The sequence below is a fragment of the Macaca thibetana genome, chromosome 1 (genome assembly GCF_024542745.1).
Source record: "Macaca thibetana thibetana isolate TM-01 chromosome 1, ASM2454274v1, whole genome shotgun sequence".
In the NCBI taxonomy this organism is placed as follows: Eukaryota; Metazoa; Chordata; class Mammalia; order Primates; family Cercopithecidae; genus Macaca; species Macaca thibetana.
This window is the reverse complement of record NC_065578.1, coordinates 157,608,943-157,746,792: the sequence shown is the minus strand read 5'-3', so window position 1 is coordinate 157,746,792 and position 137,850 is coordinate 157,608,943. Positions and strand designations below refer to the sequence as shown.

General features: G+C 47.7%; 2 protein-coding genes across 4 annotated transcripts; both read right to left on the bottom strand.

The window, feature by feature from the left end:
- Positions 1 to 23,921: 23,921 nt before the first annotated feature.
- On the bottom strand, positions 23,922 to 137,352 carry LEMD1 (LEM domain containing 1). Of its 2 annotated transcripts, none has more exons than XM_050764340.1 (9): positions 137,331 to 137,352; positions 57,933 to 58,052; positions 56,702 to 56,824; positions 53,371 to 53,435; positions 40,681 to 40,764; positions 33,921 to 33,959; positions 32,123 to 32,188; positions 27,162 to 27,238; positions 23,922 to 24,399 (listed from the first exon to the last, which is right to left on the bottom strand). In XM_050764340.1, the coding sequence occupies exons 2-9, from the start codon at positions 58,012 to 58,014 to the stop codon at positions 24,201 to 24,203; spliced, it is 735 nt and encodes a 244-aa protein (XP_050620297.1). In that variant the 5' UTR covers positions 58,015 to 58,052; positions 137,331 to 137,352; the 3' UTR covers positions 23,922 to 24,200. The 2 variants fall into 2 exon arrangements, with proteins under 2 accessions (XP_050620297.1, XP_050620307.1); XM_050764350.1 differs by lacking the exon at positions 137,331 to 137,352 and adding an exon at positions 59,466 to 59,545.
- BLACAT1 (BLACAT1 overlapping LEMD1 locus) lies at positions 72,414 to 87,434 on the bottom strand. 2 transcript variants are annotated; one of them, XM_050764921.1, is made up of 2 exons: positions 87,352 to 87,434; positions 72,414 to 78,589 (listed from the first exon to the last, which is right to left on the bottom strand). In XM_050764921.1, exon 2 carries the CDS (start codon positions 78,551 to 78,553, stop codon positions 78,452 to 78,454), a length of 102 nt encoding a protein of 33 aa, XP_050620878.1. In that variant the 5' UTR covers positions 78,554 to 78,589; positions 87,352 to 87,434; the 3' UTR covers positions 72,414 to 78,451. The 2 variants fall into 2 exon arrangements, with proteins under 2 accessions (XP_050620878.1, XP_050620873.1); XM_050764916.1 differs by lacking the exon at positions 87,352 to 87,434 and adding an exon at positions 82,546 to 84,419.
- Positions 137,353 to 137,850: the final 498 nt, after the last annotated feature.

Below are 137,850 nucleotides of genomic sequence, written 5' to 3'. Positions count from 1 at the left end.
ACTGATAGAGTGGTGGTTATAGGGGTGTATACATTTGTCAAAACCCATCAAACTGTGGGTTTTATTGTGTGTAATTTATACCTCAATTTTTAAAAATATAGGTTTATATCACCAGGTAAAGCAGCCATGAGAATCTAGAACATAGGAAATATTTATTCCCTTCTTCTTCCCTAGCCATCTTTTCAGGAAGAGAGGAAAGAGAAAGTGAATGTTAGAAGTAAGAAGTAAAATAGAGAATTGCTGGGCGCAGTAGCTCATGCCCATAATCCCAGCACTTTGGGGGCCAAGGTGGGAGGATCACTTGAGACTAGTCTGGGCAACATGGCAAAACCCCACCTCTACAGGAAATACAAAAATTAGCCAGGTATGGTGGTGTGTACCTTGGTCCCAGCTACTTGGGAGGCTGAAGTGGGAGGATCATTTGAGCCTGAGGAAGTTGAGGCTGCAGTGAACTGAGAACACGCCACTGCATGCCAGCTGGGTGACAGAGTAAGACCCTGTCTCAAAAAAAAAGTAAAAAGGAGGATTGCATAGGCAAGAGGCCATATTGATTTTGTAGGTAACGGGCCACCTATTGAGACTCAGATATTCTGGCTATTTCCTGAGGCTTGAATATCAGTCTCTCAGCTGCAGAGGCAACACCTGGGTAACTGAGTTGCCTTTATTAACACTCTCCTAATTTCATAACCTGGTATAAGAAAGTGAACTGCACTGCAGGGTGCTTCCTACATCTGTTCTGGAAGCCTTTTCATCACTATTACTTCTCCACCACAATTATCCCTTTGTCTCCCAGACTCCCTGCTGGGCTGCACTTTGGTTCCTGAACAAGGCGACCTGGGGACCACTGGCTGCAGGGTATCACTCCTAATGAAGTGTTGGCCAGGGCAGACAGCTATCCATCAGAACAGCCCACAATGAACTGAGTTAGATATACATGGAAAAGACTGCTACAACCTAATTAAAGAGGAATTGTGTGTGTGTGTGTGCGCGCGCGTGTGTGTGTGTGTGTGTGTGTGTGTGTGAAGGGACTGGGAGGATGGAGAATAGTATGTAATTAAGAATCAAGTAAAGGTAATCCTTAGAGATAGACTATAGACCTCAAGCTAACAGCTTGCCTGAACCATAGCTGCTTGGGTGATAGTGGAGATTGGAGTCATGCTGCCAAGTGGTCCTAAACCAAAGGGAAACTTGCCGTTTGTCTCTGTTTGTTCTATGGGGTGAAGTCTATAAATAAATAAATAAGATAATTCACGTCTGAGAACAATTTAAACTCAATTTGTAAATATCCGTTCTAAGCAAATATGGATGGACGATGGCTCTTCTGTTCTGTTTGGGGTTACAAGATTGAAAAACAGGCAAATGCAAAGATGATGATGAAGAGCCTTCAAAGACGAAATCCTTTCAGGATCATGACTCTCATCTCTCCAGAAATGTTTATATCTAGGGACAGGGGAGAAAGGAGGATGAGTTCAGATTGTGATAACTAAGATAATCACTAAGATGATTGTAGCCCTACATTACAATTCTTGAATGTCAAACCCTGGAGATGAAGAGATCTAACATTTAGCCCAGAACCTTTCCAATGATGAAAACAAGCAACAACTCTTTTGGCATTGGTCTGATATTCAGTGACACAATAAAGTTTGTTCCAGCCGAAATTAGCAGGCTAGGGTCCAGGTTAAAAAGCAAACAAAGAAAGCAGCCAGAGGCAGCTGGGATTCTGGGACAGAGATAAGTCACAAAGCTGGGTTTATCTGCAGGGGTCAGGATTGATCAGCTCAGTGTGTATTTCCAAGGCTCTTCTCTACTGAGCCACCCCTCCCCACTCAAAAAACAAGAGGCCCACACCGAAATACAAAAAGGTGCTGGATCTAAAATCCTGCCTAATTTAAGCTCTGCTCACAAAGGAGGCCAGAGAGCAGAGGGAGGGGTGGAAATCAAATAAGTAAATGTCAGCCCTGCAGTTGGGTAGAAGCCATTAGCCAGGCAGAGCATCCAATTAGAAGCCATTGAATTAGAGCAGTGAAAGAAGGGCCTCACGTCAGAGGACACTGCGGGGAGGGCCGGCACAAGTGGGCAGGAAGGAACGCGGGGTGGCGATCAATGGAGGATTACCGGAAGATGTGCAAATGGCAGGAACAGATGCCTTCCAAATGACAGGGCACCCGGTCCAGATACTCTACATAAAATGCCCACATGGTTCCTTTGTCCTCCCCCAAATTCTGTCTGAGGGAGTCCAGCCATCTCATGGGCTATTTTGGAAAACACTTCTCCCTTTTGCCTCAACCCAGAGATAAAATGGGCAGCTCTCAGCCACTCTCAGATTAATCCGAACAGACAAAGGAGGGGAGCAAATCCCTTGGCAAATGGTGCCTGGGAGATTTCATTTTTCCGCTTTGCAGTACAAACCTACTCAAACAGATGCTAAAATACAAAGCAAAGTTTGTTCACATGGAGATGTTTTCATTTAAAACTATAATATTACTTTATTTTGTAATCAGTAATTGTCAATGCTCAATCTTTTTTTTTTTTTTAAACAAATTCTCATTTCCTTGTTCAGAGAAGAAAAAGATTCACATTTCCTTCCTTTCTCCTAAATTGGAAGATTTCAGATTCAGTCTCTTAGAAGCCATATAATTTGCCTGGGATGCCCATGTGCCACTGATCCTAGAATTTAGGGAGAAAAGTCCACTCTGAAAATAAAAATAGAAAGTAGTTCTGATTCAGGACAATCGAGTCTTACGTATTCATTGAACAACCAGCTAATGGCACCTTCTGAGTATGCAGCATGAGCTGGCAGAGCACCTTGGTCTGGTGCTCAGGAAGCTTCCAGGCTCAGGCGGGGTTAAGACACAGGGCTCGCCTCTGCAGAGTGGAAGGAAGCATGTGCTATGGGACACATGATGGGTCTGTTCGTTGTGCTTTGGGAGTGGCGAGGAAGAAGTAATCATAACTATCAGAGGATGCCAGAGAAGACCTTGTGAGAGAAGTGGTCTTTGAGTGGGACCTTCGAAGAGGTGTCAGATTTGGGCCAAATTGAGAGGGAGGCAGACATTCCAAGCAGATACAGTGGATCCATGTTGCAGACTGGAGTGTGGCTGAGACTAACTGTAGGGCTGCCAGATACAACATGAGATTGCCCAGTTAAATTTGAATATTTAGGATATACCAAAAAATGATTTGTTGTTTGAAAATCAGATTTAAGTGAGTATCTTATTTTTTACCCACTGTCTACTATTCCTAGAAATTTCTTTTTGTTTTTGGTAGGATTGGGATCTCACTTTGTTGCCCAGGCTGGTCTGGAACTCCTGGACTCGACTGAACCTCCCACCTCAGCCTTCCAAAGTGCTGGAATTCCAGGCATGAGCCACCACACCTGGCCCAACATTTTTATTTCCTGAATCTGGCAACCTCACGACAACAGCAAATGACCACTCTCATACCTGGAGTCTCCTGCAGCCTCCCCAACTCCAAAGTTGCCTTGTGAGTTCTGAAAGGAACTGGGAATGGCAGCCCTTGCATGGATGTCATGTTAGACGACCAGGCACGGTGACTGACACCTGTAATCCCAGCTACTTGGGAGACTGAGGCAGGAAAATGGTTGAAGCCAGGAGTTCGAGACAAGCCTGGGCAACATAGAGAGACGCCTGCAACACCCCCTGCCCCCAATCTCTACCAAAAAAAAATTAGCCAGGCACAGTTACATGTGCTCGTAGTCCTAGCTGCTCAGGAGCCTGAGGCAGGAGGATCACTTGAGCCCAGGAGTTCAAGGCTGCAGTGAGCTATGATCACACATCATTGCATTCTAACCTGGGTGATAGAATAAGACCATGTCTCTTAAAAAAAAAAAAAAAAAAAAAAAAGGCAAGGCTTCTCAGAAGGCAGTAGAGAGTCCTTGAAAGTTTTTGAGCCAAGAAGTGAAATGATCAGAGCAGTGTTTGGAATATTAATCTGACAGCAGCGTAAACAGTGTTTAGTCCAGAAGAGTTTTGTGATAAGGAGACCACACAGTCTTCCTTTGTGATTATTTGTGGGGCACCTACTATGTGCCGGACACAAGGGCACGATGGTGAAAAAGAAATGAATAGTTCCTGTCCTAGTGAAGCTTATGACTGAATAAATTAACAAGCAATTGATTTCAATAAAGGGCGGTGCATTTCATCAGAGAAGAACTTGGCCTACTTAGAAGATTATCAAAATAGCCTACTGGTGAGAAGATGAGGACCTAAATTAGGGTCATGGAAATGGGAATGTATGATGTTTTTGCAAAGCAAGATTTTAGAATATATTCAGGACATGATCAAGTGATTCGACTCTTAATTACAAGCATAGTCGGAGCAGGAGAAAAACAGATCATTAAAATCCAGAGATAACCCCAAATTCCAATTACTCAGGCGTTTCGTGCTTCTCTCTCATCCATGGGTTATCGCTGTATGTGTGTTTTTATGAACACACAAAACAGTAAAGCATAGGGGTTTCGAGAAAGAGCTTCAAAGACCTGAATATAAGAGCTAAAACTATACAACTCTCAGGTAAAAACATAAGCATAAATCTTAATGACCTTGGATTAGGCAGTGGTTTCTCAGATATGATACCAAAGCACAAGCAACTAAAGGAAAAAATAGATACGTTGTAGCATGTATCAGTACTTTATTTCTTTTTCACCTAACAATATTTCATTGTATGACTATTCCGTATTTTATTTATCTGTTCATCAGTTGATAGGATTTCTTTCAGGGCTGATAAAATGTTCTAAAATTGATTGTGGTGAGGGTTGCACAAATCCATGTGGCAAAAGCCATTGAATTGTACACTTGAAATGGTTGAGTTATATGGCGTGTGAATTACATCTCAATAAAGCTGTTTTTCTTTTTAAATAGCAAAGTCTTGAGCATTAGATAGATATGGGTTCATATCCTGGTTCTCTGCTTAACCCTGAATAAATCAACTTTCTGAGTCTCAGTTTCTTCATCTGTAAAATCGGATTTTTATAGTACCTATTTCACAGGATTGTTGAGAGGATTAAATGAAATAATGTGTGTAAAATACTTAGCACAGTTCCAGGCATATAAGCTTTATTTTTTTTTGTATATTACCTAGGCTGGTCTCAATCTCCTGGGCTCCAGTGATCCTCCCACCTTAGCCTCCTAAAGTGCTGAGATGACAGGCGTGGGCCAGAGCACCTAGCCTATAATAAGCTTTTAATTAATGTGACTCATACTAGGAAGGTTGGATGACTAGCAACTTTAGTGTGTGACCACAGACCATCCTTAATTCTAGCACCTTAAGTTACACGAGGGTATTCCCTGAAAACTTCATGGGGCTACAGATACATTTAGGGAAGTGACAGCTGTGCAATCCCACATATCATTTCAAAGCCAAAAAATAGACCTCTCAGTTGTCAAAACACAATCCTCAGAATTAAAAACCAAAACTAGAAGACACCCAGAGTTAAATCAATTCTGGCTTTGATAGCCAAACTCAGTAGGGAGTATTTATATTAACTTCACATCCTTTGAATGGAATTCTAAGAAGATATCTTAGGTAGATATGTGATTGACTAAAAGATAGTATAATCAGGACCAGAGCAGTAGGAAAAAGTTCTGTCACAATTTTCATAGCTTCCACATATGTTTATTTTCCATCATCTAAATGTGAACCGTAAAAATTAAATATTTGTATTTACACATACAAGTTATGCTGTGAAAGCACAGCTGCCTGTAAACATATGAAAAGATCTGTTAACTAGTTCGATTGGAAAATAATGTAAAAAAAGCTTAAGTAGCAACTTTCACGGTTTAAATTTCTTTTATTAATCCTCTTGTCCAACTTAAATGAGGAAAGGCTTACAAGTAAAGAGAAGACAAACAACCAAAGGAGCCTGAATCTAGATAAGAAAGTATCACCTGCATTAGTAATAACTACTGAGGTAATAACTGCATATTATTATTATTTTTTGAGACAGAGTTTTGTTCTCGTTGCCCAGGCTGAAGTACAATGGCGCGATCTCAGCTTATTGCAACTTCTGCCTCCTGGGTTCAAGCGATTCTCCTGCCTCAGCCTCCCAAGTAGCTGGGATTACAGGTGTAGGCCACCACACCAGGCTCATTTTTTTTTTTTTTTTTTTGAGACAGAGTCTCACTCTGTTGCCCAGGCTGGAGTGCAGTGGCATGATCTCGGCTCACTGCAAACTCCACCTCCCGGGTTCACACCATTCTCCTGCCTCAGCCTCCCGAGTAGCTAGGACTACAGGCACCCCCCACCAAGCCTGGTGAATTTTTTGTATTTTTAGTAGAGACGGGGTTTCACCATGTTAGCCAGAATGGTCTCAATCTCCTGACCTCATGATCCGCCCGCCTCGGCCTCCCAAAGTGCTGGGATTACAAACGTGAGCCACCATACCCTGCTTAATTTTGTATTTTTAATAGAGATGCAGTTTCACCATGTTGGCCAGGCTGGTCTTCAACTCCTGACCTCAAGTGATCCACCCACCTCGGCCTCCCAAAGTACTGGGATTACAGACATGAGCCACTGCGCTTGGCCCATATTATTATTATTATTTGACTAGTTACTTTTTTTTTTTTGAGGCGGAGTCTCACTCTGTTGCCAAGGCCAGGCTGGAGTGCAGTGGTGTGATCTCGGCTCACTGAAACCTCTGCTTCCCAGATTCAAGGGATTCTCCTGCCTCAGCCTCCTGAGTAGCTGGGATTACAGGCATGTGCCACCATACCTGGCTAATTTTTGTATTTTTAGTAGAGATGGGGTTTCACCATGTCGGTCAGGCTGGTCTTGAACTCCTGACCTCAAATGATCCACCCGCCTCGGCCTCCCAAAGTGCTGGGATTAAAGGTGTGAGCCACATATGTATAATATATATATATAATATATATATATATATTTTTTTTTTTTTTTTTTTTTTTTTTTGAGATGGAGTCTCTGTTGCCCAGGCTGAATTGCAGTGGCACGATCTCGGCTCACTGTAACCTCTGCCTCAGCCTCCCGAGTAGCTGGGATTACAGGCGTGAGCCACCACGCCCGGCTGCAAGGGATATATTTTAATCCACATTTTATTTATTTAGTTTTTGAGAAGGGATCTCACTCTGTTGTCCAGGCTGAAGTGTAGTAGCATGATCTCAGTTCATTCAGGCTTGACCACCTGGGCTCAAGTGATCCTCCTGCCTCAGCCTCCCCAGTAGCTGGGACTGCAGGCATGCACCACCATGCCCAGCTATTTAAAAATAAAACAACTTTTTTTGGGATAGAGTCTTACTATGTTGCCCAGGCTGACCTCGAACTCCTGGCTCAAGTGATCCTCCTGCCTTGGCCTCCCAAAATGTTGGGATTACAGGTGTGAGCCATGCCTGGTCCCCTCATTTTATATAGATAAGAAAGTGGAAGCCTAGAGGTAGTTTTCCAAAATCATAGAGGTATTAAGTGGCAGCACCAGACCCTCAGGCCCCTGAGTCTGATTCCATATAGAAGCTTCTCCTTTTACTACACTACCAGGCCCCAGTAATTCTTGGCCTGATTTACCAATGAGGAAGAATCTTAAAGTCACACTCTCACCTCTTGTCTGAGCAAAACTCATTTGAAAATGTTTAACCTTCTCTAAAGTCGTCTTCGTCGAGGCACACTGATGTCTGTGTCCCTCTCCCAGAGATGCTGATCTAATTGGTCAGAGCTGCAGCCTGGGTATCAGAGAGCATTAAAAGGTCCCCAGAAGATTCTGATGGGCAGCCAGGTTGAGAACCATTGACTTAGGAGAACCTGTGCAGTAATGATTCCAAGCCTTTAGTCCAAACCTGCACCATGAAGGACTCCGAGGAGGTGCCCCGATTCCACTTAGCTTTGGCCAGATCATATTCACCCGTGAGATGCTGGGCCTTTAAGATAAAGAAGGAAAATGTTCCCTTACCAGGCCTAAGGCATCCTAGCCTACTCTCCTGTCGTAAGCTCCTGTTAGATAAGAAACCCAAACCCTGGGCTCCAAGCCAGCAATCCCGGGGTCAGGCGATTGTTTAACCAGTTTAATTGTTGTGTGAACAAAATGTACCACTGCAGCAGTTTCTGGAATTTGATCTCAGAGGGACCAGCTCTACTCTCACCTCTGCCTGGTGGCCTGAACAGTAAAAACAGCTGATTAAGCATCCTAGTGCTCTTTCCTCTGGCTCCTGTCTGGTCCTCCAGGAGCAAAGGATGGCTAAGCTCCAAAACAGGCTGGGAGAATCAGTGTCATTTCAGGAAATAGACAAGAAAGACATCAAAGGAGAATGACGGGAGTATGATTAGGAGCTACAGGAGACAAACACCCACGTGGCTTTTCCTCTGGGGTCCTCTATTGTTTGCAAAAACCACAATATTAAGACACTCTGCCCATTGTGGGGATCATGGAAAAGAAAAGAATTTTAATATTCTGAGTTTTAGTCTTCATGTTAACACAAATCAAAATATAAAATCCATCCTCCCTTTTTCCTTTCAGTATCCACCTATTTGTTTTGTTTTGTTTTGTTTTGTTTGAGATGGAGTCTCATTCTGTCACCCAGGCTAGAGTACAGTGGTAGATCTCAGCTCACTGCAACCTCTGCCTCCCGGATTCAAGCTCTTCTCACATCTCAGCCTCCCAAGTATCTGGGACTATAGGCACAAGCCACCATGCCCAGCTAATTTTTTGTATTTTTGGTAGAGACGGGGTTTTACCATGTTGGCCAGGCTGGTCTTGAACTCCTGACCTCAGGTGATCCACCCGCCTCAGCCTCCCAAAGTGCTGGGATTACAGGCATGAGCCACCAGACCTGACCCCACATACGTATTCATATCTATTTTTAATCTCAGAATAAGTTACCCAGAAGCCTCAACCATCCAGAACTAAAATTTATGAACTTGGACTCATGTAGCAAACATTTAGGCCCTCATTTTGAGTCTCTCACATTTCTTTCTGGTTTTTTTTTTGAAGGGGTGGGGCAGGGTCTCTGTCACCTTAGCTGGAGTTCAGTGGCACGTGAATAGCTAGGTCTACCGGATAAGCCACCATGCCTGGATAATTCGTTTATTTGATTTGTTGGTAGAGATAGGGTCTCATCATGTTGCCCAGGCTGGTCTCAAACTCCTGGGCTCATGCGATCCTCTGGCATCTGCCTCCCAAAGTGCTGGGATTACAGGTGTGAGCCACTGCACCTGGCCCATTTCATTTTTAATTCTTATTAAAATTATATTTTTAAACGTATCCCAAATATCCTGTATTGATCTGTGTTATCTGCTGGCCCTGGGCTGGGCATTAAAGAGATTGATAGATAATTAAGACATCGTCCTCATGCCCTAAGAGCTCACAATCCAGTTGAAAGCTACACGTCTGCAATTTACCACGTGACAAGTCAGACTAGGCCAAGAGACAATAATGACAATAAAAACCCAATTGATTCTCCTAAGTCTGGTTAGAGGATTTCTCCAACCAATAACAGATTAGAGTCAGAAAATTCACATGCAGGGAAAAACTGAGATGGCTGACAGCCTAGAGGGGGGGGAAGAAACACAAAACCAACAACTCAGAAACACAACAGCCTGGGACGGGCTAGTGTAGAGGCAAGTGTTTTACAGGCCTCTGTAGTCCCCTGAAGACATCCCTATTTTAATATGGTTGTAAAATAATATTTGTAATAATTACAGTAAGAGTTATTGCTAGGTGCTGTACTGAGTGCTTCAGGATGGACTATGTCCTTTAGTCCTCACAACCACCCTATGAGATTGATGTCACTCCTCCACTCCAGTTGAAAGACCTGTAGCTCAGCAAGGGCCCTCAGCTGCTAGGTGTGGGGTCAGAATTCGAACCCAGGTCTGTCTCCCTTTCCATTCTATCCCTGAAATGATGCTCATGGTTATAACTTCAAAAACACCTGAGAGGTGGCAAGGACTGGGCAAGGTGATTCATGCCTGTAATTCCAATACTTGGAGTCCAAAGAGGGAGGATCACTTGAAGCCAGGGGTTTACGACCAGGCTGGGCACATAAGGAGAACCCAGCTTTACACAAAATTTAAAAATTACCTGGGTGTGTTGGTACATGTCTGTAGTCCTAGCTACTCCAGGAAGCTGAGGTGGGTGGATTGCTTGGGTCTGGGAGGTTGAGGCTGCAGTGAGCCATGATCGTGCATGGCACTCCAGCCTGGGTGACAGAGCCAGAACTTGTCTCAAAAAAAAAAAAAAAAAAAAAAAAAAAAAAAGAGTTAGTAGGAATATCATCTAATTCAATATCCTCAAAGAAAGGTATAAATTTCAGGAAGATTTCCACCAAATATTGTCCCCATAAGACTGTCATGTGTAGGGTTTTGTAGAAGCAGAGCCTCAGACAGGGATCCAGGCATATGAATTATTGCAGTAGTCTCTCCAGAAAGATCTATAAGGGTCTGAAAGTGCATAAGGGGAAGGAGCCAAACAGATCTGTGGTCCCAGGTAAAGTCTAGCCCTGTCCGGATTCAGAGTGGATGGGTGGGGTCTTCTGGAGCATAAATAATATTGCAGAATTATCCTCTCCCCACCTTAATGCTCCCTTATTTATTTATTTAGTTATTATTTATTTATTTATTGGAGACAGAGTCTCGCTCTGTTGTCCAGTCTGGAGTGCAATGGCGCCATCGTGGCTCACTGCAACGTCCGCCTCCCTGACTCAAGCGATTTTCTTGCCTCAGCCGCCAAAGTAGCTGGGATTACAGGCATCTGCCACCATGCCCAGCTAATTTTTGTATTTGTGGTAGAGACAGGGTTTCACCATGTTGGCCAAGCTGGTCTTAAACTCCTGACCTTAGATAATCCACCCGCCTCGGCCTCCCAAAGTGATGGGATTACAGACATGAGCCACCGCGCTTGACCAGTGCTCCTCCTTGTAAAAATCAGGGGCTCACTCTGTCACCCAGGCTGGAGTACAGTGGCACAATCTTGACTTACTGCAGCCTCAACTTCCTGCGCTCAAGCAATCCTCCCACCTCAGCCTCTTGAGGAGCTGGGACTACAGGTGTGCACCACCACGCCTGGCTGATTTTGTTTATTTTTTGTAGAGATGAGGTCTCCCTAGGTTGCCCAGGCTAGTCTTGAACTCCTGGCCTCAAGTGATCCTCCTGCCTTGGCCTCTGAAAGTGCTGAGATTATAGGCATGAGCCACTGTGCCCAGGGCTGACCTTTTGTTTTTCCACATCAGTCCATCCTTTGGCTGTGGGCTGCCAAAGGATATAAGGGAGTGGGTGAGTATAAGGGAGTAGGAGAGGCAGCACCCATCATCTGAGGGCAACTCTCAGGAGGAGAGGGGCACCCATGAGCTGTCAGCAGCCAACCCCCATGCCACAGAAGTGAGTGTGCTGAGCCAGGGAAGGGGATCTGGGCAGAGCACCAAAACTGCATCCATCCAAACAGTCAGGCCAGGTTATAATCATCTGTTTATGGCTCTGCTTCCCCCACTATTTGGTGAGCTTCTTGAGGGAGGGGAGAGTGTCTTACTTATTGTTATATCCCAGCTCCTAGCATAGTGCCCAGCACATAGTAGGCTCTCTATACTTGTCAGCAGAATGATAAACAGGAGAAAAATTGTCATGGCTCTCAAACAGGTAAACTGTAGTAGTCTGGGGAAAAGTGCTGATCGAAAGAGGCGTCGCTGGGCATAGGGCCACACTGAACCACATGGGTGGTTGGGCAGAAAGACTCACTGAAAACAGCCTACAGCCTTCCCGTAGCCAGCAGAGCAGAATTTCCTGAGAATGCAGATCTGTTTATCTAAGCAGTACTTCTGCTTCCCCACTTAGGGAGAGCATAGCACATCCAAAAGAACCTTTTGATGGCTTCTTACAAGCAAGAGACATCTGTGCTGTCACCCAGAATTACTTGTAGAAAGTCTAGCCTAAGGAAATGCTCAAGTTTCTCCTTTTTGCTACCAGATTTGGTATAAGCAGGCATCGAACTGGCAGATGATTGGTGATATGTTCCCCACACCTCTCCAAATGGCCTACTTTCGCAAGCAACGTCCCACCTTTAAATGAAGCTGCTAGCAAATGTGGAATGCTGCCTATGTTCTTTTGCCAAGTTGCAGTATCAGGCTTATAAGTGAAATACAGTACAGGCGACCTCTAGAATCTGCATGGCTGCTGCTACTCCCATGAAGTATAAAACCTTTGTACTCTAGAAGCTTACACATTGGGATGTATCTTCCACACTTGTCAAAAATCAAGAAAGATGCATGATATCATCTGACTTCTTTCTTTTTCTTTTCTTTTTTTTTTTTTTTGAGATAGGGCCTTGCTCTGTCGCCCAGGCTGGAGTACAGTGGCACAATCTCGGTTCACTGCAACCTCTACCTCCTGGGTTCAAGTAATTCTTCTGTCTCAGCCTCCCAAGTAGCTGGGATTACAAGCATGTGCCACCACACCTGGCTAACTTTTGTGGGTTTTTTTGGTAGAAATGGGGTTTCGCCACGTTGGCTAGGCTGGTCTCAAACTCCTGACCTCAAGTGATCCGCCCACCTCGGCCTTCCAAAGTGCTGAGATTACAGCTGCACCCAGCCTCATCTGACTTCTGAATATGGTAGTGAGTGTGGACATCAGATGTAGTAAGGAAGCTGGTTTTACACCAGAAATTAAGAGATCAAAGACATGGAGGGTGATGTGATGGGAGAGGAGGTGAGAACTATTTCACTAGGTCTCCATTGAGAAAACTAAGAAAATAATGATAAGAATTAGTGGAATTCTTGAGGTAAAAGTGAGTTTGGGGCTAGAAAATGCACACGTGTACCCCAGATCTCTGATAGGCTCTGCTAGAACGATGGCAGTGTTGATGCCATTGCACCTGCCTGGTTGCAGGTGGGTGTGTCCTGCCTATGCTGGCATATTCTGGCTGGGCTCCCATAGGAACACAATGTAGAACATCAATGGACTTATCCAGATAGTTTGTCTTGGCCAGGACCTGTTATTAAGGGAGATGTGTGGGGTGGGAATGCTGGCAAAAGAAGAAGAAACGAAAAGTAGATTATACAGACTGGTTACCTACAGAGAGGTAGAAAACAGAACCTCACCTGCAGATTTATTTTGTTTGCCCACAGTTTGTTGCTTTTTAAAATTTTGAATTAGTTGCCAATTTAAATAATTAAGACATTTCACATAAATACTCAGACTTTTCCCTTCCTCTTGAAAAGTCTAATCACATTCCTGCATGGCATGGCTTGGCTGGGCTGGGAGCTACTATCCCCTCTGTACGCTAGGCAAGACCATGGGCTCGCTCATACAAATGGCCTGACCCCCATGGGTGCTTGAATTTGAGACTCCTGATACTTTGAGTGAATGTTGTGGATAGTTGCTTAGTTTATTTTATAATATATATTGTGAAAGGCCCAGGCACGGTGGCTCATGCCTGTAATCCCAGCACTTTGGGAGGCTGAGGCAGGAGGATCATCTGAGGTCGGGAGTTTGAGACCAGCCTAACCAACATGGAGAAACCCCATCTCTACTAAAAATACAAAATTAGCCGGGTGTGGTGGTGCATGCCTGTAATCCCAGCTACTCAGGAGGCTGAGGCAGGAGAATGGCTTGAACCCGGGAGGCAGAGGTTGCGGTGAGCTGAGATCACGCCATTGCACTCCAGCCTGGGCAACATGAACGAAACTCCGTCTCAAAAAAATAGTGGTAAAATATACATAACGAAATTTACCCTTGTAACCATTTTAAGGGTACAGTTCAGTGGCACTAAGCACATCCATGCTGCTGTGCGACCATCACCACCGTCCATCTCAGAACCTTTTTCATTCTCCAAAATGGATATTCTGTACCCATTAAACAGTAACTCCCCATTCCCCACAGTCTCCAGCCCCTGCCAACACCATTCTGCTTTCTATCTCTGTATATCCGACTACTCTAGGTAACTCATGTAAATGGAATCATATAATATCTGTCCTTTTCTGACTGGCTTATGTCACTTAGCATAATGGCTTTAAGTTTCCCCGTTGCATAGTTTCTGGCTCAGATCATTCTGGTGCTCATTTTACAGATGAAGAAGCTGAGGCCCCAAGGGAGCCTGCCAGGGCAGAGGTAGGATTGGATCCTGGATCTCCTGCTCAGGACACTCTCCCCAACGTTGCCCTGTTGAGGTAAACTGAGGAACGGAGAGATTGATATGGCAGAACAGGAGGATATTTATTTTAAGGTATGCACCGGCTCAGTGGATTCACATCCAAAAAGCTGAGCATTGAACAAAGACAGAGCAGGGTTTTTATAAGCGGGCTTACAAAAGCAAAATAAAGGCAGTTAATCATATAGGGCATAACTTGTGGCCTTGCATAGCTGGTGGCCTTGTAGCTGAGTCCAAATTAAAACAAGAACTGGCTAAGTACAGACATTTGTAAAACAGTTATGCTTAAGAAGCCAGGGAAAGGAGTAACAGGAAAGGAATTTGTCTTTCTCTCTCTCTTTTTTTTTTTCCTTTCAACCTTGCTCTGGAGGGAGGAGTGGGTGTCTGGAGCCCATTCCTTTGGCCTTGGCTTTTCGGACAGCACAGCGTTATCTTATAACTGTCCTTGAAGTGAGCTGCTAAGCAGAGGAAAATTTGCTTCTTTTCTTTTTAACCCTTGCCTTGCCTGTTACTTTTCTTGGAGTGAATGAATATTTATTTTTAAAATTCTGCCTCAGCCCTTCTTAGGCCAGATCTCACCTTTCTTTTCTAGTAATGCAAGTGAGGGCAATGTGTTCTTCACAGCAGCAAAGCCATCCTTGTTCATACACGTTGTAGAGTTGCCCTTCTCTGTTTGCCAATTTGAAGGGTTACCCGACATTAATCTGGGAAGGAAAAAAGAGCTTCCTCCTAATCAGAACAGTAATGAACACTAATAACCCATTCTCCTTCTAAGAGCCAAATTTTAAAAAGTCCAGTAACAATAAATTAACAAAAAAGATAAACTCATCATTTCCCCTCCACATATCTTTAGCTAACCCTTGAACCCAAAGAGGATTTTGCCAATGGCTCTCTAGGAATTGGAGTTGTCACACCACTCTCCTGTTGCCAGGAAATGAGGAGAGCCGTCCTCATCCACATCTGCAGTACCTAGAATAGCCCCCTCTGGCTCTCTAGAGATTGATTCATTAGGCAGGGTTGTGTTTAGGTGACGCCCACACACGAGAGCATTCATAGGAGCCATCATTTCTCAGTGAATGCAGTCCTGTAAATGCTGGCGATCCTGTAGCAGTGCTGATTAGCAAGTTGCTGCAACACCTCCGCATATTTTTTTTTTCTTGCTTCTCACTCCCCTGCTTTGTCAAAATGAACAAGAAGGAAGCATGATTGGGCTGTGCACCGAGGCGGCAAGGAAGCCCTGGATGACCCTCTTAACAGGTTCATTTCTTCTTGAGCAAGCTTGTTAAAAGTTAGCATTGCTTAACACAGGCTAATTGGCTTCCCTTTCATTTTCTTCCATCCAAGTTTCTATCGGGAATTTTCCTCAGAATAAAATGCCAAGTTAGTTAGGCACTTTCTTATTTTAGTCTTGAGATTACGTTCTTGCTTCAGGAAAGAGTCAAGTTTAATTTTACTTCCAAATCAGTCCCTTCTCGTTACTCTAATCAACAAGACTTTTCTTGGCTGGGAGGTAGGGGTAGGGGAGGAAAGGAAGGGAGGAAAAAAAGCAAGAAAAGCAACCTCCTAAACATCAACAATCATTTTTCTTGCATGTAAGATTATCAACTACTATAGATATAAACATTGTGGTCTAGCACTTCTTTATTTATGACTGTGGGAATGAAAATAACTTGGTACTTAACCAATTATTTTTAAGAGGTGGTAGCACAGTATTTCTTTGAATGTCGAAGAACAGAAGTAGAGCCTTTAAGAATTTCTTCCATCTGCCAGCCTGAATACTGACTGGGTAGAGATTTAAACAGCATGCATGCGATAGAATTGGCCTCATTGCCCCATCTGTAGAACACAAGCTGGTGAAATCCAGTGTGTCTGTGTGACATGCAATTAGCTCAATCCTGTTTCTCCAGCCAGGGCACCACTTCACTGTTTGGCCATGGGATGGAGAACACTTTTGCTGGGTGGCAGGACTGACCCTGCTGTAAATAGCAACATTTATAGGAATGGGCACTTCGATGCCCTGAGAATGATAGTGTGTTAGAAGGCTAAACGCTACATAATGAGGTTGATTGGGAATGCCTTTCAACAGCAGTTTGCTCATTTTAGGGACTTCTTGTCACAGGGATAAACAGGAGGCAAAATCTGGGGTATTGGTTTTGTGGTTTCAAATGTCTCTTTGAGTTGGAAACTGCTCAAAATGGAAATGGGCTCTTTCTGGAGGTAGCACAGACATCACTTTGAGAGGAGATCCAGAGATGATTAAGATACAGTCCTCGACCCAGGGAGCTCCAAGATTTGTAGGGGAGGCAGATGAGTCATTGAAACTGAAAAAATAAAACACCTCGCTGGCTGGGAGTTTGCTCTTGACAAGAAGAAATCAATCTCTAGACTGATTCTCTTCCTATTGCTGAGACTAGTGGGGGAGAGAGCCCTGCCTTAGAATTTGATTTGGCCCAGGGTCAAGAAAATCTCAAGGTCATGGGTCCTTGTATAGCTGAAGGTGGGATGGGGGTGAGTCAATGACTCTGCTGTTGGAGAAGGCACTGAGGTAAGGCCAGTTTTTTATGTATCAGGTCCCCAGGTGTGCTCTAGAAATTGCAGAAACAGAACGAAGCATAAGATTTGAAAACAAACAAATACACTCCACACGTTGGAAGCAGGAGAAATCTTGGCATATTATGCTGTTTTGGAGTGAGGGAGATTTTTCTCTTTCTTTATATAGATTCAGGCAGGATTGAGTCTGAGACCAGAACTACATCTGAATCATTGTAAGCCGCTGGGAGGGAGATATGACTGTGCCTTGTACAGGGGTCTCAGGGTGGAGAATCACTCTGAAGGGTTAAAGGTGAGGCCCTTGGAAAAGGATGAATCCTGAAGCAGGAAGCAAAGCTAGCCGCTTCAATGCACTTTTGACGGGGTTAGCACTTTTTATTTTCCTAGGATTCTGGGAATGATTCATTTAGCATTCGGTGTTAAGGTTCTTCCGTCCCCACATTTCAATTTCATATACATTTTCACTTCCATCTAAAATGTCAGAAAAGCCTGTTACATGTAACACAGCCTATGTCACTGTATTGTGGAGAATGTAGGGACAGGGCAGCAATGGGAGAATTGGCCTGGCCTGCATCAGCTCTCTGCGGAGGTCAGCTTGATGGCAGTGATCCTGGGACGTCAGTCAGCCCCATTCCCTGGACCTGTTTTCCCCAGATTACCAGGGAAAGGTGAGCCTTAAAAAGAAGATCATGGGCTGGGTGCAGTGGCTCACACCTGTAATCCCAGCACTTTGGGAGGCCGTGGCAGGTGGATCACCTGAGGTCAGGAGTTCAAGACCAGCCAGAGCAACATGGTGAAACCGCATATCTACTAAAAATACAAAAATCAGCTGGGTGTGGTGGTACGTGCCTGTAATCCCAGCTACTTGGGAGGCTGAGGCAGGAGAATCACTTGAACCCGGGAAGCGGAGGTTGCAGTGAGCTGAGATCATGCCACCGCACTCCAGCCTGAGTGACAGTGAGACTCTGTCTCAAAAAAAAAAAAAAAAAAAAGAGGATGGGGAAACACTTGGGTCACATCACAAATACTCACAAAACAGGGCAAGTGCATTCTTAGAGTTTTCTAAGCAGAGAGGTTTCAACTGTTCCTCTTCACCCCCAATTCCCCTGCCCTATTTGCACTGGGCAATTGCAGCCACAATTCTGTTATCCCTGGGAGTCCCACAAAGCTATCTCAGCCACTGGCCAGCAGCTCCTCATTCCTTCTCTGCTGCTTTTGCTCCAGTAGCATTGCCCCATTCACTGCCCGTGTCAAAGGCACCCACGTTGGGCTGCCCACATCTATTGCTGCAAATACACTGCAAACTGACCTGCCTCTCCTCTGTCCCAAGTCCCTCAAGGAATTCAGCACACAGCTCCTTGGTTTGGCCCCTCCTTAGAAGCCTGCCTCTCCAGCTCTCAGGCAGGAGGCTGTGGCAACTGACATGGAAGACAATCAGGGAGGCAGACACTGTTAGTCCTTAGAAGAGTTCCTTTTCTTGTGCATTGACTTCCATTAAAGTTCAAACTTTAACAAAGACCATATTTTCCTTCCTATGGTCCCAAGAACCTCCATGATCTGAATCCCATCTTCTTTTCCAGCCGCATCTCTCCCCACCCTCTTCACTCTCTTGTGTCTCCCTAAACCTGCCACACTGTCTCTCACATGCTAGTCTTCGTAAATACCGCTCCCTCGCCTGGCAGACTTTTCCTTTAGCCTTGCCCACTTTTCCCTTATTTGGACTGAGTCCTACCCATCCTTCTGGCTTCAGCTGTGATACCATTTTTTCTAGGAAGCTACCCCTGTCTACTCCCAATATCAGAGAAGGTTGCTCTTTTGTGCTTCCAGGGTACCCTATGCCACCATCAAAAGGATATCACTTAACACCATAATGTCTGTTGACTTTTCAGCTCTCCTGTCAGACTGTGTGTTCCTTGAGAGCAGGAACTATATCTTATACTGATTTAAAAAAAAGTTTTTTAGAGACAGGGTCTTGCTCTGTCACCCAGGGGGAGTGCAGTGGCACAATAATAGCTCACTCCTGGGCCCAAGTGATCCTCTGGGCTCAGCCTCCTGAGTAGCTAATCTATCTTTCTTTCTTTCTTTCTTTCTTTCTTTCTTTCTTTCTTTCTTTCTTTCTTTCTTTCTTTCTTTCTTTCTCTTTCTTTCTTTCTTTCTTTTCTTTTTCTTTCTTTCTTTCTTTTTCTTTCTTTCTTTCTCTCTCTTTCTTTCTTTCCTTCCTTCCTTCCTTCTTTCTTTCTTTCTTTTTTTTCTTTTCTTTCTTTCTCTCTCTCTCTCTTTCTTTTTCTCCTTCCTTCCTCTCTCTCTCTCTTTCCTTCCTTCCCTCCTTCCTTCCTTCCTTCCTTCCTTCCTTCCTTCCTTCCTTCCTTCCTTCTTCCTTCCTTCCTTCCTTCCTTCTTTCTTTTCATAGAGACAGAGTCTTGCTATGTTGCTTAGGTTGGTCTTCAACTCCCAGCCTCAAGTGATCCTCCCACCTCTGCCTACCAAAGCGCTGGGATTACAGATGTGAGTCACCACGCCTGACTGGTTTTATTTGTCATTTTATTGCAAGGGAACAAGAGGTGCTAATCGATTGTTGAACGGATGGTGACACATTGCCTGGGACCAAACTTGTATGCCTTGAGTCTCTTCTTCTAAGACAAGTTTTTCTCCAAGAGGGAACGTGTCCCCCATTGCACTTAGGTTCCTGATAGACTTAACTCACTGGTCCTCTGACCTGAGTTTTAGAGACTCCTCCTATATATGGATCTATTAGAGATAGGAAAAAAACAAAGGTTTTTTTTTGTTGTTGTTGTTGTTTATTTGTTTGTTTTGGGTTTTTGTTGTTGTTGTTGTTTTGTTTTTTTGAGACAGGGTCTCACTTTGTCACCCAGGCTGGAGTGTAGTATTGAAACCATGGCTCACTATATCCTCAACCTCCAGGGTTCAACGATCCTCCCACCTCAGTCAGCCAAGGAGCTGAGGCTACAGGCATGCACCACCACACATGGCTAATTTTTGTATTTTTTATAGAGACAGGGTTTTGCCATGTTGCTTAGGCTGGTCTCAAACGCCTGAGCTCAAGCAATCTGCCCACCTCAGCCTCCCAAAGTGTTGGGATTATAGGTGTGAGCTACCATGCCCGGCCAACCAAAGTGTTTTTTCCTACTCCCAGCCACCACAACACTTCTGACACCAGATGTATGGGTTTTTTCCCCACATACCAAGCAATTCTGACACCAAATTATCCATCAGACACCAACCGGATGCCTTATAATTTAATTCAATTCAATTCCAACGCTGTCTGCCTGGGCACAGCATCAGATCCCACAGGTTCAGGGCTCAGTCTCAGAAGACTGCCCTCTACTTCCAATGCCAGTTATGAACCCTACATTGTGACCTGTGCTTCTGACCAACCGGCTATAAATCAAGGTTCCTAGGACTCTCTCCTTGGGTTAGATTAATTTGCTAGGGTGGTTCACAAAAGTAAGGGAAACACTTTCCTTACATGTATTGGTTTAATAATAAAGGGTACAGATGAGCAGTCAGATGGAAGAGACACACAGGGTGAAGCATACGGGAAGGGGCGCGGAGCTCTGTGCTCTCTCCAGCACTCCACCCCCCAGGCATCTCCATAGGTTCAGCTACCCAGAACCCGCTTCTGAACCCAGTCCTTTTAGGTTTTTATGGAGGCTTCATTACGGAGGCATGAGTGATCAAATCATTGGCCATTCATGACCAACTTAACCTTCAGTTCATCTCCCTTTCCTGGAGGCTGGGGGGATGGGACTGAAAGTTCTAACTCTAGAATCCTGCCTTGGTCTTTCTGGTGACCTGTCCCCATTCTGAAGCTATCTAGTGGCCCCCAGTCACCAGTCATCTCAAATAGCATACAAAAGACACTCTTACCACGCAGGAGATTCCAAGGTTTTAGGAACTGTGTGCCAGGAACCAGGGCAGAGACAAAATATAAATTTTTTATTATATCACTATATCACAGCATCTGATAGGGATGCGCCACCACAATGCTTCCCAAACTTTAATTTGGGTAGGAATCACCTGGGATCCTGTTGAAATGCAGATTCTGGCTCAGTAGTTGGGACGGAGCCTGAGATGCTGATACTGCTGGTTGGGGACTCACACCTTGAATGGTCAGACACAAAAGTAATTGTCTTGTGCAGTGTCTTTAAACTGATTCCAGAATCCTAACATAAAAGAACTAGGAAAAGTTGAAAATAATGGAGGAAACTTTCTTTTTTTTTTTTTTTTTTTGTGGCAGAGTCTCGCTCTGTCGCCCAGGCTGGAGTGCAGTGGCCGGATCTCAGCTCACTGCAAGCTCCGCCTCCCGGGTTTACGCCATTCTCCTGCCTCAGCCTCCCGAGTAGCTGGGACTACAGGCGCCCGCCACCTCGTCCGGCTAGTGTTTTTGTATTTTTTAGTAGAGATGGGGTTTCACCGGGTTAGCCAGGATGGTCTCAATCTCCTGACCTTGTGATCCCCCCGACTCGGCCTCCCAAAGTGCTGGGATTACAGGCTTGAGCCACCGCGCCCCGCCAACTTTCTAGGAGTTTTATTTTTTATAACGTTTGGTTTTATTAAGAACAGAAGTTTCGGTGGAGCGCGGTGGCTCACACCTGTAAACCCAGCACTTTGGGAGGATCACATGAGCCCAGGAGTTCTGAACCAGCCTGGGCAACATGGTAAAACCCCATCTCTATAAAAAATACAAAAAAAAATTAGCCAGGTGTGGTGGCACGGGCCTGTAGTCCCGGCTACTCTGGAGGCTGAGGTGGGAGGTTCGTAAGCCGGGGAGGTGGAGGTTGCGGTGATCCACCACACTCCAGTCTGGGTAATAGAGTGAGACCCTGTTTCAAAACAAACAAACAAAACAACACAACATAAGTTTTCCTTTTTAAGTGCATGTGACCACCACTGTAGGTTGGCTCTGCTTACTCCTATGACCAATCCTCTTCTCCCTTGTCTGTCTGACACAGAGGCTGCTAAGGCTCCAATGCCCACTTTCTCAGCCTGCCTTGCTGCTCAGGATGAAATACGTAGAGCTGGGGAAGAGACATGGTTAGTCCTTGTGTCCTGCCTTAAATGATAATGTGATGGCCATTATCTGGATTCTTCATGGAATTTCAGCAGTTCCAAGGTGCCAGGCCAGTGTCTGGGATTCTCTTAGCCTTTCGCTTTTTCCCCTGGGAGTCAGACAGCTGCTGCAGCTCGGTCAAAACAAACCTCTCTGAATACCACCAAAAATCGGGTCAGTTTCACATCTCCTTGATCATAATTTTTTCCGCACTTGGTTTGTTTGAATCAGCATTATATTACATTTTTGGTCATTTTAAACAATACTGAACATCTTAAACTCTAGACTTTTTTGTTTTTTCTGAGACTGAGTTTCACTCTTGTTGCCCAGGTTGGAGCGCGATGGCCTGATCTCGGCTCACTGCAAACTCCGCCTCTCAGGTTCAAGCGATTCTCCTGCCTCAGCCTCCTGAGTAGCTGGGATTACAGGCATGCGCCACTATACCTGGCTAATTTTGTATTTTTAGTAGAGACGCAGTTTCTCCATGTTCGTCAGGCTGGTCTCGAACTTCTGACCTCAGGTGATCCGCCCACCTAGGCCTCCCCAAGTGCTGGAATTACAGGTGTGAGCCACAGCACCCGGCCCTAGACTTCTTTTTATGAGATAAAAATAGATCCCTGTTTAAGCCAGCCTTACTAGAGTTTTATGATCTTTGCATTCAAACTGTAATACAGTATGCAGTTTTTCAAAAATTTCTTCTTCTTTTTTTGTTTTACAGGCAGGGTCTTGCTATGTTGTCCAGGCTGGTCTCAAACCCCTGGCCTCAAGCGATCCTCCCACCTCAGCCTCCCAAAGTGCTGGGATTACAAGCATGTGCCACCACATCCAGACAGAATGCAATTTTTAAAAATTAATGTTTATATTCTCTCATTAGCAAACTGATATACACTGCTTACAGAAATCTTTAAAAATATTTAAAAAGTAGAAATGGGGGAAAAATTAGAGCCCCAGTCACCAAAGTACTCTTAACATTTTGACATATTTTCTTCCACTGTTGTGCAGTTGTGATAATATGGTACAACAAATTTGTGTCTTTTTGTTTACCATTAAAATAAGCACCTTAAGGATTTCTTTTTGGAATTATGAAAATATTCTAAAATTTATTGTGGGAATGATTGCATAACTCTATGAATATACTAAAAATAATTGAATTGTAACTCTCAGTAGGTGAATTGTATGGCATATAAATTATTTATCTCTCTATATATACATATGTTTTAAGAGACAGGGCCCAGGCTGAAGTTAAGTAGTGTGATCACAGCTCACTGCATCCTTGAACTCCTGGACTCAAGCAATTCCACAATAAAGCTATTAAAAAAAATTTTTTTTAAATAAGCATTTTCAGGCTAGGCATGGTGGCTCATGCTGTAATCCCAGAACTTTGGGAGGCTGAGGTGGGTGGATCACGAACCTAGGCTGTTGCCCAGGCTGGAGTGCAGTGGCACGATCTCTGCTCACTACAACCTCTGCCTCCTGGGTTCAAGTGATTCTCCTGCCTCAGCCTCCGAGTAGCTGGGACTACAGGCGTGTGCCACCATGCCCAGCTAATTTTTTGTATTTTTAGTAGAGGCAGGGTTTTACCATGTTGGCCAGGCTGGTCTCGAACTCTCAACCTCAAGTGATCCACCCACCTCGGCCTCCCAAAGTGCTGGGATTACAGGCTTGAGCCACCATGCCCAGCCTCTGGTGCTTTTTTGTACCTAGAATTAGCTCCTCCAATATTGTGCCAAAGTGTAACATTGCTTAAGCATTTATTGAGTACTTGCTACAAGTCAGGTGTGGACCACACTAAGTACATTACGCACATTATTTCCTCAAATTCTTAATCACCCTAAGAGGCCTATTCTACCCTTGAAAGTTGAAACTGAAAATCAGGGAGGACAACTAACTCACCCAAGGTCACAGGGCCGATAAAGAGAGGAGCCGGGTGCCTACACAGCTCTGCCTGGTCCCTGAGGCCATAGTTATTACATTTCTTTGTCAGATGGTAATTTTTTAAAACCTTGCTAAGTTTCAAAGGCAAAAATGCTATCCTCTTCTAAATTGTTTCCATGGTGTTGGACATTTCTTTGTGTTTGCTAAACTAGACACATTTCTCTGCTGTAAATTAGCTGTTTCCCAGAGTTGGCTATACAATTGGAAGACTGAATAAAATGCGACCTATGGCTTGTCACCAGAGTTAGAAAAAAAATGTCAGACAGTTTCCTTGTTTGACACCTGCTCAAATATGAAAGCACCTTTAATGAGAGCTGACATGACTTGGGGGATTTCCTAACCATCATGCTCTTAATACAGGTGCCTCGTTCTCCCATTGGTTCTTTCCACCTGGCTGAGCCCAGATACCAATCTGTGAGAGCAGCACAGTGCAAGGGAAGGCTCCCTGCCAGGGAGGGCTGTGGGCTAGGCTTGCCCTTCAGGGTACTTTTTTGGTTCTTTCCTGAAGCAGGAGGCCTCGCTTGGAGTATTGCTTTGCTCCTAAATTACTTAACCAAACAGCGACTTATTTTCCACAGTTATGTAGACAAACACCACGATGATGAAAATACCAAGCACAGCAAGCTTCAAGCCCATTGGGAAACCTTCTTCTTTCCAGCTCTCAATAGTCTGGTCTTCTGTGCAGTAGCCTCTCTTTTTGGTGATAGTCCCATATGTGATTCTGGTGCTTGGTGCTTTTGCAGCCCACCTGTGAAAACATCAGCGGCTCTTAGGATTGGACAGCTCCGGTGTACCTGAGCACCCCCTTAAAGTATGTCTTGAAGCCCAAGGGTGCAGTCATGGTGGGGATTTAGAGATAGCCTCTCCTCACTAAAAACTTATGCTAGTTTCTTCTTCTTCTTTTTTTTTTTTTTCTTTTTTTATTGAGACAGGGTCTTATTCTGTTGTCAGGCTGGAGTGCAGTGGTACAATCACAGCTCACTGCAGCCTCAACCTCCTGGGCTCAAGACATCCTCCCACCTCAGCCTCTTGAGTAGCTTGGACCACAGGTACATGCCACCACACCCAGCTAATTAAAAAAAAAAATTGTAGGCCAGGTGCAGTGGTTCACGCCTGTAATTCCAGCACTTTGGGAGGCCAAGGCAGGCAGACTGCTTGAGCCCCGGAGTTTGAAATCCTTTCTCTACAAAAAATATAAAAGTTAGCTGAGAACGAGCTGGGCGCGGTGCCTCACGCCTGTAATCCCAGAATTTTGGGAGGCCAAGGCGGGTGAATCACGAGGTCAGGAGTTCGAGACCAGCTTGGCCAACATGGTGAAACCCCAACTCTACTAAAAACACAAAAATTAGCCAGGTGTGGTGGCGCACGGCTATAATCCCAGCTACTCAGGAGGCTGAGGCAGGAGAATCACTGGAACCCAGGAGGCGGATGTTGCGGTGAGCTGAGACTGTGCCACTGCACTCCAGCCTGGACAACAAGAGTGAAACTCCATCTGAAAAAAAAAAAAATTAGCTGGGCATGGAGGCTGAGATGGGAGAATCAGTCGAGCCCAGGAGTTCGAGGCTGCAATGAGCTATGACTGTGCCACTGCACTCCAGCCTGGGTAACAGAATGAGACCCTGCTTCCAAAAAAATTAAAAAATAATTTTTTTTTGTAGAGATGCGGTCTCACCATGTTGCCCAGGCTAGTCTTGAACTCCTGGGCTCAAGGGATCCTCCCACCTCAGCCTCCCAAAGTGCTGGGATTATGGCTTGAGCCACTGTGCCCAGTCTCTAATTTCAACAAGTGATATTAACAGCGTATTGGGGGATGTGAGGTCTCTCTAATCCCACAAAGCATTTCTTCATTGTTTCTGCCCACTTGTGTAGCACTTTTCAACGCCGGCATAAAGCCTGACTTGGCACAGGCCTTTCAGATCCCCAGGTCCCCACTGGGAAATTGTATAAGTGGATGGGAAGCCTCAGTACTCAGGCCCTCTCGTTCCTCCCTTCTTAGGTACAAACACCACCTTTCAGGGTGGAGACAAAAAGCGCCTTTGCAATCTGCTTATTTTGCACTTAAAAGGGCAAGAGCACTTTCTGAAATTTTTTAGCATGAGCCTTATGTTTCCACTAGTCTAATTCTGCAAAACCTTCTGAAGTTTATTCAGAAGTTAGGAAACTCTCCAGAAAGCTTTACTTTCTGACTAATACAATTGCCTGTCTTGAGCTTTTAGTTGAACTACCTACTCTTTTTATTCCTTTTTAAAAATTGATACATAATAGATTTACATATTTTGGGGTATATGTAATTTTATATTACATATATATTTTTTGAGACAGGGTCTAACTCTGTCGCCCAGGCTGTAATGCTCACTGCATTGCAGCCTTGAACTCCTGGGCTCAACTAATCCTTCTGCATCAGCCTCCCAGGTAACTGGGACTGTAGCCACATACCACCATGCCTGGCTAATTTTTAAATTTTTCTGTAGAGACAGGGTCTCACTATTTTGCTTAGGCTGATCTCAAACTCCTGGCCTCAAGTGATCCTTCTACGTCAGCCTCCCAAAGTGCTGGGATTACAGGCATGAGCCACCGTGCCTAGCCAACATGTGCTATTCTGATACCTTCATATAATGTGTAAAGATCAAATCAGGGCAACTGGGATATCCACCACCTTAAATATTTATCTTCTTTTTATGCTAGGAATGTTTAAATTATTCTCTTCTAGCTATTTTGAAGTGTTCAATGGATTATTGTTAACTAAAGCCACTCTACTGACCTATTGAACCCTAGGTCTTATTTCTCCTATTTAACCGTATATTTATATCCTTTCTATTTTTTTATTTATTTTTTTGAGGCGGAGTCTCGCTCTGTTACCCAGGCTGGAGTGCAGTGGCACCATCTCGGCTCACAGCAACCTCCGCCTCCCTGGTTCAAGCAATTCCCTTGCCTCAGCCTCCCAAGTAGCTGGGATTACAGGTGCATGCCACCACGTCTGGCTAATTTTTTTGTATTTTTGGTACAGATGGGGTTTCACCATGTTGGCCAGACTGGTCTCGATCTCCTGACCTCAGGCAGTCCACCTGCCTCAGCCCCCTAACGTACTGGGATTACAGGCAAGAGCCACCGCGCCCGCCCTTATATCCTTTTATATATATATATATATATATATATATATATATATATATATATATATATATATATATATTTTGCCTCTTGTCCATCTTCCAGGACGCAAATAGAAAGAAATGTTTCCAAATGGCTACATGTCAGGAGACTTGGGTTGTGATCTTAGTCCACTGTGACTTTTGCCCTGTCCTCCCAGTTCTCCTGGGCCTACTTTCTTATCTCTAAATATGAGCAATGAACTAGAAACTTTGGCTTTGAAATTGTTGGATATTACAAATCTTTCTCCTTTCTCAACAGATTATTTTCAGGCTAAACCCTTCACATAAATCTGAACAATGAGTTTTTCCAGAGTTACAGGATGCAATATCAATTTCCACATATGCTAAAAAACATCGTTACCTTCTTCCCTTGGAAGGCTTATAATCCAAGCAATAGGTATCTACAGCTTTGGGTTTAGTGGTGGAAGCCTCAGGCCACTGATAAACAGAAAGAAAATGTCAAGAGGAATTTGTTTCCAATGTCTTGTACAAATAACCTCAGTTTTTATTCTAGAAAAAGTCAGTTCAGTTTTCTTATTTAGAAAAAGTCTAGATAAAGTAGTTTGATACTTTATAATACAAACTTGTTTGTCTTTATTCAAGAATTAGCAAAAACATCCAGGTTCCATGGAGTAATATTTTGCTTCAGTGACTCGCATGAGAACAATACACATACAAGGGACTAGGGCCACGTGATGAGAACAGCACTCTGTTCTTAAATATCAACTCTATTTTGCTTCTTTATTTGTACTTTATTGCTTGGAGCTCTTTTTTATGAGCATGCGTCATTTTCTACAAAGAATAAAGTAATTTTAACAAAACAAGTTGACTATGAACAAGGACTAGAAAATAATTTAGGAAAATGAAATGTTACTTTGTAAAAGAATTAGGAGCAATTGTAGAGGACTCCCAGGAATGTGAAGATGGGATATCAGATGATGTTGCTAATTCTATTGATCAAGCACTAAGCTCCATTTACCCATTAACTCACTGAGGCCTTCCAGTGAGCGCCACCTGCGAGGGAACACTCCACCCCTATCTAGTGAGCACTATTCTGTTTTGGAAATGAGTCTGAGACAGAAAGGTTAAGTAACTTGCTAGAGGCTACACAGTATTATTATCAGTGCTTGGACCACTGCACTAGACTTCTCTCTACCCTTCAGTTTCTAAAAATAATTTCCCCCTGTAGGAAATCTTTATTACTCTCATCCACTTAGATCACTCTTCTATGCTATATTTCTTCAGCCCTAATATATACATTTTATACTGTAGTGCTTTGTTTGTTTGTTTGTTTTTGGAGACAGAGTCACCCAGGCTGGAGTGCAGTGGCACGATCTTGGCTCACTGTAACCTCTGCCTCCTGGGTTCAAGCAATTCTCCTGCCTCAGCCTTCTGAGTAGCAGAGATTACAGGCATGCTCCACCACACCTGGCTAATTTTTGTGTAATATTTTTAGTAGAGACAGGGTTTTGTCCTGTTGGGTAGGCTGGTCTCGAACTCTTGGACTCAAGCAATCTACCCGCCTCAGCCTCCCAAAGTGCTGGGATTACAGGTGTGAGCCATTGTGCCCAGCCCTTATGTTTTATTTATTCATCTAACAAACATTTGTTGCATGCTGCTCAGTGCCAGGCCTGACGCCGGCTGTGAAGATTTCAGAAGGGCTTGCCAAACCGTCCCTGTCCAAAACAGCTCACTACCAAGCATGGCTATTTTGTAAGTGTTCTGCACTGGCTTCCTTCTTCCCTAATCAGACCATCTGTTGGATCTCGTGGAGCTGTCTCCTATTTCTCTTTAATCAAGTCACAGCATCTAACATTTGGGGCTACTGGTAACTTGCCATCTACTCCCCTGCTGGAAGCCCAGGACCCTTGAACATAAGAGGCGCCTTCTGACACCTGCCGTGCTGTCAGAGCCTGTAGGCTGCAGTGAGTCAGGAACTGGAGAATTCCCAGGAGTGGGAGAAGGAGCTGGGACTAGCGTCAGACAGGGAAAGGACTGACCGAGACCAGGACAGAACCACAAGCACAAGGAAAGTCAAGAGGAGAGTAATGACCTCAATCCCAAGGTAGCCTGGACTGGAGTGTTTGGAGGGTCCGACAGAAGAGGGGCATTTGTGTTCATCACGGAGCTACCAGGAGAAAGGAGAGCCTGGGTCTTAGCAAGGATGTGGTCAGGACACAACCATAAAGTGGACCCCTCCAGTGAATGTGGACTATGACCTACGGCAGGCCCAAGGGTCCCAGCCCAGGGTGGGTTGGGGAGGGCATGGCTTACTGTAGCATCACGCACTGCTAGTCACCCTCTACCCAGTACAGGTCACCAATGATGGAACAGCTACAGCCTCCTCCGCTTCCCCTCCCTGTGCCCCCTTCTTAAACACGTTCTCAACAGTGGTTTAGTGATACCCAAGCAAAACTCTTGCATATGTGGGAAGTTGTGCACCGTGCAAGAGAGCCACATGCAAGGAGCTTTTCCCATGTAGACACTGTAGATTGACATACCCTTACCACATACCCTTCCAGGTACAGGGAAGCAAAAGCTCTTGAGGAAGAGATACTTTGAAATTTCCCACAAAGGTGCCATGTGGGCTAGTGTTGGCATGTTCATCAAGAGATATTTTTAGCTACTTCCAAGGGTATTGGAAAAATCATTTATAAGCAGATTCTTTTTTAAGCTTTTTACTTATGGAAAATTTTAAACATATACAAAAATAGACAATAGTATAATGAACCTCCACATACCCATCACATGCAACTTCTTTTTAATTCTCTTAAATTTAAAAATACATACATGAAATAAAGCATTTGGGGTAGAAATGCATTGCAAAATCAAATGATAGAATTTTACAGCTCCTAAGCAATCAAATACTCCCCTTGTGCCATAAGGAGATTTAGGCCTTTGATTTCCTTTTCTTTTACAATTTGTTTTCTTTGCTATCAATCATATGTAAAGTTCTCCTGCAGTATGTAGAAGGTGGACATTGTCATTTTCAAAAATGGAGTAATTATGGCCTATCTACCTGATTGTGCAGCTATCAATAATTACTATTATAAAGACCATATAACAGGGAAAACTGTTATCGATTAGTATTAATAAACAGGGTATAATTGTACATAAACAGTGATGTCTACTGTGTAAACATATACTAGATATGCATGTAAACAAAAACTAGAGGTAAATTGAAAAAATAAAATCAGTTTTTGCATCAAGTGGTGCGTTTATAGTTGATTTATATTTCATCTTCTAAAAAATTCCATTAACGCTGTTATAATATGATTTTCACTATAAACAACATTTACAGTGGAGCTAAAAAATATTGGTGTTTATTAAAGCAGTGGCTCAGTGAGGGTAAATGGCACCCAGGAGACACATAATATCTTTGCTCTCTTCTCCTTAGGCCCAGAGCTAGAATCTGCAAAGATGGCTGTTTTAGCAAAGCATTCGGAGCCCAGAGCTGGGGAATACGTGGCCCCCTCTGCTTTTCCACCCTCTTCGCTATACCCTTGGCATTCAAGTCCGAAAATTCCACCACACTCCCAAGGCCTGAAGCATATTGCTGGCCACAGCTGTAGTTAGTTATAGAAGTAGTAAGTCAGAGATATGCCAATACAACAAACTGTGACTGTCTCAGTACAACACTAGCTACCACGTACATGGCATTCCCTGCGCACCAGGCACCATTCTAAGCATTTTATATCAATAAACTAAATTCATTCTCAAAACCACCCTATGAGAAAGGTGCTTTTATTATGCCCATTTTACAGATGAGAGCCCTGAGGCATAGAGCGTTTAAGTAGCTTTCCCACACTCACACAGCTTGTGAGGCAGTGGAGCCCCACAGTCCCTGCCCATAATCACCACATGGTACTGCAGCATGATAGTGGAGGGAATTAGAAATACCATGTTCTGACATCTATTATCTTGGGCATTTCACATACTTCAATTTACTTAATCTTAATCTTTCTTTCTTTTTTTTTTTTTTTGTGACAGAGTCTTGCTCTGTTGCCAGGATGGAGTGCAGTAGCGTGATCTCGGCTCACTGAAATCTCCGCCTCCCCAGTTCAAGTGATTCTCCTGCCTCAGCCTCCTGAGTAGCTGGGATTACAGGCGTGAGCCACAACACTCAGATAATTTTTTTTGTATTTTTAGTAGAGATGGGGTTTCACCAGGATGGCCTTGATCTCCTGACCTTGTGATCTACCTGCCTCGGCCTCCCAAAGTGTTGGGATTACAAGTGTAAGCCACTGCGCTCGGCCAATTCACTTAATCTTTCTAACAACTCTAGGACGTAATTATTACAGTCACCATTTTACAGAAGAGGAAGTAGAGGCTTAGGGAGCTAAATTGTTTGCCCTAGATAACACAATTCATAAAAGGCATAGCTATAATTTAAACCCAGATATTCTGGCTCCAATGCTTTAAAAAATATATTTATATTATTATAGAAGAACTCATCATTGAAAATATGTCAAAACATGTTTTTAAAAACTGTTCATTAATTAATACATTATCAAAATCATTAATTTCCTATGGAAGTAACATTTTAAGCCAGTAGTTCCATTCTTAATTATTTCAGATGAACTGGCGTTTTCATAAAGGTTTTTTTTCCAGGTGGACTATTTTGTGCTAATTCTGGCCTACTTAGGTATATCATAGTCAATCTGAAATAATATTGCATATGATATTTTATGTCATATTGTATCACATTATAGTTAACAACAAAACACTGGGCTAACATCCAGAGCCAGAAAGAACAATAATCATTTTGTATTCTCATTAAAATCATCAAAAAGTATTTTTTTTTTTTTTTTTTTTGAGATGGAGTCTTGCTCTATCACCTAGGCTGGAGTGCAGTGGCACAATCTCGGCTCACTGCAACCTCCACCCAGGTTCAAGCAATTCTCCTGCCTCAGCCTCCTAAGTAGCTGAGATTACAGGCGCACGCCACCATGCCTGGCTAATTTTTGTATTTTTAGTAGAGATGGGGATTCACTATGTTGGCCAGGCTGGTCTTGAACTCCTGACCTTAAGTGATCCACCCGCCTCAGCCTCCCAAAGTGCTGGGATTAAGGGCATGAGCCACCGTGCCCAGCCTACATTTGTTTTTTTAAAAAATAATCTATCTTGACTAAAGCCATCACTAACCGTCCATAAAGAAATACAAGTTTGTTTGCATTTCCACAAGACATATATTTACCATGTAGGCTTGAAGCTGGCCAAAATTTCACGGGCTGACACCTACAATTAAGAGAAGTCAAGAAAAGGGTGCTGAGAGCCCAGTTTCCTACCCTTTATTTCTCTTATTCTCCCAATACTCCTTACCGCTGGACTTGGAGAAGTCAGAAGGCAGGGATGTCCCTGAAGCTTGGGGATGGCATTCTGTCCAAACTGAAACATAATACATTCTCCAATTGCTCTAATTCAATAATGCAATTATTTCTTAAAGGCCTATATGTAGAATTGGACACTTTTACAAATGACATAGCAAAGCGGAAATTATGACCTGCTTACAGGCAGAAAAAAAGAAAAACCTCCTTTTGACTTACAGATCTTTAAAATTGAGTTAACTCCAAATCCTCTTACTGACTAAAAATTATTAAGTTAGTAAAAGATCTATAATCATAGCAGACTTTTACTTCATTGTTTTTACCTGAATCCTGATTTGATAAAGCCTTTATTTAAAGCGTTGTGTTCTCTTAACCCAAGTAATGATTTTGAATTAGTTAAAAGGCTTTAAAAATTATCTGTACCACATTACCAAAAGAAAGGTTAAAAACCTTATGATCATCTCCATTCCCGAATTTTAAAAAATCTTCTGGCAACCAGGGGAGGTGGCTCACGCCTGTAATCCCAAAACTTTGGGAGGCTGAGGCGGGTGGATCACTTGAGATTGGGAGTTCGAGACCAGCCTGGCCAACATGGTGAAACTCCACCTCTACTAAAAATACAAAAATTAGCCGGGTATGGTGGTGTGCACCTGTAATCCCAGCTACTTGGGAGGCTGGGGTGGGAGAATCGCTTGAACCCGGGAGGTGGAGGTTGCAGTGAGCCGAGACCACACCACTGTACTCCAGCCTGGGTGACAGAGCTATAATCTGTCTCAAAAAAAAAAACAAAACAAAAAAAAAACAAACTTTTAGTAAACCAGGAATAGGAACTTCCTTAACTTGACAAAAGACATCTTCAAAAACCTACACCATAAGTCATACTCAAAGGTAAAATATTAGATGTATTTCCTTTAAAATCGGGACAAAGGAAAGAATGTCCACTGTCGTCATTCTCCTACACTAGTATAATGAAAAGTCTTAGCCAGCACAGTAAAACAAAAAGAAATTAAAGATATTCAAACCAGGCTACAAAATAATCTGCAGAAAAAGTATTATAATTGCAAAAAGTTTATTGTTGTAAAATCAATATGCAGAAATCAACTTCATTTCTATACACCAGCAACAATTTAAAATATGCTTTAAAAGAGGTCCTATTCCCAATGAAGCAAAAATTGAAAGCCTATCTACTAATAAAGCTAACAAAAGATTAGCATGTCCTTTACTAAGAAAATTATACAATCTTACTGAAGGACATTAAAGGAAATTTCAATAAATGTAAAGACATTAAAATACCCATTTAAATACACAGAAACACAAAGATGGAAACAAGCAGGGGATTCCGAAAGGGGGAGCAAGGAAGGCAAGGGTTGAAAACATAGTATTGGGTACTATGTTTACTACCTGGGCGATGGGATCATCAGAAGCCCAACTCTCAGCGCAATATACCTGTGTAACAAACCTGCGCATGTACCCCCTGAATCTAAAATTTTAAAGTAAATAAATAAATAATCCACTAAAAAATACCGATGTCTATATGGAAACTTGATATATGACAAGAGCTGACATTGCAGCTCAGAAGAAAAAAAATGGACCATTGGAAAACGGTATTGGGAACAAATTGGGGTAGATGTACTTCTTCCAATTTATTCCGCTAAGTCCAGCCAATCCCCCTGGACATTATACCTAAAACAAGCCTATGAAGACTCTGGAAGATATAGAGAGAAGGTCGATGGGCCAGGGAGCTTGAGACTCAGGGAAGACAAGGTGGTGAGTTCCTGTGGTTTTCTTTTTACCTTATATATCCTGGACTGGAAGCTGGAGGGGCTGACAACCTGGAAACACCAAGGGATGCAGGTGAAAAAAAAGCTCCCGGAAAAGCCAAAAGACAAGGAAAAAGGCAGCCTAGTAAGACAAAAAACTTTTTGACATGAACTTCCTTGTGGCAGCCAAACAGCCCACCTCTACCCCCGCCAGCCAAGGTGCATAAGAAGCCTGGACTTTCACCCCCATGTGGCAAACCCTCCTGCTCCCCACCTGGGTGGTGTCAATGGAGGCCACATGGGAGGCCATCCCAGCAACCCAGTAGTAAGGAGGTATCCCCCGCCTCCACACACACCCAAAGGTGTCCCCAGTGGGGGCCTGGACTTTTACCTCCACCTGGCAGTAAAGAGGCAGTGCCCCTCTTTTCCCACCAACGCACAGTCAGAGAAGGTTTGCTAAAACAAGATTTAAAAGCCACCCAGAAGGCCAGGCGTGGTGGCTCATGCCTGTAATTCCAGCACTTTGGGAGGCCAAGGCAGGTGGAGTTTGAGACCAGCCTGGTCAACATGGTGAAACCTCGTCTCTACTGAAAAAAAAAAAAAAAATTAGCCAGACATGGTGGTGGGCACCTGTAATCCCAGCTACTCAGGAGGCTGAGGCAGGAGGATTGCTTGAACCTGGGAGGTGGAGGTTGAAGTGAGCCAAGATCACACCACTGCACTCCAGCCTGGGTGACAGCGAGACTCCGTCTCAAAAAACACAAAAAACAAAACCAAAAACCACCCAGAGTCTTGTGAGGGGAGACAATGATAGACACTGACACCAAGGTGACACAAACGTTGGAATTATCTCACCAAGATTTTTTTTTTTTTTTTTTTGAGACGGAGTCTGGCTCTGTCGCCCAGGCTGGGGTGCAGTGGCTGGATCTCAGCTCACTGCAAGCTCCGCCTCCCGGGTTTACGGCCATTCTCCTGCCTTAGCCTCTGGAGTAGCTGGGACTACAGGCGCCACCACCTCGCCCGGCTAGTTTTTTGTATTTTTTAGTAGAGACGGGGTTTCACCGTGTTAGCCAGAATGGTCTCGATCTCCTAACCTAGTGATCCGCCCGTCTCGGCCTCCCAAAGTGCTGGGATTACAGGCTTAAGCCACCGCGCCTGGCCATCTCACCAAGATTTTAAAGCAGCCATCATAAAATGTTTCAATGAACAATATGAACATGTTTGAAATAAATGAAAAAATATAAACTCTTTGCAGAGAAGTAGAATATATAAAGAAGAACCAAGTGCAAATTTTAGAACTGACAGCCTGCACAGCAAAGCAAGATCCCATCTCTAAAAATAAAAGATAAAAAAAAATTGCCAGGCATGATGGTATGTGTCTGTAGTCCCAGCTACTTGGGAGGCTGAAGCAGGAGGATCGTTTGAGCCCAGGAGTTTGAGGTTACAGTGAACTATGATCGTGCCACTGTACTCCAGCCTGGGTGCCAGAGTGAAATTCTGCCTTAAAAATATATATATAACTGAAAAAAATACAACCAAAATATGGGCTCAACAGCAGAATAGAGAAGACAGAGAAAAGAATCAATGAATTTGAAGATAGAACAATATAAATCACCCAAACTGAATGACAGACAGAAAACAGAAAACAATAAACAGTGTCTCAGGGTCTTATGAGACTGTAATGAAAGACCTAACATTTGTGTCATCAGAGTCCCTAAAAGAGAGAAGAATGAGGTGGGGCTAAAATTTTTTTTGAAGAAATAATGACTGAAAATGTCCCAAATTTGGCAAAAGACATAAATCCACAGATCAAGAAGCTGCATGAACCCAAATCAGATAAACCTAAAGAAATCCATGCCAGGACACGTCATAATCAAACTTCAGAAAACTTTTGTGTAATAAAGGACATTATCAAGAAAGTAGCCAGGCGTGGTGGTGCATGCCAATAGTCCCAGCTATTCAGGAGGCTCAGGCAGGTGGACCCCTTGAGCCCAGGAGTTTGAAACTAGCCTGGGCAACATAGTTTTTTTGTTTGTTTGTTTGTTTTTTGAGACTGAGTCTGGCTGTGTCCCCAGGCTGGAGTGCAGTGGAGCGATCTCCGCTCACTGCAAGCTCCGCCTCCCGGGTTCACTCCATTCTCCTGCTTCAGCCTCGGGAGTAACTGAGACTACAGGCACCCGCCACCGCGAGCATAGTTAAAAAGACAATGTATAGACTTCAATGTATAGAAAAAAACTTGCACATCATATATCTGGAGTCTATTATTTAGAATATATAAAGAATTCTTACAACTCAAAAAGAAAAAGAAAACCCAGTCTAAAGATGGGCAAACGACTTAAACAGACATTTCTCCAAAGAAGATATAGAAGTGGCCAATAAGCACATAAACTTCCTTATAATAAGATAATGACATATCTTGATATAATGATATAATAAGATAATGACATCATTAGTCATTAGGGAAATGCAAATCAAAACTACAATGAGATACCACTTGATACCCAGTAGAATGGCTATTAAAAAAAAAAAGGCCGGGAACAGTGGCTCTTTGGAGCCAGCACTTTGGGAGGCCGAGGTGGGTGGATCACTTCAGGTTAGGAGTTCGAGACCAGCCTGGCCAACGTGGTGAAACACCATCTGTACTAAAAATACAAAAAGTAGCCGGGCATGGTGACAGGCACCTGTAATCCCAGCTGAGGCAGGAGAATCGCTTGAACCCAAGAGGCAGAGGTTGCAGCAAGCCGAGATCGTGCCACTGCACTCCAGCCTGGGTGACAGAGCAAGACTCTGTCTTAAAAAAAAAAAAAGGAAAATAGCAAGTGTTGGCAAGGATGTAGAAATTGCAACCCTCATACATTGCTAGTGGTAATGTAAAATGGCCCAGTCGCTGCAGAACACAGTTTGGCACTTTCTCCGAAAGTCAGACATAGAATTATTATATGACCCAGCAATTCCACTCCTAGGTACCTAGCCAAAAAAAATGGAAATCAGGTACTCAAATACTTGAACATGAATGTTCATAGTGGCACTCTTCGCAATAGCCAAAGGGTAGAAACAACCCAAATATCCATCAGTGGATAAATGAATAAACAAATTGTGGTTTTTACATATAATGGAATATAATTCAGCCATAAAAAGGAATGAAGTGCTGATGCAAATACATGGACACATGGATGAACCTCAAAAACCTTATACTAAGCAAAAGAAGCGAAACACAAAACATCACACATTGAACAATTCCATTTATGTGAAATCTCCAGAAGAAGTAAATCCATTAAAGCAGCAGATTGATAGCTGCTGCAGGGGTGGGGTGGGGTGGGGGGTGGAGTGACTGGGGAGTAACTGCTTAATGGGTATTGGTTTTATTTTAGGGTGACAAAAATGATTTGGAACTAAAATAGAGGTGGTGGTTTCATAGCAGTTTGAATGTACTAAATGCCACTGGATTGTGAACTATATTATTTGTTTATTTATTTATTTAATTTTTTTTTTTGAGACAGAGGTTCCCTCTTGTTGCCAAAGCTGGAGTGAATTGGCGCGATCTTGGCTCACCGCAACCTCCACCTCCTGGGTTCAAGTGATTCTCATGCCTCAGCCTCCCAAGTAGCTGGGATTACAGGCATGCACCACCATGCCCAGATAATTTTTATATTTTTAGTAGAGACAGGGTCTCACCATGTTGGCCAAGCTGGTCTCGAACTCCTGGCCTCAGATGATCTGCCTGCCTTGGCCTCCCAAAGTGCTGGGATTACAGGTATGAGCCATTATGCCCAGCCTTAAATTGTGCACTTTAAAATAGCTAGTTTTATGTTGTGTAAATTTCATCTCAATTTTTAAAAATTTTGATTCTCGTCATTGTACCGTGATTATAGAAGTGATATAATGTCTTTATTCTAGGAAATACATACTGAAATTTTGGCAGAGGTCAAAAAAACATGATGTCTGCAGTTTGATCTCAAATCGGTCAAGGAAAAAAGATAGATAAAATTGTAAAACACAGATGGAAAAATCTTAATAATTGGTGAATTTGGGTATGGTTAGATTCAATATGGCCATGTAACAATTCTTCTTACATGGTTTGAAATTATTTCAAAATAGGCTGGGCACGGTGGCTCACGCCTATAATCCCAGCACTTTGGGAGGCCGAGGCGGGCAGATAAACTGAGGTCGGGAGTTCAAGACTAGCCTAACCAACATGGAGAAACCCCATCTCTACTAAAAATACAAAATTAGCTAGGTTTGGGGGTGCACACCTGTAATCCCAGCTCTCAGGAGGCTGAGGCAGGAGAATTGCTTGAACCCGGGAGACGGAGGTTGCAGTGAGCCGAGTTCATGCCATTGCAATCCAGCCTGGGCAACAAGAGGGAAATTCTGTCTCAAAAAAGAAAAAAAAAAAGGAAAAAAAAAGAAATTACTTCAAAATAAAAACTACAAATATAAGCACATTTAATTTTTAAAAGGCACCAAGAACAGAGTAAAAAGACAAGTCAAAACTACTAGAAGATACATGCTACACATATAGCTAACAAAAGATTGGTAACCACAATATATAAGGAGCTCCTATAAATTAACAAGAAAAAGATAAACAACCTAATAAAAAATGGGCAAAAGACATGACTAGGCATTTCACAGATGAGAAAACACAAATGACCAATAATTGTGAAAAGATGCCCAAACTTATTAATAATAAAATACATACAAATTACAATAATAAAATACCATCTTACACCCACCACATTGAGAAAAATAAATCTGGCAACGCTCAATTCTGAAGAAGATTTAGAACGATGGAGCATTTTTTTTCTTTTTTAAGATAGGATCTTGCTCTGTCACCCAGGCTGGAATGTAGTGGCAGGATCAAAGCTCATTGTAGCCTTGAACTCCCAGGCTCAAGCCATCCTTCTGCTTCGGTCTCCTGAGAAGCGAGGACTGCTCAGCTAATTTTTTTCTTAAATTTTATTTTTAGAGACAGGGTCTTGTTATGTTGCCCAGGCTGGTCTTGAACTCCTTACTTGAACTTCTCACCTTGGACTCTCAAAGTGCTGGGATAATAGGCATTAGCCACCATGCCCAGCTCCTGGAGTTCTTAATATATTGCTGGGGGAAGCAAAAAATGGTGCAACCATGTTGTAGAGCAATTTAATATAATCTCTTAAGTTGAACATGTGTAGACCCCTTCCATTCAGCAGTCCTACTTGTAGGTACATTTACGCAATCAGAAAAAAATTCTTACACATATACACACTGGGTCCTGTACCACAAAGTTTGTAACAGCATTGTTTGTGTTACGAAAATCTGAAAACAATCCAAATGTCCAACAAATAGGGAATGAATAAAAATACTTCTCCAATGATTCTATATAGCAGTGAAAATAAATGAACTGAAGCTACCAGTAATGACCATGTAAGCTCACAGCATGATGCTAAATGGTAAGGGAAGCTGCAGAAGAAAACTTGCAGTATAATATCGTTTAAATAAAATACAAAATCATGAAAAACTAAACTAAAGTTTGTGAATACTATGAAGAAAAGAGAAAGAAGAATAAGTAGAAAATTCAGGTTAGTGGTTGCCATGAGGGAACAGGAAGATGTCCCAAGAGGGATACACTGGGGGCTTCAACTGATTCAGCAATGATTTATTTTTTTAATCTTTGGGATGGGAATCCAACTTCTCATTACGTAATTCTTTATTCTTTTTCATATGCATAATGTATTTTATTTTAAAAGATTTTCAGACACAGTTTTTTCCTTCCCACTTGGGCTAATTCCAGCTACCAATCTGCATATGTCAGCCCATTTCTAACTGTGCTGATTTCTGTGCCACGGTTTTAGTTTGCGATTGGAAGGGTCACCAAGAAGTGCCTCCCATAGACTCTCGCTACGCAGCAATCATCAGAAAGACCAGCCTTTGCTTCCATGGGAAAACAGATGTCCCGAGTCCTTCTGTAATACCACGGAAAGGACACTGAGGGGAGCTATTTCATCACTCAGGTGCCTGGTCGTTTTTCCTGCCCTGTGGCCTTTTGATATAACGGAGAGGGCAACAGAATGGAAATTAGGACACTAGTTTCTATTTCCAATTTTCCTCTAATCCTCTATGTGGTCTTGGGCAAGTCATATTCCCTTTCTGCCTGTTTCCTCATCTGTAAGATAAATCACATAGCCTCCTCCAAGATGCCTTTCAAATACGAAATTCCATGATCCATAATTATCTACAGGCTGGGCACAATGGCTCACACCTGTAATCTCAGTGCTTTGGGAGGCCAAGGCAGGAGGGTCCCTTGAGCCCAGGAGTTCAAGACTAGCCTGGGCAACACAGCAAGATCTCCAAAAAATTTTTAAAAATTAGCAGGGTGTGATGGCACACACCTGTAGTCTTAGCTGCTCAGAAGTCTGAGCCCAGGAGGTCGATGCTACAGTGAGCTGTGATCACACCAATGCACTTCAATCTGGGTGACAAAGTGAGACCCTATCTCAAGAAAAAAAATTATAATAAATCATTCCTGGACTCAAGAATTGTAATGAATAACGCCTAGTGCTTACGAAGCCTTGACAAGTCTCAAGAGATTAAAAATAACTCAGGGGTGCTCATATGGGAGGTACAACAGGAAACTCCTCTTCCTAAAATGAAGACATAGATCCATACTCACAAAGCAAAGTATAATTTAGCTAAATATGGGTATATTCTTAGATGAAAAAGAAAAGAAAGCTGAGTTTTCTAAACAAATCCATATTTTTTTCTACAGGAGAACAACACTGCTCATAATTCAGGTTTATGAAATAAGTAAGTTTACCTTTATTATCATCTTGGAATCATTATATTCAGGGTTTATTTCCACTATTTCCTCTTGCCGCTCTTGAATTTCAAAAACTGGGTTCTATTACACAGAAAAGAAATCAACGTTTAATCAATAAGATCAAGATATATTGATCATATCTACCAGGAGGTCAATATTTTTACAGAAAGAATGTTAAATTAAATTCCTTGTAAAGATGGCATTTAGCAGCCCCCTTAGCACACATCAGAGGTAAGAAGAAAGGGCTTATTAAGCAGTTAAGAAACTATGTAATTTTCTTTTCACTTTGACCCAATTTGAATATACAACTACTATTGGGAATAAGGATGTTTTTCAATTAATTAAGAAACTATTAGAGAGATGTTTAACATCAGGTCTTCTAAAACCTGTATATACTACTTGAATCACACACTACTTAATTGTAGTTCTTTAATACATATTCCCATGATACACGAAGCCTGCTTATGGCAGCCTTTGGGGTGGGCCCTGCACAGGCTAATGTAGGCTTACAAGGTATCTCATAAGCAACAATAGAAATTGAGGCACAGAGAGTTAAAATCCCATTAAAGTTTTGGCAGAAACACATTGAAATAAACTTAAAATTTGGAAGTAAAAATGAGACATGCAGTTTTCCTTCCCTTCTTTATCATCCCCTGGGGTGTCAGTATGCTCTGCACATGGAGAAAGGAGGCAGAAGGGACATGGATGCAGAGGTGTTGGCATGCCTGGAGGCCAAGAAATGGAGTAGCGAGGTTGTGGAGGGTTTCTGCCTGCCTGGTAGTAGAAGAATTAGAGCAGTGGGAGGGGTAGGGGGACCAGCATGGACACGTTAGTGTGCCCTGGCGCAAGGAAGAGGGACAGTGAGGGGAAGGAAGAGGGCCCTCTTGTAGTGGGGGCTGCAAGGAGGTGTTGGTATGTTCCATGGTCAAGGAGGCAGTTACGGGTGATAAAGAGAAGGAAGTGGTTATTGTGATTGCGTGATTAGTTACACTGAGAAAATTAGAAAATTGAGGCTGAGTGTGGTGACTCACACCTGTAATCCCAGCACTTTGGGAGGCCGAGGCAGGTGGATCACCTGAGGTCAGGAGTTCAAGACCAGTCTGGCCAACATGGTGAAACCCCATCTCTACTAAAAATACAAAAATCAGCCGAGTGTGGTGGTGCGCGCCTGTAGTTCCAGCTACTCAGGAGACTGAGGCAGGAGAATTGCTTGAATCCAGGAGGCGGAGATTGCAGTGAGCTGAGATTGCACCACTGCACTCCAGCCTGGGCAACAGAGCGAGACTCCATCTAAAAAAAAAAAATTAGAAAACTGAGTGAAAATGTAAATACAGTGAGGCTAATGGAATCTATAATCAGAGGATAATGGAATCACTGTCAGAGAAGTGATTTTATAAAAGTGAATGATTAGAAAGAACATTGGATTGTTAGATTGCAATTGGAGATAAATAGAAACTCATAGTTTTTGATTTTATGTATACTTACATAAAAATAGAGATGTATGTATGTGTATGTACACAGAGACATACATTTATTTTCTAGCTCTGTCCACTGAAAAGGGCCTAGAAGCAATGATACCCAGTAGAAAGGTGCTCACTGAAGGCCTAGATCTCGGCTTCCAAACACCATCTTGTGAAAGGAATCAAGGCTTCTGGGGCAGGAAAAGTACAAGATGAGTCTGAAGCATCTTTTCGTGCCGGAAACCAAGGAAGTGCTCAAATAATGATGAGGACATGTCAAAAGGACCCAGTATCTATCTTGAAGGGGCTCCTACTAGCCAAAGCTGGGAAATTTTGAGTATGAAAATAGTGATGTCAATGGATACAACCCATTGGACGAAAAGAAATCAATGAATTCATACTTACATGAATGAATGAGTGAGTGAGTGAGTGAATGAGTTATTGAATGAATAGGGAGAAAGGAAAACGCTTCTTACAGTATAATGCCAACTAACAAATGTAGAAGGACTGATAGAAATAGAAAATCTCAATAGGCCATCACCATGGTGGAAGCTGATTCAGGCAGAGGGTTCCACAGATACTAAGGCTAACGAGTGAGGGTCCATGAGGAACAATATGTTGGTGTCATTTCAAAATATCTCCCCACAGAATGCTGTTCAATTACAAAGGCAAAAATAATGTTTGAGGGTTTTTATTTTGTTTCATTTTGACACAGGGTCACTTTGTCAACCCAGACTGGAGTGCAGGGGCACAATCTCGGTTCACTGCAGGCTCAATCTCCCAGGCTCAAGCCATCCTCCCCCCTCAGTCTCCCAGGTAGCTGGGACTACAGGCACGTGCCACCATGCCCAGCTAATTTTTGTGTTTTTTATTTTTGTAGAGAAGAGGTTTCACTATGTTGTCCACTATTGAATTCCTGAGCTCAAGCAATCCACCTGCCTTGGCCTCCCAAAGTGTTGAGATTACAGGCATGAGCCACTGTGCGTGGCCAAGAAACCTGACAAACATCAACTTTTCCAGGTAATCAAGGTTAACATTATTAGCAGTGGGACACAGTGACATTGTTTGTCCCGTGGCGATGTAATGAGAAGAGCACAGAGCCATTTCTAAAGAATTCTGGCCAAGAACGCATGGCTTCTAATACTAGTCAAAAGGAAAAATCAGACAAATCCAACACCCTTGTGATGTTGTGATACAGTAAGAAACATACACCTGGTCTTCTGTCCCCTCTCCTGGCACAGAGCTCCTGAAATCCTTGTAATTTCCTCAGTGATAGGTGTGATAGAAGCATCTTTTAGTATACTATTTTTGTCTCAGTCCCAGGTTCCTGACACAAGAACTTCTAAGGACCCTTGGAATCTCTGGAGCTACAGGAGTTATCTATTTTATATGCTAATGAGTTGACTGGTGCCCAAATACCCTTAGATAGCTTCAGAATGGGGTCTGGTCATCAGAAAGGCCAACCATGTGATTAGAAGATTTGAACTTGGGGCTGGGCACGGTGGCTTAGACCTGTAATCCCAGCACTTTGGGAGGCTGAGGCAGGTGGATCACGAGGTCAGCAGTTCAAGACCAGCCTGGCCAACATGATGAAACCCTGTTTCTACTAAAAATACAAAAATTAGCTGGGTGTGTTGGCATGTGCCTGTAATCCCAGCTACTTGGGAGGCTGAGGCAGGAGAACTGGTTGACCTGGGATGGGGAGGTTGCAGTGAGCTGAGATTGCACCATTGTACTCCTACCTGGACGACAGAGCAAGACTCCTTCTCAAAAAAAAAAAAAAAAAGATTTGAACTTGGAGCCCCACCCCTTGACCTCCAGGTAGAGGAGGGGAGCTGAAGGTTGAGTTAATCACCGATAGCCAATGATTTAGTCAATCATACCTAAGTAACAGGACCTCTATAAAACTCCTAAAAGACAGAGTTTAGAGAGTTTCTGAGTTGGTGAACGCATTAAGGTACTTAGAGGGCAGCGCGCCCAGAGAAAGCATGGAAGCTCTGCGTCTCTTGACCTAGACCTTGCCCCCTGCATCTCTCCCATTGGCTGTTTCTGAGCTATATCCTTTAAAATACACTAGTAAGGAAAGAGCACTCCTGAGTTCTGTAAGCTGTTCTAGCAAATTAGCAAATCCAAGGTGTTGTGGGAACCTTTGATTTTTTGCGAGTCAATTAGAAGTATGGGAGACCCAGGACTTGAGATTGGCATTTTAAGTGGGGGCCGTCTTGTGAGACTGAGGCCCTTAACCTGTGGGATCTGACGCTAACTCCAGGTCTATAGTGTCAGAATTCTACTGAATTGTTGGACACCTGACTACTGTCTGGAGAGTTGGAGAACTGGTTGTCATGAGAAAAAAACCCCACACATTTGCATCAGAAGTGTTTTGTGGGTAGAGAGATTTCCTAGTAACCCTACAGAATGAAAGGCCTGTACTCTTGAAAACTGTCAAGGGCAGAAATGACAGGGAAAGACTGAGGCACCATGGCTCCAGATCGAAGGAGAAGGAATAGACGACAACTAAAGGGAGCATGTGTTCCTGGAGTGGTTGTGGATGAAAAAGCAAAAAGACATCATTGGGACAGTTGGTGAAACTTGCATGGGGTCTCAGTACTGGCTGGAAGCATTGAATCAGTGTGGATTTCCTTATCTGGAGGGTCATATGGTGGTTATGTAGTAGAGTGTCCTTTGGTGGGCAGAATACTTACTGGGGAGCCCAGGGGCTTCATATCTGCAATTTGCTCTCAAATCATTCAGAAAGAGAAAATGGTAGGGTACACACACACACACACACACACACACACACACACACTCCTCAAACGTGATACAAGGTACCAACTGAGGAACCTGAGCGGAAGGAATGTGGGTGCTCTTTGTACTATTCCTGCAACTTTCTGTAAGTTTGAAAATATTTCGAGAGGTGTGGAGAAAGATTTAATAACTTTTTCTTTTTCTTTCTTTCTTTCTTTCTTTCTTTCTTTCTTTCTTTCTTTCTTTCTTTCTTTCTTTCTTTCTTTCTTTCTTTCTTTTTTCTTTCTTTCTTTCTTTTTTTTTTTTTTGGAGACAGGATCTCACTCTGTCACCCAAGCTGGAGTGCATTGGTGCCATCACTGCTCACTGCAGCCTCGAGCTGGGCTCAAGCCATCCTTTCACCTCGGCCTCCCGAGTAGCTAGGACCACAGGTGCACACCACTATGCCCAGCTAATTTTTTTGTAATTATTGTAGAGATGGGGTTTTGCCATGTTGCCCAGGCTAGTCTCGAACTCCTGGGCTCAAGTGATCCTCCCTCCTTGGCCTCCCAAAGTGCTGAGATTAAAGGAGTGAGCCATCAAGCTCAGCTAAATTTAAGTATAAGATTAAGAAAGAGGAGTCTCAAATACTGGGAGGGCACATGACTTAAACAAACAGACAACAACAACAAAAACCAAGGCCTCCGTCACCCAGGCAGGAGTGCAAGTGGTGTGATCTGAGATCCTGGGTTCAGGTGATTCTCCTACCTCAGCCTCCCAAGTAGCTGGGACCACAGGTGTGTGCCACCATGCCGGGCCAATTTTTTGTATTTTTAGTAGAGACAGAGTTTCACCATGTTGCCCGGGATGGTCTCCAACTTCTGGGCTCAAGCAGTTCACCCATCTCAGCCTCTCAAAGTGCTGGGATTACAGGCGTAAGCCACCAAGCCTGGCCAGCATATGATTTTTTTTTTAAAGTTCAGTCTGCTTCTTTCAACACTCAGGGCTTACAGAAAGTAATCTTTAATTATATCTGTATATTTACTTCTATAAATATATCTGTAGGCACTCGATAAATCACATTCTGTGGCACTTAGAAGTTCAATACTGAAGATTCGTTTTCCAATGTTATTTTTCACTAAGTATATTTTTTTGTACTACAGGTAATTAAATAACATGCTTTTTATGTAACAATAATGTTAATGATAATAATAGCTCTTATTTGTACTTGCCTCTTATTACATATACATATACTATTCCGCTTTGCATATTTCATATCACATATACATATACTACTCTGTTTTGCATATTTCAATCTTCACAACACTGTGAGGTTGAGACTGTTCTTAAGCTTATTTATAGATGAGGAAACTAAGACATAGAGAGGTTGAGTGTCTTGTCCAAGTTAGTAGTAGAGCTGAAATTTGAACCCAGGCAGTCTGGCTCTATAGTCTTTTTAATTTTTTTTTTTTTTAAGAGAAGGCCTCACTCTGCTGTCCAGACTGGAGTACAGTGGCATGAACTTGGATCACTGCAGCCTCAACCTCCTAAGCTCAAGTAATCCTCCTGCCTCAGCCTCCTGAGTAGCTTGGCTTGCATGCCACTATGACCAGTTAATTAATTAATTAAATTTATTTATTTATTTATTTTTGAGACAGAGTTTCACTTTTGTTGCCCAGGCTGGAGTGCAATGGCACGATCTCGGCTGACTGCAACCTCTGCCTCCCAGGTTCAAGTGATTCTCCTGCCTCAGCCTCCGGAGTAGCTAGGATTACAGGCATGCACCACCACGCCTAGCTAATTTTTTGTGTTTTTAGTAGAGATGGGGTTTCTCCATGTTGGCCATGGTTGGTCTCGAACTCCTGACTTCAGGTGATCTGCCTGCCTCGGCCTCCCAAGGTGTTGGGATTACAGGTGTGAGCCACTGCGCCCAGCCCCCAGTTCATTTATTTTTATTTTTCTTGTAGAGATGGGTTCTTGTCATGTTGCCCAAACTGGTCTTGCACTCCTGGGCTCAAGTGATCCTCCTGCCTCAGCCTCCCAAAGTGCTGAGATTACAAGCATGAGCCACTGTACCCAGCAGAGTCCATATTTGTGTTACACATATTCTTTGTTATTTTTGATACACATATTCTTTGTGTCCAGAGCTCATTTTCAAGTTTCTTCATGATCGGATCTATGCCTTTTCCCTACTTATTTTCTTCCTCAAGAAAATCTAGCACAATATCCTGTACTCAATAGTTGTTGACTCATAGGCTGAGACCCAGGGGTGGAAACTGTTGCAACCATTCCCTGAATGGTCATCCATTCACAATGATCTAAGCATCATCTCTCAAGAGACTACATCAAGGTACATCTAAGCGACAAAGTATATGGTACATAATAGGAAGTCAGAAAGAGAGAGATCATCAACATCAGTAGAGGAAAGCTCCTTTCAGTTCAGCCAACAGGGACTGAGTAACTCCCCTGCCCCACCCTGCCCCCAGATGCCTGGCATAGAATTCAATGCAGAGGAGTCAAAGCGTGGGTTTTCATCTTCAACATTTTACAGCCTGCAGCAAAAGCACCTGGGCAGAGGGTGGGGTGGAGGCTGAATGAAAAAGTAGTGGGGCATGGTGCCCCGTGCCTGTAGTCCCAGCTACTTGGGAGGCTGAGGCCAGAGGTTAACTTGAGCTCAGGAAGTCAAGGCTGCACTGAGTTATGATGCCACTGTACTCCAGCCTGGGCAACTGAATGAGACTCTGTGAGAAAGGAAAGAAAGAAAGAAAGAAAAGAAAGAAAAGAAAGGAAGGAAGGAAGGAAGGAGGGAGGGAAGGAAGGAAAGAAGGAAGGAAGGAAGGAAGGAAGGAAGGAAGGAAGGAAGGAAGGAAGGAAGGAAAAGAAAAGAGAAAGGAAGGAAAAGAAAGGAAGAAAGAGAGAGAAAGAAAGAAGAAAAGAAGGAGGGAGGGAGAGAGGAAGGAAAGGAAAGATGGAAGGAAAGAAGGAAGGCAGGAAGGCAGGGAGGGAAAGAAAGGAAAGAAGGAAAATGAAGAAAGAAAAAAAAGAAAGGAAGGAGGGGGGCAGGGAGGGAAAGAAAGGAAAGAAGGAAAAAGAAAGAAGAAAGAGAAAGAAAGAAAAGAAAGACAAAGAAGGGAGGGAAGGAAAGAAAGGAAGGAAGGAAAAAGAAAGAAGAAAGAAAGAAAGAAAGAAAGAAAGAGAAAAGAAAGAAAGAAAAGGGAGGGAGGGAGGGAAGGAAGGAAGGAAGGAAGGAAGGAAGGAAGGAAGGAAGGAAGGAAGGAAGGAAGGAAGGAAGGAAAAGAAAGATTGATTCTTGGGCCCAGACCTGCAGAATGTGCAGGATGGGTGGGAAGATGAGAAGAGAGCATGCAGGCTGGCAGAACAGAGTAAACTGAGATTCCGGCAGGGATGAGCATGGGAGAGGGTAAAGAAACACCCAGGTGGCCCAGGAGGGCTCAGGAGTACCCACCTCCCAGGGCCAGCTGCCCTCTGGTTGTTGGATGCAGCAGCCCTCTGAAGATGGGGCACAGATATAAACACTTCCACCCTTGGAACTGCTCCCAAACCCAGGACCGTATGTCCCCATTTGCCTTCATTTGCCCCATATAGTCCCAGTTTACTCCTGATGTTCCAGCATCCCTTCAGGTTAGTGTCCCTTTTCAAAAGCATACTGGTAGAGATGATCAATTATACGGCCACCTTACTCAAAGCCTACCCTATGTAGCCTGACATTGTAGATTACTCTGCCTCCCTACCAACCAACTCCAAATCCCATTTTCCTCTCTTTGGTAGAAGGGCACTTAGAGACTGAGTTACACATACTGACTTAATGTCCCACTCCGTTATTGGTAGCATAAGCTGCGTCTAGTGTCTTTCTGATGAAAAAATCCCCAATTAAAAAAAATTTTGACCTGGCTTAATGAGTGGCTTTAACGACCAAATCCAATGGGCTGCATATGTGACATGATAAAGCAGACACATACAGTGTTAAACAGAGTCCAGAAATTGCATATTCCAAATCTCTAAGTGGCTTGTATTCCACTAGAAACCAACTAAAAATGAGAGGAAAATGTGGTATTTCAAAGAAATGCAAATACTACCTAGCTAGGCACTCAGAAGGCTGTTAGGTACAAACAAATGCTCTTAAGTAATTAAAGTCTACAGTGGGGCCGGGCGCGGTGGCTCAAGCCTGTAATCCCAGCACTTTGGGAGGCCGAGGCGGGCGGATCACGAGGTCAGGAGATCGAGACCATCCTGGCTAACACGGTGAAACCCCGTCTCTACTAAAAATACAAAAAACTAGCCGGGCGCGGTGGCGGGCGCCTGTAGTCCCAGCTACTCGGGAGGCTGAGGCAGGAGAATGGCGTAAACCCGGGAGGCGGAGCTTGCAGTGAGCTGAGATCCGGCCACTGCACTCCAGCCTGGGTGACAGAGCAAGACTCCGTCTCAAAAAAAAAAAAAAAAAAAAAGTCTATAGTGTTAGACAAGTGCCTCAATAAACACACCTTCTACCACCTTTTACATGGAAATGTGAATGCTTATTTACATTTACTTTCAGATTTAAGGATGAAGAGATGTCTTGAGGCCCTTCTGAGAATGAAAATGGCTTATATAAATCCTTCAAATCAAAACATTTTAGGCCATCACAAACTTCCTATTTAATTCTATTGCCAATTCAAAATATCGATGTGGTTTTACTTCAGGTTTATGTAAAGCGGAGACTGAAGGCCACTGGTCCTACCTGATGCATTTTCAATACTCAGGTTGCTTTTACTGCTGTAGCAACTTTGTAGGAACTATATTAAAGGGTTTTCTGCAGAACCGAGGTTTACTGAATGGAAAGGATTCCTTTAATGAGGTATTTGGAAGTTAAAAAATACTTTCAGAAAATTTGGTATGATATCAGAATTACTTCATCACATTTGAATTATGTTTAAATGGGAAGCTGAAGCTATAGCATATGTGGCAATGTTTACTTGAAGGTTTCTTTTCATTTATTTAAACTTAGCAACTAGTTTAAATACTAGACCATATTTGCAAACTAACCTTTTTGTCGTTGGAGCTGTTTGGTAGATTTGGTGAGGTGAGCTTTGAGTTCCTACTATGTGCAAGACCCTGTGATAGCTACTAAATGAGGATAAAATACCATTTTAAAAAAAATTTTTATTTGTATTACTTTTTTGAGACAGGGTCTCGCTCTGTCACTCAGGCTAGAGTGCAGTGGCGTCATCACGGCTTACTGCAGCCTTGACATCCCAAGCCTCAAGAGATTCTCCTACCTCAGCCTCCCGAGTAGCTGGGACCACAGGTGTGCATCACCATGTCCAGTTAATTTTTACAATGTTTGTAGAGACGAGGTCTCACCATCTTTCCCAGGCTGATCTCAGACTCTGGGGCTCAAGCCAGCCTCCTATCTCAGCTTCTTTTTTTTTTGTTTGTTTTTTTGTTTTTTTTGTTTGTTTGTCTGTTTTTTGAGACGGAGTCTCGCTCTGTCGCCCAGGTTGGAGTGCAGTGGCGCGATCTCGGCTCACTGCAAGCTCCGCCTCCTGGGTTTACGCCATTCTCCTGCCTCAGCCTCCTGAGTAGCTGGGACTACAGGCGCCCGCCACCGCGCCCGGCTAATTTTTTGTATTTTTAGTAGAGACGGGGTTTCACCGTGGTCTCGATCTCCTGACCTTGTGATCCGCCCGCCTCGGCCTCCCAAAGTGCTGGGATTACAGGCGTGAGCCACCGCGCCCGGCCTCAGCTTCTTGAATAGCTGGGATCACATGTGTGTGTCACCATGCCCAGCTAATTTTTTTTTTTTTTTTTTTTTTTTTTTTTTTGTAGATATGAGGTGTTACTACGTTGCCCGGGATAAGATGCCTTTTTTTTTTTTTTTTTTTTTTTTTTTTTTGAGAGTCTCCTCTCACTCTGTCACCCAGGCTGAAGTGCAGTGGCACAATCTTGGCTCGCTGCAACCTCTGCTTCCCGAGTTCAAGTGATTCTTGTGCCTTAGCCTCCTGAGTAGCTGGGACTACAGGCACATGCCACCATGCCCAGATACTTTTTTTGTATTTTTAGTAGAGACAGAGTTTCGCCATGTTGGCCAGACAGGTCTCGAACTCCTGGCCTCTAGTGATCTGCCCACCTTAATACCATTTTAAAAGGACTCACAGAAGTGGCCATTGAGATAGTCCTTAAAAGATCACAGGGTTTTAACAGGAAGAAAAATGCGGTAGGGGGTGAGAAGAGTGAAAAGAATTTCAGGCATAAAGAACAGTTGAAGTAACGGTTCATGGGAAGACAGTGTGAGAGGTGCAGAAACAAGGTGAGCATTTGTTGGGTTGGATGATGAGCGAGATTAGGTTACAGGAGATACTAGAGTTGATTCATGGTGTATAGCAAGTTTGCATCTTGTTTTGAAAGTCTCTGGGCAAGCCAGTGGCATGATTAAATCTCTGCTTGTAGATCTGAACTGGAATTGGGAAAAGTTAGAGGCAAACACAGGAGTATTTTGCAATTGTTCAAATAAAGTAATAATACAGAGGCTGGGCGAGGTGGTTCATGCCTGTAATTCCAGTGCTTTGAGAGGCCAAGGCAAGAGGATCATTAGAGGCCAGGAGTTCGAGACCAGCCTGGGCGACAGTGTGAGATCCTACACAGTGTGAGTTTCTACACACACACACAAAAAAAGAGAAGTATTTTTGAGATGGGGTCTCATGCTGTTGCCCAGGCTGGAGTGCAGTGGTGTGATCATGCATGGCTCACTGCAGCCTCAACCTCCCAGGCTCAAGCAGTCCTCCCACCTCAGCCCCCCAAGTAGCTGGCACCACAGGCACGCACCACCACACCCTGCCAGTTTTTTTTTTTTTTTTTTTTAAATTTTGTAGAGACATGGTCTCCCTAGGTTGCCCAGGCTGAGTCTTGAACTCTTGAGCTCAGGCAATCCTCCCACCTTGGCCTCCTAAAGTGCTGGGATTACAGGGGTAAGCCACCATGCCCGGCCAGAATTGTTTTTTAGTTACCCAGGTGTGGTGGAGTGTACCTGTAGTTCTAGCTACTTGGGAGGCTGAGGGAGGAGTATTGCTTGAGCCCAGGAGTTCGAGATTACAGTGAGCTATCATGGTACCACTGCACTCCAGCCTGGGTGACAGAATGAGACCCTGTCTCTAAAGTAAATAAATAAATAACGTAGTTGCAAGCTAGGATAGCAGTAGGAAGAAGACAGAGAAGGGATGAATTTTTTAAAATCATTCAAATCCCTAAGACTTGGCAGCTCTTTGTATGTGAAGAGCTGCAGGGAGGGGGCGGTCCAATAACTCCAAGGCTTTGAGCCTGGACAGTGGGGAGATGCTGGAACCATCAGGATAAACCCAGGCCATAGATGCAGGTTCAGGGTGGCCTGAAATGTGCTTGGTCAGTCCTGGACATCCTGAGCCTGAGGTACAGGGGGATAACCATGGGGAGAAGTGCGAACACGTCTGTGTAACCCACAAAATGTTCATGATGTTAGGTAACCATTTGTCAAATGAACACAGGAAGAAGTGAGGAAGGAAGGGAAAAAGAAGGAAAAGGGAGGCGCTTCCCAGTAGGCAGTTGGATATGCAGACCTGTGCCTCAGGAGAGAAGCGTGTGTGGGGGCCACAAAGAGGGGGTGAGTGGGTGAGTGAATGACACAGAGCAGAGGCTGAAGTAGGAGGTGTCAGGCACAGGCACATCAGGGGCCAAGAGGAAGACAAAAAGTCAGAACAGAAACAGGGATTCAGAACCAAGAACCAAGGAGTGGCAGAATTCTGAAATCTAAGAAGGCAGCCATCTCCAAATAAAAAGGGTCAGAGGTCAAAACACAGAAAAAGTCACTAGAGTTGGCACCTTGGAGTTCATTACTGAGCACTAATGATGGGCTGTGTTTGATGCTCAGAGCTTTACCTGCCTTTCACTTCACATCCACCCTGTGAGGTAGGCACTGCTGTTAAACTGTGCTAGGAGGCTTAGATCTGTTCACTGACTTCCCCAAAGTCACGCTTCCAGGAAGCGGAGGGCAGAAATCCTAAGCCAGTTAGGTGTCACCCCAAAACCTGTAACCCTCACACACTTGGCTGTGTGCTTCAATACGGTGCTGGGGGTAGAAGCCAGATCTCAGGGGCTAGAAAAGCGAACGGGATGGAAACTCACATTTAATCTATGTTTGCTGTGGGCCCAGAACCGAGCTCAGTGCTATATGTGAACGTAAACAACGGATAGTGAAAATGGGGAGTGGGGGGGTGACAGCTGGGAGAAGCAAAATGGTGGCTTTTTCAAGAAGGGGCAGGAGGGACCCTGTCATTCTGGGTCCTCTGCTAGATCATGGAAATCATTTCATCATACAGAAACCTGCATTAAAATGATCTTCTTTAAACTAGGATTTTACCACTATAACAGAATGTAGTAACTTGCTATCCCCTTTCTTAATACAGATGAACAGAGCTACTTCCTGTTTTTGATATATGGGTATTAAGTATTCAGGCATTAGAATGGTACATACTTTTTTGAGTTTCTTGCTTTTTTCTGTTGAGAGTATGATATTTCCTTGCAAAATGATATTAAGCTCTGCATCATGGGAAACAAAAGGAAAATAGGCCATGAGAACATTTGAGCTAGCAAACAGAATAAACGTCAATCATCAGGGTGAATTCTCTCAATCAGAGGACATTTTTGCAAGGGGACGAAAATTCACATGGCCCTTTTGATGGAAAAGAACATTTCTTCTGAGCTGCAGCAGCCTTCGTGAAACAGACTTAGGCCTTCCTCTGGGAATAAGGCCTGTCATATTTGCATGCCTCCGAGAGAAATACACAAGCTGGCTGCTCATCTGGGTGGCTGTTTGCAGTCTAGTCATTGTCCCTTTGAACCAGCTGTAAGCCCTATGCATTCCTGAATGCCAAGATAGGAAGGGAGGATTTTCTCCTTCTGGATCCAAAAAGGCACCCAGGGAAGGCAAGGCCGGACCTGTGCTAAAAGCCTTTAAAATCGGGGGAACTGCTAGGGACAGAAAACGATGTTATTAATTAGCCTGCAAAGAAGCATTTTGATAAACCTGAAGGAATGGTGGAGTTACACATCCATTTTAAACGAGGTCTCTGAGTCAAAAATATTTGGAAAGTTTGGGCTGGGCGCAGTGGCTCAAGCCTGTAATCCCAGCACTTTGGGAGGCTGAGGCGGGCGGATCACGAGATCAGGAGATCGAGACCATCCTGGCTAACACGGTGAAACCTGGTCTATACTAAAAACACAAAAAATTAGCCGGGCGTGGTGGGCGCCTGTAGTCCCAGGTACTCAGGAGGCTGAGGCAGGAGAATGGTATGAACCCTGGAGGCGGAGCTTGCAGTGAGCCAAGATCATGCCACTGCACTCCAGCCTGGAAGACAGACTCTGTCTCAAAAAAAAAAAAAAAAAAAAAAAAAAATTGGAAAGTTTGAAAGCAGTTAGATAATTAAAGTTATGTCTGCCCACCGACAAGAGAGTCAATGAGTGAAAATGAGAAAAATCAAACCCACTGATTGTTTGGATGACCTCGTGCTCAGCCTCAGGTCTAGGGCTCCCTGCATCTCCACCCCCACTACAAGCCCATTCCAGGACTAGGTGTTTCCATGAAAGGAGAAGGCTGAGTCCATAGGATGCCCCACTCCAGTTCATTACAACTCCTCCACTCTAATGGTACCAGTGGCTATGAGACTTTTCCAATGAACAAATTCAAATATCTAGTTCAAACCTAACTTGGCGAACTAGGTTTGCTGCGTGTGGCAACCACAGAATTGCATTACAAAGGTAGGACTGAATCAGCACTTCCACCTCGACCTGATGGCCCGTAGTTGGCTTAGATCAGGGAGGTACAATCTAAAGCAGTGGCAAACCTTACAAACGGAAGGACCAATTCTCTCCTAGCCCTAGCATCAACGCAATTCTGTGGAGGGCTACATGCTGGGACCCAGGATAGCGGGGACTGAGACCACAACAGCTTGGTTTTATAGCTTTAACCTGAAGTCCTGGGCAGTCGTGAGCAGTTTTGAGATCTTAAACCTGGCACTGCTTTTCACCAGAGTGCTGGTTTGGTCTCTTGAGCCCCTCCCCAGGGCAGGAAACAGAAGCAGGCTTGGATCTGGGACAGGACTCTGAACACAATCTACAACCAGGAGAGGCCTCGGGTAGCCACTTTCCCTGAGGTACCCCCATGCTAACTGCCTGCTCAAGGGCCAGTGAAGTTTATCCCTAAACCTTGCCATCCTTTTCAAGTGAGGCCAGCAGTGTTAACCCCTGGGGAAAGCTTTCAGTATCTGTGCCACCTCCAATGTCGGGATAAGGGGATTTTTCAGAGGGCCCCAGGCACTTGCATGGTTTATCCAGTTTTTAATTTGAACTATATGATACTGTCCTTTTTTTTGTAGATCAGACACGATAAAAAAAATGTAATGTGTTCATCCTCACAATAGAAATTATGAGAAAAATGTAGGGTATGGAGTGGAAAGAGCAACATTTGGAGAGCCAGACTGGGTACAAATCTCAGTTCTCTCACTTTCTTTCATCCAACAAACATACACTGAGTTCTGGTATGTGCCTGGAACTGTTCCAGGAGCTGGACACAGAGTGGTGATGAAGACAGATTGGTCCTGCTCTGCATGGCCCATGCTAATGCATGCTTATCTTCTGGGGCTGCTTCTGAGCTCAGTGATGCTGGGCCAGTCACTTGGCCTCTCTGAGCTTCTGCCAAGTGCTGTGAGAGTTAAATGGGACGATGGGCATTTGGCCCAGGTTGCACTGGTGGCCTTCAATAAATGGTAGTTCCTGTTATTTTACTGTGGCTCATAGAGAACTCCTGATAAATATTTGTTGAATGGAAACACCTTGGAATGTACTGTGGGAATCTCCAAGCCATTCCCCTAAGATCCCTGAAGCTAGAAACCACTGCAGGAGAATGGTATACCCGGAGCAGAGGCCACTGTCAGCAAAGCCCAGAGATCCTGGAGACCCCTGTTCCCTACACATTCTGTGACCTGAAAGAGACCAGTTGCTGTCAGTTGTCATATAAATCAGGAGGGCAGTCAGCATAGGAGGGGTTTCAGGGAAGTATAATGTGGTTCATCTTTTTTTTTTTTTTTTTTTTTTTTTTTTTTTTTTTTTTTTTTTGATGGAGTCTTGCTATGTCCACTGGGCTGGAGTACAGTGGTATGATCTTGGCTCACTGCAACCTCCGCCTCCCTGGTTCAAGTGATTCTCCTGCCTCAGCCTCCCAGGTAGCTGGGATTAAAGGTGTGTGCCACCATGACCAGCTAATTTTTGTATTTTTAGTAGAGATGAGGTTTCACCATGTTGGCCAGGCTGGTCTCGAACTCCTGACCTCAGGTGCTCCACCCGCCTTGGCTTCCCAAAGTGCTAGGATTTCATGTAGGTGGGAGCCATCACTGTGGTTCATCCTTCTTAATAGGCATAAAATCATTTAATCCCCCCAAAATAATGGTCAGATTTATCAACTGAAGGAAAGCAGAGGTTGAGACCTCAAAGGAGGCCCAAAATTTACCTGTAGGAATTTCTGATTTTAAGGCATCACCACACATTTGGCTCTAGTTAGTAAAAGGGCATGCACGTTGAGCAGTCATTCCCCCAACTTGCCACCCAGTCAAGTCACTGGCATGAATACAGATGTGAAGTTACAGATTCCTTTTACACCCAGGGGCCTATTTTCCAGGCTCTCTGTGCAAAGAGGCCACATGGCTATTTCACGGGTCAGGCTGCACACCGTTTAAACCTGCATAAATCATGCCGGACAAGGTATTAACAAGTGCAAAGTTGCTATCTAGCAGTACAGCTTATGACAGTACCTTCGCTGTCATCACTGTCCTGAGCTCCGTCCAGCTCTCTGGGTCCATTCATCACAGGTGGTGCACAGGGAGGTGAGACCAACAATTGTACTAACTTTTTTTCATACAACTTTCTGGTGGAAGCTGAGGAAGAATTTGGAGAACAAATTAAATTGTTCTTTTTTATATGAGCCTACTGGGTTCAAGGTATTTCATAATTCAGATTTTTATTCTTATCCCTTACATTATTGGTTAATTATGGCTTTTTTTTTTTTTTTTTTTTGAGACAAGGTCTCACTCTGCCTCCCAAGCTGGAGTGCAGTAGCATGATATCAGCTCACTGAAGCCTCTGCCTCCCAGATGCAAGCGATTCTCCTGCCTCAGCCCCTCCAGCAGCTGGGACCACAGGTGTGCGCCACTACACTCGGCTAATTTTTGTATTTTTAGTAGAGACGGGTTTTGCTATGTTGGCCAGGCTGGTCTTGAACTCCTGACTTCAAGTGATCCACCCGCCTCGGCCTCCCAGTGCTGAGATTGTAGGTATGAGCCACTGCGCCCTGCCCAATTATGGCTTTTTAAACGAGGTAGACTCGCAGCTGTTCAACTCCTTCCTTCGTTTCCACAAACACTTAGGTGATACCTGTATGGATTAACCACAGAGTCAGGCATTGGACACATCTGAGAAGACAGACAAGGCTGTGCATCCTATCTATGGGGAATATAGATAATAAATAAATAGTTAACAAGGTCTACATACTAAAAACAAAACAAAAAAATTGAACCACATAATAAAGAGTAACTGGTTTTTCACTGATGAAAAACACCCAATCCATGGGCTGGGTGTGGTGGCTCACACCTGTAATTCTAGCACTTTGGGAGGCCAAGGCAGGTGGATTACTTGAGGTCAGAAGTTCGAGACAAGCCTGACCAACATGGTGAAATCCTGTCTCTGCAAAATACAAAATCATTAGCTCGATGTGGTGGTGTATGCCTGTAATCCCAGCTGCTTGGGAGGCTAAGGCAGGAGAATCCCTTGAATCTGGGAGGCAGAGGTTGCAGTAAGACAAACACCCAATCCTAATCTGTAAATAGGATTTGGGTATATTTATTGCCTCTTCCCTCTTGTGGTTTTCTGTTTTCTCTATGTTCCTATTTCTATTTTAATGGTTTTATTGCATATGTTTCTTCTATTGTAAGTTGTTTATAAACCATAAATGACAAGTCTCTAATATTTGCTGCATACTGTACGTACGTAGTATTGGGCCAGGTGAAAATCCAAGCTTCTCAAGTTGGTTCTGCAATTTACAGTCACTCAGACACTTCACATCCACCATGGTGATAGACGTTTGGCCTCTTTTCTGATGGTAGAATCCTTGAAATAGCAAAACATTAAATGCATTAAGACAACCTTACAAATAAGTACTAAAATGTTACCAATCCACGTAAGTGTTTATAACCCTATCTCCCCAACCTCCTAGGTGCACAGGCAATAAAGCAAAAATCAGCACTTTCTACTTCTGCCATAAATCCCTGCCAGGATTAGTTGCCTCCATTGTAAAACTCTGGATGGGTGTCATTTTCCCCAGTGTCTTTAGGGCTCAATTATTTATAACTGTTCTGTTCAATGAATATGAGAAAAATCTTCTGGACAAAATAAACAGATATTTCCATTACTGCTCAGGAACTCTGAGTAAAACTCAAGCTCTGAGAAGATAAGAACTTAATTAAATATGAAAGAGCTGAGAGGTTTTTTTTTTTTTTTTTTTTTGAGTTAAATAAAAGTTATTTATCCCTGCCCTCCTTTTGATGACAGGACAGAGAGTACAGAGCATTCAGTTATTGCAAACAGTAGCAGCTTTCACACTTGTAATTTAACTCTGAACATAACAAGATGGTAGTTTTTAATTAACCGCCAGCAGACTTAGTAATTGCTGAATTGGCATTTGAAAAAAAGTCAGCTATTCACTCTCTGGCACACAAATTGATTCATATAGATTTATGCAAATCTTGATATGGCTTTCCAAATCTGCACAACCTCAAGTTCAATCAGTTTTATCCAGTTGATCCTTTGATCTCCCAGAGTTGACCCTTCTACCTACGTAACAAAATCCGCAAAAAGACAGACCCATTTGTCAAACCTTTTAACAGAGATTTTTAAATTTTGGAGTTTATTGTATCACATTTCTATCATGTTTCAAGGCTTAATACTGCAGTGAAAACAACAGCAAGATAATTATTCAGCGTAGGAGGATCTAGACCAATTTTAAATAATGACTTTGCTTTTGTTGGTGATCAGTCAATGTCCAATTAGGAAGAACACTGTATACAAGCTAGAAAAAGTCATGAATTGTTATATATAATAGGGTTGTTCTGGAATACCTAGTTTGACAGTTCTCTACTTTAAAGCAATGCTTTAAAGAGAGTCACATTCTAGCACACATAGTAGGTACCTAGTAAATGTTAGTTTCCTCCTTTTCTGTGTGTTTGGGAAACTGACTTAACACTTTTAGGCCAGTGGGAAACAAACTAATGCTAGGAAGAAAAAGGACAATGCACCTCAGCACCTCAGATTTTTTTTCTTTCCTTTTTACTGGAAGCTAGCTTCGGCAGATTCTGTGACATTTGTTCCTGAGAACAGCTGTCTGTTGTTTCACCAGCTTCCCAAAAATAACCTCCAATAGAGCCCTCATCAATTTCAAGTGACACTAGACAATTGCCTAGAGGGAACACACATATGGAAGAAAAATATTCAAATGGAATCCAACTGGATGATTAATTCACTTACCCCTTCACATGGTTATCTAAAGTCTATGCAATCGAGTTGGTTACTAAAGCTGGGTGAGTTTCACCCTGAGGTTTCCACTAGCAACCAGTCCCTTTTTGCCTGTTAGATATTACGGTAATCATAATACTGACAGTGTGACATCAGTAACCCCCATAGCAACAGATTGATGTGCAAATCAGATGATTAATTGAACCTAAGTTCAAACAGAAGGAGGTACTGGTCGACTTCATAGGCACACTGCCATGATAAAATGTCAAGAGATGCGGAGAAGTTATCATTATGCACAGTAAGTAAGGAGCTGCTACCAAACCAAATGGTGTCAAGAAACCAGGAAGAGAAAGGAGAAATCAAACAAACTCAAGTGTCTAGACCACCCATTAAAAGGCCCATATTAGTAGTTGGGCAATTTGACCATATACTCCAGGGAAAATAGGAAAGTGGAAGAAACCTATATTAATTTGTTAAGGATTATTCATTTAAGAAAACAAGAAATCAGGATGGAGGGCAGATAAATAATAATACATTGCAGAAGTTTGATGGATTTGCCCTTTTCAAAGCATTTTCATATCATCTCATTTCATCCTCTGGACACTTTTATAAGACAGCTGAGACAGATATTATCATCTACATTGCAAAAACCTACTTGGTGTTGCCTTATTTTGTTTAAGGAAAGATCTGTGAGACTATTAACCTGCATCTTTCAAGAAAGACTGCTTAGATTTTAAAGACGTATGCAAGACAAAATGTAACTGTGAGAAAAAGCAATGCCTTCATTAAATTGCAGGGATAGAGGGAATGATCTGAAAGGGGTGAAGAGGACAGGGGAGCCAGGCTGCTTAGAGTCAAATCCCAGTTCTGTCATTTCCCAACTGGGTGACCTCACATCAGGTAAGTTACTAATTTCACTGTGTCTCCTCTTCTTTGTCCATAACGGGGGATAATAAAAATGGTACCTGTTTCAAAGGGCTATGTTATTCAATGAGTTATAATACATATAAAGTACTTGGCACATAGAAAGCATTATATAAATGTTTTCCATTATTCTACTCATGAGCCCTAGCCCCAGAAAGTTCCCACATCCAGTATCTTCCTCAGGAGGCTTCATCTCATTTACGCTTGCCCATGGGAGTCTATAGTTGCAGTCCTTTCCAGATTCTGGGAAAGAGCTGAACGTCTTTGGGTGGATGGTTATGAAAGCTATTGAGTCTCCCAGGCTGTGGCTCCGAGGGCTATGGCTCCACAGTTTCTGAATAGAGCATCAGTTTTCAAACAAACATGTAATGCAAACATTTACCAACATCCAAACATTGCATTCACCAAACAAAGACTTTGAAAATTGACACATTTGTTTCCATCAAAGCAAATAAATGATAGGCTTGGGTTATTAGGATGCACAAGCATTTTGTTTACATTTCCCAGAATTGCTTTCAACAAAAAAGCAGCCAGCAGGTGGAACTGCTTCCATTTAAACAGTTTGACTATTGGGATGAAACAGACATTTCTAGAATATTTTCTTGGTTAAATCTCTGGGGCTTAAAACAAGCTAGGTTGAAAAGGATTAAATCAGATGATTTCAATCAACATCTATGGGTTGAACCCTATATCATGTGCAAACTATTCTGCTTGAAATTATTCTCTTGAAAATCCACCAGCATAGTTATGATTCTATTGTCAGCATTATTCCATTTATGAATTCCTGTACTCTGTGCTATCCTGAAATATTTGGTTTAATTGTTTGCAGCACACCATCTCCCTCAGTTTTATCTGTGCAGTCCTGAGCATTAGCTTGTTTTTTGTTTTTCACTCTCCCCATGGCTGCAAAGATATTTTATTCCATTTCTTGAGGGAAGCAAGTTTTAATTGCCAATTGACTACGTATTCAACATGATAAGGTATCCAAACCCTGAGAGCTTCCTCCTTTCATTAAAATGTAGATCCAGTTTCTCTTCCCTTAATGCCACATGCTGTTATTAAACTGAAATAACGGAAATAGTAAAAGCCAGATGTCACTTCAGTCTCAGGTTTGACGTGGGGCACAATTTCCTCTCCTCAAATTTAATCTTCGAGTTATTTACTAACCCCATTCTTTGGAAGAATGCACAATTTAAATGTAAATGCAATTTACATAGGGGAGAAGATAGTAGATTTGCAGTTTCAATTGCCAATACCATTTGCAAAAGGAGAAATCAACTAAAGCAAAGATCAGCAGCTGTCAGTCTAAAGCCCGCATCACTCACCATTCTCAGATAACTTTCCTCCTGAAGCCACCTGCCTCTGAGCCTCCACTATGCAGGCAAAAGGAAGTGGAAAGCGGAGGCATTTCCCCAGACATTTCAGGCCGAATTTACTACTGACTGCAGGGAAAAGGGAGAAGTTTGGGTTTCACTGAGCTGATCTGGTTGGCATCATTGTTGAAATCATTAGCTGATCAATTTCTTTCAAAAATTATTTATTGATCATCTCCTGGGGGATAGGGGTTATGCTTGGCCTAAATCAAGGAGAGGTAGAGGAGAATACAAAGATGCAAAAGCTATAGCCCCTCTTTCAAGGAGCTCACAGTTTCCTTAAAGAGAAAAGGAAACAAATAGCTACAAAAAATAAGATAAAGTGTTAAAGGAATGCTGCAGGAGCCCAGAATCTGAACCGTAAGGGTCCAAAGGTACGTTGAAGCTGAGACTTCCAGGACGAGCAACAGTTTTCCCTATAAACAAGGGGCTGGGGACAGACATTCTAGGACGTGGTAAGCGAGATGAGAAATGAGCCAGGTTGAATAGGTGGATCCTTCCAATTTGTGAAGGATCTGGTGTGCCATGCTAAGGGCTCTGCCTTCACCTCTGGGCACACGTAGAGGTTTATAAGTAGCTCATGGTATAATTACACCTAGTTTGATATTGAGTGGAGGATGAATTGGTAAGGAACAGTCTGGAGGCTACGGGACTCCTTGGAGGTTACTACAACAGTCTAGAAAAGAGATGATGCCATTTGGGGGAGGACTAGAGAGGAAGATACACGATTCATGAATGATTTAGAAGGCAGAATAGCCACAACAGGATGGCTGATTATGTGTTTCCTCTTCACTTCACTTGCATAGGCACCATCTCAGTACAAATCTTTTGTCTCAGGCATGAGCTTGCTTACATAAGGAACCATATGGAGTTTGGTCTACACAGCACTGACACTTTAAAAATTATTCTGCACTTGTCTAGTCAACCCTTGATTATCCACACTACTTGAAGGCAGCAGCAATGCAGATAATCCGTAACTCTCTTCTGTTTGGCTTCGGAATTAATTACACCTTTTAGTGCAAATTTGCTTTCCTAATTAATCTTTCCTAGGCTAATATTAAAATTAACTAATATTCTCTGAGCCCACGCCAGCTGGGCAGGGGAAAAGGGGAGGTGGGGAGGGGGAGGACGGGGAAGTGGCTCAGGCTTAAGCTGAGCAGCAGGAGGATGCCAACGCCACATTAAAATTCACCATGGATCATCCGCAGAGCTCGTGAGCCGGGTCTAGCTCGTTGAGAGGTGGCTGTATAATTAAAGACTCAAACCCCTTGGGAGTTCAGTTACTGAGCACCTACTACATGCCAGGCACCCTGCAAGGCTACAGATGAGGAAACGAGTAAGGCCCAGTAGACTCGATTCTCAAGGAGCTGCTGGTGTAATGGGGTAAATTAAAGAGTAAACAGAACCTTTACTCAAATGCACTGAAGGTTCTGGCAGAAGCATCTTCCCTTCAAAAGCATGAGGCATGAACAAGGTTGATGGAGGGAAAAAAACCAACAAGTGTGTATAACAAAGGGGAAAACGCTGCCTAATTGCCATTCTATAAACATAATAGCAAAAATGCTTTTAATAAAATGAGTGCATATAATTTCTCCTTTCCATAATCCAAATTAATAAATTCTTTTAATCTGGAGCAAGATGTGATTTTTCCTAGCAATTTTTGGAACTATGATACTCCAGTCCCAAGGTCTCCTCCGTAGTGCCTGGAGCTGCCATGGAGGGGTGGGGGACACTGAGCAGCTCCACTCCAGGGGAGCCAGAACGACTCCACCCTAACCTGCTTTACACACTGGACTCCCATGAAGAGTACACTTAAAGGAACACTTCCCCTGCTATACAAAGTTAGGAAGGTATCCATCTGCCCTATTTTCTGAGCTGCTGCTTAAAACCTAAATGGTCCTAGCCTCCTGTCCTGTCATGAAGGCAAATCAGACCTTTGATGCCGGTAAATCAAGAGCTTGGGGGCCCCTTTCCTGGTATCCTGTAAGTCCTGCATACAGAGATTTATGATACATAAACCACATGCAAGAAATTTTGGACAACCCACAGGGATAGATAAACATATAAGATGCAGTTCTTCAAATGGATTACATTCTAGATGGAGAAACCAACCAGAAACACACATGGGCAAAGGTAAGAAGTGAAAGTTCATAATCAAATACCAATACAGTGGTGGCCATAAATGCCGAAGAAGGTCAGAAACAGGGAAAAATCTCCCCTGGTTGGGGGTGGTGTTGTTCAGGAAAGCTTCCTGGAGGAGGTAGAACTCAGAGTGGGACCTAAAGAACAGGTAAGGTCTGGATTGGCAGGAAGCAGAAGGATGGGCATTGTAGGCAAAGGCATATCATGAACAAGGCTTGGGGGTAGAAGTGGGGATGAGACCAGGCTGGCTTCAGCAAAGGATGCGTTTTAGCTAAGTGGATGGATATGGTGGAACTAGCTTGCAGACAGCTCCAGGATTTCCCTGAGGGTGTTTAGGCCCACAGATCCCTGCAGGTTCCAGGATCCTTCAGGTCTGGGGCCCTCTGCAGCTGACGATGGGTTGCCACCCTGGAGGCCTCTGAAGGAGGGTGTTCAGGGCTGTCAAGAAGAATAATCTAGCAAGGCAGGGCAGGATGGGAGAAAGAAGGCAGGGAGGGAGACCAAGTGGGCCCCTCACCCCAGTCTCTGTGAATAATGAACAGTAGTGGAGGAGATGCTGGGAGGCTTTCGATTACCAGAGTCACTAACCAGGAGCTCAGGAAGCCCCAGGGGACCTTGAGAGGCAATTTCAGAGTGGTTAGGAGAACAGGCTCCAGGGTCATACTGCCTCTGGTTGTATTCTGGATTTTTGTATCACTGCCTCTATTTGTGTCACTTACTAGCTGGACCCTGGCTTTCACATCTGTGAAATGGAAATATAGTCATAACACTACATTCCTTCCAGAATTTTTAAGGACTGAGTTAACACATCTCAGGAGCTAAAAACACTGTTTTCTATAAGTGCTCACAGTAAGTGCTCACAAGTGTGAACTGTGAGTAAGGTTCCAGTATGACAAAATGGCTCTGGGGTCCTGCACTGGGATTCTTGCTAACAAGGGGACATCACTCATGATTGGGGCATCTTCCCATCTCATTTGATACCATAGCTCACCCCTTTACCTGGAAACTCAGGGAAACTGAAAGCAGCTTCTCATAATAAAGGCCAGTCGGGATCTGCTTTTTCTCAAAAGAACATTTGAGAGAGAGAGACAGAGACAGAGAGAGAGAGAGACAGAGTGCACACTCAAGGGAATGGGTTTCCACTGCAGCACACATGGTAAGAAGCAATGTCATGAAAGAGGAGACCACACAAACCAAGATGGCAAGGACATTGTGGGACATCCATTCCTGTCCTTAAAATCCAGGAGCGTATAATTCCCATGGCTTAAAGGAGACTCTGTACCAGCAGGGATCTGAAGACAGTCACAGAAAGATAATAAAAGTGGAAGCAAAAGAAGACAGAAAAAGTAGCAGCATAAAATGGAGAAGGAATGAGGCTGAGATGGAAACCCTCACGGCCGATACATAGACTGTACCTACAGGAGGCTCTCCAAATTGACAAGGCCTTCTAGCAGCCATACAGTTGTCTAGTCAATTCCATACTCATGAAATGGAAACAAACAACTGTCCCAGAGCATTGTAACAGTTCCTGGTACTAACGAGAAGTGTGGATGCTTCCTGAGGATCCCGAGTGTGGAAGGCAATTGGGTGACTGGCAATGGGCGAGGCTGGAAGACTGGCAGAGGGCCAGACAGCCAAGGGCCTAGGAAGCAGGATAAGGAGCTCTTAGGCTTTATCTTAAGGACAGTGGGAGCCATTGAAGGTTTTATGGTGGTTTTTTGTTTCCATAATTTTAAAACATTTAAAACAAACATAAGTCAATTACAAGCAAGTAAAGTCAAAGCATAACGAAACCCACATATATTCCTCACCCTGCTTCAACTGTTGTCAACATTTTGCCAATCCTGTTACCAAAAGCTTGGAGCTGGGGAGTGATGCCATGACAGTTATCTTTGAGAAAGAGCCCTCGAGGTGCTATGGAGGGGATGAGAGGAAGGGTGCAGGACTGGGTACAGGAGTATCGTTAGGTTGCAGCAAACCATTCCTTCATTCATTCAACAAATATTTCCTGAACCCTACCACATGCCTTGCAGTATTCTTAGTGCTGTGAATACAAGGTTAAATAAAGCAAATGAGGTTCCTGCCCTCCTGGAGCTTATGTCCTAGGAGGGAAAAGCAGACAAACAAGCAAATGGAGTGAACAAGAACCTTTCAGAATGTGATAACGAGACAGACTGATGTGACAGGGAAGGGCTTGGGAGGAAAGCACTTTGATTTAGACTAGATAGTCAGGGAGGACCATGTGTGTGTTCCTGGAATGGCAAGAAAGTCAGGGAGGCTGGCATAGCATGAGAGAGAGGGTGGTAGACTGGAGAGCAAGGTGAGAAAAGATGCTGGCTTGGACTAAGTAACTAGGTGGGGATGAAGAGAAATAGATTTGAGGGAGATTTAGGAGGGAGAGCCAACAGGATTTGAGAATTTGGTGACCGATTGAGAATGGGGTGGAGAGTGGAGAGTGTCAGGAATGAGTCAGATTTCTGGCTTGAATATCTCAGTAGACAGAGGTGCCCTTCCCTGAGACAGGGAAGAGAGGTCATGGGAAAAGTCCAGATCTCCACATGGCTCCCTCAGAGCCTTTCAAAGTGAGGGCCTGGCAACGGGAAGCCACTTCCACCACCAGCCCCAGTCAAGTAACCAGCTATCCATGCAGCTTCTGGATCAGACAGTTGCCTCAGGCAATTCCAAGTGATCATCACCACCATCCCCTACCCTCCACAGGTGGCCCCAACCCACCTCCACCTCCAATGACCTAGAGAGTATGGAAGACACTTCTGGTCCAGTTTAATTTGCTTGGGCAGCGGAGGAGATGAAGGAGATGCTGCAACTATTTTAACACAGCCTTGTGGGGAGGGTGGGTACGTTGAACTGAACCAGAGGAATATGATATCCATGCTGGTGGTGTTTCAAAGACTGACCTTATCCTGATGGTAGGGGTCCTCTGAAGCCCTGTCAATGTCTCAGGACCTTTTGTGGCTTGGCTCATTTCGATGCTGCATTGTGTCAGGCAGATATGAGGGCTGAGATTTAAAAGGATCAGGATTTTGCTGGGAGGCAATATGCAGGTCTGGGCTAGAGGGAAATCTGGAATTAGAACAACCATTATGCCCTCACACTGTGACTTTTGCATGGTGGACAGATTTATTAGAAGAGGCATAAAAGGTGGCCTGTGGAGATAGCTGGGGTGGGGGGAGGAAGAGACCCCCAAATGCAATCTAAACCAGAGATCACAATGGCTAGCACAGGTCTCTGTTTCTGGAAATGACTCCTCTACTCTCCTTAGCATGCTTTTTAGCTATTATCTGTCCTTGCCGCACCTTGCCCGAGAAGGGCATTTTTCTTGGCTGCCTATTTTGATGTTGGGGGGTGGGGGAAGCAGGGACAGGCATTTGGGGTCATTGTCTGGGAATGAATCCTGGACAGCAGGAGGCTGCTGCTCTCACTCCTCATCCCCATCATCTGTCACCCAGCGAGGGCAGCCGGCAGCCAGGCCGAGGACTGCCTAATGAAGACAGAGAGGTGGCTCCGGCTGTGCACAGGTGCCGCTTCCCCATTAACAGAGGTGACATTCCGAAACACTACTCATTACAGAGCAGACATTGGACAGGGCTGGGACACATATTAATGGCAACAGGGCCAGCCAGCGTCTGTCTCAAATCCCACTGCCCCTGAGAGAGCAATCGAGAGAGCGAGAAAGAACCATCCTGAGTGTCAAACCAGCAGGCTCCTCACTTTGCAGAGAAAAATGAATTCTTGCCACATAGAAGGCCAAGTCATTCTCTCTGCTGCTTGCACACCCAAGGGTCCTCAGCTTCAGGCCCGCCCAAATGTGGACCAGCTCCCGTAGAAGCCCCCAGCTCCTTCCCTCTTAGGAAGGGCTGTGCTGCAGACGGCTGGGCGGGAGGAGCATCCTCAAATCAGACCCGGATCTGAATGGAGCCCATGAAGTCTTGTTTTAGAGATGGGCATGGGCCCCAGTTGTAACTAGGAAGTATAGAGGGAGGCTATGGAGAACTTCCAGACGGAGGGTTGTCAGGGACGGGGTGGGAGAGTGGGGTAGGAGTAGACAACCAAAGTCAGAGGAGGTAAAAACAGGGCAGATCTCCCTCCTGGAATGGGATGCGTGCTTCCTATGATTCAGGAGAAAGCCGCTCATCACCGTGGAGAACCAGGAATGGCAGACCATGCGGACGCCAACAGTTTACGCAGCTCCTCAGCTAGGTGCAAAGTGGCCAAAGGAAGAGCCGGTCTTCCACATGCACACCTCCGCGCCCACATTGCCCCAGGAGCTTCCCACTCGGCCGAGGGACCCCCGAGGCAGCCGGCGAGGCGCACTGCGCACGCGCACTCAGGCCGCCGTGCCCGCCGCCCTCCCTCCGCAGCAGGGCGTCCCCGCCTCCGCACCGCTCAGTTTTAAACCCGCAGCAGACGGAACTCGACTTAAAAATAACTATTTTGACAGTTCAGATGTAAATATGTGAGTGACGCGTGGGGCTGTTTTTCCTTCACACTTCCCCTCACCCCTCGCTCCCTACCCCAGCCCAGTTCGGCTGAGGCTGAGATGATGGGAGAGCGCCGTCTGCAGGATGCTCCCCAAAATGCAGCAGGAGGAAGAGACTCGTCCTAGAGCGCCCAGCGAGCTTGGGGGTGGGGAAGAGGACCCCAGCTCACTTTCACCGCACACGTCACACGCCTTTTGGGGATAAGCAGATTTACACACTATTTATTGTTTATTACTTGAAAAAGGAGACGTTAGCCAACACACAAGTGAGCTAATTTAATCATTCCTGACCTCTCCACACCGTTTTCAGTTCAGTTTGATCTGTGGATATTGACCGAATGGCTACTTCGTACCCAACACCGTGCTAGATGCAGTGGAACATGTGACACGTGCAACACGCACACTTGCGATTCCTAATTTTTTCAACGAACCTTTCAGTTAACTCATATTGAACACCTGCTTTGTGCCAGGCTGGGAGCTAGGTGAGCACCTGAGCACAGGCTGTCTGACTTGACCCCTGCAAAAACTTGTGGCTATTATTATCTACATTTTCCATATGAAAAACAGAAGTCTAGGGAGACTGAGTGACTTCTGTAGGCTGCCACAGATAGTAAAGACAACAAGTCTTGTGCTCTTCCCTCCATAGCCAATTGAGTGGAAGGGTGGTGGAGGCAGAGTTCCACCCACTCTACAAGTAGGGGAAACTGAGGTCCAGACAGAAAAAGCTGCATGTCTGTCTGGTCAGCAAAACACATTTTAGCTGGGGCAAAGCCGGGACAACAACACAGAAGCTTTTTTTTTTTTTTTTTTTTTTTTGAGACTGAGTCTCGCTCTATTGCCAGGCTGGAGTGCAGTGGTGTGATCTTGGCTCACTGTAACCTCCGCCTCCCGGGTTCAAGCGATTCTCCTGCCTCAGCCTCCAGAGTAGCTGGGACTACAACTGCGCGTCATCAAGGCCAGCTAATTTTTGTATTTTTGGTAGAGATGGGGTTTCACCATGTTGGTCAGGATGGTCTTCATCTCTTGACCTCATGGTCCACCCACCTCAGCCTCCCAAAGTGCTGGAATTACAGGTGTAAGCCACCATGCCTGGCCAACACAGAAGCTTTAGGATTGCCAGCCTTCCCAATCTTCTGGCCCCAGGCAATGTGGTGGGGCGTGACAGACCCCATGTGATGTCTTTGAGGTTCTCACTGCCTCTTTGGAAGAAGGGTAGGGAAAAGGTAGCAGGAGAAGAGTTAGAGAAAGGAAGAGGAAGAGAAAAGGAGGGAGGAAGGCTGAAGAGTGGACAAGCATAAGTGTGTGTAGACATGCATGGCCTGGCCAGGTAGGGCAATGAGATGGGGAAGTTCAGAGAGGCCCCAGCCACTCATCCTTTCTGTGCTCCCGGTCTCCCACCGGGTGGGGCCTCGCCCTCCTTGGCCAGGTGTGCACTGCTCTCATGCTCTTTCCCCTCATCCTAACAAAACCTGCTCCAAGAGGAAATCTGAGGTAATCACTGATGCTGTGGGACAAGTGCCTGAAAACTGACCAGTGTTTGCTTCCCTTCTGGATTACAAACCCCAAGGGATCAAAACCTGAAGTCAAAGAGAGGAAGCACTCATGAAATTTCAGATGTCAGACTTTGGAGAGGAGAGGAATTTGGGAACAATATGTCTCACCTGTGACAGAAGAGGCTTCCTATCATACCTGCCGGCAGAGTCATTACTAACTGTGTCCGTGCATACATACAGCCATGGGCAGAAGTCTGTAGATGCCAGCAAAGAAGAGAGAAGGGTCCCTGGGAAATTCCACCTCGGCCAGGCACAGTGGCTCTTGCCTGTTATTCGAGCACTTTGGAAAGCCAAGGAAGGAGGAGAGCTTCAACTTAGAAGTTCGAGACCAGCCTGGGCAACATAGTGAGACCCTGCCTCTACCAAAAACTACAAATAACTAGCTGGGCATAGTGGTGCGTGCTTGTAGTCCCAGCTGCTCAGGAAGCTGAGGTGAGAAGATCGCTTGAGCCTGGGAGGTTGAGGCTGCAGTGAGCCATGATTGTGCCACTGCACTCCAGCCTGGGCAACAGAGCAAGACCCTGCCTCAAAAAATAAAAAAATTCCACCTCTTCTGTGATGCCTTCTCTGATTCTTCCCTACTCTACAGTTGTGTTCTCTCAGGCCTCTGAAGCCCTGGAGCACTTTGCTTGTACTTTAACTGAGACATTTTTGAGACTTGCCACATTGTTTTCTAAATTATTATTAAATTGGCTGGGCGTGGTGACTCACACCTGTAATCTCAGCACTTTGGGAGGCACTTTGAGATCACAAGGTCAGGTGTTCAAGACCAGCCTGACCAACATGGTAAAACCCCGTCTCTACTAAAAATACAAAAATTAGCCAGGCATGGTGGCACACACCTGTAATCCCAGCCACTCAGGGGGCTGAGGCAGGAGAATGACTTGAACCCAATAGGCAGAGGTTGCAGTGAGCCGAGGTCGCACCACTGCACTCCAGCCTGGGCAACAGAGCGAGACTCTGTCTCGGGGGGGAAAAAAAAAGAAATTGTGAGTTTCTCCAGGGTTGGAGCAATGTCTGACTTTCCTACATTTCTCCTTCAGCCCCTCCCGCAGAGCTTTGCATAGAGCCAGGACTCAATATTGATAGAATAGATTCAGTCAACAGCAGTGCACAGCATACATTTCCCCACGCAAGAGGGTGAAGGCTGGGGTGCAGACAGCAGAGGGGCTGTGGCAGGTATCTCGGCGAATTCCTGAAGATGGAAAGGCTTGGGGTCATATCTGCCCCAGACCGCTTAACAAACACTTAGTGAGCGCTTTGTGCTATGCGTAATGGCGGCTGAGCCTGCAGAAGAGGCAGCCAGCCCTCTCAGGAGCAGTCATTCCACAGCTCTAAACAACAGCTGCGTATGTGATACTTGAATCTTGTCCTGCCCCAAATCACTTCTTGCCTTACAGGAGACTGGCTTTGGGGTTAGACTTGATGGCCTGATCTCTCTGCCCTCTCTCAGGGCTTCCTGCTTCAGAGATCGTTGGAATATCTGTTCCCCCAATCCAAGTGGAGTTATGACACAATAATTCTTTTTCAAACAGCTTTATGGATATATAATCACATACATGATATAATTCTTGTTCTTAATGTTATGCCATCTTACAGCATCTTTCTCTCTTTTATAAGTCTGAAAATTCTGTTAACACAGTCTTCAGTTCTGAGAAGCCCAACTAAGGATTCTTTCCCTCCCTCCCTCCCTCCCTCCCTCCCTTCTTTCCTCCTTCCTTCCTTCCTTCCTTTCCTTTCTCTTTCTCTCTTTCTTTTTTTCTTTCTTTCTCTTTCTGTCTTTTTTTTTTTCTTTTCTTTTGAGACAGGGTCTTGCTCTGTTGCCCAGGCTGGAATGCTGGCATGATCTCTTCCCAGGCTCAAGGGATCCTCCCACCTCAGCCTCCCAAGTAGCTGGGACTACAGGTGAATGCTACCATGCCTGGCTAATTTTATATATATATATATATATATATATATATATATTAGTGGAGACAAAGTCTGGCTATGTTGCCCAGGCTGGTCTTAACTCCTGAGCTCAAGTGATCCTCCTACCTCGGCTTCACAGGCATAAGCCACTGCGCCTGGCCCTTTCTCTTTCTTAAAAGAACCTTAAGACTATGTGATCACATTGTAGTCCTAAACCACCTTCCCTGTTCCCCACACCCACCCACTCTAGCTGGCTTTATCCCACTATTATTTCTGAGATGGTAAGAGGCACGAGGCCTGGCTTCCTTCAGTTAGAGATAGCACAAGTGAGGCTCACGGAGTTCCAGGGGACCTGGGGTGTCTCCCAAAGCCTCCTTCTTGGCCCCAACACCTCACTTTATGTCCATACTCCTGACTCTTCCCCCAAGTCTCCATTATCCCTCCTCTCAGCAGATTTGATGGAAACAAATGTTTAGCTTCTGCTGCTGCAGTGTATTACAGTGTGAAATAAACATGGATGCCCCTTCTACCCTGACAACATAATACATTTACTGCAAAGGGATATAATAAAGTCTGTTTATTACAGCAATTAACAGAGCAGCGTTTGCCGGCATGCTTTTCAGTGGCAACCAGAAAAGTGCTTACTCCAGGTGCATAGATTCGGGAAACCATGCAACTTGAGCCAAAATGAAACCAATTAGAGGCTTAGTAAATGGGTCCCAGCCACCCCAGGAAACTTAACCATCCACGAGTCAGTTCAGCCAAGATAGAACCTCAGTGCGGGAGTTCAGCATGATATAGATTCCCAGTTTACAGAATTAATCCAGACCTGTCGCCAGGGTTGTGGTCTTGAGGATGTGAAATGTATCCGCCCAACACAGCCACCCAGGTGCTGGGTTCAAATCTTGATAAACTACATAGGGGTATATAGATGGGGAATGTTAGCACCATTGCCTCTCAGGGGTCTCCTGCCACTGCCATGGAGGTGGGGACATAAGGAGAGGACTAGAAGCTGGGCCAGAGGGAACAAACAGAGAAGGAAGAGAAATCCTTTCATTAGACCCTGTCTTCAAGAGCCTGGATTGAAATGTGGCCGTCTTGAGTAGGTGTGGAGAGGAACCTACTTTTCAGCCTGGAGAATGTATGCTATTTTGCTTTAGGCAGAAAGACTGGACAAAGACATGAAGCCGTTTGTTCCAGTGTTTTGGTGGAGGGACAGAAGAAAGGGAAGTACTAGTTGCAATTCCCCAGTGAATCTGATTGCTAATTAACCAAATTTAATTCTCTATCCCCTTTTAGGAGGGCAGGGGTTGGCTTATACGACCAACAGGACATTCTTCAGAATGAAGTTTGATTTTCCCAAGAAGGGAAGTGTCCGCAGTGTCATACGTGTGTAGGAAAAATCCATCCTGATTGGCAGCTCTTTTTTCTCTGGAGCAGTCTCTCAGGGAGACCATGGGGAGTTTTGATCTAGAAAACATAAACCTGGGTGCCTAAGCCAGGTAGAAAACCAAAGGCTCAAAAGGGCAGAGACAAACCCCTGTTAAACAGTTCCCTCTGGCTGAGGGGTGACCTAAGGGGCTCCCCTTTTCTCCATCACTCTTTCCCATCCTCAGGCCTCTGGGAGAAGATGCTGTATTGAAGGATGAGGGCAGAAGCCAGCCTGGCCTCTCTGGAACAGAGAAAGTTAGAGCTTTGAGCATCATGAACAACGGGATAAAAATAGCAGTGTTGCCATGGCAACAGAGGCAGGGAGAGTCCTGAGGATCTGTCTGGGTCCTGCCATCTCCCCCTCCTGCCTTCCTCCCGCCCCTCGGATGGAACACGGGAATAAGCTGAAGGAGGAGAGACGGCTGCCCCAGAAGGGAAAGAGACAGACCGGCAGCCCACGAGGAAAACCCTTGAACTCCAGACTTGAGGGGTTTCTGCCAGCTCCTGAGCTGCCCAGGTCTAGGAGCTCTTGGCTTTTGCAGTTTCTTCCTCAGTATGATGACTTCCTCCAGGGATGCCCTGGGCAGCTACCACTCACCCTCCTGGTGGATGGTCCTGACCTCCTGGGCTCCTCTGTGAAGAGTCAAGGTTCCTATTTCTTCTTCATGATCCTATAGTTCCTATCCCGTGGAAATTCAGAGAAGGGAACCCAGGCGGACTGGCCACAACAACCCCGACACAGTGTGCACTGACCACTCCAGGGATGGCCTGGGGGTCCAGAGGATTCACCCTGACGAGCCAGACACCCTTGTCAGCAATATGGACTTGAGGGGCTGTGTTTGTGTTGGGAGCAGGGTGATGATGGTGACGGCTCTCTCTTGCTCTTGCTTTTGGGTCAGAGAGATAGAACGTTCATTCCTTGGGAACAGATTCTGTTTCTTGGTTCTTGTGGTATTGTCAGCTTGATCGCCTGCTGGGCACAGCAGCCACCTTCAGGAGGAACACCAGACCTCCTGGACCAGTCTGCAAGGAGCCCACTGAACTCAGCAGCCCAGAGAGTTTCTTCTCTGGCAAAAGTCCACCTTTGCAATTGTGAACCAAGTATCTGTCTCCAAAAGTTCCAGCCACATCTGGGCACATCTGATAAGTGTGCCCTTTATCACGCGTGCCTTCCTGTGAGGTAGGGAGGAAATGGGACTCATTGCCACCTGTTATGGAGGAGGCTGGGAGAGAGGAGGCAATTTGCCAAGGTCAGGAGTCAGTCATGGCACAACACTGCGGGGCTGTGGCTCTCCATCCAGAAACGATCACCAGCACATTCCACCAGCACATCCCCAGCCACTGGGCAAAATGCACATTCAGTCTGTAGACAGGACAAACTCTAGCCTGAGGCTCTTCCCTTTGCAGAAGGCAAGGAATGAGGTGGGGTAGTTTGATCAGCATGGAGATGGGCACATGAGGAGCTGTGCAAAGGGAAGCCCATGGGTTACAAAACTGGAGCAGGGCGCCAGTCCTTGAGATCTCTTCTAGAATCACTTGAGCATCTATCTGCAGGTGGTTGTGGTGGTGGTGGTGATGGTGTGTGTATGTGACAGAGAGAAAGTGAGAGTGTACATAAGAGTGGGGCCTGTGATGGCCTAGACAGGACCTGGAGTCAGAGTCCAGGCCAACTGACTTACTTCCTTTGGGCCTGGCTGTAGGAGGGAAGAGAGGCAGAACTGCAGGGAGCCCTGGGCCCTGGCTAGAGGAAGATACTAGCAGAAGCTCTGGGTGACTTGCCTTTCCCTCTCGCTCCCCCTCTCACTTCTCAGAGCCACCGTACCACTTCCACCCACTCTCCCCACATGTCTGTTGTCTGCACAGAGTGCATCTGTGAGGGCAGAGGAAACCTGTGACCCTCTGGTTCCACAACCCTATGCCCCACTGAGGCTCAACCTCCCAGACTCACAGAGCCCTGGACTCCAAAGGAGACTTAAGAGGAAATTCATGTAATCCTCTATTTACAGTTGAGGAACCTGAGTCTCAGAAATAAGACATGACTAGTCTAAGGTCACATGGTCATTAGTTTCCAAGCAGGGCTAGAAGCCAGGAGACCTGGCTCCCAGCTCAGTGCTCCTTGCGTCCCACTCTAACACTTCATGTGTATTTCAGTTAGTTAATTATTGCTCTTTTTTTCTAAAAGTAACAATCTCCCTATATATTTCTATGAACCCATATGCTACATTCAAAAAGCCCTTCCCTGGGAGCAGAGAAGGAAATGACATTCTAATAAAAAGGTTTCAACCTGAGACAAGAAGCCCCTTGGGTCCTGGGGGCCAGGGTCCTAGGCAACACTCAAGTCACAGGGACCCCAAGCACCGTTCACACTTCTTGATCTTCCATTCAACAGCCTGAAGCCCAAGAGGGAAAATGGCCATGGGAAGTCCTCGCTTTACAGATGGGGAAAACTGATGCCCCCACCTGTCTGCAAGGAGGAATAAGTGCCACACAGCAAGAACAAGAGGCCCGATCTCCTCCACAGAATCATCAACCCATGTGCCCCTCCCTCACCCCAAGGGCTCAGGGCCCCCACCTCAAGGTGGAGTCTCTGGGACAGAACCATGGAGAGAGGATGGGAAGGCAGGGCAGCCAGGCCCACCCCAGAAGGAGCAGAAGCCTGGCCCGAAGTCAGAGGCCCAGGGTGCAGGGTCTGTGAATGCTGGAGCTGCTTTGGTCTTTCCCTATTCCCTGGGCTCATTCAAGGGCCTAGAGGAGGGCACAGGTTTTCAGACTGCTTCCGGAGATGCTAAAAGGAGCAAAGTCCCCATTTCCCTGAGAAGGAAACCGAGGGACAACAGAATGTGGGGTTGGGGTGTGCCTGGCTAGAAGCTGCTACCTCCTACTCAGACCATTCCAGCTGCAGTGCTGGCCCCCACCTCAGATCTGGGTGAAGAAGGGACTGCCAGCTTGGTGGCAGAGGACAACTGGACCTCCACCCAGAACATTTTGACCTTGGGACCCCACCCGTGTTCCCAAAGCCAGGGCTCAAGATATCTAGTATCCCTCTGGAGCCAAGGGAGTTCTCCCGGGGGAAGAGGTTCTCTGGATGGGCTCACCACCAACCCCCTGCAGCCGCAATCCCTGCCAAGGTCTGAGAGGCACACCTGGGGAAAGCTCTCCTCAGCCACCCACTCCCCAGGACGCACTTTCTCCGCTTTCCTGACCTTTCCTCCTGATGAGCCCGTGTGGTCAGGACATAACACCCAATACCTCTGAGTCTCCGGGGATACAGTTTCATCCTCTGCCACAGAAGTGACTTCTCTAGGACTGCAGCCTCGCAGGTGACCGCTAGGGACACACATGCCCTCCAGGCGGCTCTCCGGCCTCTGTATCAAGCTAACTTTTCTGCCCATCTCTTTTCCTCACCCAAGGCCTCTACTATCCAAGAGGACAAATAACCAGGGAGCTTGTCTCCTCTCCTTTGCGACCCCACTGGCCTTTATTGCTGAATCTTGTTGTTTCCTTGAGGGAAGGACTTCTGTTTACAATTCTTTGGATATAAAAGGAAATAACAGATTGTAGAAGGCGGGGGCTGGGAGGTAGGGGCAAAGGAAGGGGATGGAGGATGGGAGGAGGAGCTCAAGCTGTGCTCAAGCCTCATAAAGAGAACCTGGATCCCACCAAATCTGCCCAAAGCCCAGGAAAGGGCCCTGAGTGTGGGTATGAGCTGGGCAGGCAGAGGCTGCCAGCATAGAATGTGCCCTTGCTTCTCCCAGGTTCTGGGCGAACCAGCCGAGGAAGCCTTTTGCCCTCCCTGGTTGCCCAGAGAGGCCCACATTCTAAGGAAAGGGGAACCCAGACTCTCCTATCTTGAGGCCTTGACTTGTCTACCCAGGTCACCTGTTTACCTGTCAGAAGGGTTATTCTGTCCCTGGGGAGCTAGAGGGGATCTGACTTTGCTCCTTGGCTGAGCTGTTCCCCCCATGCGGGAGAACAGGCTTATAGAATCTGCCTGAAGCGTCTCTGCCGCTGGCATTCCTGTCTGCATGTCTTCTAGCCCTGGAGAACTCCAGGATCAAAGACAAAAGGCTAAGTTATACCAAAATGGGGGGAGAGAGGAAGGAAGGAAGAAGGAAAGAGGGAAGGAAATGTTTTTTTCTTTTGCTTCCTACCTCCTGGAAATGGGCTGGGGGTAAGGGCAGAGACTGAAGCTGGAAGGTTGATGGGCGTGGGAGATAAGGGAAAAAGTCAAGGAAAGTCCTAGAGGTCCCCCACCCCAAGAGTTTCCCCTGAAGGCACCACATACAAACGCGGTCCCCTCTATGGCTTCTGAGGAGAGAAGAAAAAGGCAGGGGAGACAGGAGAATCGAGCGAGGGCACGGCTCAGTGCAGGAAAGGGGCCCCTCGGTCTGGCCACCGCAAGACATTCCCTGAGGAGGGGAGTCAGGGCCTGGGGAACAGGCCTCCCCCGATCTGTGCCGCTGGCAAGGAGGCGCCGGCATCACCAACATGGGTGGGTCATGGCCAGGGCTGGAGGAAACACTGCTTTCCAGAGAGCAAGAACAGAGGGAACCGCGGGGCCGCCGGCCACCTCTGCCCTCCTCCTCACTGGGATGACCACCTCAGGCTTGGCCCCACCTGGCCCAGAAGGATGCTGGGAGGGGGCTGGAAAAGGACTCATGCCCCGGTTCCTGGAATCCCAGGAGAGTCTCACACTTCCACCCCAGAGGCCTTCTCCAGGGTCAGGGCTGCTGGAGGTTCTCTGCTAGAACAGCCAGTTTCCTATTTAGCAACAGCTCTCCTAGCCCAAGGAGGCACATCCCTCATGCGGTTACCCTGAGAAGAGTCCCCCGAAGCTCTCAGGGCAGGAAAGAAGTTTCGCCCCTCGGCCTCCCTGGGGCTTCTCAGTCTCTGGAAGGCATGCGGCAGGTCCTGGGGTTCCCCCTTGTGTGGCTGGGGCCTCTCTCCAAGGAGGTCTGAGAATTGGAAGCTAATGGGTGTGGTGGGCATGAGAAGGATGAGAGGCACACAGGAGGCTGATGCCCTCTGGTGAGAGTCAGGCTGAGAAGAGCACTGGCTAAATCAAGACTTAAGATACACACACGGCTTCCTGCTCCAAGCCCCAGACAGAAGCGGGCACCATCAGGCCGGGGACCTGCTGGGGGCTTGATGGAGGGGCCCTGGTTCTGCTCATACCGCCGTCTCCCGCTCTCTGTGAACTTCCTCCTTCTTCCTCTTCATTTTGCAGAAGCCATGGAGACCACAGAAGCAGGCGAAAGTGAACTGGGGCATGCCCTACACCAGGCTGGGAGAACACTCACCAGAGATCTGCAGGGAAAGGCAGGGGAGGGAGATGGGGCAGGAGAAAGGCAGGAAGAGAGAAGCAAGCTGGGGTTAATGCTCCCAGAACCCTCTGGGTCTGGCCCAGTCGTTGCCACTCCCTGAGGCGGCCTGCTAGGTCTCTCACACCGGCTGGGGGAGGAGTCAGGCCTCCAAACAACAGCTCTTTGAAACCTCAGTGTTTCCTGATCTGTGTGGAGCTGATGTCATTCCTCACATTGGAGACTGGGTGAGTCCAAGGGAGGAAAGAGAAAGCCCAGCTGCTGCCTCCTTTTTTCCCCTCCCACCCGCTCTGCCTCACCTCATCACCATACACCTGGTTGGGGAACAGGAAGCAAGCTGGCTTAAAATAGACTCTGGCTTGTGCCACCTTACACAGGTTCCAGCTGGGGGCTTTCACTCGCTTCTGCAGGTCGCACACGACAGGCCCTCCTCCATCCAAATGCAGACCCCTTCATCCAGTGTAGCTTTACTTTGACACCTGGGACCGAGTCAGATTCCTCCCTTGCTTAACAACCCCAAGTTGTCTGACACCCTAGGAAAGCCTATAGGGAGCGATTATGCCCTTCCTTTGACTGCTCAGAGCAATGCAAATCCCATCCTCCCCATGCAGAGAACAGACAGCAAAGAGGGTTCTTTTAGCCAACAGGCTCTTTTATTTAGCACCTATGCTGGGCAAAGGGGTTGAGAGGTAGATGTAAAAGGGTAAAGACATGGTTCTTCCCTGGCACATAAGTCTGAGGCAGAGGCTGAGGCTGGATCTGCCCCAGCTGGACATGTCGTCCCCCACCTCTGGCTAACCCAGCCCTCAGCAGGAGCCAGGGGCCGCTCTGGTATCTGTGGCAGTCTGGCTGGGGAAGAGAGGGAGCTTCGGGAGCTCAGCTTCAGTCTGCAAGAGTATCCCTTTCTACAAAAGCTCATTTAGGTTTCCCTAGCCTTAGCCACCTGCAGATTTTTCCAGTTCACCTCTCTGCCCTTCCTCTGCCCCTGGGCCTATGGAAAGGGAGCAGAAGTGCATTCAAGCCACTCAAGCCGAGAAGCTGAGAACAAAGGAAGGAAAGCGCCCTGCATGGAGGTCAGGCCCGGGCCTGGTCTGAATCACTCCTCTCTCCAGGAAGAACATGAGGACAAGCAGGTGAGTGAAGCCCAAGTGCTGCGGGGAAGGAGGGAGGCACAGGGCTATGCCGGAGGGGTTAGGAATAGAGAAGCATGAGGCGCCTCCCTTCTCCAGCCCCTCAAGCAATAGAGATTGCATAGGATGTCCTGGGCTACCCTAGCAAGGCACATGTGCAAAGTGGTTTCACTGCCTTTGAGGAATGCGGCATGGCCCAGGTGGTGGCTCTCTGGACAGTTCCACCGGTCTGGCCAACCTTGCCCTTTTGGAAAAACTTCCTTCGTGTTTCTCCAGACAAAGCTGAGGCCCACACCAAGCACAGTGCCCGGTGGAGCCAAGTCCTGTCAAGATTCTCCCCTGCCTCAGTCTCTCAGCATCCCAGTAATACAGCTATTAGCTGTAATTAATAGGTGCAATGCATTTCCACTGGCCAGCTGGATGGGCAGGAGGCCCAGCTTGAGTCAGCATGGATAGGTAGGCTGGTTATTTAATAACCCGATTTCCAGCATCATTTACACACCCACTCTGGCAGAGTATATATAGTTAGCAGAGAGCAACCTCCAGGATATATATAGAGCCGAGACACAACTACTATATTTCTAGATCTATCCACTGCAGCTATCTCTGGATCCCTCCTGTGACAAACCTAGAGAGAGACAGGGATCCAATCTGGGACTTAGGTGGCCTGGGTTCTATTCCTGGCTCTGATGCTAACATGCTATGTCATCCTAAGCAAGTGACTACATCTCTCTGGGCCTTCATTACCTCATTTCAGTGTGTACCAGGAGGTTAGGCAAGGTTTAACACTAAGACCCCAAACCTAAGGGGGTGGAATCCTAATTTGATCAGGAAGAAGGGAGGGTGGGCAGGTGGATTCCCTTGTAATCAGTTATTGTCATGTGTGCACTTCTCTTGCTGGGGGTGTAAGTCAAGGGTACGATCAACAAAGCATTCCCATGATTATTGAAAAATACATGGGGAGAAACTGACAGGCACAACAAGGCTGATCTGGGAAGGAACTCACAACTAAAACAAGCCAGGCATGTAGTAGCCCCACAAACAGGTCAAGGTGCAGCTTAGGGTCTCTGGCCTCAGGGTGCATCGATCCCCTTCCCTTTTCACCTCACTTCCTTTTCAATGACTGTTCTTTCGTAAAAACAGCAAAATATACCCCCTTAAGTGACCCGTTCCTCCCCTGGGTCCTTTGGGGAATTTAAGAAAATCCTGGCTTTTTGGCTCTGCTTGTCACTGTAGGGAAGGATAGGGTGTGAAGTCACAGGAACCAGAACCTACACATCAGAGGAAAGGAGAGCTAACGAAGCTGGCCAGGAGCTGGGCTAGGGGCTGCAGCCTGGCTCCCGAGAAGTGTTCGAGGGCTGGCTGCCTGCCTCAGTGGGATTCCTGGGTCCTTGCATCTAAGAGCAGAAAGTATAATAAACGGGGCCTGGTTATTCTGCTTAGGTCTTTGCTCTAAAGTGCTCTGGTTATCCTTCCTTTTCTCTAACAGGGTCTCTAAAAGGGTCCTCACTGTAAGGTGCACAACTCGAAGCCCGGGAGGCTGTCTGGGCTCTGTCTGTAGCAGGCAGATTGCTGGGCTGGCCCCTGAAGTGGGGGAACATGAGGCAGAGAATTCCAACCCACTTCAGTGGACCCCTGCCCGCTGTGAACCCCACTCCTCCCTCAGAGTCCCCAGCAGCAGGTACCTGGGGAGTCCCTCTGCCAGGCTGTGGTCTCTGCTCCTCTCTGCTCTGCCCGGGCAGGGGTCCTGTCAACTCTCTTCCCTGTCTTTACCCCTTCACCCTTGGCAGAGGGCTCCAGTACCAGCTAGAGGCTCCCTGAAGTCAGGTCCCTTTGCTGCATCTATTTGAGGGGGAGGAGTCTGGACTAGTGCCTGGGTCCATTCCCCACTCATCAGAGCTCATCATGGGAACTCCCCTCCCACCCTCCCGCTCCTTTTCCAGGCCCATAGTCCAGGAGGGACTAAGGAATGGAAAAACAGCCCCCAGAAGCCCAGAAGAGGACAGAGAGGCGGGGCGAACACTGGACAAACCTCCTGCTGTCACACAGTTGGCTGCATCTGACTGCAAGCTGTTGGCCCTGGCTTCTTCCCCATCCTCCTCTCTGGCTTTTTCCCAGCTCAGGTCCAAGATGGTTTACGGTCTGGGGGCATAGACGATGCCCTGCCCAGCCAGCTTTGTGGGAGCCAAGCAGAAGAGATGCCAATCCATCCTCCCCCACCACTAGGAGGTTCCTCGGCCTCCCTGCTGATCCCTTCCCTTGGCCTGACCCCCACATCTCTCTGTGCCAGATACTCTCCCAGGGTCCTCCAACCCTTGCACCTCTGGCAAAAATGGGGCAGTGAGTCAGAGACAGTATGAACATGTGGAAGAACCAAGAGAAAGAGGAGACTCAGAGCAGGCCAGAAAGTAAGATAAAAAGAAATCCAGGGCCCCAGGCTTGCAGACCACAAACTCCTAGGTGTCTCCAATTTTGGCAATGTCCTTCATCAAAGTGGGCGGCAGTGGGGGTGGAAGGCTAGGAAGCTATTTAAAAGTGTTGGGACATGCCAGGAATTCTCTGATAAACAAGAAGAGGGATATTGCGCCCCCCACGACCCATCCCTTCATCTCCCAAGGCAGAGAGCAGAGGCACTCTCAGCAAGGCAACTGCCACCCTCACTCCCCGCCACCCCCCACCCCAGGTAAAGGGCAAAAGAGATGTGACCCAGTAAGGAGGGTGTGCCCTCGGCGCCTCTAGAACAAAGCTGAGCCCTCCGCCCCCTCCCCGGCTCCCTTAGCACCGCGCCTCAGTAATTAAAATATGAATTCACCTTCCCTCCCTGAGCCATTCATCACTGCGAAGGGAAGCAGCTGCGGCTTAGGAGACCGGATTTGGGGGATTAGCTCGGGTGGTGGAGCAGACACACCAGGAGAAAGAATTAAAAAGGAAGGGGGTGAATTGGGTTTTCTCTCCCCACCTCCTCCCTCTCCCTCTCCCTCTGGCCGCCACGGAGCCTCCTATCCCACCCCTTCCCCCAAAGCCTAGCCTCTGCAGGTTTCTGGGAACTGTAGTCTACAAGACCGTGTTGATAAACAGGCAGGCCAGGGGTGGGTAGTGGCACAAACTACAGATCCCAGGACTTCTTCCTGGAGTTGGCAGCAGCAAAACTGGGCACAGGCCTCCAGTCTGGGAGAAACCCGCATTCTCCTTGGAGGTTAACTCCTTCTTGGCCTGCTTGAGCCTGAGCTCCAGCCTCTGGTTCACCAAGCTCTCTGGAATCACAGGCCAAGGCCTCTGCCTCCAATGGCCTTCAGAGGCCACAGACCCTAGCTTGCCGGGCCAGCCCCCCTTGTATCTTGCTTGCCCACCTATGGAGAAAGCTCCCTCCACTTTTCCAGACTGCAAGGGCAGCCAGGCATTCTCAGTGGTTCTGAGATTCTCGGGAGCTGGAGAGGTCAGAACAGCAATAGTCCTGAAATGTCTTTGTGGCCTGCACCCAGGGTTTTCCAGCCTGGCTGGGCAGAGGCTGGCCCACCCTAAGAGTGGGCAACATGACAGACAGCAGCAGCTGGGAACCGGTGGACCAGACTGTCAGCGCCAGAACGAACCCCAAAGGTCTGACTTTAGTGTCAAACTTTTGAAAGCTGGGGACAGAGACTTTTTTCCCCCCAATAGTCTTTATATTTAGGAAGGAGTAAGGCTTAGCAGTCAAACTCTATTTCCACTAAAAATGGAACAAATACAATAAGAGAGAGTCATCTGAATTCAGTGTTATTAAACACGGGCCCACTCTCGCAAGGGAGGCCTTATGCTGGGTATATCTGAGGACTGTAAAAAAGACTTAGATTGCTGGGAATAAAGTTTCAGCCATCTGCAGGTAGGGGACAGGACATACGCAGCCCTCTGATCTGTGAATCCTCCACAGAGAAGGGGCATGAGGGCAACTTGCTTATTCAATGCAGTTGAACAATTATGTGAAATATACAATTGCATATCTTCTCCGGGCCTGTCCCATGGGCAGTAGCCACAGAAGACAAAGAATAGAATGGAGATCCACCTTTGTAACCCCAGAAGCAATCCAGGCCCAGCCCCAGCAAAGCAAGGACTGTCTTGGGTGAGTTGCTGAGCTGTGAGCTTGCTCTATGTCTCTGCTGGTGGCAACTTACCTCTTTTCTCCCAGTTCACACTTCATTCAACAAACATTTACTCAGCCATCCCTACAAAGTGCCTTGCCTTGCTAGAGCTTCACAGAGGTTTAATCTCTGGAATGGCTCATCTGTACCCTTCCTCCCAAGCCCAGCCCAGTGCTGGGGCTACCCCAGCAAACTGAACAACAGGATTCCTGGGAGGGACCCAGTTGCAGGGGGCAGGAAGCGAGCATGGCTCTAACCTGGCTTTCCAGTTAGGAGATCAGGAGTTAAGGGAAAGCAAATCAGGTGCCTGGACAGCCTCAGAGCAGGGTAGGGAATAGGATAGGCTCACTGTGGGCCCAGGGCAGCTGGACAATGAGGGAGGTGGAGGAAGGTGCCAGCCATCTCTGAACTCTGGGTGAGAGAACCCAGAGGGCAAGTAAGAAACCCTGGCCAATTCTCATGCCTTGTTCCTTTCACCATCTAAGCTGGGGCAGGAGGGGAAGTAGCCTGGATCAGCCCCAGCAAAAACCCAGCTGGCTTGGGATTTCTCTTTGCTTCTCCTATTGTTCTGATCCCCGCCCCCCCCCCCCCCCGCCCCGCAACCTCCTGTGGGAAAAGGAAAACCAGTGATGGACAAAGGGTGATTGGAGTTGGGCCATGGGGCCAATTTGTGGACGTGCATCCAATAGAGACCTCCAATAGAGACCTCGTGAGAACAACCTCCCGTGTGGGTACAGCACTCCCTGGTTTTCAGAGTACTTTCCCATGCACTGGTGTTGGCTCTCCCAATATACAGCATGATGTGCTAAGAGCATGGGTTTTGGCACCAGACCATGTGGGTTCAAGTCCCAGTTCTGCTCCTTCCTATCCATATGAACTTGGGCCAATTTCTTAGCTCCCTGTGCCTCAGACTTCCTATAAGTAAAATAGGCTAATAGTAGACAGGACTGTCTGGAGGATGAAATGGGTTAGTGCAGATAAAGTGGTTAGAATCATGGGGTACATAGTAGGTACCCAGTAAATGTTGGTTGGTAAAATTAAGGGCTCTGAGATATTATAAGAAACTTGCCTTCTGATTGTCAATACCAAATCTAGCGCTTTCTATAATTCTTCAGTGGTCTGTCTTAGGCAGACTGGGGACTGGAACAGGGGGTAGAAGGCGGGACACAAGGATGCTTCCTCTTCTACCACAGCCACCTGTTGGAATCTTCCAGGATGGTAGGGATAAAGTCAGGCCGATTTAAAAGGGGGCAGGGGAAGGAATGTGGGAGTGGAGACAGGCATAGGGAGGAGCCAGGCAAGCAGAGTGACAAGCAGGACAGGGGCAGGGAGGGCTGGTGCCCTTCACACACTGCAGGAGGGGGCAGCTCCTGGAGACAGTAGCACACCAGGAACAAGGGGCCCTGGAATCCAGCCTGCCGCCCAGAGGGGAGCGCCTGCCTTCCTAGTTTCACTCTGCAGAAACCTCCTCTTCCCTCGTGGCCAGCATGGAGTGTTCCCATTTCAGCCTCAGAAAGGGCCCAGAGGTCTCCTTACACAGAAAAAAGGCTGCGGATTCCAAGCTGACCTCGGAGAAAGGCGTGAAGGAGTGAGGCACTAGCACAGGCCCAAGTCTTCATGGCCTGAGGCCCTTGATTCCAGCCCCCAAATCTCTGGCCATGAGCCAGGCCTCAGTAACTTGGCAAGGGGGAAGGAACCGACTCAGAAAGCTCAGCACACCCTGAAGGTCTCCTTCCTTCCTCAGAGGGAATCTCCCTCTGGAATCACTGGCCCAGTCTCTTCATTCCAGAGTGAGTAAACAGGGCCAGAAGGGAAGTGACTGGGCCAAGGTCACACCCGATCCCAGGTTACCAGATCCCGTGATGCCCCACCCCCAAGCAGAGCCTCCTTCTGGTGCCCCTTGGTGGCTGGCTCCGAACCTGGTCCCGTGGGAGGTGCAGTTGCTGCAGGAGAAGGAGCTCGCCCCTCACTGTAGCCCATGGCTTTTAGCCCTACATGAGTTTGGGACAGCAATCACATAGGAATGAAAAGCCATAGGCCACAGCAGAGTGGAGGGGTCCAGCGGCAGGAATCTCACAGGGAGGTGAGAGGCTGAGGCACCTGAGAAGCCCTCACTCCCCTTCTCAGCACCCCCCACACCAGACCCACCCACACTGCCTCCCTCCCGGACAAGGCCCCCCAGGTTAAATTCTCTCACCATCCTCTACCACCTGCACTAAAGCCATCCCAGTAATGAGTTTCCAGTTCTTGCCCTACAAAGGACTCACACAATGGTCCTCACTCCAGGGTATGAGGAGGGGTGGCTTCCTGGCCATAAAGGACCTCCTCAAATTCCCTTAATTAGCTTCCAGCCCCCTGCCCAGGGTCCTTAACTACCCCTCCCCTAGAGAATAAGGCCGGATCTTTTCAAGGCTTTGCTGCTGCCAGTACCCAGGACAGGGGGGCCCCCAAGTTAGCCTCCCCCCTTGCAAAGCTTAACTCTTTCTAGTCCAACCACTGGAAGCACAGTGGGCAAAGGAGGGTCTGGGTAAAGGAGGGCAGTGATGAGGACCTGCCCTTTGTTTAGAGGGGTAAATAGGTTTCTTGAGTGCCCCCAGGGGTGGCGGCTGGGCCACCCTACCCAGACCAGTCTGGGTGGTTACCGACAACACCCATTCTTGCATAGTTCAGAGGACAGTGAGATCTCCATCTCCAGACCCGGTTGGAGGCAGAAAGAGGGCTGCAGCTGAAACCTCCCCAGGCTGAGGGCAGCTCACTCTGGAGCCATCCCTGACAAGGCTGTGGGAGAGCTGCGCAGTGCCCTGCCGCTCTCATTGGCAGGACATGGGGGTTAGCACAGACATCTCCAGGAATGGACTGAAGAGCTGAGTTGAGGGGAACCAAGGTCTCAGGGTCCTGGAAAAGATGTGTTCTAATCACAAGTACCATTTTCCCAGCCCCTCCCCTGTGACGGGTCAGCTGTAGGCATCAGCTTCAGAGAAGTGGGCCTCTAGGGCTCCTGCTAGCCCAGGCTCAGGAAAGCCCCAGGGGCCTCAGACCTCTCCCAGGGGTCCCCAAGAAGATGGTAAGAGGCCTCAGGCCCAGATCAGGCCCTACCTCTGCCAGGCAGTAGCTGCCACTCCCACCCCAACTGTACCCTCAGCCCCAGGGCCACACTTGCTGGCTCTCTGCACGACCCTGGTTGAAGCAACCTTTCACTGGACAGGAATCCTGCATTCCCCAACAACAGCACAGCACAGCACGGCACAGCACGCCCCTCCACACACTCCAGCCATGCCCAACCTTAAGGGCCAAACAACTAGGCATCCTGCAGCCTCCCACCTGAACTTTGGGTCATCCACCCCAGCCCCAACCCCCTCTGGTTCTCCTTTCCATCCTTTCTCATGGGCCCCCAGAACCCCAGACCCAGGCCCTGCATAAAGCCATGGACTCCAGGCAGAATGCCCTCAGCTCCCTCCCAGGGGATGCTGGGCCAGGGGCTGGGGGTCCCAGGGGCTGCTCACCTGGCGGACTCAACAAGGCCCCCTTTCCCTCGCAGTCCGCCTCACAATTCCCCGCAGAGCCACTTCCTGCCTTCCAGGCAGCCACTCACTCCTCCACTCACCCCCGAGAAGCTCCACGCCCCAGCGAGGGCAGGCCTCCTCCCTCCCCCTGCCCGCCCACCACCGGCCTGGGCTGAGCTGTACCCAACTCAACTTGACTCACTTGTGACCCGCCCCTCCCCCAGCCCTGAGGACGGTGGGGGTGGGGGCGGGCTGGGCAGGCGGGGCGGTCAGGTATTCCTTCAACCCTGACTTGGGCCTGAGTAACAAAGGTCTCATTGAGCCTCTGGCTGTCTGGTCGATGAAGCACAAACCTCTTGTATCTCTGGCTTTTGATCTCACTCCCTCTGAACCAGCCATGTATTACTCACGTCCCCCTGCCGGGCCATTGGTGCGGAGGGGCTGTTTGGTCCCTCCCTCCCTCCCCATCTCCTTTCTCTCCTTCCTTCCCCTGCCGCTCCCCTCCGGCCTTTTTATAGTTTAATTTTTGGCAGGAGACCTGAGATGGCTCCCTGCAGGCCCCCTCTCCTGCCTGGCCCCCTCCCCTTCTCCGCAGCCCTGGTTCCTCTTCTCACCCATACCCCTATTCTGCTCCTACCACTCCCCTGCCCTGGGGGGACAAGGTCAGCACTTGTCTGTCCTTCCATTTCCTTTCTCAGACCTGCCCGAGCCTGGCCCCCTCCACCCACCCTCACCCAGTCCTTCGCTCGGATTCCTAGCGATAGCCTGCCAATCCCAGCTGCCTATCCCTGGGCACATGAAGGGCTCAGCCCCTGGCCTGCCTACCAATCCCAGACCACCTGACAAGCTCCAAGTAAGCTCTGGAAGCGGGGCATCTCTCTCTAAGGTGTCTGGGCCAGAGGGACTGGGCTGGGGATGAAGGTGGGGACAGCCATCATGTCTCAGGCCGGACTGAACCTCACTTGGAATATGGAGGAAGAAGAAGCAGGTCAAGCCTCACCTCCTTTCGCGAGGAAACCCTCCTTCCTCCAATCCAAGAACCTGGGCAGTGAAAGGCCGCTGCTGGGCAAGAACCCCAAGGACTTCCCCTCCTCAAGCTGGGGCCATGCCCACGATTCCTGTCTCCTCTGTGCCCACCACAACCTTTCTGCAGCTTGCTGGTGGTGAGAACTGGGGCCCAGCAGCCCAAGGGGCCCAAGGGACATCCCCTGTATATAAGGGCCACCTTACAGGGCCACTGGAACATTTTCTCTTTTGCTTCCCCTGGCTCTATCCCCCAGGATCCCTTTCTTCCTTGGCCACTCCAGGGAGAGAGGCAGTCACCTTTGAGGTCTGAGTTCTCCCCAGAAATGCCAACAGATGCTAAGAATTCCCATGGTGGCCAACTCTAGAGCCCTGCCCATCCCCCACACCTACCACCTGTGGCCTCCTCTCCACTTCAGGAGTTTCCACCCCTCCCTGGCCCTCAGGTACTCCCATTCAGCTGGATTTGGGAAACTTCTGCCCCAACAGAGGCCCCATTCTTCCTGCCGCAGGCTCCCATTGTCCCTCATGACTCCACACATTCTTGGGCCTCTAATGAGAAGTGGAGACAGCCACCCGCCCTGCCGGCCTGCCCTTGCTGTCAGCACAGCCTGGGCCCTGCTGCCTGTGGCAGGAGTTGGGGGGAGTGGGCAGGGGGGTAACCAGGAGGGAATAAAAAGAGGTGGGAGACAAAACAGGAGCGAGGGGGAGATGGAACTGAGAGACACAGAGATAGACACTGAGATAAATTGTGAAGAAGAGGACAGAGGTGATAGTAGATGGAAATGTAGAAGAAACTCAACAGGAGCAAAAAGGAGAGAAGGGGAAAAGAAACTTTTTTTTTTTTAGTGAAAACTGTGTCATGCATCTAGGTCCCCCTTAATGATCATCTTTCAGTAACACAAATATTTATTATTATTGCCATTTGGTAGATGAGAAAACTGAGGTTGATGGAGGCTACAACTTGCCTGGATGGATATTTTTTGCTCTTAGAGGAGAGGGGAGGAGAAGCCTGAGAGAAAGAGAAAGGAGAGAGCCAGAAAAGAAGAATGCTGACAAAGAGAAAGTGGAGGCAGAGGTGGAATGCAGGCAGAACCGGAGGCAGCAGGGAGAGATGAGGGGGCCTGGGGGAAGAGGTGGAGGGAGGGCTGGGAAGAAGACCTCAGGTGTCCCTGGCCTGATTGGCTGGTGGGTGTGCCCTCCCCTCCTCTCTAGGAGTCCCTTAATCTTAGCACAAGCTGCAGAAGCCAGGTCCAGCATGAAAACTAAAGCCTGTTTCACTAGGGAGCAGGGTGCAGCAACTCCTTTTAGGGAGCCCCCAGTCCCACCATTTCCTTCAAGGGCACACAGTCACCCTGGACCTCAGCCCACATCAGGGCACTGGTTGGAGATGGCTCTGGTTGAGGCTAAGCCAGGAGGAGAACTCCTTTGCAAGAAGAGTGAACCATTACCCCTCCACAGCAGAGAAAGACACAGAGGGAAGGGCCAGGGGAGCAAACTGGGATCAGTCCAAGAAAGGAAAGAAGTAGGACTGTTCCAACAGGAGCCAGTGGGCTTCCTGTCACTGGAGATCATCAAACACAGGGAACACAGCCACTTCTCGGACCCACTGCCTGGCACACAGTAGCTGCTTAATAAATGGTAAGCTAATGTAGAAGGGATCCTTGCACCTGGAAGTAAGTTAGACAGATAAAACCTAAGGTCCCAACAACTCCAAAATTTCATGAGTCTACATTGGAGCTGACTCGTCCTCTCAGAGCCTTTCATAGACTTACGTACCCTTTGCAGGGACTTAGAGCTCAGCAGACCTGCCTTTGCCCATGGTGGAAGGGAACCAGGGTATTAAGCCACTTGCCTTTACCACCCCACATATACTCCAACCCAAAAAGACTAAATCAGAAGCATTTCAGATTATTCGATAGATGTTGGCTGAATGGTATAGATACACATTCAATGAATGAATGAATGAATGGCTGATGAAGCTTGGAAACAAGAGCAAGAGATCTAAGCTCTCCTGTATTTCAAGCCTGGTGTGTGCCTGGAGCTCCTTCATGCCTGTCCCCTCAGGGAAGAGAGTCCCTGGGCTGGAACAGGTTGTGGGGTGTGAGTGGGGAGAAAGCCTGGAAATCTAATTCCACTCACATGGGGGTGGGAAGGCACTGCTGAAACTTCAAAGAGACTCAGGGGATGTGATTCTGCTATCTGCCCCAAACAAGCCTGCAGATTTGGAGTTGTGGTTCAGACAGATCTGTGCATTCAGTCCCTGGCCCAGAACCAACACAAGAGAAGGCTAGTTTCATGAAGATGGACCCAGCAGGCTGCCACATACATTGTCCTCCAGACCTGCACTAGACCAGCAGTGTGCTTGCTACGGAGAACAAGATGACCTCCTTATTTTTAGGCCACTAGGTAGCCTTTCCCCATGACTCCGGTCCCCTCTGCTCCCAGGTTCCATCTCTACTCCAAACCATGGACAGACAGCTCAGGTTCCCTCTCATTTAACAGCTTGGGAGCCCCCAACTCCCTGAGGTAAAGTGGGGTGGGCACTGCTCTACTGAGCAGGAAAGCACAATTTTTTCCCCCAAGGGCTTTCTCTAGTTGTTCCAGGAGCCTCAGTTCTGAGCCTTCCCAGGCAAACAGAGGGAGGTCCTAGCCTGGCAGCCCTGGGCTCTTAGGGAAGGGAGAGACGGGAGACCTGGCAGTAGTCCCAGGCAATGAAGATAGCAAGAGACCCAGGGGCAGGAGAGCAAACACAGGCAGAAGCTGGGGGAGTCTCTGCAGCCTGGGTACCCCCAGCCTCTGCATCTGATCTCCACTAAGCTCCAAGGTTGGGCTGTGGGAGGGAGGACACAGGGAGGTTCTTGTGTTATAAGAATCTAGCCTCCCCAAGTCCAGGACCCAGGCCACGGTTTTGCCTCTCAGCCAGTAAAGCTGTTAAAAGAAAAATATAAGAATGGGTCACTGGCAAACTCACATGCATTTCAACCTAAGCAATTTATGAATATCGAAATGTCTCAGTCTCTGCCCAAGCACTATTCCTGCCCCCACCCGTTTTCTTCCATGCCCCTCCTCAACCCCCATGGGGTGATGGTGCCCCAGCCTAAAGAACTATGGAGCTGGGCTCTCCCAAGCCCCTGTGGAGTACCTCTTGGAGGAGGAGGCAGACGGAAGAAGGGTGGGGAGAATGGCTTCAGGGACAGCCACTCATGTATCAAACATGCACTGAGCACACACAGTGGGATGGGCAGTGTGCTAGGCACCGGGAGACAGTACTCACTGAGGCCTGGCAGGCAGTCCAGTGGGAAGACAGGCCCACCTGCATATGACTGCAATTCAGAGCAGTCATGTCAGCAGGACTGTGGTTTCCCCCGCCACCCAGTCTTCTTGTCACCTCTTCCAGGGTTACACTGAACTGGATCCTCCCTAGTTGAGGGTTTCTCCTTCCTCTTCATGCCTTTAGGACAGTAGTCCCCAGCTCTGAGACTCCTGGATGTTCTCTTTGTGTGTGGGGGTGTGCGTGGGGTGGGGGTGGGGTGGGGGTGGTATATGGGCAATGGGAGGGGCCCTGAGTCTCACAGAGTGCCCAATGCCACTTGGAGGAAGTGTTACTTGGTGTGTGTGTTTGTGTGTGTGTGAGAGATCCTCCTTTGCTGCCTCTGTGGCAGCCCCAGTGGGCCAATGGAAAGCTGGAATTGAGTGACTGAGAGAAGTTGTTTGCAGCCCCAGGCCTCCTGGAGGGCATAAGCCACCAAAATTACCTCTGAAGGGGGTTTCTTACAGGACAATCCATTTCCCCTCAATTCAGAGCTCTTTGAACAGGGGTTCCCATCCCAGCCTCAAAAGAGCTGACTTTCCTCCAAAGTTAGCCCTTTTTAAGGCTCAAGTTGAGAAAAGTTGTTCACTGGCAGATGAAGGTATGTAAAAAAAAAAAAAAAAAATCATCAAGAAAGATTAAATCAGACCAAAAGAAGAATTTGTTAATGAGGGTTAAGGAAAGGAAGGCAGTATACAAGTACTTCCAAACAGAGGCTGTGGAATGCTGGTCGGAAGAGAGGGCTCTCCCTTGGGCCCCCAGACGCCCTCTCCTGACCAGCTCAGTACTGGCAGGGCTGGCCAGCTCTTGTTCCCCGGGGGCACCCTGTTATGGACCCTTTCTCAGAAAAGGGGGCAGCTATCCTCATTTAGCTGCCTTCCTGGGCCCCCACCCGGCCAGAGCTCCTCCTCCAGGTAGGCTCCCAGCTCCAGCCCTTCTGAGGTATGCAAGGGCCCCAGGGATGGGGAGGTGGTGGGAGGCAGGCTTATGGCCAACAGGTCCCGCCAGACCTAGACCCCACAGACACAAAGGCTAGGAAGGGCTCTGATGTCTATGGGGAGTAGCTGGTGTCCCCTCTAAGCCTGGGACCGTGTTTGCCTCCACATACACTGGAGTTGGTGGTTTTGCCCACAGACATGGCTTCTCCCAGGCCCCAAACTGGGGTCTCCTGGGGCCCTCTGTTCCAAGGGTACCAGACAAACATATGCACAGGTGTCACAAAGCCCTGATCCCTATCCCCTTTACAGCCCCTTCCTCATACCACTCCATACCATGGGGTATAAAGGAAACAGTGGAGGCACTGCAAGTGGGTTTCACTCAGCGGGGACAGGAGGATTGGCTACCTCCGGAGCCAAGGCTCCCTCTCACACTCCCCCCAATCCCACCAGCGGCAAAATCCTTTAAAAGGAACAAAGGCAATGGGGGCGGGGAGGGGGCTTCCTCTTTGGTCGACCTAGGGCGGCGGTTGACGCAGCCTGCCGCCGGTCAGCTTTCAGGTGAGTGCCTGAACCCGCATCCCGCCCATGCCTCAAGGTCCCCTCTTCTCCCAGCCAAGCCCGGGGCAGGGAGGCAAGTCCCCCTCAGCCGCTCTCGGGTCCCCAACCCGGCCAAGGGGTCGCCTACTCGCAGCACTTTCTGCCTATTTGTTTTCGCTCAGTACTCACAGTTTAGATGCTAAGCCGGCTCCTCTCGCACTCACTTCCTTTGTCTCTCTCTCTCTCTTTCTCTTTCTCTCTCCCCCTCACCAATCTCTCTCTTCCCTCCTTGTCCGATTCTCTGCTGTAGCTTCCAGTGGAGAAAAATAATTATTCTTCTCAATGGGTTCACACAGGGCGCACGCACACACGCGCGCGCACACACACCCCGCCGAGGTACCCAATCAATGCACAAATCTTCGGGGTCCCTTTAACCTCTGCGGATGACTCCGGGAGTTAATTATGAAGCCTATTTCGGCGCGGCATAAATATGCATTAAGATAGGAAATGACAACCGATGCGCTGAACTTCAGGGAATTGGCATTTAGACGGACTCCGTCTCGCCGCCCCCCACTCCCTCCGTGGCCCCATGAGCCATCTCCACAGCCTCGCGCCTTCCCGGGCTCGCAACGCCTATCACAAGCTTCCACCCGGGCTTCAGGGGGCCCCCGTGGCGGCATGGGCGCTGCGCCGGTGCCGGGAGACCCCCTCGTGCGCCCTCTGCGGTCGGGGCAGACCCTCAGCCGGAGCTTCTTCCTCCCCGACCCCTGCAGGCGGGGCCCAGTCTGCGACACCCCCAGCACGGGCTCAGCCTGTGAACAAACTCCGAGCTCAGTACTCGGAGGAACTGGCGAGAGCGGGACGGCTACCTGCCCGCACGCCCGAGTTCCGGGCACAGCTAGAAAGACCGGGACGCGATTCAACTCCCAATCGGGTGAAGCAGCCTCGCGCCTTCGGGTCCCGCCGCCCCCGGTCGGTCCCGACCCGCACACACATGCAGGCATTTGCACACACGCGCGCACACACATGCGCGCACATGCACACACACATATGCACACCCTCGCGCACACAGACACTCCCGCGCGCGCTCACGCCCGCACACACTCAGGGTTATAACAAAGGAAGAGGGGCCAGCGCTGCCTTACTTTTGTCTGTCTTCTCTCTTTTGCAGCCCCCCAGCCCCAGGGCCGGCGTGCCCGGCCCAACCCGCCCTCCGCGCCCCCCCGACGGCCGCGGGCGGCCGGCATTCCGGAGCAGCGCGTCGGAGCTGCAACTTCGCGCCTAGGCGCCCGCACCTCGCAGCCTGGCGGGCGGGAGACAAAAGCTGCGGCGCCGCCGCCGGAGGCCGCGCGGCCAAGGTGTGTTCGCTAATTGTCAGGAAATGTGTGTGTGTGCGGCCGGGAGCCCGCAGGGGCGGGGGAGGGGGACGGAGGAAGAGGAGACCCACCCCTCCTACCCCCGCCACTCGCCAGCGCCGGGTACCCGAACCGGGATTAGAGAATAAATTATCTGCTCTCTTCTCATTGGGCTGTGGCTGAGGACGCCGTCGGCGGCGCCGGGCTGGGAGCTCTCCCGGCTCTTTGCATTCACCGCACAGCTCCAGCTTGCCTCGCTTCGTGGAGGCCGAGAGCCCGGGGCCTCGGCTCCAGACACCAGGGGACACCAGCCAGCTGGCCGCGCCGCCCCTCCCCCGCCACCCGGCTCGGCCTCAGCCCCTTTCCCTCCCAATTCTGGCTTGGGTCTTGGGGACGAAGATACTAGGGAAAAAGAGGCCCAGAGACCGAAGATCCCAGTATCCTTCCTCTTCTCCCGCCACGCCCCCTTCCCAAGGAGGCGGAAGTGGGAGGGAGGGCAGCAGGGGTCAGTCACCTGAGCCCAACCCGCTTCAGTCAGAGAGGGCTTTTAGAGCCCTCGAGAGGATCCCTTCAGTGACCACGGTACATGTCCTGCCCCACACACAATGACAAAGAAGAGATGGCACTAAGGATCTTTGCTTTTCTCCTCTCTTCAGCCCCCTCAACTCCAGTCCAATCTTGTTACTAATTTCCTGGACCTTCCTTTGGCCCACCTTGGCAGACAGCTCATTAACTGTCTGGAAGGAAATGCCTTCTGGTTCAAAGCAGCTTCCTGCCAAGAATTCATTCATTTAGCAAGAAATATGCAGGATCCCCCTCCACCCCCCACGACCACCACCCCTGCCATGATACGGGCTGGGTGCCAGGAATGCAAAAGAAGAAGATCCAGATGAGACAATCATGTTTTAAAAAAGCAACAAATACTGGAGTCAGAGGTGCTATCCCAGTGTGAGAGGTGCTAAACTAAGGTACAGGCCAGGTTTGAACCCAAGAGGCAGGATTGAGTAACTTCAGCCGTTCATTCAATAATAATGTAGCATTTCTTCCATGCCAGGCTCTGTGCTAGGCATTGGGTATATACACAGGGGAACCAGTGCGTGTGGTGCCCAGTCCTCTGGAGTGCACATACACAGGGGAACCAGTGCGTGTGGTGCCCAGTCCTCTGGAGTGCACAGTCTGGTGGACAAGATGGACACTGACTAGTGCAATATGAGCTAATCAGGAGACATTTGGGCAGTGTGAATAATGCGGACTCTTACTCTTCGCTGGGGAGCCCAGAAAGACTTCTCTGAGGAATGAGATCTAAAGGATGAAAGCTGGGTGAAGATGGGATGGTGAGGGGCAAGGAAAGAGTTCTGGTCCGAAGGAACCTGTAGAGAGGCCCTTGAGCTGCTAGTAACTGGCTCATGAGAAGGCAGCGAATCGTCCCACTTGCAGAGAAGGAACACAGGTGGGCCTGGGAAGGACCTGCGGGAACTAGAGAGCTGCCCAGAGTAGTATTTGCAGGTGTAATCCAGGCAGACTTCTCCAGGTTCCGAAGACTAATGTTTTGAAAGAGGCCCAGCTGTGTGTTGCTTTTTCTGAGCCCAACCCCACACTGCAGCCCCCTTTAACTTCTAGTGTCTGATGGTTGCAACTGGGCCAACTTTGTTCCTGCTGAAGACAACCCCAAAATAAAGAACATAGATGACGACATCCCTGTTTCAACCTGTCACTCCCCAGTGGCCTGCACCACTCTGTTTACCTCCTCATTTAGTGACCATTGGCCTTCAACTGGGGGAAGCTATCAATAGCACTGGCTAGACTCATTTACATGTTCTGGGATTGTATGCTTTCCTGTACATTTACTATCCCTAGATTCTCACAAGAGCCCTGAGGGTTAAGTTTATCTCCATCGGACAGATAGGGAAACAGAGTCAGAAAGAGGCAGTGGCTTGCTTAGTACCATGAACAAATTCATTGGCCAGCAGAATTGTTTGGCTCCCTGCCTTTTCTCTACTAGACTTCAGTTATTTGCTAGCCTCCCAGCTTATCCATGAGCCAGTGATGGTAGGGGCTAAGTAATCCCCTGCCTCTACCAGAGCCTTCAGCACCTAGGACAGGGCCCTGCACACCCAGGCTCTGGGGCCAACCCTGCTGATGTGAGTGGCTATGGTAGAAGGGAAGGAAATGATTAAATAGTAGATTTGGGAAGATGTTATAGCAGAAACTGTTTGGGCTTTGGACTTAACATGCACTTTGATGGGAATTGCCACTGTTACCAACACATTCTGAGCCATGGTTCCCTCATCTGCCAAATGGGATTTAAGATATCCATCTGAGAAGGCTGTTGTGAAGATTAAGTGAAATTGTATATGTGTGGAATGTCTTTGGAAAAATACACAATACACTGCTAATGATAGGTACTTCTGGAAGGGGACCTGAGTGGATGGGGCATCTACTTTCATGGTTCTCCCTCTAGCAGTTGTGATGTTGTACCATGTGCATGTACTACCTGTTCAAAATAAATAATGAAATACTTTAATAAGATAATATGTAAAACAACGTAACAACAATACTAAAATAGGCACTCCATACACTTTTGTTGAACTGAATGAAGTTTTGTAATTTGAAGCACCGAGATGTATTATCGAGGAAAATCACAGAGTCTCCTTCAGAAAGTGATGCTGGCCTGAAGGTTTGCACAGTGCCGTGTCTTCAGGCAAGGGTGAAGATGGCTAACCAGGTGAGATGTTTTCCAGCCCAGAAATTCTACAGTTCAAACCCTCGCTCACAGAGGTAAATAGCATCCCAGCAGGCTCACTTTCTATTGAGAGATCCAAATCCCTGCAGGTAATAGGAGATGTGTGGGGACAAAGCAGGAGTCATGGGGAGGAAAGGCTGTGGGTCTGGGCAACCCCTCAGCAGGCCCCATTCTGTCCAGAGAGGATAAGGCAGAGAGAGACTCCTGATCTGCTGACCTGGTGCTGCTCTTTTCTGGCTTAGTGAGTTAGCTCCCTGCCCAGCCACCCTGTGGCCCCAAAGAAAGCTGAGAGCAGCAGGTGCAGAGCCTAAGGAGGGGAGTGGGCTTTCTCCTGTTACCCTCCAGGGATTGAGGTTCTGGGACAGTGCAGGGCAGCCATTCATCAGCCAGCACAAAGAGACACTCTCTCAGCCACACGGGGACCAGGTCCAGTCACCTCAGACACTGGGGTATAACATCAGTGGGAACTTTAGAGGCGTCTTTAAAAAAGACCTTTGGACTCTCACATCTAGTGGTATTGGTGGAAGGGTTGGGACAGGAAGGAAGCATTCTGTGGGAGATCCTGGGGAGGAACAGGCAAAGACAGGCCCCAGCTTCAGTGAAATGGGGGAGGGCAGGTGGAATCAGAAAAGCTAGAAAAATAGAGTTGGACTGGCGCAGTGGCTCATGCCTGTAATCCCAGCACTTTGGGAGGCCAAGGTGGGCAGATCATTTGAAGTCAGGAGTTCAAGACCAGCCTGGCCAATATGGCGAAACCCCGTCTCTACCTGCCTCCCTGCCCCCCAAAATAAAGAGTTAAAAGAAACAGAAATAGCCGGGCATGGTGGCTCACGGCTGTAATCCCAGCACTTTGGGAGGCTGAGGCGGGCAGATCACCTGAGGTCAGGAGTTCGAAATCAGCCTGGTGAAACCCCAGCTCTACTAAAAATACAAAACTTAGCCAGCTATGGTGATGTGCATCTGTAATTCCAGCTACTCGGGAGGCTGAGGCAGGGGAATCACTTGAACCCGGGAGACGGAGGTTGCAGTGAACCAAGATCTCGACACTGCACTCCAGCCTGGGTGACCAAGCGAGACTCCATCTCAAAAAAAAAAAAAAAAAAAGAAATAGAAATAGAAATAATTTATTCTGGCGTAGAAGCAACTAAGAAGGAAGAGAAAGGGAAGGCAAAGGCTCAGGACTGGAGTGGTCATATTTTCATCTAAAGAAAAAATATGGCTGTTCCTTTTTCTGCTCTGAGCTTCCAGAGAAGGGAAGCTCTCTGTTTCCCTTCTGAGGCAGAGGGTGTGGTGTTTTAGTCTGGGGCAGGGATATCCTGCAGCTCCAACTTTGGACAGGTCACCTTACTGACCCCTGCCTTTGCCTCCTGTCGCCCTTCTCCTAATTAACACAAAACACACTGTAACCCAGTCCCTGGTCAGTCTTGAAAACAGGGATAACTTTCATCAGAAGGGACAAAATGCAAATGCTTTCCTTGCTAAGCAATCAGAAGTACTTATAAATTACCGTCACTCACAGCGTCCTGAGTCTGTTGTGTGTAGCACAGTGGACTAGAGCCTGTCCCTGTTACAGTCACCAGAGCATCAGCTCTAGGATCCAGATAGAAAGCCACAGTTTTCATCAGTGAATATGTCATGTGCCTAGCACAGCCCCAGGCACTTCATGGATACAACGATTCATTTCATTCATCCTTTTCTTCAGGAGAGTCCTCATTGCCACCTAAGAGTTTGGACTGTGTGTAGCTTTAACTGACCATCCACTTTCCTGGATGACCGTATCAAGCATGGTAATACCATCCCTCAACCCATACTTCACTGATATAATAAATACAAATGGATGCAAACAGATGAGAATTACTTCATGTTCCCATCACAATCCACCAACCTGTCTACACAATATCTGCTCATATTCTCTGCCTTCCCTGCAGCTGTAATAGATGAAAAGTCTCCATTCCTACTTAGGGCCAACTCCTGCATTATTGCACTGGATCCCATTCACTCTCACTTCTTCTGTGTCTTTGCTCCTTGAAATTATACCTTGTCTTTCCTGAATCATGTTTCCCCTTCAACCCTAGATCATCCTCACATACAGAAAAACATTCCTTAATGTTGCCTATCTTAAAAAAAACAGCCGGGCGCGGTGGCTCAAGCCTGTAATCAGAGCACTTTGGGAGGCCAAGGTGTGGACGGATCATGAGGGCAGGAGTTGGAGACCAGCCTGGCCAACATGCCAACATGGTGAAACCCTACCTCTACTAAAAATACAAAAAAATTAGCTGGGCGTGTTGGCACACACCTGTAATCCCAGCTACTTAGGAGGCTGAGGCAGGAGAATTGCTTGAACCTAGGAAGCGGAGGTTGCAGTGAGCCGAGATCATGCCACTGCACTCCAGCCTGGGCAACAGAGTGAGACTCCGTCTCATAAAAATTAAAATAAAATAAAAAAACCTTTTTTGGCTCCCACACCTTTTTCTAGGTAATAGCCCTTTTCTTTGTCATTTTACAGCAAAACTCAAGATAGTTCTCTGTAATTACTCTACACTTTCTTACCTTTATTGACTCCTCAGCTCACTCCAGTTTGACTTCTGTCTTCACCACCCTGCTGACACTTCTCTTGTCAAAATCACCGACAGTCTTCATCTTGCAAAATCCAAAGGCTGAAGCCAGTTCCATTTCACCGATCGTCATAATTGACTGCTCTCTCCTTCCAACTCTTCCCCTGAGACACTTCTTGGTACCCCTGCCTCACTGGCCATTCCTGTCTCTCCCTGGGCTCTTTTCTCCTTTCAGTTCTCTCAAACTCACTCTGTAGGCAATTTTATTCCTATGGCTTTAGAAACCAAGCTCTCTCCTAAGCTGCAGGCTTGTATATCCAAATGCTCATTTGACCTCTTCACTCAGCTGTTGTATTAGCTTCCTAGAGCTGCTTTAACAAAGTACTGCAAACTATGTGGCTTAAAATGTCAGAAATGTGTTGTCTTACAGTTCTGGAGGCTAGAAGTTCAAAATGAAGGTGTTGGCAGGGCCAGGCTGAACCCTCTAGGGGAGGATCCTTCCTTGCCTCTTCTAGCCCCAGGTGTTCCTAGGCTTGTAGCAGCATCACTCCAGTCTCTGCTGTCTTCATCACTGTGAGATCATCTCTATGTGTCTGTGTCTTCATATGCTGTTCTTCTCTGTGTGTTTTTGCTGAAATTGATCTCTCTCTCTCTCTTTTTTTTTTTTTTTTTTTTTGAGACAAAGTTTCACTCCTGTTACCCTCCTGTTGGCTGGAATGCAATGGAGCGATCTCCGTTCACTGCAACCTCCACCTCCCAGGTTTAAGCAATTCTTCGCCTCAGCCTCCCAAGTAGCTGGAATTACAGGCGTGAGCCACTGTGCCCGGTTAATTGATTTCTTCTTCCTTTTTTTTTCTTTTTTAGACAGAGTTTTGCTTTTGTTGCTCAGGCTAGAGTGCAATGGCGCCATCTTGGCTTACTGCAACCTTTGCCTCCTGGGTTCAAGTGATTCTCCTGTCTCAGCCTCCTGAGTAGGTGGGATTACAGGTACCTACCACTACCCCCGGCTAATTTTTTGGTATATTTAGTAGAGACAGGGTTTCACCATGTTGGCCAGGCTGGTCTCAAACTCCTGACCTCAGGTGATCCGCCCCCCTCGGCCTGCCAAAGTGCTGAGATTACAGGCATAAGCCACCACATCAGGCCGATCTCTTTTTATAAAAATGATAGTTATATTGGATTAGGGCCACCCTCATGACCTTATCTTATTACATGTGCAAAGACCCTGTTTCCAAATAAGATCACATTGACAGGTATTGGGAATTAGGACTTTTTTTGGAGAGACACAAGTTAACCCATAACAGATGTCTACTAGGAACTTCGAATTGAACATGTCCATGATGGAATTCTTTATTTCTATACCTTTTGCTCCCAATCTTTCCTCCTCCAATAATAGGACCTTCAGCTCTGTCCAAAAACATAGAGAACATCCTTGATTCCTCTCTTTTTCTCACCCTCCCACAGCTAATCTATCAGCCAGACCCATTGCTCAAATCCAACCACTTCTCTCTGTCTCCCTGGCTGCCCCTTGAGTCTAGTGTTCTCGCCCCTCTCCTGGACAACTATGCCAGCTTCCTCCCTGGCCTCCTGCTTCCACTCATTCTTCCCACTACAGTCTACTTTCCATCTAAAAGCCAGAGTGAGTGTTTTAAAGCACAAATCAGATCACATCCCTCCTACTGCTTAAAACCTTCCAAAGACTTCTTACCGGAATTAGAATAAAATCCAAGCTTCTTAACTTGGCTTATGAGGTTTTACACAGTCTGACCCTTCTTCTCTCGTTTACTACAACTCTCCCCCACACTCACCTCCTCTCCAGCTGCACAAGCCTTCCTTCTGGCTCCCCTGAACATTCCAAGATTGTTCTCACTCAGGGCTTCACACTTGTTGTTCCTTCTGCCTGGAACACCCTTCCGTTATCTTGGCATGGATAACTTTGTCTCATCATTCCAGGTGTATCTCAAATGTTACCCCCTGAGAGAAGCGCCCTATTGCAACAGGCACTCTCTATCCCCTTACTCTATCTTTCTTTATTCATAGTTTTATTTCTAACTGAGAATGTTTTATTTATTGGCTTCTGTGTTACTCTCCAACTCTCCTATTAGAATGTAAGGGGCCCCAATACCTACAGCAGAGTCAGTACACAGCAGGGCCTCCATATTATTATTATTATTATTATTATTATTATTATTATTATTATTTTGAGATGGAGTCTCACTCTGTTGCCAGGCTGGAGTGCAGTGGTGCGATCTCAGCTTACTGCGACTTCCACCTCCTGGGTTCAAGTGATTCTCCTGCTTCTGCCTCCTGAGTAGCTGGGACTGTAGGCATGCGCCACCATGCCCAGCTAATTTTTTTTTTTTTTTTTTGAGACGGAGTCTTGCTCTGTCGCCCAGGCTGGAGTGTGGTGACGTGATCTCCGCTCACTGCAAGCTCCGCCTCCTGGGTTCACACCATTCTCCTGCCTCAGCTTCCCGAGTAGCTGGGACTACAGGTGAGCACCACCATGCCCAACTAATTTTTTTGTATTTTTAGTAGACATGGGGTTTCACCGAGTTAGCCAGGATGGTCTTGATCTCCTGACATTGTGATCCGCCCACCTCGGCCTCCCAAAGTGCTGGGATTACAGGCGTGAGCCACTGTGCCCAGCCAATTTTTGTATTTTTAATAGAGACAGGGTTTCACCACGTTGGCCAGGATGGTCTCGATCTCTTGACCTTGTGATCTGCCTGCCTCAGCCTCCCAAAGTGCTGGGATTAGAGGCAAGAGCCACCGTGCCCGGTCTGGGACTCCATATTATTTATTAAATACATAAACTTACTACTACATGCCAGGCACTGTACTAGGTACTGCTTTTGTAATAAGCAAACATTAAAATATGTTTCTTCTGTAGGAACGAGACAGCAACCCTTCCCCTGAGGAGCATGTCCCAGAGAAAACCAGGTGCCGAACAACTTGTTAGCAACATTATCTCTGAGGATGGGTAAGTTCTCTGTCTTGGGGCCACAGAAGCTTCTCCAAACCTACACCACTCCTGACACTTCCCTGCCTCCCCATCTCAGTAGATGATCTTGCTTTCTACTTCGCAGAGAAAATTGAGGTCTGGACCAGGAACTGTTGCCCCAACCTGTTTCCTTCCCTTTCCTCCTTTCTGCCTGACCTTCCGGAGAGAGTGTGGGCTTTGCACTCAAGCAAACACAGGTGCTAACTGTGGGTTTGTGAGTGACCTTGGGCAAATTACTTAACCTCTGAGTCTCAGTTTCCTCATCTGTAAAATGGTCATGATAACACCTACCTCATTGGGTTGTCTTGAGGATTAAACGAAACATCCTATATCAACATGCCTGTCTTTTCATAATTGCTCAGTGAATGGTCCATTCCTTTCTCTGCCCCTCTCTCCCCAGCCACCTGATGAGATCAGTGCTATCCTTCTTGTTTTACAGATGAGGAAACTGAAGGCAAGTCTACTGACGTTCAAGTCTGTCAGTTAACTTGCCCAAAGTCACATGTTGCTAAGTGATAGGCCCTGAGTTAATTTCATATCTCAGACTCCAGCCCCAGGGGATCGCGCTGCTGCTGTAAAAAGCAAATGCAAAGACAATCTGTTGGCATTTTAATAATGTGAATTAATTCAATTTAAAGATTGTTCCTTAGTCTGACATTTTGTCCATTCTCTCTCTCTCTCTCTCCCACCTTTCCCCACTGCCCTTAGTGTTGTTAGAATGTCCTTTATCTCTCTCTCGCTCTCTTTTTTTTTTTTTTTTTTTTGAGATAGGGTCTCACTCTGTCGCTCAGGCTGGAGTGCAGTGACACGATCTCGGCTCACTGCAGCCTTGGGCTCAGGTGATTCACCCACCTCAGCCTCCTGAATAGCTCAGTCTACAGGCATGTGCCACCATGCCCAGCTAATTATTTGCATTTTTAATAGAGATGGGGTTTTGCCATATTGCCCAGGCTGATCTTGAACCCCTGGCCTCAAGTGATCTGCCTGCCTTGGCCTCCCAAAGTGCTGGGATTACATGTGTGAGGCACTGTGCCCAGCCTAGAATGTCCTTTATCTCAAGAAATGATTGTTGCATTTTTTCCTTACTTGGAAAGAAAGCTAGCTATACAACATCCACCCTCTCCATTACAAAACTGCCTTAAACAGCCTAGGTAGGCTGCCCCTTCTTGTCTCTGGCAGAAGGCTGGCACCAGAATTTCTGTATTAGAGGGGCTAAAGTTGGTGCTTTGGTTAGGAAGAGGAAGTTGAGGAATTGTCTAAAAGCTAGTTACATAACTATTAACCTTTGTTTGAAGGAATTAATGGGGAATTCAGAGAAATCAGAGCCTCTCCCCCGCCACCCTCTGTCATTGCACTGCCCTGGCACATGGGCACAATGTCTTCTGAGAAGGGACACAAACTGCTCAGACATGCGGCATCCTCCCTGTAGTCCTCCTTTCCTGGCCGGTTGGAGAATGATCTCTGCCTTTCTCTTCTGCACATCTCCCAGCATGCCCCATGGGGAACATTTTGGATTTGAATGAAGAGCATAAAAATGTGGTCAGCATATTGGCCTTGGTATTTGATTTTCTTTTTTCTATGCAACCGGCCCCAGGAGGTGACTGACAAGTTGGGCCAAGTGCACTGAAAGCCCTGTCTCGGCTGGCCCATAACTCCTGAGCTGCACAGACCCCTAAGGACCCCGTGAGCCGGCAGAGAGCCATAAATCCAGCAAGCTAGAGGCTGGGAGCTCACTGATTGCACTGGGGAAAAGCAGCCTGATCTGATTGCTATGTGAGCTGGAGAGAGAAAAGGTGGTAGCTGGAGTGCTGGAAATACAACGACTTTGGAACAAAAATGAAGCAACAGAGGAATGGCAGGAGGGACTGTAGTTTTCTCATCTGTACAACAAAGGGGCTGGATTGGACTGCATCTGAAGCCCTTTCATTGCAGAAATTCTGTGTTCCCCTTTGTAACTAAGGTCAAACAGATGTGGGAGGGTGTCAGGATGGGAAAGCAAGATTGGGGGACCCAGAGAAGCCAGAAGAGGCAACAAGGAGGTGGACACATTTACTGCCTAATTACTATCACATTTTTTGGTGTGTGTGTGTGTGAGACAGGATCTTACTCTGTCTCCCAGACTGGAGTGCAGTGATGTGATCTCAGCTCACTGCAACCTCTGCCTCCCAGGTTCAAGTGATGCTCATGCTTCAGCCTGCTGAGTAGCTGGGATTACAGGCACATGCCACCACACCCGGCTATTTATTTTATTTTATTTTATTTTATTTTACTTTTAGTAGAGATGGGGTTTCTCCATGTTGGCCAGGCTGGTCTCGAACTCCTGGCCTTAAGCCACCCACCTGCTCAGCCTCCCAAAGTGCTGGGATTATAGGTGTGAGCCACTGCACCCGGCCAACTATCACATTTAATTATCAGAATAACAAGTGAGATAGATATAGTTATCTCCATTTTACAGAGAAGAACACTGAAGTACAGAGGCTACATTAATATCTCAAGGCCACAAGGCTACATGCTCAGGTTGGGATTCCACTCACACGGTCTGACCCAAGGCCTGCACGCTTGGTCATGAAGCCTTCTTGCCTGAGTATGCAGTGTGACCAGGAAAACCCTGGGGGAAACATGTACACAACTCATGTTTCCTTCCTTTGAAGGATAAGAGTGGAAAACGGATAGTCCCCTTGGAGTAGATTGTCCAAAATATACATCTGTCTTCTGGGAAAGAGGAGTGTGTGTGTGTGTGTGTGTGTGTGTGTGTGTGTGTGTGTGTGTGTGTCCATAGGGGATGTAACAGGTAACAGACAGAGCCAAGAAGCATGTAGGTGAAAATACTTAATAGGGATGAATGTAAATTCCTGTACCTGGGCACAGAATCCCCATTATATAAAAATAGAATAGGGAGTTAGGATCAAAAAGCTCAGTTTAGGGGCTTCACCTGACAGCAAGCTCAGGTTGAACACTAGTGTTGTGAGGCTTCCAGAAAAGCCCACCACAGGGCTGCATCAACAGAAGGGAAGTGTCCCACACCAGGGCAGAACCCTTAGAGCATTCGCGCTAGGTTGAATTCCAGGCCCCTTGCTATAAGAGGGACAGGGACAGGCCAGAGAGGATAAAGAGGAGAGCAACAGGGATAGAGATGGACATCTGAGGAAGAGGTAAAACACTCACCAGTTGAAAGAACCAGGCTAGACATGGTGGCTCATGCCTGTAATCCCAACACTCTGGGAGGTCGAGGCAGGTGGATCACCTGAGGTCAGGAGTTCGAGACCAGCCTGGCCAACATGGTGAAATCCTGTCTCTACTAAAAATACAAAAATTAGCCAGGTGCAATGGTGGGCACCTGTAGTCCCAGCTACTTGGAAGGCTGAGGCAGGAGAATTGCTTGAACCCAGGAGACGGAGGTTACAGTGAACCAAGATTGCACCACTGCACTCCAGCATGGGCCATGAGAGAATCTGTCACCAAAAAAAGAGAAAGAACCAGGTGACATTGTGCAAGTTACATCATACATCACGTCAGTTTTCCTATCTGCAAAAGGGGCTTATTAGTAGTGTTGGCATAGAGATTAAATGAGGTAATGCATGTAAAGTGCTTAGCTCAGGGCCGGACATAATAAACGTTAGCTGCACCAGCCGTTATTAAACCCTGAGCATGCTCACCTCAGGCAAGGGGCACATCAGGGACATGGCTGGAGGATCAAGGACAGGGATCTCCATGGCATTGGTCCAGAGCCACTAGCTCTGTGTGGTAGCTTAGTGCAGCCAAAGGCTCCACAAGTTGTTCCTCATCCTCTGACATGAGTCCTGTTAAACCTCAGCAGCCCATTTTCTGGGTGGCAGTAAGTTCTCTTGGTGATCAAAGCGGAGAGGTGTCTGGCTAGCAGCTTTCCCTCCTTCTGGGCAGGCTAGTTGGGTGGGCAGGGAGTACGGGGGCATGGGACCAGCAGGGCCCCCAGTGACTGCCAAGGTCCAAGGCACCTCCTGCTGGCTCATTCAGCCCCCTCCTGTCCTGGTCCTTTCCCTTCCCCAGCCCACATCCCCGTCTTGTCCTCCTCCACCCTCCTTGCTCTCTTGCTGGGAGCAGGGACAGCAATGCTAGTCTCCCCTTTGACTCTTCCTGAACATTGGCTGAGCATCAGTTTCCTACACGGGCAGAAGCGAGGCACACAGTAGGCTTTCAAGGACAGGGAGGAGGAGGACTGAATGCTTAGAAGACAGCAAAGTACATCACAGGCTATTGGGTTGGAAAGCACCTACAGGATCACCTAGTTTAATCATTAGACTTGGTGGTTTTCTAACTTTACTGAGCATAGAATTATTTGGAGTAGATTGTTTAAATGCAGATTCCTTTTTTTTCTTTCTTCCTTTCTTTTTTTTTTTTTTTTTCTTTGTTTTTTGTTGAGACGGAGTCTCGCTCAGTCGCCCAGGCTGGAGTGCAGTGGCGCGATCTCAGCTCACTGCAAGCTCCGCCTCCCGGGTTCACGCCATTCTCCTGCCTCAGCCTCCCAAGTAGTTGGGACTACAGATGCCCGCCACCACGCCTGGCTAATTTTTTGCATTTTCCAGGGCCCTACCTACTGAAATACAGTCTCTTGGGTGGATTCCCAGGAATTTCATTTGTAACCAGCTCCAGCAGGTGATAGCCCATGCCGGTGGTCTGGGTGGACACTTTGAGGAACACTGCCCTGATTCCTGACTCCTCTCCATATTTCGACTACATTCCTGCCACGTACCCATGAGAAAACTCACAGAAAAGAGTTCACAGAACGCCTCTGCTCTCAACTAATTCACAGTCTAGCTGGAGAAAGAGGACAGCCACAGGAGCAGTTAGTGCTCAGGTCCTGACCGAGGGGCTGCCATGGGAGTTCAGAGGCAGGCTGGCCCAGCTCAAGGCTCCGGGAGGAGACAAGGTTTGAGCAGGGCCAGGACAACCGGATATGGTTTTCTTCCCCAGTCAGCTAAGATCTGTTCTTAGTGGAGGTGCCCAATTAGCCAAGCTCATGAATTCTGCATGTCTGACTGACTTTCATCCACCTCCCTCTCCTCCCTTCAGATGAAACCCTCTGCTCTCTGGGATGTAATTATAATATCTGGCCTGTTTTAATGAAGGCAAAAATATTCAGTATTTGTATGCGACTTCTCCCATGTTGGAGACGGTTGGAGGGGGCAGGGCGGGGAGGCGGTGCTTTGGGAGAATGAGAGACTAATAACCGCACCTTGCACTACCATCTAGCGTCTCAGTTCACAAAGTCTGTTCACATGTATTTTCTCATGGAATCTGTGGCCCTACCACGGCAGCCAAGTGGTTTAGAACCACTTGTGCCAGCAAGGTGTGCCTGCATGGTGTTTTAAATGATGTTGACATTATGTCAGCTCAAGTAAATCAATATTTCCATGTCAACCAACTCATTTAGCTGGGAGTTCACATACCAGGATATCAGTTAACTTACATCAAAAATGTTTCATTAGGAAGTCAGTTTTTATTTCTCTTATTGTTCATGGTGATGTTCACTGACCTGTTCCTAGCATATTACACTAACCTTGAACCACTGATTGGAATAAGCACAATCATTTTACAAACCACTAGAAAAATAAAGAGCTTTATTAGTTACTATACAACCATTGCTTGTAAACTATGTGCCAATTTCAAAGATACTAAAATTTGAAAAATAATGCATGTTGACATCAGGAAAATGGGCCAGGCACAGTGGCTCACGCCTGTAATCTCAGTACTTTGGGAGGCCGAGGCAAGCAGATCACTTCAGGTCAGGAATTCAAGACCAGCATGGCCAACATGGAGAAGCCCGGTCTCTACTAAAAATAAATTAGCTGGGTGTGGTGGCAGGTGCCTGTAATCCCAGCTACTTGGGAGGCTGAGGCAGGAGAATTGCTTGAACCCGGAAGGTGGAGGTTGCAGTGAGCCAAGATCACACCACCGTACTCCAGGCTGGGCAACAGAGCAAGACTTCATCTAAAAAAGAATAAATAAATAAAAATAAATAAATAAATCAGGAAAATGGTTTAGGTGATAATGAACACAACAATAAACATTAGTCCACCTGACTTTGGCACGTGAATTTTCTTTTTTGAGATGGAGTCTCACTGTGTTGCCCAGGCTGGAGTGCAGTGGCACAATCTCGGCTCACTGCACGCTCTGCCTCCTGGGTTCACACCATTCTCCTGCCTCAGCCTCCCAAGCAGCTGGGACTACAGGCGTCTGCCATCACGCCTGGCTAATTTTTTTTGTATTTTTAGTATAGACGGGGTGTCACTGTGTGAGCCAGGATGGTCTCTGTCTCCTGACCTTGTGATCCGCCTGCCTCGGCTTCCCAAAGCGCTGGGATTACAGGCGTGAGCCACTGCGTCTGGCTGGCACATGAATTCTTTTACTCAACATTGATCCCAAATTCAATAGCAAATGGGAGAGGTACAGAAGGAGAGAGATGAGAGGCAGTTTCCAACTTATCAAGCTAGAAGATCATAGGTCATTTTTCTTATGCTCTAAAAGAGCATAGAGACTTAAAATTTTACAGTTCTGTTTCACAGGTGAAATTACCAGTGCTCCAAGACAAACATGGCTGCTCAAGGCCACACAGGTAGGAGTGGCGTGGAACTCAACACTAGGGCTTCTGCTTCAAAATTCAGTGTCCTAAACAACTCAAATTCCATCAGCTGATGGGTGAATGGATAAACAAAATATGGCATAACCCTATGTTGGAATATTATTCAGCCAGAAAAAGGAGTGAAATACTGATACATGCTACATGGCGAACCTTGAAAACATTCTGCTAAGTGTAAGAAGTCAGACACAAAAAGCACACGTTTATTTATATGAAATATCTAGACTAGGCAAGTCCACCAACAAGAAAGCAGATGAGTGGTCGCCAGGGGCTGAGAGGAAGGGGGCAATAGGGAGTGACTGCTCAGGGGAATGGGGTTTCCTTTTGGGGGGATGAAATGTGCTGGAACTAGATGGTGGTGATGACACACATCCAATGTACTAAATGTCGCTAGTGGCCGGGCACAGTGGCTCATGCCTGTAATCCCAGCACTTTGGGAGGCTAAGGTGGGCAGATCACAAGATCAGTTTAAGACCAGCCTGGCTGATATGGTGAAACCCCATCTCTACTAAAAATACAAAAATTAGCCAGAAGTGTTGACGCATGTCCGTAATTCCAGCAACTCGGGAGGCTGAGACAGGAGAACTGCTTGAAGCTGGGAGGTGGAGGTTGCAGTGAACCAAGATTCTACCACTGGACTCTAGCCTGGGTGACAGAGCAAGACTCCATCTCAAATAAATAAATAAAAAATAAATGTCACTAGTGGTAAATTGTATGTTCTGTGTATTTTACTACAATTGAAAGGAAGGAAGGAAAGAAAGAGGGAGGGAAAGAAGGAAAGAAGGAGAAAGCAAGAAGAGAGAGAAAGAGGAAGGAAGGAAGCAGGGAGGGAGGGAGGGAGGGAGAGAAGAAAGGAAGGAAGGAAGGAAGTCAGGGAAAATCGAATATTCCGTGTTCCCTCCTCCCTGATACTGTGCAGCCCTGGTCTGCAGGCTGGCACAGCATTACCTACCACACAGGGGGTGTTGAATACATTGTTGATAGAATTGGGGGTGACCGCTGTTTTAGAGAATTGTAGGAAATCTCCAGAGAAAAGACAGTTCATTGCTCTGGAGGTCGGTCAGGAGGCTGGGGGCGGAAGGGGCAGAGAGAAAAAGAAGTGAGAAAAGGGAGCTGTGGAGAGACAGGCAAATGGGAGAAACAGGGAAAAACACAAGAAAGAAGAGAGAAAAGTGCGGAAGGGGCAAGGGCCTTCTCCCCAGAGAAAGCAGGGCAGGAAGGAGAGAAGAGGGCGGGCTGAGGTGAGAGGAGGAAGGAGGGGCAGCAGGGAGAAGCTGGGGCAGCTGGAGCGCTAAGGTGCCAGAGGAGAGGGCACAGTGGGCACTTGGCAAACCCATTCCCCACCCCCTGTCCGGGTTGTGCCCCTCCTCCTCCTGCAGGAAGATGAGCAGAGCTGGCCTTGGATCATCTGTCTTCATTACACCGTCCCCACTAGCCCCGTCACTTCTTGCCAGAAAACTCATCAATATTCCCCTGTGGCTTGTCAGACCCAGCCCCCTTCCTCCCCTGCCCCCACCCCAACCCCCTACACTGTCCTCCCAGGCCATGTGCCTGGACCATCTGATGAGCACACCCCAGTCCTCCACTCCAGGGTCCCTGCTGTCCTCTCTCTCCTCGGCAGATCCAGCCATGACCCTCCCTCCTGGCTGCAAGGTCCCTGCTAGGGAGGAAATGGACACATTCCCCGGAGCTGGGAAGGTTTCCCGGAAGTCAGCCGGGCTGAGAGGTGCTATCTCAGTGTGTCAGCCCCATGGGGAAGCCATCCTTGACCCCTGTGTTTGAAATTTCAAAGCACCCCCCAGCACTTGGTATCCCTTGCATCTACTTCATTTTTCTCTAGTCTAAACCCTTGCCCATTTTCTAGTATGGGCTCTGTATGTATTGCCTATAATGCGTATTTATGTTGTTTATTCGTCTCCTCCTTGTAAAATACTCTGAGAGGGCAGGGCTTGTGTCAGATGTGCTCACTGCTGCATACCCACGCCTAGGACAGTGCTGGGAACATAAGTAGAATGAATGAGTGTTGCAGTGTTGGGTTTGGACACCCAGCAGCGAAGTGTTGGCACCTTATGGGTGCCTAACAGGCTCACTAAAGACTGGGATAGGGAAGTTTCAGTACTGAGATCCAATGGCTTCATTACCAAGAAACAAAAGCAGAAACCAGATTTAAAAATTCCTCTGATTCTCACCCATCCAGTGGCCTCTGTTACCTTTAGAGTAAAACTCAAACTATTTCCCAACCTGGCCTAACTTGATGAGGCCCCTGGCTGCATTTTTCATCTCATTTCCTACTAAGCTCTGCCTCTTTCACTCTGCAGAAGCCACTGTGGACCTCTTGCAGCTTCTCCAACCCTTGTCCCAACCTACCAAGGTTATTCCCCACTCAGTGTTTTAGCACCACAGCCCAGACTTTAATACAGGCAGGTGAGCCCGGAGAGTTCAGTCAGTAGAGCATCAGGCTTTTAATCTGAAGGTCCAGGGTTCAAGTCCCTGTTTGGGAGCCCTGTTTTGGCCGGACATGGTGGTGCACGCCTGTAATCCCAGCTACTTGGGAGGCTGAGGCAGGAGAATTGCTGGAACCCAGGAGGTGGAAGTTGTAGTGAGCTGGCATTGTGCCACTGCACTCTAGCCTGGGCGACAGAGTGAGACTCCACTCTGTCTCAAAAAAAAAAAAAAAATACAGGCAGGCAACTGGCTTCAGATAGCCTGTCCCTCATTCTATTTAGGTCTCAGCTAGAATCTCACCTCCTCAGAGATGCCTGCCCTGACCACCTGAGCTAACACAGTAGCCCCCATCCCTCTCCATCCCCTGACCTGCTTTTTCCCTTCTGGGGCTACCTGACTATATAGTACTTATGTTTGTTTATAGCTCTTTCATTAGAATGTAAGCTCCATGAGGGCAGGAGCTTTGGTTCACCCCAGATAGTAGGTGCTGTTGGTACTCTGCTCACCTCCTTTGCTCTAACTACAGAGCTGTGCTTAACCATCCACCAGCATCTGCATTTCTTTGCCAGATGGCTTTCTCCTGCTGTGCCTGCTTTGCTTGCCTTGTGATATGGTTTGGCTCTGTGTTCCTACTGAAATCTTACCTCGACTTGTAATAATCCACATGTGTCAATGGCTGGACCAGGTGGAGATAATCAAATCATGGGGGTGGTTTCCCCCATACTGTTTTCATGATAGCGAGTGAGTTCTCACCAGAGCTCTGATGGTTTTATGAGGGGCTTCCTCCCTTGCTCAGCTCTCATTCTTCTCCTTCCTGCCGCCACGTGAAGAAGAACATGTTTGTTTCCCCTTCTGCCATGATTGTAAGTTTCCTGAGGTCTCCCAAGTCCTGCGGAACTGTGAGTCAATTAAATCTCTTCCCTTTTTAAATTACCCAGTCTCAGGCAGTTCTTTATAGCAGTGTGAAAACGGACTAATACACCTTGCATCCAGCAAAAGTTAATTCTCAGGAAACTAACACACACCCCAGAAACTCTCAACCAATGGTGGTTAATAGCTCTTGGGTAGCAAGTATTATTAATAGCATATTTCGTGAACCTGAGGTATTTTGAGTACAAACAAGTGTTACAAGTAGAGGAAAGGATCCTACTAGTGTGTAAAATAAGAAGTATGAGCTTGGATTGAGGTGTTCTCGTTGGTTGCCTCAGTGGGTGATGATGATTAGGGTAGAAACTAATCATTGCTGGGAGCTGGTGTATAACATACCTCTGCCCCTTTGCTTCCCAGGTAAAATGACTCTGTGGTGCAAGTTCTAACCTGGCTCCCAGAGTTACTCAGTGACCTTGAGCTTTGATGACTCCCAAGGGTAATTTGCCTGATAATGATCCTTTATTGGCTGCCTTCCCTTCCCAGTTTCCCTTCCCTATTCCACTCCTGGTAGTTCCTGGGATCACTTCCTAAGTAAAATTCTACAGTTAAAACTTTATTTCAAATTGGAATGCTTCATACATTGCTGGTGGAAATGTAAAATGGTGCAGCTGCTTTGAAAAATAGTTTGGCAGGTTCCCAAAATGTTAAATATGGAACTACCATATGACCCAACATTTCTACTAGGTATCTATACCTGAAAGAATTGAAAACATATGTCTACACAAAAACCTGTACATAAATATTTAGAGCAGCATAATCCATAATAGCAAAAAAGTGGAAACCACCCAAATGTCCATCAAATGGTGAATGAATAAGCTAAATGTAGTACATCCATACAATGGAATAGTATTCAGCCACAAAAAGGAATGAAGTGCTGATATGTGCTACAACATGGATGAACTTTGAAAACATTATGCTAGATGAATGAAACTAGTCACAAAGGGCCACATATTGCATGATTCCATTGATATCAAAGTCCAGAATAGGGAAATCTATAGAGATGAAAAGTATATTTGTGATTGCTAGCGGTCAGGGGAAGAGGAGAATGGGACTAGCTGCTAATGTGTATGAGGTTTCTTTATATGGTGATGAAAGTGTTCTAAAATTGTGGTGATGGTTGCACAACTCTTAATATACTAAAAATCACCACATTATACACTTTGAAGGGGTAAATTATATAGTATGTGAGTTATAGCTCATAAAGTTTTTTAAATTTTTTTTTTTTTTTTTTTTTTTTTGAGACAGAGTCTCGCTCTGCCGCCCAGGCTGGAGTGCAGTGGCGTGATCTCGGCTCACTGCAAGCTCCACCTCCCGGGCTCACGCCATTCTCCTGCCTCAGCCTCCCGAGCAGCTGGGACTACAGGCGCCCGCCACCGTGCCCGGCTAATTTTTTTTTTTTTGTATTTTTAGTAGAGACGGGGTTTCACCGTGGTCTCGATCTCTGACCTTGTGATCCGCCCGCCTCGGCCTCCCAAAGTGCTGGGATTACAGGCGTGAGCCACCGCGCCCGGCCTTTTTTTTTTTTTTTTGAGACAGAGTCTCACTGTGTCTCCCAGGCTGGAGTGCAATGGCGCGATCTCAGCTCACTGCCACCTCCACCTCCCAGGTTCAAGTGATTCTCCTGCTGCAGCCTCCTAAGTAGCTGGGATTACAGATGCCCACCACCACACCCGGCTAATTTTTTGTATTTTTAGTAGAGATGGGGTTTCACCATGTTGGCTAGGCTGGTCGCAAACTCCTGACCTCAAGTGATCTGCCCGCCTCAGCCTTGCAAAGTGCGGGGATTACAGGCATAAGCCACTGTGCCCGGCCAGCTTTTTAATTTTTTAAAAGCCCTTGTCTCAAGGTTCACTTCTTGGGAAACCTAAACTAGGATTCCCTAGAACCTAGAATTGTGACTAGCACATAGTAGGTGTTTAATCAACGTGGAAATACATGTTGAATGACTGACTGAATATTGAACAACAGCAAACTCAGGTTTAATACGTCACACACACACAACTGCTAATAGAACCATACCTCCATTCCCATAAGCCAGGCCTCGACTGCCACCTCATTCCCTACTGGAAACATCAAGTCTGCAGGCATGTCTGTTTGGAATTATGTTCGCTTGCGAAAGGAGCGGAGTGGTGTGTTTGTGTGTTAGTGAGATGCTGAGGGAGGGAAAGGGATGTGTGTGCTGTGTATGGGGTTGAGGATGTGTGTGTGTGATGTGTGTGTAGTGTGTGTGGTGTGAATATTGTGTGTGTATATGTGTAGTGTGTATATATGTGTGCGGTGTGGTGTGTGTGTGCACGTATGTGTAGAGTGTGTATATATAGTGTGTATGGTGTGTATATATGATGCTGTACATATGCACGTGTGGTGTATGTGTGGTGTGTGTGTGTATTCATGTAGTGTGTTTATATGTGTGTGGTATGGGGCCCCTGCAGCAGGTTACTGTCACTCTGCAGGATGTCCCCACCCGCAGGGGTTTGGCCGACATCCTCAGTCGTCCATTGGTTGGCCAGTCCCATTTTTCGGGGTTCAAAGGCTGAGAAGAGAAAATGGAGCCCGACTCTGAACAGGTTTAGAGCAGAGGACACCCCTCACCCATGATCCAACATGCCAGACCCTTTCTCATCTGTTAGCAAGAAAGCCAGTCCTTGAGGGACTTAGAACACTCCAGTCACCATTAGAATGTGCTTCCCAACATCTGTCACTCAACATCCCCCTCAACAGAGTGAGGCTGTCAGGTCCCTGCCCCCATCCTCTACCCCTACCCGCCATGGCCTAGCTGAGCTCCAAGGGTGAAGACCACGTGGCCCCATGTGTGCCCTACGAGGCTGTATGTGGGGTGAGGAGTGCGCTGGTGAGCAGGGTGTGAGCCCTGGGCCTGTAGAGGCCCCGTAAGGTGCAGAGCAGGCTCCTTCCCACCTTGGCCCCGGTCTCCTCGGCGTGTGGTGAGGCACGGGGCTGGCCGTCTGCTGACACTCTGAGTCCTTCCAACAGGGTACATCCTCTGCCCTTCCCCGTGAGGGGGTAGCCATCAGGACTGCCCCTGTTCCTCAAACCCTGGCAGTTCCAGGGGTGCCCTCCGCCCCAGGCCTGGCCTGGCCAGCTGCCCCCTCCATTCTGCAGGGCCATGTGGACTCCCTCTAGCTGTCCCTGGTCCAGGCGCTCAGTGGCAGAACTGTAAATCCTCTAGGCTGGCTCCAGACTCTACCTGCCTGGGCACCTGCTTCGGAGGACGGGCCTGCCTTTCCCACCCCGGCAGATGGCCCCTGCGCCTTGGGATCTGCAAGCAGGAAAAGCAGCACCAAGCGTCCCCTGACTGGGCCTCCCTTGGCCCTGGCCTGCTTCCCTCAGACCCCTCCCCAGGCAGCGTGCCCCCCGCCTACCTCTGGGCAGCACTGGCTCTCGGCCCCAGCCCATCCCAGTGCTCATTCTGACGGTTAAGTCAGACGTCACTCCACAAATATTTTTGGCCTCCCTGCTCTGAACCAGGCACTGTGCCAGGCCCTGGGGATACCAAGATGAATGAGGAAGCTAGAGGGTACTGCCCACAAGGACTCGGGAGAGGAATGCAAGTAACACAGAACGCAATGTAGTAAAAGCAAGGGCATTGTTCATAAAACAGAGCTAACCACGCGCAGGCACTGCTGTAAGCACTTTATGTACATTAGGTCATGTAGTTGCACAGCTCCATGGTGCGAGTCTCATTATAAATACAGAAGCTGAGGCTCGGAGAGGTGAGGACATTTGTCCAGGGCCACCCAGCTACTACAGGGTTGAGGTAAGATTCAAACCCAGGCTGTCCAGCTGTCCAGCTCGAGCCTAGCATTTATTTATTTATTTATTTGAGACTGAGTCTCACTCTATCACCCAGGCTGGAGTGCAGTGGCGCTATCTTGACTCACTGCAACCTCTGCCTCCTGGGTTCAAGTGATTCTTGTGCCTCAGCCTCCAGAGTAGCTGGGATTACAGGCATGCACCACCACACCCGGCTAGTTATTGTATTTTTCAGTAGAGGCAGGGTTTCACCATGTTGGCCACGCTGGTCTCAAACTCCTGACCTCAAGTGATCTGCCAGTTGAGCCTAGCTTTTAAACAACGTTAGACTGCTTCCAGATGAACCCAGGAGGAAGAAGCTCAGAGGGCATCTCAGCTGCCTGGAGAGGTCATGAGGGATCGCTGGGCAGCTGGCTTTCTCTTCCCAGAGACATTGAACTGATTTAAATATGGCTCTAAACACAGTGAGCTGGCAGGGGCCTTGGGGCCTCACAGTATTAAGCCCTTAATGATGTAAAGCCCTTCCAGGTACTAAAGGGCAGCAAAGTTGGCCCTTGGCATGGGAGGGCAGGGAAGGAGGAGGGCCATGGTGCCAAGAATCTGTAACCACAAGACATCATGTCTTTAAAAAAAATTTTTTTTTAGAGACAGGATCTTGCTCTGTTGCCCAGGCTGGAATGCAGTGGCACAGGCTGGGCCCACTGCAGCCTCAAACTCCTGGACTTAAGCTGTCCTTCCACCTCAGCCTCCCAAGTAGCTGGGACTACAGGTGTGTGCCACCATGCCAGTCTAATTTTTTAATTTTTTGGAGAGGTGGAGTCTTGCTATGTTGCCCAGGCTGGTCTTGAACTCTGGGCTCAAGCAATCCTCCCACCTCAGCCTGCCAAAGTGCTGGGATGACAGGAGTGAGCCACTACTCCTGGCTAAGACACCCTGTCTTTGGCACCAATATCACCACATGAGCAGAGGGCAGTCCTGGGGGTCCTAATGAGGCCTCTCCCTCATTTATTTTATTCATTCCATTACACTCTATACTTTCTTGATCATAACTCGCCACACTTATTTCATTGCCTGTCTATCTCCTAAGTCTCCAAGTTCTCCGGGACCAGGGGCTGTGTGTGTATTAACCAAGGTCGTGTCCCCTGCAACTAGTACCATGCTTGGCATAGAAGATAATGACTTAATGAAGCTGCCGAATGAATGGATGGATGGGTGAAGAATGGACGAGTAGATGAACGTGAGCCTTCCAATCATCCCGGGAAGCGGAGTAGGTATTGTTATCCCCATGTCATGGGCCCTGGGCAGTGGCATGGCAGAGCTGTGGGACCAGATCCCTGTTCTGACTCCAGTCCAGGAAACATTATTGGGTCACTCTGGGGGCAGGTCCCTACGGTCATAGGAACCAGTGAAGGCCCAAACAAAGTTGGGGGTGGAGACCTCTCACTATGACAGCTCCCACTTTCCTTCCCTTTCGCCCCCTCCCTCTGCTGGGTCCCCCAGGAGGCCGTAGTCCCTTTCCCTGACCTGGCCCGTCACTGTGTGCTTGAAACCCATAGTAGTGGAGCAGACACATGGCCTGGGGGACACCAATGTGAGGTTGTTTTTTGTTTTTTAGAGATGGAGTTTCGCTCTGTTGCCCAGGTTGGAGTGCAGTGGCGTGGTTTCAGCTCACTGCAACCTCTGCCTCCCGGGTTCAAGGGATTCTCCTGCCTCAGCCTCCCGAGTAGCTGGGATTACAGGTGCCTGCCACCACGCCCTGCTAATTTTTTGTATTTTTAGTGGAGACGAGGTGTCACCATGTTGGCCAGGCTAGTCTTGAACTCCTGACCTCGTGATCCGCCTGCCTGGGCCTCCCAAAGTGCTGGGATTACAGGCATGAGGCACTACACCTGGCCCTGTTTTTTGTTTTGAGACAAGTTCTCACTCTGTTGTCCAGGCTGTAGTGCAGTGGCGCAATCATGGCTCACGTGCAGCCTCGACCTCCCAGGCTCAAGTGATCCTCTCACCTCAGCCTCTGGCATAGCCAGGACTATTTTTGTAGAGATGGGGGCTTGCTATGTTTCCCAGGCTAGTCTGGAGCTCCTGGGCTCAAGCAATCCTCCCACCTCGACCTCCCAAAGTGCTGGGAGTACAGGCATGAGCCATCAAACCTGGCCAGGGCATGAATGTTAACATGTATCCCCAGGACCATTGTGACACCTGGGAAAAATCCTCCTACATCGACATAAGCACCCCCACCACAAACTCTCAGGGAGCTCCCAGAACTCTCTGGGAACAATGTTGCATCCATTCATTCAACACATATTTATCAAGGGCCTACTGTGTACCATGCAGGATTTAGGCACCAGGAACCCAGATCTGCCCTCAAGGAGCTCTAGTGCAGCAGGGGAGATAAAGAAGAAAGCAGGCAGCCACACACTAGGGAGAGCCAAGGCACGGGGGAGACCAGTAGCTGACTCTTGGGGGTGGACTGAAGACTGCAGGGTGAAATTATCCCTTTGAGGGGCCCAGACACCGAGCTGAGAAATGGCACAATTGCTAGAGAGAGAATTACAAGAAAAGCTGAGCCACAGACGCAAACATGTGAGACAGAGAGGGGCAGGAGAAGAAGCCAGGTTGGCAGGAGTAGGGGGGTAATAATCCCAGTTCTAACTGCTTCTACACAGAAAAACTAATTCAGTCTTCACAACAAGTCTATGAGGCAGGTAATCTTAAAATACCGATTTCATAGGTGAGAAAACCATGGCACAGAGAGGTTCAGTAACTTGCCCTTGGACACACAGCTAGAAAGTAACAGGTAGTTTTTTTGTTGTTGTTTTTTGTTTTTCTTTTTGAGAGAGTCTTGCTCTGTCACCCAGGCTGGAGTGGAGTGATGTGATCTCAGCTCACTGCAACCTCCACCTCCTAGGTTCAAGCTATTCTCCTGTCTCAGTTTCCTGAGTAGCTAGGATTACAGGCGTGCACCACCACACTGGGCTAATTTTTTGTATTTTTAGTAGAGGTAGAGTTTTACCAAGTTGGCCAGGCTGGTCTCAAACTCCTGACCTCAAGTGATCTGCCCGCCTTGGCCTCCCAAAATGCAGGGATTACAGGTGTGAGACACCGCGCCGAGCCACAAATAGGATTTGAACCCAGGAAATCCGGCTCCAGCATCTGTGCTTCTAACCACCATATGCACCGCTGTGGCAAGCAGGAGTCAAACCATAGCCACCCTTTTGGTCATACTAAGGAGCCTAAAATGCTCTCCCAGGGGATGGGGAGACCCTGGAAGTTTGAACGGGAAAGAGGGATGAGACTGGAGGATGGGTTTCAGGGGTGAGGCGTGAGGGCAGCCAGGAGGCTGTTGCTACAGCCAGGTGAGAAGAGGGCCAAGGCAGCGGTGGGAGAGGACAGGATGAATTTGAGAAAAACCAAGAAGGTAAACTTGGCCAAATGTGTGACTGACAGGAAATGAAAGCTTGTGAAGAGGGAGGTGTGTAGAGGGGCTTTCCGATCTCTGGCTGGGTGCTTGGGGGAGGGTGCACCACCGGCCAGGCCACCGAACACAGGAGAAAGGCTGTCGGAGTGACGCTGAGTTGAGGTTGGGGTGTGTTGTCTTGGAAGTATTTGCGGGACGCCCAGATGGAGGTGCACAGCAGTCAGGAGAACCTCACAGCCCTGCTGCTATACCGGACCCACCTTCTCCCCACCCACCACGCCCCTTCCCCCAGCCCCATCTTTCTCACCCCCCTCCTCCCTCCACCCTAGGAATCCCTCCTTCCAGATTCCTGAAAGTCCCAGTGCTTCATCTGGGTTCCAAGGCCCTGCACCTGTGTGACACCAGGGCCTCCTCCCTGCAGCAACAGTTCGCCTCCTGTGGAGTGGGCATCGCAGATCTGCACCCATTTCCTGCCTGCCCTTAATGTCCTCAGTTGCTGGGATGGGACTTTTCCAGTCTGTTTTCCCCTGGCAGCAGTAGGGACTTGATCTCCCTCCACATCATGTGGCCACAGCCCGTGACTCCATCCCTGTTAAGTGAACCAACACCGAACTGAGGAAGATTCCGTGCCAATCTGCACACTGATAGCGCAAGTCTGCTCATCAGGGATCCTAGAGGCAGCCACCTGCGCTGTGGCAGGGGAAAGGACTGGGTGGGTAGGGGAATCAGGAAGGGGGACATGTGGCAGACAGAGCTTGGGATGGGATGGGACCCAGTGTGCCTGGGGGAGACCTCTCACCGGAGGTCAGGAATCTAGATGCTAACCCTGGCCCTGCTACTGCGCTGCTGTGTGACCTTGGGCATGTTACCCAACCGCATGCATCTCCTCTGTCATACACAAGCTGAACAGCATAGCCTGGCAGCCATACACCTGGGCTCTGGACCTCCCTGTCTCACCCTCCTGCAGGGCGGCCTCTCGGCCATCAGGAGAGAGGAAGCTCACAGAGCCACAGTGAGCAGCGCTGGAGGGGTGGGCACTTGGCAGAAAACCCAGCAAGGTGTTTTAGCAGCAACAGGACAATAGAGCGGCTTAGCGCTGGGAGCTTATTCTGCTTATTTTCCCATCTGTGTGTCGAGACATGCCAGGGCTGGGTGTCTACATTTCGGTAAGCCTCTTGCTACAATAGCATTCTCAGCAGCTTCAGTCACTTAGACCACAGCGGTAATCCGCTCAGGAAGAGCCCGGCCCTCGCCGCAGCAGCCCGGGGGGCCGTATTTGGGGCAGAGCGCCCGCCTGCCTCTGCAGCCACTCCTATTGCCTGCCTGCCTCTTTTCCCTTGTCCAGTGTGTCACCTTCAGATGCCCTACAGGCCCCCCAACAAGGGCGGGTCAGTGGGAGCACCGATGGGTCCCTCCCAGCTGAAGGGAATTAGGTTAGACACGAGGAAGAACTGTCCCAGTGTTGGGATGGTGAGTAAAGAGGAAGGTGGCTTCTTTTTCCCTAAACAGTTTTTAAAACAGTAGCTATTCTTCTATCTGAGGTACAATCAGGTGCATTTGGCCTGGGGACAGGGAGATGGCCACTAAGCCCCTGGAAAAGAGTTGAGTGGAGCTGGGTTTGGGGGTGGGAGGGCTACAGCAAAGACATGGGTGAGGAGGAGCTCTGGAAATAGCTTCCCAAGACACAGCTCCCCTTCCCCCTCGAGGTAACTGATCAGACTGTGAGTTCTGAGTCCCGGCTGTAAGGGCTGCCAGATTCTATAAGCCTCTCTGACTCCCAGGTTGCTCTTCTGTCACACAGTTTTTGAGTAACTATAAAACATCTCTGGGCTGGGTGCGGTGGCTCACGCTTGTAATCCTAGCACTTTGGGAGGCTGAGGTAGGAGGATCGCTTAAACCCAGGAGTTTGAGACCAGCCTGGGCAACATAGCAAGACCCCATCTCTACAATTTTTTTTTTTTTTTAAAAAAGTTAGTCAGGCATAGTGGTACACATCTGTCCCAGCTATTTGGGAGGCTGAGTGGGGAGGATCGCTTGAGCCTAGGAGTTCAAGGCTGCAGTGAGCTGCGATCACACCACTACACTCCAGCCTGGGCAACAGAGCAAGACCCTGTTCTCCCTCACCACTCCCCCTCAGAAAAGTATCTGATCTGACACAGCGTTTGATACTATTCACCCCTCCTTCCATTTTGAAATGTTCTTCCTTAATTATTGAAAGCAACATTCTTCAGGCTCTCCTCCATCTTCCATAGGAATTAGGAATCTTCTATTTGCAGGAAACAGACCTCTCTTCCTAACAGGCTAAACAATAAAGGACATCTATTCATTCACAAACGGTTCCGGCAAGGACTGATGGAGCAACTCAGGGATGTCACATCGGGCCAGTTCTTTCTTTCTGCCCCTCCGTCTTCCTCAGCCTCAGCCTCCCTCCTAGGCTGGTGCTCTTGGTGCCACCTGCCTCTTCCTTCACACACTTGTGACAGAAAGAGCTTCTTGTCCCAGGATGTCATTCAAAAGCCCTGTAAGTCTCTGGTTGGCAAGACTTAGAAGACATGTCCCCCTCGAATCAATCATGATACCATGTGCTCCACTCCAGAGCCAGAGATGCCTCCAGTCCCCAGAGTTGCCAGGATCTTCCAAATGAAAATAGGAGCTGCTGGGGTGGGGAAGGGGACCGGCCACTGGGGAGACCTCAACACATACCCTTGCCCTGACCCCTCCCGCCTCTAGTTCTCTTCCTGCCGGCCTCAGCCTCCCTCTCCACACTGGTTCCCCCGGCGTCCAGAGTCCCTCCCCAGCTGCACGACCATGCCCCTGTGGCTGACTCCCTCCTCATCCACATTGAAGCCCTGACTCTCTTCCAACATCCCGTCCTGTATCTTGATCTGTTCACAAAGCATTTCTACTTGATGTCCTCAAATTCACGCTCATATGAAAAGAACTAATGATCCTTTCCCTGACATCACACACCCGCCCCCAACACACACACACACACACACACACACACACACACACACTGCTTGGCTCTCCAGTTATTCCCATGTTGGGCTAGTCCTTCTCCTTTACCCCCAACATCACATCCTACAGGACACCCTGGCAGTTCTCCATTGCGTCTACAGTTAGTTATCTTAAGCCTGGGCCATAGAAACATACTCCCCTAGTCTACAAAAGTTACCCTTCCGTCCCAGACATCCTCCCAGTCTCCTCCTCCCTTGGTGTCAGCCTTCCTGAAATGCCACTGCTTCCTGTCCCGCCTCCCTCAAACACCTTCAATGACTCCCCATCTCCCACATGACTACATTCACCTCCCTTCGCCTGGCATTTGAAGCTCTTTGAGAACCAGCCTCCTCTAACTTGATGGACTTCGCTCTGCCGTCTGGTACAGATGTCTGTCTGGTTCACCATATACCTGGAAAGACCCTGAGCGTTCCTGCCTCTTCACTCCTCTGTAGCTTCCCAAAGGCCCCCATGCTGCTGGCAGCCTTCCCTGACCACCACAGCCCCACAATCTCTCTGTCACTGTCTGGGTCAGTTGCCTGGCCCTCAGACTCACTGCCCAGCCTCCCATTTTTGTGTGTGTAGAACCGTCTGCCTTTGTATTCCCAACTGCATCCAAAGCCCCTTGAGGTAAGAGTGCTGTCCTCAAATGCCCTGGGGAGCCTGTTCTTGATAGAAATGAGCTCCTGTGCATGGAAGCACCTTGTACCATTCTGAGTTCTGAGAGGGCAGAAAGGGAGGTTTGGTGTTTTACCAGGGAGGAGGTCAGGAGCAGGACCATTGAAAGAAACTGCAGATATTAGAGTCTCCTCAGGGAGGGTGCAGTTGTTAAGGGCAGCCTGCTTACAGGAGAGAGCCACATCCTGGCTTCAGAAGACACCAACTACGACCGGCATGGTGCATGGGCGCGGTGGCTCACGCCTGTAATCCCACCACTTTGGGAGGCTGAGGCGGGCGGATCACCTGAGGTCTGGAGTTCGAGACCAACCTGGCCAACATAGAGAAACCCCATCTCTATTAAAAATACAAAATTAGCCAGGTGTGGTGGCGCATGCCTGTAATCCCAGCTACTCAGGAGGCTGAGGCAGGAGAATCGCTTGAACCCGGGAGCGGAGGTTGCAGTGAGCCAAGATCAGGCCATTGCACTCCAGCCTGGGCAACAAGAGTGAAACTCTGTCTCAAAAAGAAGAAGAAGAAGAAGAAGAAGAAGAAGAAGAAGAAGAAGAAGAAGAAGAAGAAGAAGAAGAAGAAGAGGAAGAGGAAGAGGAAGAGGAAGAGGAAGAGGAAGAGGAAGAGGAAGGGAAGGAGAAGGAGAAGGAGAAGGAGAAGAAGAAGACACGAGCTACGATCCTAGCCACGCTGCTCACCAGCCGTGGGATCTTGGAGAAGTCACTTAGCCTTTCTGAGTTTTGGTTTCCTCACCTGGATGAAGGGGTATCATGTCGCGTGCTCTGCCTATATCCCTGGGCTGTTGGAGGAGCATGTAAGGCAATGTGCACGGAAGGGCTTTGAAAAACTCTGCAAATAGACTGGCCAAGGAGTGTTTACCCAGTGGCCTGGCCTCAGTCTGGCCTGCCAGTGGGAGAGGAGAAAGGGCAAGAAGGAAGCCTGTCCTGCCCCCAGCGGGAGGCTCTGCTCCCGTCTGGCCCTCAGCAGGCCATGGGGAGAACAGGAGCTGATCAAAGGCCAGGGTTGTAAACAGCAGGGGAGGGCACCTCTCCCCAGGCAGGGGGACCTGCAGACCAGCTCCATCTGACACCCTCCCAGCCGCCAGCAGGGCCTTCCTGCCCTCTAGTGGACATAGTTAGGAGGTGCGCCCACTTCTGAAGCTGAGCGGCCTGCGGGCTGCCTGGCCTAACAGCAGCAAGATCTACAGATTGCAGAATGCCATCTGGCACCAACAACTGTGGCATGAACTTTGTTATCTTTTGGAATTCTCAACAGCCTTTCAAGGTTCGCATTATTATTCTCCTCTTACAGAGGTAGATCCTAAGGCTCAGAGGGTATGGAATCACTCAAAGCCATAATGGTGGGGCTGGGCTTCCTCTCCGCACCAGAGGGTGTGTGGAGGGTGGTCTGAGTCCCTCTAGGCCAGGTCTCATGGAGCTGGGAGTGGGAAGGATGTGGGCTCATTGTCAGGAAAGCCAGGCATGGTGGCTGATGCCTATAATCCTAGCACTTTGAGAGGTGAAGCCGACTCAGGAGAATCGCTCATGCCCAGGAATTCAAGACCAGCCTGGGCAACATAGTGAGACCCCATCTCAAAAAAAAGAAAAAAGAAAGAAAGAAAAGAAAATCAGGACAGCTGGTGTTCTGGCAAAGACCCCCTGAAAGCCCACTCCCTTCCCCCCGTCTCTGTCTGCAGCTTGGACTTCCCTTCCAATACGAGGGCCGAACCTGTGGCCCATGACCCTCATCCTCTAAGGTGGGGTTGACAAGCTTTTCTGTAAAGGGCCGGATGATAAACATTTTAAGCTTTGTGGGCCCTGTGGTTTCTGTTGCAGCTACTCAACTCTGCTATTGTAGCAGAAAGCAGTCATAGACAATGCATAAGTGAATGAGCACGGCAGTGTTCCAATAAAACTTTATTTATAGACACTAGAATTCGAGATTTTATATAATTGTCATGTGTCATGAAAGACTGTTTTTCATTTTGGCTTTTTTTTTCAGCCATGTAAGAAAGTAAAAACCATTCTTAGCTTTCAGGCAGTCCAAAAACAGAGGCAGGCCGTGATTTCCCGATCTCTGCCCTAAGATGCAGGAGTCCATCTCTAAAGTATTGATGCTTCAGCTCCTCTCGTGTAACTGTTCCAAGTCCCTTTCCCTTGTTCCATTTCTTCTTCCAGTGCCCTCAGTGATGTCAGAATCCAAGGTCCTGCCCTCAACTCTCTGTCCTCCCTTCCAGGGGACTTTTCATTCCATTGTCACAGTCAGCTACAGGAAGTGCCAGCGTATGCCCCTTTGCCCTCACTCCTCAGCCACAAAGCCTTTTCTGACCACCAACAGCTCACCCATCCTTCAGCTTGCCTCACACCTCACCTCAACATCTGTGTGTTTTAAGAGCCATTTGCTCTTAAAACAGTGGCTCACACCTGTAATCCCAACACTTTGGGAGGCCAAAGCAGGTGGATCACTTTGAGGTCAGGAGTTCAAGACCAGCCTGGCCAACATGGTGAAACCCCATCTCTACTAAAAATACAAAAAAAAAAAAAAAAAAAAAAAATTAGCCAGGCCTCGTGGTGGGTGCCTATAATCCCAGTTACTTGGGAGGCTGAGGCATGAGACTCCCTTGAACCCGGGAGGTGGAGGCTGCAGTGAGCCGGGATTGTGCCATTCAGCCTGGGTGACAGAGTAAGAGTCTGTCACTCTGTCTCAAAAAAAAAAAAAAAAAAAAAAGAGCCATTTGCCTTCTCCAAATCCTGAGGAGAGGCATGGCACGCTAGAGAAAGCAGACTGGTTTTGCCACCACTCTAACTTGGATCTAAATCCTGACTCTCCCATCAGCCAGCATGCGATCTTTATCCTTTCCCTCTCTGGGCACTCACTGTGTCCATGTTTTATGCTAGTATTGGAGAAGTAGTGTGATGCTGTGATGTGAGCACTGAGTAAGGAGTCAGGTGCCCCGGGGTCTGGTTCCAGTTCTGCATTTTGTAGCCCTGTGACTTGAGGGAAGTTACAAGGTGCTGGAGGGCTCAAGCCATTTGCATCAGGATAGACCTGGATCTCAAAAGAGATCAACATTTGGGGCCAGGCACGGTGGCTCACACCTGTAATCCCAGTACATTGGGAGGCCGAGGCAGGCAGATCACTTGAGGTCAGGAGTTTGAGACTAGCCTGGTGAACGTGGTGATATCCGTCTCTACTAAAAAATACAAAAATTAGCCGGGCGTGGTGCCGCGCACCTGTAATCCTGGCTACTCGGGAGGCTGAGGCACGAGAATAACTTGAACCTGGGAGGTGGAGGTTGCAGTGAGCTGAGATTGTGCCACTGCTCTCCAACCTGGGCAACAGAGAGAGACTCTTAAAAAAAGAAAGAGATAAACATTTGGGAATCAACAGCTTATAGATCAGGGTTATCCAATCTTTTGACTTCCCTGGGCCATATTGGAAGAACTGTCTTGGGCTCCACATAAAATACACTAACAATAGCTGATGAGGTTTTAAAAATCTCATGATGTTTTAAGAAAGCTTACGAATTTATATTGGGCCACATTCCAGGCCGTCCTGGGCCACATGCAGCCCACAGGCTGCAGACTGGATAAGCATGCTACAGATGGTCACGTAGCTGTGGCGAGGATGTCATCACCCAGAGAGAAGTTGAGTACCAGGGACAGAGTCCTGAAATACGCACATAGGGTCAGTCTTAACCCTCGGTGGCCAGGAGGTGGCAGTATATGCCATTAAGGGGTGTTCTGAGGGGCAGGAAAGGGGCACTCAGGAGAGAGAAGCAAGTGTCCCAAACTTTAGATTTACCTGCTAGCTGGGCAGTGGTGCCTGGCACCCAGGTGATGTGGTGAGTGGGGGACGAAGCAGGTGGAGATGAATCAGAGGGAAGTAGAAGTATATGTAGCTTTTTCCAACTAAAAACTCACTGGAGGCTAGGCGCTGTGGCTCACACCTGTAATCCCAGCAATTTGAGAGGCTGAGATGGGCAGATTACTTGATTCCAGGAGTTCAAGACCTGCCTGGGCAACATGGTGAGACCATGTCTCTACAAAAAAATTTTTAAAAAATTAGCCAGGTGTGGGTGGTGTGCACCTGTGGTCCCAGCTACTTGGGAGTTGGGAGGCTGAGTCAGGAGGATCGCTTGAGCCCAGGAGGGTGAGGTTACAGTGAGCCGTGTTCGCACCACTGCACTCCAGCCTGGGCAACAGATCTCCTGTCTCCAAACAAAAGCAAAAACACAAACCTCACTGGATGGGGATCAAGATGTTACATTGCGAGAAGCACTTAACTAGGAGCCCAAAGGGTAGGGTATTTAGGTTCAAATCCGAGTTCTACTATTTACTAGCTGTGTGGCCTTGGGCAATCTATCTAACCTGTCTATGTTTCAGTTTCTTTGACCATAAAATAGGGACAATGATAGTATCTATCTCCATAGGGCTGTGTATTAGATGAGTTGACATATGAAAAGTTTTTAGAACAGCACTTGGCACATATAATGTGCTTATAAATATTAGCGATTAATGTTATTATCTTTAAAATCATCCCTGAATGGGAAACCCTTCAAGTCCCCCTTTCCTATGAAGAGGGCCCAAGATCTAAGTCTGGGACTCAGAAAGGTACCAGTCATGTAAGATCAGCTATTGGGAGAAGGGTCCTAGCAGACAGGTACCACACCATGCCATTCTAGGAGCCTCAGACTTCAGAGGCCATGCCAATGGAAGGGTAGGGTCAGAGGCCACATACCTCCTTACCTTGATTTGTTTTTTACTTGACCGGGGTTTAACACCTCCCTTTCTCCAGTGTCCAGGAGGAACTGGATCTAGAATAAACCTAAATGTGTGTGTGTGGGTGGGGGGTGCAGGTGGACAGGGGTGAAATCTCTCCTCTTCTCTGACCACTCCAGTTTGTCCCTGATCCTGAAGTCAAATGGTGAAGCAGAAGGACCCCTGGGCTGGGCATTAGGTCACCCGTGTTCCAGTCCTGGCTCTGTGACTTTGGGCAACTTACTTTCCCTCTCTGACCTCAGTTTCTCAAAGTTCCCTTCTAGCTGAGATATTTCATAATCTTTGAGTCCGCCTATGATTCTCCTCCCCAAGTCCTGCAGCTGCACTTCAGACTCCTCTTCCATTGTCCTCTCCGTCATCACCACCCCCACAACTCCAGTGTCCTTGCAAAAGGCTGCTAGATCTAGAAATGGCTTAAATTGTCTTTCGAGAGACAGAGAGAAAGAAAGAGCAGACAGACAGCCTCCCGATTTTCATTTCCCCTACAGCCGTGCTTCTCAGGGGTCAGTAGATGGGTCAAGACTGCCAATTTAGCAAACGCCTGGGCCCCTGGGAACAGGAGTCTGAGAACAGCTAAGGTGCAGGCACTGTGGTGGTCAGATGCTTCCACACAGGATGCAATGGAGGGAGGTGGTGGGCTGAGCTCCGGCTCCTGGAACACCTGCCCAGGTGATCACTTCCTGACCTTGCTGCTCAGAGCTCTGTGTCTGCCCCGGGCCTATAGCCCTCACCCTAGTGGGTGGGGAGGGGCCCCAGCACACTGCTGGGCCCCGGTGGAAGACGTGAGTCCCTGGAAGCTAGGGGCCTCTAACCTTTCGAGGCATTTAATATCTTGCTGTTGGGCTGGTGGCATCAGGGAGACCACCCTTTGTTGCCAGAAACCAGGGCTCAAGATTCTCCCTCAAAAATCCCTCTCCTCAGAACAAGCAGGGGTATGATCTGTTTTCATCTCCCTGAGGTGCCAGAGAGCGAAGGAGAGTTGTGGTTCTGTCTGGCTCACTCTGATTTCTTATAAGCAACAGCAAGATGCACGGAGGATAAGCAGAGAAGCATTTCCTGGGCAGACAAAATCATGAAATGATGAAATGGTGGCTTGTTTCATAGTGTGGGTCACAGGTAGTCCTTTCTGGATTCAAGGAACTAAACCCACACCAATAACGCAGATGGGCTAGATAATTTGCAGGATCTGATGCAAAATGAAAATGCAAAGCCTCCTTGTTCAAAAAGTATTAAGAATTTAAACAGAACAATAAAGCATTAAAGCAAGCAGGAGGCCCTCTGAGTGTGGGGCCTTTCTGAGCACAGGCCCTGACAGACTGCATGATGCGTGCCCATTGAAGCCAGCCCTGCAGAGAACTATCATTTCTTAAGCACCTACTATGTGCCATGTTTTTATTTAATTTAATTAATTAATTAATTAATTTTTTGAGACAGAATCTCATTCTGTTACCCAGGCTGGAGTTCAGTGGCACAATCACAGCTCACTGCAGCCTTGACCTCCCAGGCTCAGGTGATCCTCCTACCTCAGCCTCCTGTGTAGCTGGGACTGCAGACACGTGCCACCATGCTTGGCTAATTTTTAAATTTTTTGTAGGGACAGAGTCTCATCATATTGCCCAGGCTGGTCCTGAATTCCTGGGCTCAAGTGATCCTTCCCTGCTTAGCTTCCCAAAGTGCTGGGATTATAGGCGTGAGCCACCACACGGGGTCCATGCCAGATGTTTTATATGCATTATCTCATTTAATTATCAAACAACCTTAGACAAAGGCATGACGAGGTTCTCTTTGTGGATGTGGAAACATAGGGAAGTTAAATGGCTCGCCCAAGGTCACATCTGCTCATGAGTGGCATCGGAATCCAGAGTCTTCTGAGGTCCGAGCCTATGTCCTCTCTTGAGTGGCGCTGCCTCTGATTCAGAGTCTTTAGGGGGCTGCCAGGAAGCAGGCGTGCACCAGAATATGGGCACACTGAGGTGTGGCAGAGACGCCCTCCCGAGTCTGACCTGCCCTGTGCTGGGCTGCTGGCGTCCCTCCCTGGGTCTGGAGCTGTTACAAAAGGCACACATGCTTGGGACTCAGACCTGGGTGCTCTGCCTCATACTGAGTGACTAGGAAAGTCAGATAACCCCTGTGAGCCTCAGTTTGCTCGTCTGTAAGATTGGCTAACCACAGCGACTTCGTGCTGTCCTGAAGATTCACTGTAGTCTGGTGTATAGGGTGCCTGACACACGGTAGGTGCGTGGCAAAGCCTGTTCTCCCCAGGACAGCACCCCACTGCCCCTTCCCTGCCCCCGCCCTCTCTCCTCAGCAAGCCCCACCCCACCTGCTCCTGCTGCTTTTGAAGCACCCCAAATTCACTGTCCCTAGGGCTTCTCCCCGAGGCCGCACTGGTAAGGGAGAGCTCCTGGCTGCCTCTCCCTGAAATCGCCCTTTGGGTTCCAAGATTCATTGCTAATCACACCAGGGAGAATTCAATTACAAGGCCAAGGGTGGGGAAATCACCAAGTTTCTGGATTCACCAGGTTTCTGGAGTGGCTGTGGCCTGACCGCTTTCTGAGGTGGCAGCCCCGGCCCTGGTACTCATGGACCACCCACTGCCATTCCTCACTGAGGGTCTCACTCCAGTCCCTGGTCTTTCCTCCTCCCCATCCCTTTTCAGGGAAAGGCCGCTTCCTGCAGGACAGCCTCCTTTCCCTGGAAGCCTCTGACTGGGGAGGCTCCTTCTCCTCTCAAGCTGGTGGTCTGGGTTTCTCACCTCCCGGCTGAGGTTCCTCATCTACTTGGCTTCACTCCTCTCAGGGACAGTCCCCTGGGGACAAAGTTCCCCTTCCAGTCCCCTCCCCAGCCCATGTCAGGAAGAGGAGGCAGATGGTTAGATGGGGAATACCTAAGGTCTGAGAAAGCCTCTGGCACCAGAGAAAACAGCAAATCCTCCCTTCCCCTCCCCCAGACCCAGCCAACTGCAACTCCAGGCTGCCTGGAGTGACACCTGCCCCTTTGCCCTCTTTCCAGGAGTAAATATTGGATCAGGTTCAGTCACCAGCTGTTCGACTAAGAGCAAAGTCAGTTGTGGGATCATGAATGGCTGGGATCTCAGGGAAGACATGCTGAGAAATATCAGTGCCCCAGGGGACCCACAGGAGAGCTCCTGGAGCAAACAGTAGGCCTGGGGAAGTACAGATTCCGGCTGACAAATCCCTTTGTTTCCCTGGCTACACCAGGTACTGCCAGATACCAACCTGCAGAGCTAGGCTGGCCCTGGAGGAGCTGGCCCCCTGGCGTAGGTCTTTCTTGCCAGGACATTTGGCATAATGGTCTGATTTGGAGGCAGTTTGACATATTCAGGTATTATACCAGGTAAACTTACCAGGTACCACTGCCTGGCCACTTAGGTAGTGGCACCTGGTAGTAACCTACACACTCAGGTGCATTTTGGTTGGATATACCTGTTCATGTGGGTGCAGGCCCCTGAGTCTCGCTGATCATTCAGGATGTCTGAGCTGAACAGGCTTGATATCTGCCCCATCACTCCGCTTGCATGCCCGGGAAGCCCTGGTAACGCGAACCTCCCGGGGCTCAGCCGAGAGGAAAAGGAAGTGTGAGTTTAAACCCTGACCTCTTCCTCGCTGGTCCTGATGTGGTTCCCACCTTGCGCCTGTCCAGACTGTTCCCAGGTCCTGACCCCTCCCTGTTCTGCCAGGCCCCACTCCCATCCCTGGGGCCACACCTGGCTGCTCTGTGGGCCCCAGCCCCTCCCAGGCTGCAGGGAAAGGGGAACCTGGTCTGGGAGGAAATTAGGGAAATTAGCTGCAACTCCAGGAAACAATATCCCCAGGACTGGGCTCAGGACTCTGTGCTGGTCCCACAGGCAAGGGAACTGGGTGCCTCCAGGCTGAGGTGGGGGCATGACAGCTGTTTCTCCACAGTCTTGGGCACAGGCCCCAAGCCTGGTCAAGGGCTGCTTCTCAAATTGAGCTTCTGCGTGAGGAGTGAGAGGAGCACAGCCTGCCTGGGCATTTCTCTGGGCTGTGCTAACCTCAGAGGACAACACTGTGAGTCACCACCACAAGGCTGTCCTCACCCCTGCCCCTAAGATGGAGGGAGGCAAGGAGTGAGCAGAGGAGGCAAGGTCTGGGGCCAAAAATCACAGTGTTGGGCTGGGGCCAATTGGAGCCAGAAGAACCACCAGGGGAGAAGAGCAGGGGCTGGGGGAATTTCTGTGCACTTTTCTGATGCTGTCAGCAGAGTTAGTTCCCTGGGCTCTAGCTGAATGCTGGCACCAATGCAGCGACTCAGTTTTAACATAAAATGCCATGCAAATCTCTGCCAAATAGCATCCACATCTTCTACCCATGCCCTGGTTTCAGAGGCTCTGGCCTCTGTGTCCCCCATCTCTGTCTCCAGTAAACTCGCCTGCTTCCCTGTGTTGCACAATTTTCTCTCAGGCTCTGTCCTTCCCTATCAAGATCCAGTGGCTGGAGCTGGAGCCTGGAGTCATCCCGGCCCAAGCTGCCCAGGCGGGGCGACCAGAGAACCCAGAGGTGGGGATGCAGGTGGGAGTGCTCCCCTCCCCAGGCTCCAGGCAGCTGCCCTCTCTCCTCTGTGTTTGCTCCCATCCTGGCTCTCCCTGGGCAGCAGCAGTTGGGTAGGATTTAGAAGCCTGGAGCAACTTCTCCATCCCCCCTGGTGGTCACGGTTGGCAGGAGACAAGTGGGCGAGCAGGGCAGGCTAGTCACTTGCCACCTCTTCATGGGGACATCTTTTAAATATTTGTTCAAAGTAGGTTTAGAAGAGATGCCAAGGGCTTTGTGGGGTGGGCAGCGAAGAACTGCTGGGGCCAGCCTTTGTCCCTCTCCCCTCCCCAATCTGGTCTGTGTTCCTCACCCAGCAAGTAACAGCCCTGCTGTGCAGCCAGTCCCACCAGCTTGTCATTAGAGAAGTCACCATAGTGAGGGGCTCACTTACAGCTTACACACTTGTCAAACAATTTGTTTTTTCCTTTCTTTTTCTTTTTTTAGAGACGGGGTCTTATTCTGTCACCCAGACTGGAGTGCAGTGGTGCGGTCACAGCTCACTGCACCCTTGACCTCCTGGGCTCATGTAATCTTCCCACCTCCGCCTCCCCAGCAGTTAGGACCACAGGCACACGCCACCATGCCTGGCTAATTTTTTTTTTTTTTTTTTTTTTTTTTTTGAGTCAGGATCTCACTCTGTCACCCAGGCTGGAGTGCAGTGGTGTGATCTCAGCTCACTGCAACCTCAGCATCCCAGGTTCAAGCAATTCTCCTGCCTCAGCCTCCCGAGTAGCTGGGATTACAGGCTTGTGCCACCAAGCCTGGCTAAGTTTTGTATTTTCAGTAGAGATGGGGTTCTGCCATGTTGGCCAGGCTGGTCTCGAACTCCTGGCCTCAAACGATCCACCCGCCTCAGCCTCCCAAAATGCTAGGATTACAGGTGTGAGCCACTGCACCGGCCTAATTTTTTTTTAACTTTTGGTAGAAAGGGGGTTGGGGGGCTGGCAGGGAGGCAGTGGGGGAGGGACACTATGTCTCACTATGTTGCCCAGGCTGATCACAAACTCCTAGACTCAAGCAGTCCTCCTGCCTCAGCCTCCCAAAGTGCTGGGATTATAGGCATGAGCCACTGCACCCGGCCCCAAACAATTTCTCTAACCACACATCTTGATACTTTCCAAGGGCATTCTGTGGACCTGCCAGCTGGACACCCCTTACTCCAGTTCTGGCTGCAAGGCCCTTTGGGGTCCACCTTGTCTAGCAACCTGACAGTGCCCCAGCATGCATCTCATCAGCCTTTGTCTGGCTCCAAACCAATGGAGTCTACGTGGGTGTGCTCAGATGTGGGTGGTGGAGTGAGTAGATGTTCTCAGACAATCCCCCTCTTTCTAGGACTTCATTTCCTAAAGTTGAACCTCAGAATATCCTGCAGAAGCCAGCGTGGCCCATTTGCTCTCTTGGTCCCAGGCGTTCAGGTAGGAAGAAGGTGGGACTCCCTCCTCTCATTCCATGCCCTTTCACTTCCTGTCCCAAATCCCCTCCCAAGGTCATGGGAGAGCCCTGGGCTGTCTGCTCACAGCTCACTCCTAGAAGCAAGGCCTCACCTTGGCTCTGTCCCTCCCTCACTGCCTCTGTCCCCGACAGGAGGGATGGCGGGTGCCTCCATGAGGTTGGGATTTTGTGTTTAATTATGGAGCAGGAACTTGGCAATGAGGCGGCTCCCAGCAGGGTGTGCAGTGTCTGCCGGCACCCTGGCTAATGAGATAGTGTGGAGCCAGCTGACAGAGGCAGGCTGTGTAATTTACGGGTGCCTAATTGCTGTGGAGGCTATTGCTTTTAATATGATCAAGAGCAAAGGCCTTCTTTTCTTTTCTTTTTCTTTTAAAATCCATTCCCCTGGGGGAAGCAGAGTTCTGGTTTCTCACCTAATGTGTTTTAACCTGGACATGCTATTCAGTGGCACTGGGACAGTCCATTCAAATGCTCTTTCCTCCTGAGTAGCTGTTTAGGGCAGGGTCCTGAGCTACTTGGGGGTTGGGAGATGCAGAGGGGAAGTTCAAGGTGCCTTAAGTGCACCTCAGACTAACTCCTCTTAGCATCTGTCCCAGTGGGATGCCACGTTCAGCACTCAGGTTGCTCACTCACTGGACCAGTGGCTCTTGGAACCTTTTGAGAATTTCACAAAAGTTCCTCTCTCTCTCAAAAAGAACAATAACTAATGTTAATTGTCCTCTTAGTATGTTCCAAGATCTATGTTAAATGTACGTACTTATCCCATCTAACCCTCATCATGGCCCTATGAGAAGGGTGCTATACCCCCATTTTACAGATGAGGAAATGGAGGTACAGAGTACCAAATAATTTCCTCATATCACATAGACAGGACTTGAATATGGCAGATTGATTCCACTTGAACATGTTAATTTGTAGAGATTCTCTCTCTCTCTCTCCCCACCTCTCGACAGGGTCTCGCTTGTCACCCAGGCTGGAGTGCAGAGGTACAATCTCAGCTCACTGCAACCTCCGCCTCTCAGGTTCAAGTGATTCTCCCAACTCAGCCTCCCGAGTACCTGGGACTACAGGCATGCACCCCTATGCTGGGCTAAGTTTTGCATTTTTTTTTGTAGCGATAGGGTGTCACCATGTTGTGTTGGCCAGATTGGTCTCGAACTCCTGATCTCAAGCCATCCACCTGCCTCTGCCTCCCAAAGTGCTGGTATTACAGGCATAAGCCACTGCACCCAGCTGAGATTCTCTCTTTAGAAACATACAGTCTCTGTTTCTCTATCTCACATAACACACACATACACTTACACTCACAATGTTGGCATATATAATGTTATGGGTTTTCAGACTCACTAAAGCCCTGCAAGGACCCTCTTCTACTGCTCAGGGATATAATAGGGATATAAATAGGTATATAGAACTCTCCTATTTAGAAGGCTGGAATCCAGACTATGAGGTGCCTGAGGGCAGGAACTGTGGAAATCACCAGGACTACTGAATTCAAACGCCACTTAATTAGTGTTTACTGAAGCAAGGAAAGGGGAAGGAGAGAGAAAAAGGGAAGCAGTGAGGGCGGGCACGATCCCTGCCTTCAAGAAGTTCAGAGGTCTGGCCGCAAGGTGCTTATGCCTGTAATCCTACCACTTGGGGAGGCCAAGGTGGATGGATCACCTGAGGTCAGAAGTTCAAGACCAGCTTGGGCAACATGGTGAAACCCCATCTCTACTAAAAATACAAAAATTAGCTGGATGTGGTGGCGGGCGCCTATAATACCAGCTACTTGGGAGGCCGAGACACGAGAATTGCTTGAACCCAGGAGGCAGAGGTTGCAGCGAGATGAGATGGCGCCACTGTACTCCAGCCTGAGCAACAGAGCGAGACTCGGTCTCAAAAAGAAAACATTCAGAATCGAATTAGTCAGACAGTCTATTAATATGCAAAGACAAATGAGACTTGTAAATAACAGTTCAAAAGAAGAGAAGAGCCATCCCTCCAGTCCAAGCAGGATCCATTGCGCCAACTGGATAAAACCCCCGAATACTTACCACAGGAAGTCAGACAACAGAGAACCGCTGGTCTAGCGGGGATTGGGGTGGCAGGGGACTAGTTGGGCGACCCAGGTGGTGGGCTTGGAGCTTTTCAAGAAGAATTCATTAAGGATGTACACGGTGTTCCTGACAGCAGCTGTGTTTGCTTTCTCTCCAGGGTGGGGGTTGGCGGTGGGCAGGAGAGAAGGGCCAGGAGACTGGCACAGTCCTTAGCTCCTGTCTCATTTCAGCTCAGCCAAACAGCTCAGCAGCCACCAATTCTCCCAGTCTCCCTCTCCCGCCTTCCATTCACCCCTCAGCCCACCACATTCAGGCCTCTGCCCTACTCCCATCTCCAGAATTGCCCTTGTCAAGGTCACCAATCCAGGGTTACCAACCATCTCTGTTTGCCCAGGACTTTCAATGCTAGAACTGGGAGAATCCTATGCAAACTGGGCCTGTGGCCACCCTACCAATGGCTTCCTAGTTGCCAAATTCAATGATGTCTTTCAATCTTGCTCTGTGGGCACCTCCTGACTCCCCTTTCCTTTCCGACACCTCTCTTCCCCTTGCTCCTGTCCTAACTTCTGGTCTGCTTGTTCTCTTCTTCCTTCATCAGTTTTGCTTCCTCGGCCAATTCAGTTCTGCCATGTTGGTTCTCTAGACCAGTGGTCCCCAACCTTTTTGGCACCAGGGACCAGTTTCATGGAAGACAGTTTTTTCACGGACCGGGCAGGGAGATGGTTTCAGGATGGTTAAAGCACGTTACATTTAGTGTGCACTCTATTTCTATGATTATTACATTGTAATATACAATGAAATAATTATACAACTCACCATCATGTAGAATCAGTGGGAGCCCTGAGCTTGTTTTCCCGCAACTAGATGGTCCCATCTGGGGGTGATCGGAGACAATGACAGATCATCAGGCATTAGATTCTCATAAGGAGCGCACAACCCAGATCCCTCACATACGCAGTTCACAACAGGCTTCGTGCCCCTCTGAGAATCTAATGCTGCCACTAATATGATAGGAGGCAGAGCTCAGGTGGGAATGTGAGTAACTGGGAGCGGCTGTAAATACAGATGAAGCTTTGCTTGCTTGCCTGCTGCTCACCTCCTGCTGTGTAGCCCAGTTCCTAACAGGCCGCCAATAGTTGGGGACCTCTGTCCTAGACCCCAGTGAGCACCTCATATATACTAGTCCTGGGCATACAAAGGCTAAAGATGTGGTCTACAGTCTCAGGAAGCTCTCAGCCCAGTAAAGGAGGAAGACATGGAGCCACCATGCACCGGGAGGCACACAGTGAGAGAAGTATATAGAACAGACATGCTTTTGACTGGGGAGTGATCAAGC

Coding starts and splice junctions, on each gene's coding strand:
- LEMD1 (XM_050764340.1), bottom strand. CDS start 58,014: ATGGTGGATGTGAAGTGTCTGAGTGACTGTAAATTGCAGAACCAACTT. Junction 40,765..53,370: donor AAAGCAAGAAACTCAAAAAA/GTATGTACCATT, acceptor TCTGTGTAATAG/AACCCAGTTTTTGAAATTCA. Junction 24,400..27,161: donor AAGCCTTCCAAGGGAAGAAG/GTAACGATGTTT, acceptor ATGTTTTCACAG/GTGGGCTGCAAAAGCACCAA.
- BLACAT1 (XM_050764921.1), bottom strand. CDS start 78,553: ATGCCCCAGTTCACTTTCGCCTGCTTCTGTGGTCTCCATGGCTTCTGC.